Raw genomic sequence first — 144,179 nt, 5'->3', positions numbered from 1 at the left:
TCTTCTCCAGTTTCCGAACGAGTTACTGGCATCTTTAAAATCGTAATGTGAAGTTATGTGTGTCTTGAACTTGAAAGATAAGACTTCTGGAGGATGGTTAAGTAAATTTGATTTATGCCCTGCCTCTTGAACTCCAAACAACTCTAAATTTACATCTTATTTGGCAGGACTGTAATTACAGGGGAAAGTCCTCTTTCAAAGGCATTGCTCTTAGAAATATACATCTACCCACTTAAGTAATGACTTGCCTTGAGAAAGTACGAAGTGCTGAGCTCTCTTTGAACCACACTGACAATTTCTCTCAGCAGTGACCTGAAGACAACGATGTGTACTCTGAAAGAGGATTGCCATGATTTTTAATCTGCCTGGCTTTCTGATCAGGCAAAATATAAATCATTTAATCAGCTCCCAACTGAGCATCAGGTACAACTAGTATAAATTTTCCTTCATAAAAGTTTCATCAAAGCTGGGGATGGCTGCACTGCCTTATCTTTTGCTAGAGAAATTACAGCCTGCAAAGATTGGCTGGTCATCATACGTGATTTATGGGCTTAGGGGGGATGGCCTTCATGCAGAGGAGTTCAAGTGTAAATGGCTTCTGCAGTTACTTCCGTCTTTCCCTTAAAATAATGCTTTGCTTCATTTACTGCAAAGGAAATGCCAACTAACAACTGCTTTTCATTTTTGTTTGTTTGTTTGTTTCCTGAAAACACTCTCACTTCCATCAATTTCCAGCTAGAAACAGAATTGACAGATACAATCTTCAGTATGGTAATTGTTTCTTATAAGCTAACACTTCTGTATGAAGAGCTAGAAGAATAAAAAGAATCATAAATCTCTACCTAGTTTCATACTGATATTTATAAAATGAATATTACTAAATTAGATGTCTTGCTATTGGCTATTTTATATTTCTGATAAAACATCTGTGGGACTGTAAGGTGGAAAATACTTCCAACTAAATGAAGGAAATGTGGATTCAAAAACTTTCTTAATAATATCACTAACTCACTTGTCTCTTTTGCTTTTGTGATATTAAAACTGGCACAATTCAGGTGGAAAAAATCATCTTAGTATCATAAACACTATTCAGAATGAGAGGGCACAGTGAAAAACTACTGATGGAAAGACTAAATAGTCCTAATCATGAAATGTTTGTAAGACAAGTGATATATCTCTCAAGTACTGGTCACATCAAGAACTAAGACATAAATCAGTGCTAACAAGTAAACAGGTAAGTTAATTTTGGGGAATCTAATTTGCAGGAGGCTTACAACACTCATAATGTATTTCAACTTAAAAGCCCCATCATTTCACACTTTTAAATCAATAAGTATCTGAATTGATTTACACTCCAATTCCATGTAGTTTAATTTAATGTGTTTTTGCTGAATTATAGTAAAACTTAAAGTGGGGCAAATAGGTACAAAAATTTGATTCAAAAATTTAAAATTCAGTTGAAAAGACTGGGGATAAGGTAAATGTTAAACAGTATATGTCCCAAGAAGTACGATTTATATATTCTGAAAACTATCAGCACACAATCAATTAAAACTCCTTAACACAAATGAATATAAAGTGTCGGAAGTATCATGGCCACAGATGAGCTGTCTCACAAGAACAATCTTTCTAGCTGATAACAGAGTGAGTTCTCGTCTCAGATGGGAAAATGGAATAACAGGCTATTGCACATGTGACAAAGGGAAAAAAAGGAATTTTTGATTATGGTGTTAAACAAGTAAAATTTCTCTTAAAACAAAAAACAAGGCAAATGCTAATCCGAGAATCCTCAGAAAGTCAATCATAATCAACTTCTCAGTCACAAAATCCAATCACTTGCACAGTAGCTGCTGCTCTCACATACTGTGTACCATAACTCGACCCCTGAAATGTCATTAAGTCTTAAAGAAAGTAGAATTCTGGAAGCTTCCAAGGGCAACCTTATCCCCAGGTCTCAAACATGAATAACGACCTCATTGAGGATTCCATAATCCACAAAACTCAGGTTCCAACATTCCTCCACAAGTCCTTTTGCAGTTTTCACCAACTTTAGTGTACAGAGGAGTTGCCCAAGGGTTAATCCAAATCTTCCTAGATTTGAGTTTTTACCGGAAATTTGAGTCAGTTGGCTTGGCACCTGGCTTTCTCCATCGTCACACAACTCTTCGAGGAAACCTGATGGAGATTTGCTGCTGCTGTTGTTAAGTCTACATAAACACTATACTGAAAAAACCTTTTTAAATACAATAAAGGATCCTCAGGTAATGTGATACATTCTAGATGCTCACTCTTGTTCACTAGGTGAATGAGACAGTAAAAACTGATTTGAAGAAGAAAATTTATAACTTCTGATCCCTGGTGTGCCTGGTCACAGTAAATGAGAAATAAAGAAATCCAGGACTATAAAAACAATGGATGTCAAAACCAGTTTGAGCTTGATTTATGTTTCTATTTCAGGAGGATAAAACAACACTTTTCATTGAGAGTGATGTTATTGGGTTACTGGTCTTACTTAACCTGAAGTTTACTGTCCATCATCTTCATTCTTCACCGTAGACTTGTAAGCTTACGTGTGACAGCTCCAAGGAACTATCATTTCTCAGAAGCTCTGGGCCTTTACTGGTCAGTGTTTCCCCCTTCACTTCAAGTGAAATGTTTCACCATCTAGTCAGCTATATAGTCCAGAAATCTCTAATTTCTTAGAGAGTAGCTTCAATTTCTTAAGTTCTTAAATTTCTTAAATGCATGAATTAATGAAAGGAAGTCTGTTCATAGTCCTGTCATTCCTCCCCATATTTTATCCATTGACGAGCTACTTTGATTTTTGCCCCTAAATACTTCTCCACTTCTTGAAAATTATCAGACAAACTCAAACTCCATCATCTCAGAGCTGTGTTCATTTGCATACCCACAAATCAAATCATGAAACAAAAAAAATGACCCCTTGATGACCCCTTTCCCCATTTAAACTTATTGGTGGCTTCACATTGCTATTAGGATTAGAACAAAACTCCTTCACATGCACATATAGCCTTTTACAGTTTGGTCCCTACCTCCCTCTTCACCTGAATCTCTTATCTTGATTTCATTTACCCTACTGTCACTGTGTTTGTGCCAGGTTGGTCTGCTGAGTCTCCCTTGTTCACTGTGCTCCTTCATGCTCCCTTCTTCCATAGGGCATTTGCATATTCTGTTTCCTTTCTTTGTGATGTCCTTTCCACTCAGAATCCCATGAATGCTTATGCATCCTTCATATGTCAGCTCAAACATATCTTCCCAGGGGAAGGTTTTCTGTCCATCCTCCTGAGATCAAATCAGAAGGATACATGCATCCCAATGTTCCTTGCAGCGCTGTTTACAATAGCCAAGACATGGAAGCAACCTAAATGTCCATCGGCAGAAGAATGTATAAAGAAGGTGTGGTACATATATACAATGATATATTACTCAGCCATTAAAAAGAATGAAATAATGCCATTTGCAGCAACATGGAAGGACCTAGAGATTGTCATGTTGAGTGAAGTAAGTCAGACAAAGAGAAATATCATATGATATCACTTATATATGGAATCTAAAAAAAAAAAAAATGATACAAATGAACTTATTTACAAAACAGAAACAGACTCACAGACTTAGAGAACGAACTTATGGTTACCGGGGGGAAGGGTGGAGGGTAGGGATAGTTAGGGAGTTTGGGATTGACATGTACACACTGCTGTATTAAAAATGGATAACCAACAAGGACCTACTGTATAGCCCAGGGAACTCTGCTCAATATTCTGTAACAACCTAATTGGGAAAAGAATTTGGAAAACAATAGATACATTTATATGTATAACTGAATCACTTTGTTGAACACCTGAAACTAATCAACTAATCACTGTACCCCAATATAAAATAAAAAGATTAAAAAAAAAAGGTGAAAGGGAAAAAAATAAAATGAATATGGAAAGTAAGAAAAACAATATTATAGGAAGACATAAACCACAAAGCTTTCCTTTATAACTTGGCAAAGGTGAATTTTCCATATTTTAATGATTACTTGACTAAAAATTATTTCTTCTATTACAAAATTCATTTAATTTACTTTAGTATTCCTAGCTTTCAGCACAATAAAAGTCACATAGTATTTCTTGAATGCATGAATGAATGAAGATATATGTTCATATCTAGAAAAATAAAATTATGTGACTCCAAGGACAGAAACTGAAGTAAATTCAAACTGGTAATTGAAATGATATAGGAAAAAATCATTATGGCAGCATCATTCTCAAAATTTTCATCCTTAGATGCTTTTACACTCAAATATTATTGAGGCTTATGTTTGTATGGGTTATATTGAAGAAACGCACTATGTTAGATATTAAAACTGAGAATGAAAATATATATTTATTTATAAACTCATTCAAAAATAATATAAAATAAACCCAGTACATGTTAACATAATATATATTTCCCAAATAAAACAACCAGTAAGAGAAATGGCTTTGTTTTACATTGATATAATCTCTTTAATATTTAACTTAATAAAGGACAGCCAGATTCTCAGATATGCTTCCGCTGCAATATCACACATCATGTAGCCTCTAGAACACTGCACTTGTAAGAAAATGAAAGTGAAAAAGTAAAAAGAATTTTATAATGTATTATGAAAATAATTTTGATCTTGCTGACCCCATGAAAAAGCATGTTAGGTACCCACGCCCCCCGCCAGGGATTCCTACTTTGAGAACCACCGATATAATTTATTCTCCAAACTGAGAGACTTTTGAAAACAAAAGACTGTACTATAAATATTTATGCTAGAATATCAAGCATAAACATGGCTTATCATTAATGTGTTAATAAATGGTTATACAAATATGCTAATTAAAATATCTTATACAGTTTTCCCTCAGTATCTGCAGAGAATTAGTTCTAGGACCCATTGGGATACCAAAATTCATGGATGCTCAAGTCCCATAATCGCCCCTGTATCCACGGGTTCCACATCTGTGGATTTAACCAACCGCAGATCATGTATTAAGTTTGTAATCTGTGGTTGGTTGAATCTGCAGATGTGGAACCCAGACCTGCCAATATGGAGGGTCAACTGTATATTTATTTTAAAAAATTGGTATATAAGTGGACCCACACAGTTCAAACCTGTGTTGTTCAAGGGTCACCTGTAATTCAAAACAAATATAGATCATATAGGATGGAAAATTTTACTACACAACCATAAAAATTTTTAAGTTGGATACACTTTTGTGTACTCACAGAGTTAACATTGTGCCTTATATACGATAGGTTTTTCAGGGATACTTAATGAACAAATGAATAAGTTACTGTGTAAAGGAACAATTAAATAACTCTGACTGCATGTTTCCCAGCCCTTAGAGTCTGTTTTGAAATGGACAGAGGAGGGTGAATTAATACTGTTGCAGTGATTCTACCATATTATCCCCTACTTCCTCAAAGTCACAACTTTTCAGTCTATTTATTACAAAACTATAAAGGTAGAATCTATGAAGCGGAATACAAAGTCTCCTATATGGTCTGATTGGAGAGCCACAGAGCCTTTAATCCTGAAAAATTCTTCCCAACTCTAGCTGTACTTGAAATATATTGACCACAGTTGCTAAGAATTATTATTCTTCCTTCTCTATTGCCAATTTTTAAATGTATGTATGCTTGGGAGAAACATCCCTCATTTAAGAGCAAAGTAGCCACTCAACACTAACCTTATATTCAAGTCCTTAAGATTTCCCTAGAAATTGTTCAAACACACACACACACACACAGGGCACAAACCACTTACAAAAGGATATTTAATCTTTTATTTAATCAAGATAGAAAACTTCCTGAGTTTGAGACAGCCTTAGATATTTTCTCTTCCACAGAGATAACCTTAAACATGAAAGCATTCTTGGGTGCAATATAGATTCAGGATAGTAAGAAATGTTGAGGGCAGAGGCAGGTGATTTAGTAAGTTGATAAGAACTAATTCAACAAATATATGGAATCTTCTTAGAAAAAGTTTAATGATTAAGATTTAAGATTAATGATATAATTTTAAATACTTTATAAAATATTTTTCATATATCTTTTTAAAAAACACTACTTTAATACTTTTACAGCCAAAAGTCAATGGAAAGAAAAGGCAAATAATCTCTTCTAATTACTAAGTGTTTTAATGTATTATTAGCTGTTGCTATATTATATAAATTGACTAGAATCATTTTCAATTTTCCAGAAGTCATATCTAAATAAAAACACTAAAAACTGAAACTGATATAGAAAAACATAATTTGTTAAATGATTTACTTATTGATTTCATACTGCTCAAAATGATTTATTAATCCTCTTTCTACATGTTAATTAGGCATATTAATATTCCTTTTGCTACAAGGGATTCAAATATACAAAAAAGCTAGATTTGAATATAAGTGATATGACAGAAGCACACAAATAACTAAAATATAAGGCAATGATCCAAAGTTTTGGTGGTTTCCAGAGAAAGGGGATACTACTTTTGGTTTTGATCATCTAGGGAAAAGAAACACAGATTTAAGCCTTTGTTGGGTACATATGAGATAAATTCTTCTCTTGAAAATGAAATGAACCTGGTAAAAGAATTATCCTCCGAACAGTCCCTGAATACAAAGTGAGTGGAGGGCTGGCTTCTACTGGGAGGATAGAGAATCAAAGTTAGTTTTCAGTTGTATTGTTAGGAAATAGAGGTAGAAACATGGTTGATAGTAATTAAAAAAAAAAATTACAAGGAAAGATGGTAAAATGGAAGGTGAAAGCATAAGAAAAGAGTTCACAGAGATGTTGATGGTCAAGATAATTGAGAGACAGGAGGAGCAAGGAAGGTATTCAGCTTCTAGATCCGTTTGTGAATATAATGTATGGGTGGTAACCGCATTAGGTTGAACAGGTAGCCAGAAATTCATCTCAGAATATAAGATGTAAAAATGTAGAAGAGGGAGAGATATGTCTTATTCATGTTAATATCTCTGGAATGTATAACAGTTCCAGGAACTTAGCAAGTGCTTGAGAAATGGCTATCGATTGAGGACTGAATGTACAGTGTGTAGTCTTTGGCTCACGCTGGGTAGACGTGGATCTAAGCCTGTGAAAGAGAACTTGGAGATAGACCACAGGGGTCTTGCCTGTCCAGACAGATTACACTTTACTAGATTTCAATACAGTGTCATAAAATATTTTTGAAAAATGAATTAACTATTTAAAGAAATACTTAAGGATTTTCATAGCAAGTTACATTCAGGACACATGGGAGCAAGAGATTTCAAGCTATAGGTATCATTTCTAGGCGGGAAAACCACTCATCTGCAGAGAAAACACAAGGAAGGAACCAGAGAAATGAAATTTACTGATTTTTTTTTTTTTTTTAACGCCAGGCACTACATTACACACATTGGGTACATTTTCTGATTTCCTTCCTTTTTCTAAAATATTTTCATGCACAATTTTTATATGAGAAATCTGAGGTTCAGACATTTTAAATAATAAAAATTACATACAGAGATAGAAGATACGATTTAACCTTTACTTTAAAGCACATACTATTTCTACTATAACAAAAGTTACATTCTGGGAAGCACCTACTTCAAAGCTGATTAGAAGACCTTATGGAAGATCAAGAGTTTGAACATCAGGGGACTTCCCTGGCAGTCCAGCGGTTAAGGCTCTGCACTTCCAAGGCAGTGGGCACAGGTTCAATCCCTGGTTGGGGAACTAAGATCCCACATGCTGTGTGATGCTGTGTGGCGTGGCCAAAAAAAAAAAAAGAGTTTGAACATCAGTGATGGAGATTAAGAATGTCATGAATTCTTGGCTACACTTCCCACAGAGATGTGGAGTCTACTTTTTCCCTCCCTTGGAATCTGTGCTGTGACTCTTCTTGACCCATGGGATGTGACACAAATGATACTGCCTATCCTCCAAGGCTAGGTTATAAGCCTTGGAGCTTTTGATAAGTCTCTTGGAAAGCTCACTCTGGGGGAAGCCAGCCACCATGTAAAAAATCTGACTCTCCTGAGAGTACCATGCTTCAGGAATCCCAAGTCACTTAGAGAGACCCTGCAGAATGAGATGCCATGTGAGGAGAGAGCAAGGCTCCAGACATGGGAGTGAAGAAGCATTCTCGCAAGTGGATCCTCCAGCCCCAGCCACCCCAGCTGATGCCGTGAGGATCACCATGCTGAGTACTTTTCCAACTCCTGACCCACCAAACTGTGATCAAAATAAAATGGTTGTTTTGAGCTGCTATGCTTTAGGGTAAACTGTTGAGTAGTAATATGTAATTGGAAGAGCCAGAGACAGCAAAAGTCACAATACTGCCATTGATGATTTTTAAAATGACGAATCAAATGATGTTGAAGGTGCTTGTAAACATTGAGTCTTACATAAATAACCTAATGATTAATGATATGTTAAATCAGATTATTCCAATATAGTAACATCACACACACACACACACACACACTAAGCAAGCTAAAAAAAATGAGAAAAAAGTAGCAGGTGAAAATGAAATGTTAGGAGAGAGGGAAATTCTAGTAGTCAGCACTGATCTGTCAAATAGGACTCATTCTGATATTTGCAGAGCTTTACCTCAAAGGGTCATTTTAAAAATCCTCCTTACCTCTGTGGGAATTCTTTAGCCCCAGTGACCCACCTTCAGTGCCCTACCCCACAGCTAGGTCAGTTAAAATCAATTCTCAGTCAAAAATCAACGAACAAGGAAAGACTTAAAGGAAAGGAGAGAAAGATTTGACAAGGGCTTTATGGAAACCTGTCTGCACTTTACACATTTTGGGCCTAGAAATGTAATAAGCATTTGCTAGTCATCCTGGGAAAAGCTATTTTCTCTCCTCTCAGCTAGACCCAAAGAATGAGGCAACAATGCTTTGTCTAAAAATCTCCTTTTTCAAAGAAACTAATATTAGACTGTAAACTAAGAAAGGTGCTGTGCTTTCAGGAAGCATTTCACCAAACTCATTGATTGTTTCCTGCCCATAGATAAGCCTGAGTAAGTATGCTCATTGATTTATGTCAGTTCTAAAAGCCTCAATTCTCCTGAATTATTCTAGTGCATTTCAAGCCAACAAATTCTAATTGATTTCTTTAATCTATGGACTGCCTAAGAAATTTTCAGTCATTTCAATAGGATTTTTCAAATGTATAAAACGTATTTTTAAATACTCATGTCTTTGTTAAATATTTCATATTTCAAAATGATCTGTTGATGGGCACCATGGAACTTTAAGTGGAGTTAAATATATGTGCACTTAGCTCATATACCATGTTCTGTCAAAGACCTTTAGTGTCTCTGACAGCACTTAACGATTTGATCTGGGCATTTGTTTCTATGTTGTCTACAGTGGTGACATTCAATCAGCATAAGATTCTAGTAGCCATTTGACTTTAGATAATAACAGGTGTAAATCATTATTGCTGCACAGGGTGAGAAATGTAGGGTTCTTCTTTAAATTAGCAATGATGACTCTCATTTTCCTTTTTTAAAGTTTATCATAAATACCAGCAATTGACAGGTCCTGCTTTTCCATAGATTTCCCACAGCAAATATTGAAATATGATGACACATAAAACACTTCTAGAGGTGATATGGCACAATAATTCTAGCAGAACTTTCACAATTCTTCACTTCTGCCTCCCTCTGTATGTTAAACATAAATCAATTTATCGTGTTAAAAGATTTCAAATTCACAGGCTCAGGCTGCTCGAAAAAGAAATAATTTCTTTACCTATGCCAAACCAAGGAAATTAGGCAAAGATAAGACAAAATCTCAGGCTTATTTGTTTATGCATATATACCCTGTACTTTGATAGTATTTGGCACATAATGGATGTCCATAAATAGTTGTTCAATTAGTTAAAAATTAGGTAGACATTTTAATTGTCCCCAAATGATTATTAAGGCAAAATAATATATATATATAATATATTGTATGTATTTTACATATATAACTTATTTACAAAACAGAAATAGACCCACAGACATAGCAAATAAACTTATGGTTACCAAAGGGTAAAGAAAATAAACTTATGGTTACCAAAGTGTAAAGGGAGGTTACCAAAGGGTAAAGGGATAAATTAGGAGGTTGGGATTAACATATACACACTACTATGTATGAAATAGGTAAACAACAAGGACCTAGTGTATAGCACAGGGAACTATACTCAATATTTTGTACTAACTTATAAGGAAAAAGAATCTGAAAAAGAATATATATTTATCTGAGTCACTGTGCTGTACACCTGAAACTAACACGACATTGTAAACCAACTATACTTCAATTAAAAGAAAAAGGAGTAGATCACTGGAAAAACATTCAAAGTTCTGTAATGCGCCCCTCCCAAATTTCATTCTCTTTCCCTTCAGTGTCTCAGAGGACATCATAGCTAAGCTTGCTGTTCTTTTAGTAGTTTTACCACATGTATTTGTATCTCTCATCAAAAGACTCCTTTGTTTGGCCTGCTTTTGACCTTTATATAATTGGAATTGTCAAGTATATGTTCTTCAGGAACTTTTTACAATTTTCTCCATTGTGTTGTTAGATTCATTATGATCACTCATTTTTGCTTCTCTGTGGTACTCCATTGTATATGAACGTAACACAGTTTATATGTCCTGTCTTCTGCTCATGGCATTTCCTTGTTTCTGTTTTGATTTACTTATAAACAGTTCTGTCAGAAACACTCTTTAATATGTTTCTGTTTCCTGGTATGCGTGTATGATAGTTTCTCAAGAGTATATATGCAAGTACATTTAAAGGGTATATTGCTAGGCGTAGAGTTGTTGGTTACACATTGTGCATATCTTTGCCTTTTCCTGAAAATGCCATAATGTTTTCCACAGTGGTTATATAAATATATATTCTTAACATTAGTGTGTAAAATTTCCAGCTGCTGACATTCCCACAAACATTTGATGTTCTACTAATATTTCAAGTAAAGTACATTTTTAAAGCTATTGAGCTAGATTTGAGGGACTACGAAAACTAAAATGTCAGCATTTTCTTTCTAAAAAGGTAAAAAATAGCCAATTGACAATAAAAAGTGCCTCTACATAGTTTTCTTGAATTATCAAAAGCAATTATTCTCAATCCATATACAGTCAAATATCATTTAATAGCCAAACATGTAATATATTCATTCAGAGGCCAAGTTGTCTTTTTAGGTCTTCATTACAGAAGATTTACCATTTTATCAAAGCAAACTAATAAACAATTCAAAAGTCTTCAACAATAATATATGGTTATTTCTAAGGTAGACAAGGCAAGGATTTCATATTGCAACACTTATCCTGTGGAATATTTGAACTGTGGTATGTTATATAAGGATAGGACTCTGTGTTCTAGTGAGTCTGAGTTTAATTTGGTTCCAATGTACTCATTACTGTACATCATCTTAGTCTTTATTAAGTTAATGTACGTTTTGAATATCCAAAAGGAGCATCTCATATTTAGTGCTTTCCAAACTTTTTAGGCCACAGAACCCTTTTGCTTATAGTGTTCCATGAAACGTAGTTTTGGAATTGTGGTCACATAGTATTTGTATAAACTTAACGAAAGCCCAACAATGCAAAATTGTGCCTTATGTTGTACCTTTCTGTGAAGTCTATATCCCATTCTTTGATGAGATTTTTAAAATGTAAATCATACATTACTTCAGGGAATGTGAACTTATCTAGCTTTTCCAAAAGGCAAAGTGATGATCTTTATAAAAGCTTTAGATATTTTTAGTTTGAGATTATATTTTTAGTCTATAATACTTTTGAACAATGTTTTGGACCTTGTATTTTTCAGCACTAGAAATTATCCTTACAAAATAATAGAAGTTTCATTTAAATACATGCCCAAAGATGATAAAATTAGAAACAACATAAATTTACAACAATAAACCAGGCTTAGTTACAATAGGATATACTGATAAGCTAGAAAGCATGTAATCTGTAAAAATTCTATCCAAAAAAAATCCAAAATTGTTTAATAACACCAGGAAATATTCATAAAATACAAGATTAAGTTGAAATATATGAGTATTTTAAAGCACACATGCATATATTAAAATGGAAATAAAAGTAGAAAGAACACAAAATCTAAATAGTGGTAATCACTAAATGGTGGAATTGTGATTAATTTTAATTTATTTATGAAATTTTGCATTTTTCCCAAGTGATTTACACTTAATGAGTACCGTTTTATCAGTAAGAAGAGGTAATCAAATATTACTAAATTTAAAAATAGCCTCTGAAATCCATCACTAAAACCAATGAACAATAAAAAAATGCTCTCAGCAATTTTTTAAAAGTGAAACTTTTTAGTTTGATGTAGTCCCATTTGTTTATTTTTGCTTTTGTTGCCTTTGCCTGTGGAGTCAGATCTAAAAAAATATTGCTAAGACTGATGTCAAAAGTTACTTCCTATGTTTCCTTACAGGAGTTTTATGGTTTGGGGTCTCACATTCAAGTCTTTAACCTATTTTGAGTTAATTTTTGTATATGATGTCAAAAAGTGGTCCAGTTTTATTCTCTTACATGTAGAGTTCTAGTTTTCCCAACACCATTTGTTGAAAAGACTGTCTTTTCCACATTGTATATTTTTGCCCACTTTGTGGTAGATTAATTCATCATATAGGCATGAGGTTTTTTTTCTGGGCTCTCTGTTCTGTTCCATTGATTTATTTGTCTGTCTTTGTGCCGATACCATACTGTTTTGATTCCTACAGCTTTGTAGGATAGTTTGACATCAGAGAGTTTAATACCTCCACATTTGTTCTGTACAGCAAAGGAAACCATGAACAAAACGACAACCTACTGAATGGGAGAAAATACTTTCAAATCATATATCTAATAGGGATTAATATACAAAATATATAAAGATCTCATGCAAATCAATATCAAAAAACCAAACAAACAATTTAATTGAAAAGTGGGCAGAGAATCTGAATAAACATTTTTCCAAAGAAGACATACAGATGGCCAACAGGCACATGAAAAGATGCTCAACAACACTAATCATCAGGAAAATGCAAATCAAGACAACAGTGAGATACCACCTCACACCTTCAGGATGGCTATTATCAAAGAAAACAAGAAAAAACAACGGTTGGTAAGGATGTGGGAAAAAACAGAATCCTTGTGCACTATTGGTGGGAATGTAAATTGGTATAGCTACTATGGAAAACAGTATGAAGGTTCTTCAAAAAATTAAAAATAGAACTACCGAGTCAGCTCTACCCACCACCAGAGCCTCCCATCAAGCCTCTTAGATAGCCTCAACCACCAGAGGGCAGACAGCAGAAGCAAGAAAAACTACAGTCCTGCAGCCTGTGGACCAAAAACCACAGTTACAGAAAGATAGAGAAGATGAAAAGGCAGAGGGCTATGTACCAGATGAAGGAACAAGAAAAAACCCCAGAAAAACAACTAAATGAAGTGGAGATAGGCAACCTTCCAGAAAAAGAATTCAGAATAATGATAGTGAAGATGATCCAGGACCTCGGAATAAGAATGGAGGCAAAGATTGAGAAGATGCAAGAAATGATTAACAAAGACCTAGAAGAATTAAAGAACAAACAAACAGAGATGACCAATACAATAACTGAAATGAAAACTACACTAGAAGGAATCAATAGCAGAATAACTGAGGCAGAAGAACGGATAAGTGACCTGGAAGACAGAATGGTGGAATTCACTGCTGCAGAACAGACTAAAGAAAAAAGAATGAAAAGAAATGAAGACAGCCTAAGAGACCTCTGGGACAACATTAAACGCAACAACATTCGCATTATAGGGATCCCAGAAGGAGAAGAGAGAGAGAAAGGACCAGAGAAACTATTTGAAGAGATTACAGTTGAAAAATTCCCTAACATGGGAAAGGAAATAGGCACCCAAGTCCAGGAAGCGCAGAGAGTCCCATACAGAATAAACCCAAGGAGAAACACGCCGAGACACATAGTAATCAAAGTGGCAAAAATTAAAGACAAAGAAAAATTATTGAAAGCAGCAAGGGAAAAATGACAAATAACATACAAGGGAACTCCCATAAGGTTAACAGCTGATTTCTCAGCAGAAACTCTGCAAGCCAGAAGGGAGTGGCATGATATACTTAAAGTGATGAAAGGGAAGAACCTACAACCAAGATTACTCTACCCAGCAAGGATCTCATTTAGATTTGATGGAGAAATCAAAAGCTTTACAGACAAGCAAAAGCTAAGAGAATTCAGCACCACCAAACCAGCTCTACAACAAATGCTAAAGGAACTTCTCTAAGTGGGAAACACAAGAGAAGAAAAGGACCTACAAAAACAAACCCAAAACAATTAAGAAAATGGTCATAGGAACATACATATGGATAATTACCTTAAACGTGAATGGATTAAATGCCCCAACCAAAAGACATAGACTGGCTGAATGGATACAAAAACAAGACCCATACATATGCTGTCTACAAGAGACCCACTTTAGACCTAGGGACACATACAGACTGAAAGTGAGGGGATGGAAAAAGATATTCCATGCAAATGGAAATCAAAAGAAAGCTGGAGTAGCTATACTCATATCAGATAAAATAGACTTTAAAATAAAGAATGTTACAAGAGACAAGGAAGGACACTACATAATGATCCAGGGATCAATCCAAGAAGAAGATATAACAATTATAAATATATATGCACCCAACATAGGAGCACCTCAATACATAAGGCAACTGCTAACAGCTCTAAAAGAGGAAATCGACAGTAACACAATAATAGTGGGGGACTTTAACACTTCACTTACACCAATGGACAGATCATCCAAAATGAAAATAAATAAGGAAACAGAAGCTTTAAATGACACAATAGACCAGATAGATTTAATTGATATATATAGGACATTCCATCCAAAAACAGCAGATTACACTTTCTTCTCAAGTGTGCACGGAACATTCTCCAGGATAGATCACACCTTGGGTCACAAATCAAGCCTCAGTAAATTTAAGAAAATTGAAATCATATCAAGCATCTTTTCTGACCACAACGCTATGAGATTAGAAATGAATTACAGGGAAAAAAACGTAAAAAAGACAAACACATGGAGGCTAAACAATACGTTACTAAATAACCAAGAGATCACTGAAGAAATCAAAGAGGAAATAAAAAAATACCTAGAGACAAATGACAATGAAAACACGACGACCCAAAACCTATGGGATGCAGCAAAAGCGGTTCTAAGAGGGAAGTTTATAACTATACAAGCCTACCTAAAGAAACAAGAAAAATCTCAAATAAACAATCTAACCTTACACCTAAAGAAACTAGAGAAAGAAGAACAAACAAAACCCAAAGTTAGCAGAAGGAAAGAAATCATAAAGATCAGAGCAGAAATAAATGAAATAGAAACAAAGAAAACAATAGCAAAGATCAATGAAACTAAAAGTTGGTTCTTTGAGAAGATAAACAAAATTGATAAGCCATTAGCCAGACTCATCAAGAAAAAGAGGGAGAGGACTCAAATCAATAAAATCAGAAATGAAAAAGGAGAAGTTACAACAGACACCGCAGAAATACAAAGCATCCTAAGAGACTACTACAAGCAACTTTATGCCAATAAAATGGACAACCTGGAAGAAATGGACAAATTCTTAGAAAGGTATAACCTTCCAAGACTGAACCAGGAAGAAACAGAAAATATGAACAGACCAATCACAAGTAATGAAATTGAAACTGTGATTAAAAATCTTCCAACAAACAAAAGTCCAGGACCAGATGGCTTCACAGGTGAATTCTATCAAACATTTAGAGAAGAGCTAACACCCATCCTTCTCAAGCTCTTCCAAAAAATTGCAGAGGAAGGAACACTCCCAAACTCATTCTATGAGGCCACCATCACCCTGATACCAAAACCAGACAAAGACACTACAAAAAAAGAAAATTACAGACCAATATCACTGATGAATATAGATGCAAAAATCCTCAACAAAATACTAGCAAACAGAATCCAACAACACATTAAAAGGATCATACACCACGATCAAGTGGGATTTATCCCAGGGATGCAAGGATTCTTCAATATACGCAGATCAATCAATGTGATACACCATATTAACAAATTGAAGAATAAAAACCATATGATCATCTCAATAGATGCAGAAAAAGCTTTTGACAAAATTCAACACCCATTTCTGATAAAAACTCTCCAGAAAGTGGGCATAGAGGGAACCTACCTCAACATAATAAAGGCCATATATGACAAACCCACAGCAAACATCATTCTCAATGGTGAAAAACTGAAAGCATTTTCCTCTAAGATCAGGAACGAGACAAGGATGTCCACTCTCACCACTATTATTCAACATAGGTCTGGAAGTCCTAGCCACAGCAATCAGAGAAGAAAAAGAAATAAAAGGAATACAAATTGGAAAAGAAGAAGTAAAACTGTCACTGTTTGCGGATGACATGATACTATACATAGAGAATCCTAAAACTGCCACCAGAAAACTGCTAGAGCTAATCAATGAATATGGTAAAGTTGCAGGATACAAAATTAATGCACAGAAATCTCTTGCATTCCTATACACTAATGATGAAAAACCTGAAAGAGAAATTATGGAAACACTCCCATTTACCATTGCAACAAAAAGAATAAAATACCTAGGAATAAACCTACCTAGGGAGACAAAAGACCTGTATGCAGAAAACTATAAGACACTGATGAAAGAAATTAAAGATGATACCAACAGATGGAGAGATATACCATGTTCTTGGATTGGAAGAATCAACATTGTGAAAATGAGTATACTACCCAAAGCAATCTACAGATTCAATGCAATCCCTATCAAATTACCAATGGCATTTTTTACAGAGCTAGAACAAATCATCTTAAAATTTGTATGGAGACACAAAAGACCCCGAATAGCCAAAGCAGTCTTGAGGCAAAAAAATGGAGCTGGAGGAATCAGACTCCCTGACTTCAGACTATACTACAAAGCTACAGTAATCAAGACAATATGGTACTGGCACAAAAACAGAAACATAGATCAATGGAACAAGATAGAAAGCCCAGAGATTAACCCACACACCTATGGTCAACTAATCTATGACAAAGGAGGCAAAGATATACAATGGAGAAAAGACAGTCTCTTCAATAAGTGGTGCTGGGAAAACTGGACAGCTACATGTAAAAGAATGAAATTAGAATACTCCCTAACACCATACACAAAAATAAACTCAAAATGGATTAGAGGCCTAAATATAAGACTGGACACTATAAAACTCTTAGAGGAAAACATAGGAAGAACACTCTTTGACATAAATCACAGCAAGATCTTTTTTGATCCACCTCCTAGAGTAATGGAAATAAAAACAAAAATAAACAAGTGGGACCTAATGAAACTTCAAAGCTTTTGCACAGCAAAGGAAACCATAAACAAGACGAAAAGACAACCCTCAGAATGGGAGAAAATATTTGCAAATGAATCAACGGACAAAGGATTAATCTCCAAAATATATAAACAGCTCATTCTGCTCAATATCAAAGAAACAAACACCCCAAACCAAAAATGGGCAGAAGACCTAAGTAGACATTTCTCCAAAGAAGACTTACAGACGGCCACGAAGCACATGAAAAGATGCTCAACATCACTAATTATTAGAGAAATGCAAATCAAAACTACAATGAGGTATCACCTCACTCCTTTTAGAATGGGCATCATCAGAAAATCTACAAACAACAAATGCTGGAGCGGGTGTGGAGAAAAGGGAACCCTCTTGCACTGTTGGTGGGAATGTAAATTGATACAGCCACTATGGAGAACAATATGGAGGTTCCTTAAAAAACTAAAAATAGAATTACCATATGACCCAGCAATCCCACTACTGGGCATATACCCAGAGAAAACCGTAATTCAAAAAGACACATGCACCCGAATGTTCATTGCAGCACTATTTACAATAGCCAGGTCATGGAAGCAACCTAAATGCCCATCAACAGACGAATGGATAAAGAAGAAGTGGTACATATAGACAATGGAATATTACTCAGCCATAAAAAGGAACGAAATTGAGTCATTTGTTGAGACGTGGATGGATCTAGAGACTGTCATACAGAGTGAAGTAAGTCAGAAAGAGAAAAACAAATATCGTATATTAATGCATGTATGTGGAACCTAGAAAAATGGTACAGATGAGCCAGTTTGCAGGGCAGAAGTTGAGACACAGATGTAGAGAATGGACATATGGACACCAAGGGGGGAAAACTGCGGTGAGGTGGGGATGGTGGTGTGCTGAATTGGGCGATGGAGATTGACATGTATACACTGATGTGTATAAAATCTATGCCTAATAAGAACCTGCAGTATAAACAAACAAACAAAACAACTAATACTAAACTTTCATTGGGTTATTTGTATGGAAATATGTTAATATAAATGTTTCAGACATTACATGAAATTTCTAAAAATCTTATATTTGTATTTGTATGGAAATATGTTAATATAAATGTTTCAGACATTAAAAAAACAAAAAAATAGAACTACCATATGATCCAGTGATTCAACTTCTACGTATTTATTCAAAGAAAACAAAATACTAATTTGAAAAGATATATGCACCCCTATGTTCACTGCAACATATTTACAATAGCCAAGATATGGAAGCAGCCTAAGTCCATCGATAGATGAATGGATAAAGAAGATGTGGTGCATATATATATATATGTATATATATATATATATACACATACACACACACACAACAGAATATTGTTCAGCCATAAAAAAAAAAAAAAATCTTACCATTTGTAACAACAATACCGTAAGGGTATCATGCTAAGTGAAATAAGTCAGAGAGAAACAAATATCATATGATTTCACTTACATGTAGAATCGAAAAAACAAAACAAACAAAATGAAACCAGACTCATACAGAGAAGAGACTGGTGGCTGCAAGAGGAGAAGGGGTTTGGGGTGGGAGAAATGAATGAGGGGTCTCAGCAGGTATAAACTTCCAGAAATAAAGTGAATAGATCATGGGAATCTAAGGTTTACTATGGGGACTATAATCAATAATATTGTATAACTTTGTATGGTGACAGATGGTAACTAAACTTACTGTGGTGATAATTCCTAATACACACAGACATCAAATCACTATGTTGTACACCTGAAACTAATATAATATTGTATGTCAATTACATTTCAATTTTAAAAAATAGATTTTCTTTAAATTAAATTTATTCCTGAAGAAACAATTCAAAGTACAAGGTAGCTTCAACAAGGTAGCTTCAGAAGAGGCAATCTATTTCCAAATTACCTGAGCTGTTTGATAAAACTGGAGATTCCTGGGCTCCACCCCTAGAAAGTCTTCTTCTAAAAGTCTAGAGATCTCCAATTCCTTAAGTAAAGTTAGACTTGGTTTCTCTTGTGAAATGTATCATTTGTTTTAGAGTATGGATTTATCACCTATGTGCTCTGAGGTCCACTTTCCTCATCTTTATGTAGTGGAGCATTTCGGTTGGTCTAAAACCTGGTACCCATTATTCCATTGGTGACTAGAAACTATCAGGCATCCAATTCCCAGCTCCTCTGCCCTATACACATATCCATTTCCTCTGGAGCTATATTTCTGTTGCTGCGAGTACTTGCTGGTATTATCAATACTAATTCTTTATGTTGATTTCCTTTTGCAAAATTACAGAAGGATAAAGAATCTTCCTGGATAAAAAGAGTAATAAGGCCCTGATCCCTTATACTGCAGAAAGAAAATACAAAATATAAAAATAATGTCTGCACATTTTGAAACACCTATGTGCCACACAGAGGTGTATGGAGATATGTGGTTGTACTAGAGGCAAAGCTCCTGGATCCATGAACTCCCCAGGGACCAGGGGCTCCACTGAGTCCTTATACCTCTGTGTGCCATAGAAATATTGTTATTTGATAAATGTGCCAAGATGTGGAAAAGTTTGGAAAATTCTGGATTACAGGAAAAAACAACAGGGACTCAGATTAGGTTATATGGAATATTCAATGTTTATTGTAATGCAGAAGATGGGTCTAGACTGTTTTCCTGTGAAGTGGAAACAACTTTAAGGTATCAGACGTGAGAGGTATGTGCTATTTCCAGCACAGCATGCAGTAAACCCTGAAAATTATCCTGGACCAGCCTCTTAAGTGTCACTGGAGTCCCTCAGAATATGCAGCTGCATGTGTACACCAATGGGCTACTTTTGATAGAATTGCATCCCCCCTAAAAGATATGTTGAAGATCTAACCTTCAGTAACTATGAATGAAAAAATTGGAAGTAGGTTTTTTGCAGATGTAATCAACATAAAATGGGTTCATACTTAGGTCATACTCAGATTAGGTAGGCCCTAATCTAGTGACTTTTCGTCTCTATAAGAAGGAAATTTGGACACAGATACACAGAGGGAAGAAAGCCCTCTGAGAACAGAGGCAGAGATTGGAGTGACGTAGGTACAAGCCAAAGAACACCAAGGATTGCTGGCAACCATCAGAAACTAGGAAGAGCCATGGAACAAATGATCCCTAAGAGCCTCTAGAAGAAACCACCCTGCTGATGCCTTGATTTCACACTTCCAGAGCTCAGAACTGTGAGACAATAACTTTCTGTTGTTAAAAGCTACCCATTTTGTGGTACTTTGTTATGCAACCCTAGAACACTAATACAAGTGGAAACCAATGATCCAAAACCACTGAAGAGCTGTAATTAGTTGCCGCCCAGGTCACTGGTTGACTGAGCGTTGTTGGATCAGAGCATCACTGACCAAGGGACATAGGGATTGGTCATTTCTGGAAGCAGCAACATGGGGGAAATGTTTGCAGTATCCTATGTTCTTTGAATCAGAAGCCTAGAAAAATACACACCAAGAAGGAAAGCCTTGCAACTACCTACAGAGGAGTAGGTCAAGGTTTTCAACTTGAAGTTTTACCAGGAATTGAATAACCGTTTACAACATACAGTGGTTATAAAAGGTCCCGCTGTCATTTTATCTGGGCCCAACATTAGGATGGCATTGTCTCAGTACATGGATGAGCTGATTTTCACATGTACAAGAGAAACCTTCCAGATATGCAACTGCATATTCTCTGCTTCCTTGTCACTTTCCACTGTGTACATGTTAATTCATACTAATTTACTTTGAAATAAGGAAAAATATAAATTAGGGGAGTTTTCTACATCTGAAAAAGAAAAGGGTGTAAGAAAACAGAGTGTGGAAGGACAGAAAACTATATTTATATGTTTATAAATATTTTTTATCTTATATTTACATTACTTCTGAGGTTACTTTTCAGTTTGTAGTTGGTAGAAGGCAGGAGGAAGAATAAGAAGGGCCATGACTATGTATTGTATTTGAATTTGTGTATATTTGTTCACTTATGAAAAGGAACCCTTCCCTACTGTGATCTTAACTCAAGTTTTCCTTTCTATCTCTGTTCTATCTTTGAGTTAAAATGTTTTCTGTACCTTGTGTCAAAAGGGCAGTGAAGAAAGGGGGTACAGACTTACAGGACTTTGAAAACTTTGAAAAAGTACCACAACAATTGCAGTTAAATGTATGATTATTATAATCAGCGCTGTACTATCCAGAACTCATAAATTTCCCCATCTGGACTCAAGTTCAGATAATTTACAATGGAATATTACTCAGCCATAAAAAGAAACGAAACTGAGTTATTTGTAGTGAGGTGGATGGACCTAGAGCCTGTCATACAGAGTGAAGTAAGTCAGAAAGAGAAAAACAAATACCATATGCTAACACATATATATGGAATAAAAAAAAAATGGTCTGAAGAACCTAGGGGCAGGACAGGAATAAAGACGCAGACATAGAGAATGGACTTGAAGACGTGGGGAGGGGGAAGGGTAAGCTGGGACAAAGTGAGAGAGTGGCATGGACTTATATGTACTACCAAATGTAAAATAGATAGCTAGTGGGAAGCAGCCGCATAGCACAGGGAGATCAGCTTGGTGCTTTGTGACCACCTAGAGGCGTGGGATAGGGAGCGTGGGAGGGAGACGCAAGAGGGAGGAGATATGGGGATATATGTATATGTATAGCTGATTCACTTTGTTATAAAGCAGAAACTAACACACCATTGTAAAGCAATTATACTCCAATAAAGATGTTAAAAAAAAATAAGGCATTGAAAATCATGTAAAAAGCCTTAAAGAATATGAACCACTGGGTAGTAAGTGAATCTATGGCATTTCCCTATCTATATGCATGCTGTTCTCAACCAACTTTAAATAGATACTTTTATGTGCTACTTATAAGAACTAAATGATGTCTTGGTTTACCACTAGCTTGGCATCAAGGCAAAATGTACCTTATAAACTTTTTTTGTTTTCAGACTCTAAGAAAGCTGCTATATCAGGATACCTTCCTATAACATCAAAAGGCAGCACAATATCTTTAAGGATGACTTTACAGCTGGGTTTGAAATCCTTTCAGATCTCTCTGAAAGATAATGTGGTCAAGCAGAAAAGAATTTCTGCCATCCTCGATATATAACAAGGAAGATAGATAAAGGGATGGTAACATAGGTAGATAGAAAAAAGATAGACAGATACATAGATAAACAGATAATATGTGAACATACTATGTGTGAGATCTCTGTGATACATGACATATTTGTTTATCATAGTCTTCACACCAGAACTGGAAACTTAAACAATAATTGTAAGGCCAGAGATCTTTAATGAAATGTTAAACACAAATACAGAGATATTCAGAGTGTTAGAAGTTTTTAAAACTATAATTCATAGCCATTTTCAACCCTTTCTCAGACTCTAGAAGAATGGCAGTTACTTTTTAACTTTTTTAAAGTCTGGACTTTTCTTCCCACTCATGAAAAGTTATCCACTGAAATAACAAAAACATGATTAAGTATAATGATCAATGGTTGGTTTGATTCATTTATTTTTGACAGATGACACAGCCAGTGATGATCAGACCTTCATCACAAGGAAAAAAATTTATAGCACCCCTAATTACATATAATTTTAGGTACCCAGCCTAATGGCTTTTGCAGATAAGAACAGAATAACTTTTATTCAATCCACACTCTTGTATTAATCTAAAAGATAGTACATTTTCATATTGATATTTTTTTTAAATCATCTAGTATCACAACCATGGAATAAAAATCATCTGCTGCTACCCAACTGAAAATTCCCCTTTTTAAAAATATTGATTACCCTAGAATAATCAATTAAGATTTGGCAAAGTCTTATTTACAATAATTTAACTGAGCAGCAATATAATTTAGAAACTGGTCACTAGGCATGTGCTGGTAATAAATAGAATCCATATTTAATTCAAACTCACAGACGAAAACATTACATTTAAATAACATTAATATTGTGACAATCTTACAAAGACCAAGGAATTCAATATTAAAGCTACCATTCTTTCTTCACATGTTTACTTAAAAAGATAAAAGAATAAAGCATTTTGAGTTATATATATTTAGAACTGGAAAGAAAATGTTATTTTATTATAGATTTTTAAAATGGTTTTTGCTGCATATTTATAGAGTAGGCTTAGAGTAGGTCAAACTTTTGCTAATACATAAAATATGGCTTCATTTAATTCCATGCTAGTGGCCTTAGACATTTTCAAATGGTAAAATCTCCTCAATATCTCTGAAAGAAGTGCTTTTATTTTCCAAAAGACCAATTTTCATTAGCTATCTTAAATAGTTGTTATAAAAGTTAGAAATTCAAATCACAACAGCAAACCAAAATGTTAAGTTTCTCTTTATTCTGAGAAGGGTTCCTAAGGGTGCCTAACTAAAGAAACCATGAACACCTTCTAGAGTAATGAAAATTAAAACAAAAATAAACAATGGGACCTAATTTAACTTAAAAGTTTTTGCATAGCAAAGGAAACCATAAACAAAACAAAAAGACAACCCACAGAATGAGAGAAAATATTTGCAAACAAAGCAACTGACAAGGGATTAAGCTCTGAAATATACAAACAGTTCATGCAGCTCAGTATCAAAAAAACAAAAAACCCAATCAAAAAATGGGCAGAAGATCTAAGTTGACATTTCTCCAAAGAAGACATGCAGATGGCCAATAGGCACATGAAAAGATGCCCAGCATCACTAATTATTAAAGAAGTGCAAATCAAACCTACAATGCAATATCACCTCACACCGGTCAGAATGGCCATCAACAAAAAGTCTACAAGCAGATGCTGGAGAGGGTGTGAAGAAAAGGGAACCCACCTACACTGTTGGTGGGAATGTAAATTGGTACAGCCACTATGGAGAACAGTATGGAGATTCCTTAAAAATCTCAAAATAGAGCTACCATATGATCCAGCAATCCCACTCCTGGGCATATATCCAGAGAAAACCATAATTCAAAAAGATACGTGCACCCTAATATTCATTGCAGCACAATTTATAATAGCCAGGACATGGAAGCAACCTAAAGGTCCATCAGCAGATGAATGGGTAAAGAAGATGTGGTACATATATACAATGGAATATTACTCACCCATACAAAAGAACAAAATAATGCCATTTGCAGCAACATGGATGGACCTAGAGATTGTCATACTGAGTGAAGTAAGTCACAAAGAGAAAGACAAATATCATATGATATCACTTATATGTGGAATCTAAAAAATGGTACAAATGTACTTATTTACAAAACAGAAATAGAGTCACAGATGTAGAAACCTAACTGTGGTTACCAAGGGCAAAAAGCGGGGTGGGGGGTGGGGGGGGGTTAATTGGGAGATTGGGATTGACATATACAGACTACTATAAATAAGAACCTATTATGTAGCACAGGGAACTCTACTCAATACTCTGTAATGACCTATATGAGAAAAGAATCTAAAAAAGAGTGGATATATGTATATATATGGCTGATTCACTTTACTGTATAGCAGAAACTAACACAACATTGTAAATCAACTATATTCCGATAAAAAATTAATCAAAATGCATCGCCAAAAAAAAAGAAAACATGAGCATTACTATGCTAAATATTTGTTTAAAAAAATCCAAAATCTGTACTAGCTCATTTGAACAAACTAATTAGATGAAAAGAACAATTAGAAAAATGAAGACAAAAATAGATGAAAGATATTTGGATTCTCATCCCAACTCTCGCACTGACCCATTGTGTGATCTTGGACAAGTCACTTCAGTCATTATATTTGCTCCTATAAATGAGGGAGTGGGGCTTTAAGGACTTTTCAGGTTTAAGATCCTATGCATTTATATTTTGAAAAGCAGCAATTAAAAGGCTCAATTCCTTAACTGAATTTTTCCTACTGAACCATAACACAAGTATATTGTTAAGAACAATAAAAACAAAGGCACTGTGAAATGTAATAGCATGTTGCCTTTCACATATAAATAGCCTAAATTTCACTCACAGGAGCATATATGTCTAACTTTTATACCAGAAGTGATAGCTTTTGCTTATTCGCCTACCTCTCCTTTTTTCTTCCTTCTGTCAACCTTAGGGAGGAATTGAGGTATAGTAGAACACAGGAAGTTATTTAGCTTATAAGAGCAAACCTCTATAACTGACTCTGTTGCTGAATAAGCTTCCTTCCATGCTTCCCTCAGGACAAGGAGGCTGCATATCGATGTTCAAACCTGGTCAGTTATTTTAAGTGACAAGTAGATGCATGCATGTGGACAATGGTTAAATTTGTTTGTGAAAAGTCAGGAGAGCAAATTTCAAGAATCTCCTTCATTAGCAATGCAACACTAATGAGACCCTTTTCCAGTTTTCTAGTTCTAAAACCAACATTTTGAAATTGATGAAAAACAGCTGGCTGAAATTCAATCTGGCTTTCACTACAGTGATGTTTTTGTAATGTGCTAAAATGTTCTATAGAGAATGTGATATACTAAACAGAGTCCATCCCCTTAATCTTGTGTATAATTATTATAACCTCAAAACAGCAAATAAAAAATTAACTGATATTAAATGTTATTGAGTAAAGGAATTGTCAAAACCTCTATCTTTTTCCAGATCAATTTATAACCTCTCGCCTTTACCATTACTTTCTACAAGGTACTAAACCTCAGGAAAATAATACTGGAAGTCATTCTTGATTTCATACTAAGAACACAGCTCTATATTTGAGTGTCTCATCAATTTAACAATATTTTACCAACTGAAGCATATAATGCTGTTCACCTGATCAGGAAGGTGCTATACTACACGACAGAATAACGTTCACTTTATACTGACTTATCACAGAGATGGAGTATCCAAACTGTCACTGTACAAGATTGCATCTGCTGCCTTTTAGTCCATCAACTCAAATTGTTGTTTCTCTGTTTCGAAATAACAGGAAGCACTAACAAACAAGTATACAATTCTTCATGGGGATTAAAGAGCAAAGCAATTAATTGCATCTGTCACATAGAAGGTAAAAGAACCAGAAGATCATAGTTCAATACAAATAATAACCTCTCATAATAAAACAAGGAGCTTTGAAATTAGAATTTTATGGAATTATGTGATGTGGCCACTCCAGAATGGCTCAAACTTTTGCAAATAAAGTGATTTATAGTATTTTTAAATCTCCCAAAGATTTTTAGAGACTTGTTCATATTGTTTTGTACAAATCTAAAAATCATATGTATTTCAACAAGAATTGACTTTTTCTATTTATAGTAAAACTTCTAATTAAATTATAAAATGAATTAATCACTCCTTGTGAATGTATCGTTATGGTAGATTGTTCAATAAAATTAGGATGTACGTATAATGCCTCAATCACAATAAGACTTTATTTCTTAATTAAACAAAGCCTAAAATGCATCCTCCTGTTTGATAGGCAGCTCTCTTCAAAACGGTAATTTGGGGACCTGGGCTCACTCCATGTTAGTCGTCTTCCACGTTCAACACCTGGCTTGAGTGGTCACCATGATTTTCTTCATGAAGACAATGAAAGGTGAAAGAGCATGTGGAGAAGGGATACACATTTTAAAATCCCTTCATCACTTTCCATTAGAGAACTAGTTATGTGGTCCCATACAGATGCAAAGAGTACTGGGAAATCCCTGTTATCCTTGACTGGATGGTGCCTTCTCACCTACGCCTCTATACTATAAAAGAGACCATGATGGCTGATTAAAAAAAGCAGTTGTGAAGTTTTTATTTTGTTGCCAAATAGTATATATTCAACCCAGTGAAACAAAAAGCTGCTTTTGTTTCTTGTTTCATCAGGAAAGTGTCCTGACATAACACTAGATATAAAAGTATTCTTTAAAAGCCTCAAAGGTATAAAAATTATATCTGTAAAAATTTTCATGAACTCTTTCCCTAGATTATTAAAGTCATAGACCCTTATTAAATCCTTTTCTCACCATTCCAGGTAATCTCTAAAATACAGAGTAAGCATATAGATATATGAAGATATTTAATTATTACAAACGTGCCACATAGTACATAGAATCAAAGTTAAGGGATCAGACTTCTTAATAGAAACTGAGTTTTTGGACAATCTCACTCTGGAAAACCTATTTCCATAACTACTGACACATTCCTTATCCCAAATGTCCATATGTGATTAAAAAGAATGCAACTGATTTTGTGTTCTTTCAAATTTATTTTTTGTGCTGAGCATGGGATATTTATTTATGTCCACCTGGAGCCTCAGAATGTTGCAGATGTAATTAGTTAATTTAATATGAGATCACAGTGGATTAGGGTGAACCCTAAATCCAGTGACTGGTGTCCTTAATAAGAAGAAAGGACACAGAGACACACAGAGAAGGCCATGTGAAGACATACAGAGGGAAGAAGGACATGTGACAATAGAGGTAGAGATTGGAGTGATGCAGCTACAAGGCAAAAAGAATATAAAGGATTTCCAGCAACCACCAGAAGCTGGGAGAGACATGGAACAGATTCTTTCCCAGAGCCTCCCGAAAGAACCAACTCTGCTAACACCTTGATTTCAGACTGTGGCCTCCAGAACTACAAGAGAGTAAATTTCTATTGTTGTAGGTCACCCAGTTTGTGGTAATTTTTACAGCAGCACTAGTAAACATACAGAGAACATCACAAAATTACATCTTAGAGTTACCCTAGTTGAACAATCATGGCCCTTTTCCTGGGCATTGGATTCCCTTCCTGTTTGCTGGCCTGTAAATCTTTCACTTCTTACCTTCAGGAGGTCAGAGATCAGAAGTAGCTATTGCAGCAAAAAAAATCAAGAAAATTCTCCCCTTTATCACAAAGAAACATGGAATTAATTACTTTACCATCTCATTCCTTAACTTCTCTCTGACTTCACTTGATTTGGGAAGATAGTAATTTTCTCTCCCCATTGGGTACTACAAACGTCTTTTTATTCCACTCAAGTGTCCAAATCTACTTGTTTTTATGTGACAGTTTTGATGAGAAGTTCATTGCTGGGCCATGGGTCTTAGAATCTCATAGGGGGGTTTAATAACAGTAGTAACAATAATTCCTTCAATGTTTCTTACATTCTGTGCACTGTGTTACTTTCATAACAGTCAATCAAAAATTCTAGTTATATCAAACACTTACTGTTCACTCATGGATCAGGGCACCTTCCAGGGAACACACTTATACTTTGAGTTGCTCTTGATCAGGTCAATAAATAAATGATTTTCTGGTGCACTGTATTAATGCTCAGGTAATACCTGGAATAGATAGTTTAGATTTACTTAACAGTGTAAAAGACTAACTCAGTTTTTAGCATTGCCTTTTCAGAACAACACTGCAATTAACGGCTGAGGGTCCCCAAGATTAAAAGTCATCTTAGAAATAGAATGTATGTGAACCAAATAATTTTAGAAGTAAATGGGACTATAGAGATTATTTTCACTTAATACCTTATTTCCACCACTAATCTTTTGTCCCTCTTTTGATCAAATTAGTGAGACACTCAATGGTACTCTAAGTGTAAGACAGCTATCGAAATTCTCTGTATTAAAAGAGGAGAGTAGTGACATAAATTGTAGTAACCCATCTTAGTTTTTCTCTGAAAATATATTTGTGGTTCTACTTGAACTTCCATATTCCATATCTCCTTGGTCATAAATAACTGATGGTCAATGAGTTAGGGAAAAAGTGCTGACGAATTAGGAAAACTTTATTCCTACAAAGAACTCTGCCTACAGGTCTGATATTATCACCACCACTATCCCAAACCCCTGAACCTTTAAGGAAAATGCCCCTAAAAGAGCAAGAGTCATCTTTTCACATTGACGAATCCAGATATTTCTTTATCATTTCAATCTTTTAAAGTCTGCTACAAATACTATTTTGGAAAATCTCCAAATTCCCATCGTGACCACTGCTTTCCTATGACTTGAGATATTTGGTGTCTGTATCTTTGCAATAATGCATTGGGGAATCTCTTCTCTATAAAATACTTTTTATTTATCACCAACTACAGAAGACACATGCTTTATTGTATAATCACATGAGCTTGGTTCTTTGAAGTGGAATTTCAAATACTCAGAGTATACTGTAAAAACCTTATTTGGACTATAATTATCAGTATTTAATACTATATACTACTAGATAGATAATACAGGGAAATATAGGTTTTATGCCTACAATTAACTTAATCATAATTAATTTTGCAGTAAGCTAAGAAGAATGAAATTATTCAAATGTACTCTCAGGAGTTAACTGCAATTCAGATTATTAGAAGAAAGTGATTTATCTCTTGCTCATAATAGAGAAAAAAGGCAAAAAAGCCATATGAAAAATAGAAAAAATTTTTTCTTAGAAAAAGAGAACTATGATTATAAATTTTATAAATTTCTGTGAAATAAATGACGATATGTCTAAACTCTAAAAATCATTTTTTAGGTAACGTATGAAGATACTTCATAAGGAATATAGTCATGACATTCTGAACTAAATAATGAATGAGCATCTAATAAAAACCTAACAGAAGCCTGAGGAATATTAGTTGCCATTGAAAAAAATATTATATTCCAGTTCTTTCTGTTTTGTTCTCTCTTGTTTTAAGAGAAAAATTATTACTTTGGATTTATTTCTTATTGGATATTATTTAGATCATAGTCAACTACTACGAGGAGAAATAGATGGCTTTACCAAGGTTTAAACAGAGAATATTTGAAATAATCAATAAAAGGTTTGCAGATCAAATAAAAATTATATTGGCACAGATTATATCTAAAATTGGATTAAAGAGCATATTACTACATTATTTTAGTAATAAAACCACATTGTAATAAATTTCCAAGACAATATTTATTATAATGTAATCAAGATTTTGAGGAAAATCAACACTTCAACAAAGTTCATGACTCCATGCATCAAAAATATTTAAGTGGCATGTTTTTCTAGGAAATTTTGTAGAATTCTGTTGGATTTTGTCTCTGCCAGTTCTGTATTTTTTTTTTAACATATTTATTGAAGTATAATTGCTTTACAACGTTGTGTCACTTTCTGTTGTATAACAAAGTGAATCAGCTATACGTATACATGTATCCCCATATCCCTTCCCTCTTGCATCTCCCTCCCACCCTCCCTATCCTACCCCTCTAGGTGGTTACAAAGCACAGAGCTGATCTCCTTGTGCTATCCGGCTGCTTCCCACTAGCTATCTATATTACATTGGTTAGTGCATATATGTCAATGCCACTCTCGCACTTCGTCCCAGGTTACCCTTCTCCCTCTCCATGTCCTCAAGTCCATTCTCTACATCTGCGTCTTTATTCCTGTCCTGTCTCTATGTTCTTCAGAACCTTTTTTTTTTTTTTTTTAGATTCCATATATATGTGTTAGCATATGGTATTTTTCTCTTTCTGACTTACTTCACTCTGTATGACAGACTCTAGGTCCATCCACCTCACTAAAAATAACTCAATTTCGTTTCTTTTATGGCTGAGTAATATTCCACTGTATATATGGCCACATCTTCTTTATCCATTCTTTTGTCCATGGGCAATCAGGTTGCTTCCATGTCCTGGCTATTGTAAATAATGCTGCAATGAACACTGTGATACATGATACTTTTTGAATTATGGTTTTCTCAGGGTATATGCCCAGTAATAGGATTGCTGGGTTATATGGCAGTTCTATTTTTAGTTTATTAAGGAACTTCCATACCGTTCTCCATAGTGGCTGTATCAATTTACATTCCCACCAACTGTGCAAGAGGGTGCCCTTTTCTCTACACCCTCTCCAGCATTTACTGTTTGTAGATATTTTGATGATGGCCATTCTGACTGGTGTGAGGTGATACCTCACTGTAGTTTTGATTTGCATTTCTATAATGATTAGCAATGTTGAGCATCCTTTCATGCGTTTGTTGGCAATCTGAATATCTTCTTTGGAGAAATGTCTATTTAGGATTTCTGCCCACTTTGGATTGGGTTGGTTGTTTCTTAGATATTGAGCTGCATGAGTTGATTGCATATTTTGGAGATGAATCCTTTGTCAGTTGCTTCATTTGCATATACTTTCTCCCATTCTGAGGGTTGTCTTTTTGTCTTGTTTATGTTTTCCTTTGCTGTGCAAAAGTTTTAAGTTTCATTAAGTCCCATTTGTTAATTTTGGTTTTCATATCCATTTCTTTAGAAGGTGGGTCAAAAAGGATCTTGCTGTGATTTATGTCATAGAGTGTTCTGCCTATGTTTTCCTTGAAGGGTTTTATAGGGTCTGGCCTTATATTTAGGTCTTTAATCCATTTAGAGTTTATTTTTGTGTATGGTGTAAGGGAGTGTTCTCATTTCATTCTTTTACATGTAGCTGTCCAGTTTTCCCAGCACCACTTATTGAAGAGGCTGTCTTTTCTCCATTGTATATTCTTGCCTCCTTTATCAAAGATAAGGTGACCATATGTGTGTGGGTTTATCTCTGGGTTTTCTATCCTGTTAAATTGGCCTACATTTCTGTTTTTGTGCCAGTAGCATACTGTCTTGATTACTGTAGCTTTGTAGTATAGTCTAAATTCAGGGAGCCTGTTTCCTCCAGCTTTGTTTTTCTTTCTCAAGATTGCTTTGACTATTCGGGGTCTTTTGTGTTTCCATACAGATTGTGAAATTTTTAGTTCTAGTTCTGTGAAAAATGCCATTGGTAGTTTGATAGGGACTGCACTGAATCTGTAGAGTGCTTTGGGTAGTATAGTCATTTTCACAATGTTGATTCTTCCAATCCAAGAATCTCCATCTGTTTGTATCATCTTTAATTTCTTTCTTCAGTGTCTTATAGTTTTCTGCATAGAGGTCTTTTGTCTCCTTAGGTAGGTTTATTCCTATGTATTTTATTCTTTTTGTTTTGCAATGGTAAATGGGAGTGTTTCCTTAATTTCTCTTTCAGATTTTTCATCATTAGTGTATAGGAATGCATGAGATTTCTGTGCATTAATTTTGTATCCAGCTATTTTACCAAATTCACTGATTAGCTCTCATAGATTTCTGGTAGCATCTTTAGGATTCTCTATGTATAGTATTATGTCATCTGCAAACAGTGACAGTTTTACTTCTTCTTTTCTGATTTGGATTCCTTTTATTTCTTTTTCTTCTCGGATTGCTGTGGCTAAAACTTCCAAAACTATGTTGAATAACAGTGGTGAGAGTGGGCAACCTTGTCTTGTTCCTGATCTTAGTGGAAATGGTTTCGGTTTTTCACCATTGAGAATGATGTTGGCTGTGGGTTTGTCATATAGGGCCTTTATTATGTTGAGGTAAGTTCCATCCATGTCTACTTTCTGGAGGGTTTTTATCATAAATGGGCGTTGAATTTTGTCAAAAGCTTTTTCTGCATCTCTTTAGATTATTATGTGGTTTTTATCCTTCAATTTGTGAATATGGTGTATCACATTGATTGATTTGCATATATTGAAGAATCCTTGCATTCCTGGGACAAACCCCACTTGATCATGGTGTCTGATCCTTTTAATGTGCTGTTGGGTTCTGTGTGCTAGTATTTTGTTGAGGATTTTTGCATCTATGTTCATCAGTGATATTGGCCTGTAGTTTTCTTTCTTTGTGACATTTTCATCTGGTTTTGGTATCAGGGTGATGGTGGCCTCATAGAATGAGATTGGGAGTGTTCCTCCCTCTACTATATTTTGGAAGAGTTTGATAATGATAGGTGTTAGCTCTTCTGTAAATGTTTGATAGAATTCGCCTGTGAAGCCATCAGGTCCTGGGCTTTGGTTTGTTGGAAGATTTTTAATCACAGTTTCAATTTCATTACTTGTGATTGGTCTGTTTATAGTCTCCATTTCTTCCTGGTTCAGTCTCAGAAGGTTGTGCTTTACTAAGAACTTGTCCATTTCTTCCAGGTTGTCCATTTTATTGGCATATAGTCACTTGTAGTAATCTCTCATGATTCTTTGTATTTCTGCAGTGTCAGTTGTTAGTTTTCCTTTTTCATTTCTAAGTCTGTGGATATGAGTCTTCTCTATCTTTTTCTTGATGAGTCTGGCTAATGGTTTATCAATTTTGTTTATCTTTCCAAAGAACCAGTTTTTAGTTTTATTGATCTTTGCTATTGTTTCCTTCATTTCTTTTTCATTTATTTCTGACCTAATCTTTATGATTTCTTTCCTCCTGCTAACTTTGGGGGTTTTTGTTCTTCTTTCTCTAATTGCTTTAGGTGTAAGTTAGGTTGTTTATTGAGATTTTTCTTGTTTCTGGAGCTAGGATTGTATTGCTATAAACTTCCCTCTTAGAACTGCTTTTGCTGCATCCCATAGGTTTTGGGTCATCGTGTTTTCATTATCATTTGTTTCTAGGTATTTTTTTATTTTCTCTTTGATTTCTTCAGTGATCTCTTGGTTATTTAGTAGTGTATTGTTTAGCCTCCATGTGTTTGTATTTTTTACAGTTTTTTTCCTGTAATTGATATCTAGTCTCATAGCGTTTATCTAGTCTCATAGCATTGTGGTCAGAAAAGATACTTGATACGATTTCAATTTTCTTAAATTTACCAAGGCTTGATTTGTGACCCAAGATATGATCTATCCTGGAGGATGTTCCATGAGCACTTGAGAAGAAAGTGTATTCTGTTGTTTTTGGATGGAATGTCCTTTAAATATCAATTAAGTCCATCTTGTCTAATGTGTCATTTAAAGGTTGTGTTTCCTTATTTATTTTCATTTTGGATGATCTGTCCACTGGTGAAAGTGGCGTGTTAAAGTCCCCTACTATTATTGTGTTACTGCTGATTTCCCCTTTTATGGCTGTTAGCATTTGCCTTATGCATTGAGGTGTTCCTATGTTGGGTGCATAAATACTTACAATTGTTATATCTTCTTCTTGAATCGATCCCTTGATCATTATATAGTGTCCTTCTTTTTCTCTTGTAATAGTCTTTATTTTAAAGTCTATTTGGTCTGATATGAGAATTGCTACTCCAGCTTTCTTTGATTTCCATTTGCATGGAATATCTTTTTCCATTCCCTCACTTTAGTCTCTATGTGTCCCTACGTCTGAAGTGGGTCTCTTGTAGACAGCATATATATGGGTCTTGTTTTTGTATCCATTCAGCCAGTCTATATCTTTTGGTTGGAGCATTTAATCCATTTATATTTAAGGTAATTATCGATATATATGCTCCTATTTCCATTTTCTTAATTGTTTTGGGTTTGTTATTGTGGGTCTTTTCCTTCTCTTGTGTTTCCTGCCTAGATACTTTCCTTTAGCATTTGTTGTAAAGTTGGCTTGGCAGTGCTGAATTCTCTTAAGTTTTTCTTGTTTGTAAAGATTTTAATTTCTCTGTCGAATCTGAATGAGATCCTTGCTGGGTAGAGTAATCTTGGTGGTAGGTTTTTCCCTTTCATCACTTTAAATATGTCCTGAAATTCCCTTCTGGCTTGCATAGTTTCTGCTGAAAGATCAGCTGTTAACCTTAAGGGGATTCTCTTGTATGTTATTTGCTGCTTTTCCCTTGCTGCTTGTAATATTTTTTCTTTGTATTTAATATTTGATAATTTGATTAATATGTGTCTTGGTGTGCTTCTCCTTGGATTAATCCTGTATGGGACTCTCTGCACTTCCTGGACTTGATTGACTATTTCCTTTCCCATATTAGGGAAGTTTTCCACTATAATCTCTTCAAATATTTTCTCAGAACCTATCTTTTTCTCTTCTTCTTCTGGGACCCCTATAATTCAAATGTTTGTGCGTTTATTGTTGTACAGTGGTCTCTGAGATTGTCCTCAATTCTTTTCAGTCTTTTTTCTTTATTCTGCTCTGTGGTAGTTATTTCCACTATTTTACTTTGCAGGTCACTTATCCATTCTTCTGCCTCAGTTATTCTGGTATTGAATCCTTCTAGAGAATTTTTTTTTAACATCTTTATTGGAGTATAATTGCTTTACAATGGTGTGTTAGCTTCTGCTTTATAACAAAGTGAATCAGCTATAACATATACATATATCCCCATATCTCCTCCACCTGGCATCTCCCTCCATCCCTCCTTATCCCACACCTCTAGGTGGTCACAAAGCACCAAGCTGACCTCCCTATGCTATGTGGCTGCTTCCCACTAGCTATCTATTTTCCATTTGGTAGTGTATATATGTCCACGCCACTCTCTCACTTTGTCCCAGCTTACCCTTCCCACTCCCCGTGTCCTCAAGTCCATTCTTTACGTCTGCATCTTTATTCCTCTCCTGCCCCTAGGTTCATCAGAACCTTTTTTTTTTTCTTTTATATTTCATATATATGTGTTCGCACACGGTATTTGTTTTTCTCTTTCTGACTTACTTCACTCTGTATGACAGACTCTAGGTCTATCCACCTCACCACAAATAACTCAATTTCGTTTCCTTTTATGGCTGAGTAATATTCCATTGTATATATGTGCCATATCTTCTTTATCCATTCATCTGTTGATAGACACTTAGGTTGCTTCCATGTCCTGACTATTGTAAATAGAGCTGCAGTGAACATTGTGGTACATGACTCTTTTTGAATTATGGTTTTCTCAGAGTGTATGTCCAGTAGTGGGATTGCTGGGTGGTATGGTAGTTCTATTTTTAGTTTCTTAAGGAACCGCCATACTGTTCTCCATAGTGGCTGTATCAATTTACATTCCCACCAACTGTGCAAGAGGGTTCCCTTTTCTCCACACCCTCTCCAGCATTTATTGTTTGTAGATTTTCTGATGATGGCCATTCTGACTGGTGTGAAGTAATACCTCACTGTAGTCTTTTTTTTTTTTAATAAATTTATTTATTTATTTATTTTTGGCTGTGTTGGGTCTTCGTTTCTGTGCGGGAGCTTTCTCTAGTTGTGGCAAGTGGGGGCCACTCTTCATCGCGGTGCGCAGGCCTCTCACTGTCGTGGCCTCTCCTGTTGCAGAGCACAGGCTCCAGACGTGCAGGCTCAGTAATTGTGGCTCACGGGCCTAGTTGCTCCGCGGCACGTGGGATCTTCCCAGATCAGGGCTTGAACCCGTGTCCCCTGTATTGGCAGGCAGATTCTCAACCACTGCGCCACCAGGGAAGCCCCTCACTGTAGTCTTGATTTGCCTTTCTCTAATGATTAGTGATGTTGAGCATCCTTTCATGTGTTTGTTGGCAATCTGTATATCTTCTTTGGAGAAATGTCTATTTAGGTCTTCTGCCCATTTTTGGATTGGGTTGTTTGTTTTTTTTGATATTGAGCTGAGTGAGCTGCATGTAAATTTTGGAGATTAATCCTTTTTCAGCTTCCAAAGAATTTTTAATTTCATTTATTTTTTTGTTCATCAGTGTTTGTTTGCTCTTTAGCTCTTCTAGGTTCTCGTTAAACATTTCCTGTATTTTCTCCATTGTATTTCCAAGATTTTTGATCATCTTTACTATCATTACTCTGAATTCTTTTTCAGGTAGACTGCCTATTTCCTCTTCATTTGTTTGGTCTGGTGGGTTTTCACTTTGCTCCTTCAGCTGCTGCGTATTTCTCTGTCTTCTCATTTTACTTAACTTACTGTGTTTGGGGTTTCCTTTTCGCAGGCTGCAGGTTCATAGTCCCCATTGTTTTTGATGTCTTCCCCTAGTGGGTAAATTTGGTTCAGTGGGTTGTGTAGGCTTCCTGGTGGAGGGGATTGGTGCCTGTGTTCTGGTGGATGCGGCTGGATCTTGTCTTTCTGGTGGGCAGGACCCTGTCCCTTGGTGTGTGTTGGGGTGTCTGTTAACTTAGTATTATTTTAGGTAGACTCTCTGTTAATGGGTGTGGTTGTGTTCCTGTCTTGCTAATTGTTTGGCATGGGGTGTCCAGCACTGGAGTTGCTGTTCATTGAGTGGAGCTGGGTCTTAGCGTTGAGACAGAGATCTCTGGAGAGCTCTCACCAATTGATATTATGAGAGGCTGGGAGGTCTCTGGTGGTCCAATGTCCTGAACTCGGCTCTCGCCTGAGGCTCAGGCGTGACACCTGGCCGGAGCACCAAGACCCTGTCAGCCACATGGCTCTGGAGGATGGGCAAGCCAGAAAGTAATCAGGTTTCCAGCCCTTGGATGGTGCCCAACTCGGGATTGGGGCTCCGCAACTCTACCTCAGTGGTTGGCATAGCTGCCCCAGGAGCTTCGGGGTATTGGTTCTGGAAGGAGAGCCAGTTCTGTATTCTTAAGCCAGTCATTTAATGTCTTAATGTCTTGTGTTTCTTGTTTATAAAGTGAAGTGAAGAATAATGTCTACTGCAAAGAGGTGGTGGTCAAATGAGATGAATTAAGTAAAAAACTCCTTAATACTATGCACTTGCTAGATCTTATGTAATGCTTAATTCACAGGAGTTACTCAACATATTTATAAAAGGAAAAAAGGACAGAGGGAACGAAGGAAGGAAGCGAGGGAGGGAGGGAGGATGGAAGGAGGGAGGAGGATGGAGGGAAGACTCCTTAATTGTAAACAACAGGGGAAAGGGAATGTTATGTAAAAAACAGTTAATTGCATTCAAAATAAAGGAACGGAAGAAATCAGAGGAGTTTGTATATGTGAGGGGAGATAAAGTTGGTTTTAAAAAGGGAACTTTAGAGAAAAATAAATTGAGGACAATGTGTATATAGAAGGCTTGCTGTTAAGATGGTGAATTTTTGGATTCTTTGATCCTAGTTCCTTTATCAATTAACTGAGCATTTTTGTAATCATGTGTATTATGTAATACTGCAGGTAATAATGTAATAAATGTCATAAGAACTATGTGATGGAATGGAAGGCTCTGACAAGAGATGCACACTGAGAAATAACAGGAAAAGAGAAGTAAAAATGTGTTGCCAAGTAAAATGGACCACACTTTCTCTGATTGTCCCTGGCTATATCTCCAGCACAATGGCTGACATAGAGTAGATGTTGAATAAATATCTGATGGATGCAAAATTGAATGAATAATATAATGAAATCATTGAGTCTATATATTTGGCTGAGGATAATCTATTATTGAATTCTAAATGGTTTCCCAAACTTGCTCAGGGCCCTCCAATGTAAATTAAAAAAAGTAGATAATATTTCTGAACAACTAGTTGTACATTTTATTTGGAATATAAGTATCTCTCTAAATAATCCTCCAACCACCACATCTCATGAGGGTTTGTTTGTATGCTTTTCATCAAAGAGATATATCTATAATGATAAAAATCTTGCCAAGAGAAAACTGTTCTATTTTGGGCCAGGTAACATAATACTTGAAAAAAACATTATAGGAGAATTTTATAATTTTAAAGGTAATCATACAAATAGACTATTTAAAAAGGAAGTAATCCTATAGTTCTGTGTAGTAAATAAGACAGAATGTTACTTTGTCCTGTAAAATTTTGCCCTTAATACAGAACCTGAATTCCTTCAGGCTGTTGAGAACACGATCATTGCAAAGGTACTGGCAACGTAGGATCAGACTAGCAAAAAGATTTGTGAACTGAGAGACATTTGAATTCATGTAAGAGGCTCCTATTCACAATAGATACAACTAAACTAAAATCAGCAGAAAATAAATATAATACTATAGCCAGATGGTGTGCCAAAATGAATCCTACAATATGATAAATTTGGTGCCATGATAAGTAAGAATTTTAAATTAAAACACTGGCTATATGTAACCCAGTAACATAAAAACACATGATACAGATTTTCCTGGAATCCTGCAATCATTCTGAAGTTCCTTCCACATTTTTCATGGTGTTCACAGCCCATATTATTTATTAATATCAAGTAGTATTTATTGAACAGCTACAGGTCTCATGATACTAAACAAGGTGTTTTGGGCACAGTCCATTTCACAGTGGTGATCTTAGCTACGTGTTGTTTTGCTTGAGAATGGAGGATATAAAAGCAAGCATTTAAAGACGGTCTTTGCCTTTGGTCCCAGGGTGGATTACATAATATCAGTTGATATCTTCTTGCTCCAAGGATTACCTCTGAAACACTGAGCTTCTGAGCAACATGTCTTAGAAAATAATCTTTCAGAAAGCTTTGATCCATGTGGCCAGGAGGCACTCATGCAAAAGTTTAGATTTCTTTGCTCTTTCTATGAAATATGACAGTCTTATTAAGAAAAAATTATTTTAGGAGTTGTTTACCACTACTTAATAATATATTCTCAACGTGCTACAGAATAGCAGAGTGAAAAATACGAAGATTTGGTAACTATCTCATAAATATCAGAAAATAATATTCATTAAGATATCACAGAGTGTCATGCACGCTTGTTACAAAATCAATCTTGAAAATTTTTATCATCTAGAAATATATATCTCTAATTTCCAATGAAATATATTTATGTCACTCCCTGCATGTTCAACTGTTTTCACTGCACATGATAAGAAACAATATACCAGAAACGTAATAGAATTAGAAAACAGTTTATAACTGTAGAATTTGTAGATTTCTAATTTTGTTTTTAAAAATTAATATGGATTTGGCAATTTGTGAAATCTGACAGATAAAGATTTAAATTAGCCATCATCCTGGAGTATATTGATTTAAGATTTTTTTTAGTGACTTTGGTACAGACTGGTATGCTTTTTGGAGTTTAAACAACTGCAAAGAAACCCAAGTGAAATATGAAGGCCCAACTCAAGTCACTATTACATTACAGTTGAATATCATTTATTAATTCTGAGCTCCTGAAAACAAAATCTGTTTCCACGTCCATTTAATAACTGCCATAATTCAACCCGTATACCATTTAAGGTCATAAGTTAGCAACTTTCATTATTAATATCTGAATGCTGATTAAAATGTGGTGCTTATCATTATCCTTAGACTTATTTTCCCCTATGAAATACTCTGGTGTTGTAGTTCATTTTAGAATTATCTATTTCTTTTAGGGAAGTTTGTCTTCAATGTTACAATAGAAATTTGTTTAAATGAAAGACTTATGAGAATTCTCTTATAACCAGCATTTTTTCTGTTACGATACAGATAAACATTGGTAGAAAAAGTTACATTTAAAGATTTAATTTAAGTAGATCTTCCATTCAGAATCTGCCTTATTGCTTAGTTTCTACATCTGTATCTGTAAGCAGAGTAATTGTGATAGATATTGCAAAGCCCTAGTCAGACAGACATAGATTCAAGTCCTGGCTCTACTACATCTTTACTAGGTAAGCATGGAAAAGTTACTAAAAATCTTATTGCCCATTTCTGCACCTTAACCATATTTTCAGTGAAGAAGGGTTTTCCCTAAGGAAACCTTTACCATCTCTCCACATTGTCCTTCGCTCTGAATAACTTGTACCCTCAACTCAGTTTTCCCCTTCTTTCTCTTGAGATCGAACAGCCTGCAGAGGGCACAACTGCTGCTTCTCCTCCACACCAGGCAAGTGAAGTGTTTCCCTGGCCTGCTCTGTGATTAGGTGATTCATTCTCCCCAATTCTAGGGTTCAGTATTAGAAAGTCCACTTGGCTAATAGATATAAAGACACATGCTCCAACCCAGCCTCCATCAAAAAAAAAAAAAAAAAGGTCTTATATTGACCTCCATCTTTATTTTTTGCTTTATTTCTTCACTTATGAACACAAGAATAAAAGAGGAGTGCTATTAATTGAAGGTCCTCTTGAATATCCACTTTCATCCATTTTTTTGTTTGTTGATCACCTACTACTCACCAGCCATTACCATGGATGCATTCCAGAGACTCATTTTACTCTCCCATCTACCCTAGCAGGTAAGCACATTTCGCCTCATTTTTTTAGGGTTTAAACAGTTTATTGCACTACACAGTAAAAACCACATTGCCACAAATCTCTAACCTCGGGGGGCATATGTGTTAGTCCAGCGCTTCTCAAACTTAAAGTAGTCTCATTTTTAAAATGTAGAAATGAGGCTTATCAAAGTTAACTAACTTGCCCAAGATATTAAAGTTAGTAATCTGGAGAAGTAGATTTAACCTGGGTTTGTTTAACTTCTAACCTCACTCTGTCCTTCTTGCTATACTACATTTCATAATACATGGATGGCCCTGTGCAATACTTGGTATGAAGAGGTAGTCAACAAACTTTAGGGCTCTGTATTAATTTGCCACTGCTGTGTAACAAATTACCACAAAATCAGTAACTTAAAACAACACGTGGGCTTCCCTGGTGGCGCAGTGGTTGAGAATCTGCCTGCCAATGCAGGGGACACGGGTTCGGGCCCTGGTCTGGGAGGATCCCGCGTGCTGCGGAGCAACTGGGCCCGTGAGCCACAATTACTTAGCCTGCGCGTTTGGAGCCTGTGCTCCGCAACAAGAGAGGCCGCGATAGTGAGAGGCCCGTGCACCGTGATGAAGAGTGGCCCCCGCTTGCTGCAACTAGAGAGAGCCCTCGCACAGAAATAAAGACCCAACACAGCCAAAAATAAATAAATAAATAAATAAATAAATTTTAAAAAAAAAGAAACATTTAAAAACAAACAAACAAAAAAAACCCGCGCATTTATTAGCTCACGGTCCTGTATGTCAGAAGTCTGCATAGGCTCAGCCAAGTTCTACACTCAAAATATCACCACAAGGTATCAGCTGGAATGAGCTCTTATCTAGAGGCTCTGGGAAAGAATCTGCTTCCAAGTTCGCACAGCTGTGCCAGAATTCAGTTCCCTGAAGCTCAAAGACTTAAGTCCCCATTTCTTTGCTCGCTGTCATCTGGGGCTGTACTCAGATTCTAGAGACCACCTGCATTTCTTCTCACATGGCCCACTCTATTTTCAAGCCAACAACAGGGAGTTGAGTCCTTCTCATGTTTCCAGTCTCTCTCTGCCACTGACCAGAAAAAGCTTCCTGCTTTTAAAGACCTAGAGTGATTAGATTAGGCCCACCCAGATAATCCAGGATAATCTCTTTATCTTTTAAGGTCAACTGATTAATAACCTTAATCACATCTACAGAGTCCCCTTTGCTGTGTACTCTAACATATTCAAGGGCATGATAGCTCACCATATTTAGAGCTCCAGGGATTAGGGAAAGAAGTTTTTTAGTGGAGGTCATTCGCAGAATTTTTCCTACCACAAGTTCTCTGCTATGAGAAATGACATTTTAGTTTTCTATCACTGTCTTACAAATTGCCACAAATTTAAGTGTCTTAAAACAGCACAAATTTATTATCTTTCTGTTTTGTAGATTAGAAGTCTGACGTGGGTCTCATTGGGCTGGCACCAAGGTGTTGTCAGGGTTGCCATCTCTCCTGAAGGCACTATGAAATAATCCATTTCCTTGCCTTTTCCAGATACTCAAGGCTGCCTGTTTCTTAGCTCTGGCTTTCTTTCTTCATCTTCAAGGCCAGCAACTTTACATTTCTCTGACTATTTTCCTTTAGTCACATCTCTTTCTCTTTCTGACCACAACTGGGAAAGGTTCTCTGGTTGGGCATGTATCTGAAGAAAACCATAATTTAAAAAGATACATGCACCCCAGTGTTCACTGCAGCACTATTTACAATAGCCAAGACATGGAAGCAACCTAGGTGTCCATCGACAGATGGATGGATAAAAAGATGTGGTATATTTATACAGTGGAATACTACTCAGCCATAAAACATGAAATAATGCCATTAGCAGCAACATGGATGGACATAGAGATTATCATACTAAGTAAGCCAGACAGAGAAACACAAATATCATATGATATCGCTTATATGTGGAATCTAAATTTAAAAAAATACAAATGTACTTCTCTCCAAAACAGAAAGAGACTCATAGACATAGAAAACAGACTTATGGTTACCAAAGGGGAAGGGGGGTGGGGGAGGGATAAATTAGGAGGTTGGGAGTAACATATACATACTACTGTATATAAAATAGATAACCAACAAGGACCTACTGTAGAGCACAGGGAAATATACTCAATATTTTCTAATAACCTATAAGGGAAAATCTGAAAAGGAATATATATTTCTATATGTGTGTGTATATATATAAATATGTATTATAACTGAATCAGTGTGCTGTATACCTGAAACTAACATGATATTGTAAATCAACTACACTTCAATAAAAAAAATTTAAGTTTAAAAAAAGAAATGGGATTTTATTGGACCCAACCAATTAATCCAGGAAAATAGATTAACATATTCACAGACTCTGTGGATTAGTATGTAGATATTGGGGGGGAGGGGAGGGTGGGGATTATTCACCTACTAAAAATGATGTTGGTACAGGTAACTGTAATCCAAGTCATAAATGAGATTGAATTATGTTAATGACCAAATCATTCAATTTTTTATTACCAACACAAAAATACCCATATTTAGGAAGACTTTAAACCCTTAGTAAGCGTTAACCACTTTCTGAGTTAATAAGAATAATAAATTAATTAGAATACCCATTTTTCAAGCCTCACTGCTTATATTGTCCCACCAAAGACTAATCTTAGAATCTGATAGTTGAAAATAATTTCCCTCACTGCAGGTTTAAGGTTTATCATAACCAAGACCTGAAATTTGAATTAGTCATTCTAGATAACCTTCTTTCCTTTCTGACTGTCTTTTATACTATTCATAATAATTCTTAAGATTTTCCTTTCTTTGTATCAATAGTGTATTTAAGAATCAAGTAGTGATTTAACAGGGAGCATGCTGGGGCCAGCAATTATGTTTTGACACTGAAACTCCCCAGAATTCTTACCAAACTCTTATATCAAACTCTTATCCAGTAAAATAAAAAAAAAAAGGCTCACAACCAGTCAAAAATGAAATAAGGCATTGCACTTGTCATATTTTTCTTAGCTGTGGAAATTTAAGCATGGTTGAAAGTTAGAGCCCATCTGGCTGTTACCATCCTTCAACTCACACTTTGTTTAAATTCACTGAGAATGTTCTCTCCCCCGAATTCCTCCAAAAGCCCTGCCATTTTCATTCATTCATTTCTTGTTCTTCACTGTCTCACTTTTCGCTACCCTTTACACTGGTATGTTCTCTCTTCTATTTCACTGTACACTTCTCTCCTCTATTGTGGTATCCCAGCCAGTAATCTGCACACTGTTCATTCCTGTAGTGAGTGTTCAATGGTTTTTTGACTAATTAATGGAAAGCCCATGCATGTAAAATCATATGCTTATATTGATCACATCATAAGATAATTTATATGATTGAAACCACTGGAATTCTAATTTATAATGATAGTAGTATGTTCTAATGTCAAAACATAAGGATGTAATAGAGGAATTTTGAATCAGTTCTTTCCAATTTTGAGTATACTAGGCATCTTTAGCCTATAGATGCTGTTAGTCTTAACATAGGGAGATTTCAGGGGAAAGCAGCCTAACAGCACTTGTATGTCCTTCTTATATTAAACAGGAAGGGATAATCAGGCTTTAAGAATAATGACTTGTTTTGCTCATTAGCTGAATGAATGTGCAAAATGACTCATCACTTCATAAATTTGTCATAACACTGTCTTTAGCATCAGCCAGCAATAAGGCCCAGATTAGCAGAATCCTAGCAGGAGGCCCAAAAGATTACAGAAAATTGCTGTTAAAAAATGACTTGACAATATTTTAAGTTTGTTATTCTTTGGCAAAACAATGTAGTCAGCCAGTTGCTGAATTCTCTTCACGCTATTAGCCTCTTCTTGCATCATATTCAGTTTGTAGGAACATGATGTGTTTTGTTCTACATGGACAGGACAGAAGGTTTACCAGCTTGAACTGGTTTTTCTGTGAAAAACTGTCAGGCACCCCACTGATGCTAAATGTGTCATTAACCTTCTACCTGGAGTGCTTATTACCTTAACTTAGACAATATTCACAAATGCCCTTATCAACATAATGAGGTCAAGGCAGCAATCAATGTCTGCTGTGCTGTCTCTTGTTTCCTGAAAGTACAACTGCTTTATAAATCAAAATCCATAATCTAGGTTAAAAAGAGACAGAGAGCTAGAAAGCTTCATTGTACCAAAAGATCAGTACTCATTTTTCTCCAAAAGAGTATACAAAAGTTGGATGGCCATATAATTTATCCTCCAAGGACACTTTTTAGAATAAAAGGGAGTTCCGTGAACAGTTACACTGCAACACCTAAGTGCAGAACAGGATATATGGTTACCCTGTGCTAAAGGAACATCAAAGACAGTATTCTTTTCTTTGCAGTTTGACAACCATTAGAAGTTCCATTAAAAGTTTTAAAATTTCAGTTAAAACTTTGAACCTAATATATACCTCCTGAAACCCCAGCAACCCACTTCGGTAAGCACTGCTTTCAACAATTTCAAAAGTTTCAATCCAATCACACCCAAAAACAATCAAAGTAAATAACTTGGAAGGATAAACTTAATCTTGTGAGGGTTTCCCCTTTCTTTTTCTTCTTTTTTAACTTACCATCAATTTTTATTCAAATTTTTTTGTTGGGATTTGTAAGAAGTATCCCAAAGACTAGGAATATTTCCATATCATATCCTCTTGTCAACCAATTGGATGAGATAACATCTTTTACCACTTAGAACTCTCCATGAGCTCATTAAGGAAACAAACCAAACTTTAAAAAAATTAAGCTGAAAAGTCATTTTTATTGTTCCATATTTTGATTTTGGTGTTGGCTACATGGCGATTTTATGTATATATATAATTTACACATATAAAATTATATAATTTATATACTATATATTTGTGTTTCTATATAATATATATAATTTGGAAAACTTTCAAATGGTACAAATAAGATTTGGGTCTTGATTATGTACAATTATGATTATGCTTCATTTTGAAAAGTTCTGTTGCCCTGCAAAGACTTATATCAGTTAACTGCTAAAAAAATATTTTGGGGTCTATGTGTGTTTTAATTTCTGAGCCAGGCTTTATTCTAGGCACTGGGAACAGAGCAGGAGACCTGGGAGTCAAAGACATTCTTCAAAATATATTCCAGTGTGATAAAAGAGAAAATAAACACAAAGGAAATAAGGAATAAGATAATATCATATAGTAATTAGTCCTATAAGGAAAATCCCTAAAGAGGTGAAATTGGAGTGAAGAACTTAACGAAGAAAATGCTGACATACATTCCAAACACTAGGAGACTGGGGCTCTTGGATATGGTAACATATGCAGTATTTTCAAGGGACAGAAAGTAGATTGAATGGGCCAAAGGGAATGGAGAAAGATGAGGTTGGAGAGATAAGCAGGGGCCAAATAATGCAGGGCTGGTCATGGGCCTATAATTCAGTGAATTATAACCAGGAGTCTATAATTTAGTGAGCTTTAAGTACAAGTTTTATACCTACTGCCTTCATATTTACAAACGGATGAAATTTGTATCCTGTGATTCCTTTAAAGATAACATAAATTCTTTCCCAAAAGAAATCTGTATCAATAGAAAACAAGTAGAACACTCAAAGATGGTGACATGGGAAGACTGAGAGTTCACATCTCCCCACAACTAGGGCATCTGCCAGATGCTGGTGGGGGACCTTAACGCCCAAGGAGACAGGAAGAACCCCAAAACAAACCACCACCCCACGGGGCTTGCAGGATCTTGGTTCATGAGCTGGGGGTTGGGCTGAAGTTCCTGCAGTGGGAGCTCCGAGTCTGAATCACTAGACGAACAGAGAACCTCAGACCCCAGGGAATATTCATTGGAGTGAGGTCTCCTGGAGGTCCTCATCTTGGCACCAAGACCCAGCTCTACCCAACAGCCTACAAATTCCAGTGTTGGAAGCCTCAGGCCAAACAACCAGTAAGACAGGAACACAAACCCACCCATTAAAAAAAAAAAAAAAAAAAAAAAACCGGCTGGCAAAAAAATATGTCACAGATGAAGGAGCATGGTAAAAATCTACAAGACCAAATAAATGAAGAGGAAATAGGCAATCTACCTTAAAAGGAATTCAGAGTAATGATAGTAAAGATGACCCAGAATCTCGGAAATAGAATGGAGGCACAGATTGAGAAAATACAAGAAATGTTTAACAAAGATATAGAAGGACTAAAGAACAAACAAACAGAGATAAACAATACAATAACTGAAATGAAAAATATACTAGAAGGAACCAATAACAGAATAACTGAGGCAGAAGAACGAATAAGGGAGCTGGAAGACAGAATGGTAGAAATAAATGTCAAGGAGCAGAATAAAGAAAAAAGAATGAAAAGAATTACAGACAATCTCAGAGACCTCTGGGACAACACTAAAGGCCCCAACATTCAAATTATAGGGGTTCCAGAAGAAGAAGAGAAAAAGAAAGGGTCTGAGAAAATATTTGAAGAGATTATAGTGGAAAAATTCCCTGACATTGGAAAGGAAATAGTCACCCAGTCCAGGAAGTGCAGAGAGTCCCATACAGGATAAACCCTAGGAGAAACACACCAAAACACATACTAATCAAATGAACAAAAATTAAATTCAAAGAAAAAATATTAAAAGCAGCAAGGGAAAAGCAAAAAAAATACCATATAAAGGAATCCCCATAAGGTTAACAGCTGAATTTTCAGCAGAAACTCTGCAGGCCAGAATGGAGTGGCAGGATATACTTAAAGTGATGAAAGAGATAAACCTACAACCAAGATTACTCTACCCAGCAAGGATCTCATTCAGATTCAACGGAGAAATCAAAGGCTTTACAGACAAGCAAAAGCTGAGAGAATTCAGCACCACCAAACCAGCTCTACAACAAATGCTAAAGAAACTTCTCTAAGTGGGAAACACAAGAGAAGAAAAGGACCTACAAAAACAAACCCATAACAATCAAGAAAATGGTCATAGGAACATACATATCGATAATACCCTTGAATGTAGATGGATTGAATGCCCCAACCAAAACACACAGACTGGTTGAATGAATACAAAAACAAGACCCATATATATGCTGTCTACAAGAGACCCACTTCAGACCTAGGGACACATACAGACTGAAAGTGAAGGGATGGAAAAAGATATTCCATGTAAATGGAAATCAAAAGAAAGCTGGAGTAGCAATACTAGTATCATATAAAATAGAATTTAAAATAAAGACTGTTACAAGAGATAAGGAAGGACATTACATAATGATCAAGGGATCAATCTAAGAAGAAGATATAACAATTATAAATGTTTATGCACCCAACATAGGAGCACCTCAATACATAAGGCAAATGCTAACAACCATGAAAGGGGAAATCAACAGTAATCCCCTACAATAATAGTAGGGGACTTTAACACTCCACTTACACAAATGGACAGATTATCCAAACAGAAAATAAATAAGGAAACACAAGCTTTAAATGACACAACAGACCAGATACATTTAATTGACGTTTATAGAATATTCCACCTGAAAGTGGCAGAACACACTTTCTTCTCAAGTGCACATGGAACATTCTACAGGATAGGTCACACCTTGGGTCACAAATCAAGCCTCGGAAAATTTAAGAAAATTGACATCATATCAAGCATCCTTTCTGACCACAATGCTATGAGACTGGAAATCAATTAGAGGAAAAATAACTGTAAAAAACACAAACACATGGAGGCTAAACAGTGCGCTACTAATTAACCAAGAGATCACTGAAGAAATCAAAGAATAAATTTAAAAATACATAGAAACAAATGACAACGAAAACACAATGACCCAAAACCTATGGGATGCAGCAAAAGCAGTTCTAACAGGGAAGTTCATAGCAATTCAATCTTACCTCAAGAAACAAGAAAAATCTCAAATAAACAATCTAACCCTACACCTAAAGCAACTAGAGAAAGAAGGAGAAAGAAGAACAAAGAAAACCCAAAGTCAGTAGAAGGAAAGAAATCATAAAGATCAGAGCAGAAATAAATGAAATAGAAATGAAGAAAACAATAGCCAAGATCAACAAAACTAAAAGTTGGTTCTTTGAGAAGATAAACAAAATTGATAAACCCTTAGCCAGACTCATCAAGAAAAAAAAGGGAGAGGATGCAAATCAATAAAATTAGAAATGAAAAAGGAAAAATCACAACTGACACTGCAGAAATACAAAGGATTATAAGCGACTACTACAAACAACTCTATGCCAATAAAATGGACAGCCAGGAAGAAATGGACAAATTATTGGAAAGGTACAATTTTCCAAGACTGAACCAGGAAGAATTAGAAAATATAAACAGACATATCACAAGTAATGAAATTGAAACTATAATTAAAAATCTTCCAACAAACAGAAGTCCAGGACCAGGACTTCCCTGGTGGCGCAATGATTAAGAATCCGCCTGCCAATGCAGGGAACACAGGTTGGAGCCCTGGTCCGGGAAGATCCCACATGCTGTGGAGCAACTAAGCCCATGCGCCACAACTACTGAGCCTGTGCTCTAGAGCCCGCAAGCCACAACTACTGAAGCCCATGCACCTAGAGCCCGTGCTCCACAACAAGAGAAGCCACCGCAGTGAGAAGCCCGTGCACAATGAAGAGTAGTCCCTGCTCACTGCAACTAGAAAAAAACCCGCTCGCAGCAACAAAGACCCAACGCAGCCAAAAATAAATCAATTAATTAAAAAAAAAAAAATCCAGGACCAGATGGTTTCACAGGCGAATTCTATCAAACATTTAGAGAAGAGCTAACACCTATCCTTCTCAAACTCTTCCAAAAAATTTGCAGAGGGAGGAACACACCCGAATTCGTTCTACAAAGCCACCATCATCCTGATACCAAAACCAGAATAAGATATAACAAAAAAAGAAAATTATAGACCAATATCACTGATGAATATAGATGCTAAAATCCTGAACAAAATACTAGCAAACAGAATCCAACAACATATTAAAAGGATCATACACCATGATCAAGTGGGATTTATCCCAGGGATGAAAGGATTCTTCAATATGCACAAATCAATCAATGTGATACACCATATTAACAAATTAATGAATAAAAACCATATGATCATCTCAATAGATGCAGAAAAAGCTTCTGACAAAATTCAACACCATTTATGGTAAAAAAAACCCTCCAGAAAATGGGCATAGAGGGAACCTACCACTACACAATAAAGGCCATATATGACAAACCCACAGCAAACATCACACTCAATGGTGAAAAACTGAAAGCATTTCCACTAAGATCAGGGACAAGACAAAGGATGTGCACTCTTACCACTCTAATTCAACATAGTTTGGAAGTCCTAGCCACAGCAATCAGAGAAGAAAAAGAAATAAAAGGAATACAAATTGGAAAAGAAGAAGCAAAACTGTCACTGTTTGTAGATGACATGATACTATACATAGAAAATCCTAAAGATACCACCAGAAAACTACTAGAACTAATAACTAATCAATGAATTCGGTAAGTTTGCAGGATACAAAATTAATGCACAGAAATCTCTGGCATTCCTATACACTAACAATGAAAAATCAGAAACAAATTAAGGAAACAATCCCATTCACCATTGCAACAAAAAGAATAAAATACCTACATAAAAACCTACTTAAGGAGGCAAAAGACTTGTACTCAGAAAACTATAAAACACTAATGAAAGAAATCAAAGATGACATAAACAGATGGAGAAAAATAGCATGTTCTTGGACTAGAAGAATCAATATTGTGAAAATGGCTATACTACCCAAAGCAATCTACAGATTCAGTGCAAGCCCTATCAAACTACCAATGGCATTCTTCACAGAATAGAACAAAAAATTTTACAATTTGTATGGAAACCAAAAAGACCCCAGATAGCCAAAGCAATCTTGAGAAAGAAAAACAAAGTTGGAGGAATCAGGCTCCCTGACTTCAAACTATACTACAAAGTTACAGTAATCAAGACAGTATGCTACTGGCACAAAAATAGAAATATAGATCAATGGAACAGGATAGGAAGCCCAGAGATAAACCCACACACATATGGTCACCTAATTTACAACAAAGGAGGCAAGAACATACGATGGAGAAAAGACAGCCTTCTCAATAAGCGGCACTGGAAAAACTGGACAGTTACATGTAAAAGAATGAAATTAGAACACTCCCTAACTATACACAAAAATAAACTCAAAATGGATTAAAGACCTAAATGTAAGACCAGACACTATAAAACTCTTAGAGGAAAACATAGGAAGAACACTCTTTGACAGAAATCACAGCAAGATCTTTTTTGACTCACCTCCTAGAGTAATGAAAATAAAAACAAAAATAAACAAATGGGACCTAGTTAAACTTAAAAGCTTTTGTACAGCAAAGGAAACCATAAACAAGATGAAAATACAACCCTTAGAAAGGGAGAAAATATTTGCAAATGAAACAATGGACGAAGGAATAATCTCCAAAATATACAAACAGCTCATGGAGCTCAATATCAAAAAAACAGACAATCCAATTAAAAAATGGGCAGAACGCCTAAATAGACATTTCACCAAAGAAGACATACAGATGGCCAAGAGGCACATGAAAAGATGCTCAACATCACTAATTATTAAAGAAATGCAAATCAGAACTACAATGAGGTGTCACCTCACACTGGTCAGAATGGCCATTATTAAAAAATCTAGAGACAATAAATGCTGGAGACGGTGTGATGAGAACCCTCCTGCACTGCTGGTGGGAATGTAAATTGATACAACCACTATGGAGAACAGTATGGAGGTTCCTTAAAAAACTAAAAATAGAATTACCATATGACCCAGCAATCCCACTACTGGGCATATACCCTGAGAAAACCATAATTCAAAAAGAGTCATGTACCACAATGTTCATTGCAGCACTATTTACAATTGCCAGGACATGGAAGCAACCTGAATGTCCATCAGCAGATGAATGGATAAAGAAGATGTGGCACATATATACAATGGAGTATTACTCAGCCATAAAAAGAAATGAAACTGAGTTATTTGTAGCAAGGTGGATGGACCTACAGTCTGTCATACAGAGTGAAATAAGTCAGAAAGAGAAAAACAAATACCGTATGCTAACACATATATATGGAATCTAAAAAATAAATAAATAAATGGTACTGATGAACCTAGTGGCAGGGCAGGAATAAAGATGCAAACATAGAAGATGGACTTGAGGACATGGGGTGGGCGGGGAGGTGGAAGCTGGGGCGAAATGAGAGAAGCATCGACATATATACTCTACCAAATGTAAAATAGATAGCTAGTGGGAAGCAGCAGCATAGCACACGGAGATCAGCTCAGTGCTTTGCAACGACCTAGCAGGGTGGGATAGGGAGGGTGGGAGGGAGAGACAAGAGGGAGGGGATATGGGGATATATGTATGCATAGGGCTGATTCACTTTGTTGTACAACAGAAACTAACACAGCATTGTGAAGCAATTATACTCCAGTAAAGATGTATAAAAAAAAAGAAGAAGTAAGCTGATATCATGTGAACTGCCCACGAAGAGGGCCGTGTGGCAAGGGACTTCATGTGAATTGTAAAACTTGAGGGCAGCCTCCAGTGACACTCAGTAAGAAGCCACAACCCTCAGTTACAGAGCCACAAGGAAATGAATTCTGACAACATCCTGAGTGAGCTTGGAAAAGAATTCTCCCCAGTGAGACTCCACATGAGAATGCAGCCTGGCCAACACCTTACTGTAGCCCTGTGAGACCCTGAACGGAGGCCCAGGTATGCCATGACTAGAATCTTGGCCACAGAAACTGAGATAATAAATGCGTATTGTTAAAAAAACAAAACAAAACAAAACAGGTAAATTTTTTTTTTTGTATTTTTCCAAGACACAGTTCAAGTCAGAGTAAAGAGAGGGACAGATAAATGGTTACTGTGGCTCAGTTGCCTTTTCATTTTTAAACCTCTCATTTAAAGCTTATAGCATCATTTTATGAGCCAGTGCCCTTCACAAACCCCCAGGAATCACGGATTCATGAGGTACATGTGAACCCAGGATGCCTGTACCTTGTAAAACCACTTTACTGCATCAGGCTTTCCATGATAATTAAAAATGGATCCTGAAGAATAATAAAATGCATGTATTCCTAAAAAGAGATGGTAAAACATAACTCATAGATGACTTACATTTCCTACATGATTATTTGAGAGGACAGATGCGACGTCAAAGTTAAACTTTTCCCTGATATCAAAATTTTAGTAAGCATTTATGTAATTTTCAGTACATTTTAAAGAAAAAATAATAATATAGGGGACTGCATCTTGTTATTTTTGTTTCATTCTGTTCGGCAATGTGTGATGATCTACCAGTCTAATTTTCAAATGAAGATTTAAGAAACTGAGTACCTATTAGCTCATTTTAGGAAAATGATAATACCATATTTTCTTCCTTAAAAAATGCCAACATTTCAATGCCTATGCATATGTATTACAGATGTTCAGTTGGAAATGTCAATCAATATATTACTAACTTGCTAAATGCATCTACATAGATGTAATGTGACAATGTTTGTTGAATGAGTGAATGAATGGAGATGGCGGGAAAAAATATGTGTATCTGGAAGAGCTAGTACTTTGGGCCGGTTTGTTTACCAGTGTGGGTAAAAATGGCTCTTTGCACGTGAAGGTGCAGCAATTTGTTTTGGGATTATCCTTCTCGACAGTGATAATAAGTAATTTTCAATGCAAATGCTCCACAAAGGAGGCTAATGCTGTTCTATTTGCTGTTTAGGTTTCACCATTTTGGGCTGCCAAAACTATTTAAAGCCTCACAGGATCCTGTTTGTGATAGGCCAATGCAGATTTGATGATCCTTTCAAATATACAGAGATGTCGCTTTAATGGTGTCATCATTATTGGAGCTGTCCTCTACACAGAAGTTCGTAGCCACTAGTAGTAAATGACAGATGTGTTAATTAAGAGACTGAGGCAAAGCCAAGGTTGATGTTCTAATAAACAGGTCATTAACTTTGGTAATGACCAATTTGAGAAGATGATTGTTATTACAAACTATATTCTATGAATTATGAGAGAAACAGTATAACTCTGGAGTACATCCGATGGTCAGATTATAATCGGAAGTCTTCTAAAACAATGGATATTTCTAATAAGTCCCCTTGTTTATTTAAAACTTCACACATTTACAGAATGTGGGTTTACATAAAGCAAAACATATTAAATGCTTAATTGATTAAATCCAGATAAATAACTGGCCTTTCCTTTGAAAGTCAAATGAAAGTCTTGTAAATGGTAATTTTAAGAATCTGCCTAACATAAACTTGCTACTATGTCAGAATAGTAACTCTTTCCAGAGACCACAAATGATATTTAAATAGGGTGAAGAGACCTAAGGGAGATTAGAATCATATCATAAATATGTTGGAAAGACATTTAGGAGTAAATTTGCCCTGTCATTGAACTAGTTTAAGAATTCTCTCAACAATATCTACTGTAGATTGTTGTACAATGTTTTAAACATTTTCTGCCTAAACTTCTAAAATGAGTTTTCTTCCTCACGAGAGAATCCATTCCATGTGGAATAGCTCTTCTTATAAAGCACTTCCTGATATAGAATTAATCTCTATGGAAAATGTGGATGATCTTTATTTCATAAAACATAAATCTATAAGTCTGGGAACATTTTAATGTCTTTTCTAAATCTTCCATTTTCTAGTTAAATACACCAGGCATTTGCAACCATTTCTCATGTGATGTGGCTTGCACATTCCCTCACTGTGGCAAATCCTTTTTGTTGACTAGAACAACAGCCTTTCCCAACCCTGTTTTTCTCGTCTCCTTCTACCATAGAAACTAGAAAAGCTAAAAATCCATTTTCCCAACCAATTTTGCAACTTGAAGTGACCATTCTCAATCATAATGAACGTGAGATATAAGCAAAAATCTACCAAGAACTTTTGGGAAAGATATGTTTCCTTATAATAGGCTTAGTGGTACTATCTCTCTAATTATTTCTGTCTTGAATATGAACAGGAGACTACATCTGAAGGAGCTATGCTGCAACCCTGAACTGCCAACATAAGGACAGAGGGTTATTATGCTAAGCATGGCATAGTGGAAAAATAGAATGGTCCCAGGTCCTTGAAAATATCATGGGAGTGGATGAGACCATGAAAACAAACTCAAAATTTCATAATATATATATTTTTAAATCCATACATACTAAAGACACTGTTTATTGAGTTTTAGGTTCATTTCATGGAGGTTAAGGGAATTCAGAAATTCTCAAAGGTCTTAAATTCTATTCTACTCCTAACCTATTATGAACCACCCACAGGGGGTGTTTTGTAGGTCCTCTTAAATTTTCACACACACATGACCACAATAGGCAACAGCTGGCACCAGTACACTCAGAAAGACATAGGACAGGAAAAAGCCATGCCAACCTGGCAGTGCTAGGCATATTCATGACAGTCCAGCTACCAGAGCAGGTGCCATGAGACAAGATTCTCATAAGATGGGTGCTAACCTAGTTTAAAAGCTTCCCTTACAGACTCATTCTAGAAAGACAAATGTGGGTAGTTTAGATTTTTTGAAAAGTTGCCTGGAGACAATATAGTTAAATGTATACTTTCTCACATGAGAAAAATAAGGGATAAAGACATTAAATTATTTTCCCAAGAACACAAGGTTACTTAAAGGCAGGTGTTAAACTAGAACACATGCCTCCTAAATCCCAACCCAAAGTTCTAAATAGCCATGTTTCTTAAGACGTAGTGAACAATTGTTATTTTTATATTTATTGGTTATTTTTTCTTTCTCTTCCAGAATGAAATTCAAAAATATGAACACATTAAATTGACTTCCAAGTTATTAAAACTGTAACTGACACTTTTATATTAGAATTCTAATATTTTAGAGTCAATAAAAAGTGATGTCCAGATGTCATTAAATAATATACTAAAGGTAATGAGAATGAAGTCACATATCTGTTTATAAATATTGATTTAAAAACAGTCTTCTAAACATATTTTGTTTTCTATTTATAAAAAAATTATAATAGTTCAGACCTTCAAATGGCAAAATTCCACACAATTTAGCAATTATTGCAAAATTTATCTTTGATAGTATCATGATTCAAAATCAGAAAACTTCTGTGCATTTTCAATTATAGGCAAAGACTAAAGAGAATAATGACTGATATAAGAATAGTCAAAAAACTGAAGAGTATAATTATTATTATGTATAGTTATATTTATTATTGCTTAATGAATGCTTACTATGTACCACAATCATTTGAAAAACTTTACATGTATGAAACTATTTAATCCTCACAAATAGTTAAACTTGTTACTGTCATTTTACAGGCTCATAAGAAAATGACTAGCTGATCCAATGTCACACAACTGGTAATTGGTAGAGAAAAGAGTTAAATAAAATGACACTTTGATTGTAAAAATGAAAAAAAAAGTACATCCCTCAAATTCCTATAACATAAAATGCCACCGTTGACTCAGACAAATAAATGTATTTTAATGAAAATCATTTCTAATTAGACAATTTCACTGCTGCCGATAGAGCTGCTTCTGACATGTTTTATATCTATTAAAACAACAGACAATAATAGATGCTGATAACAAATGGGATAGCAGAATTTTGGCAACAAAATTAGAATCATGCTTCCAAGATACTTAAAAATGTCATCCTTAGATTATTTTCAAACATTATTAGATGTAATCCAATAAAAGTGGGCTGTTTTCTTGAAGCTACGATTATATGTATAAAGTACCATAGCAGCAAAAATTCTAAATTTAACAGGTTATAGTATTTTCCTCATCTTTTCTGTCTCTTTACAGTATCAAATCAATGTTAAGAGTGAAACCATTCCATCAATTAACTGGTTGCTTTTTGACATGATTCTAAAATATTAGTGTGGTTGACTATTTAGCTAAATTGTCCATTTTAATTAAATTGGCTGAATATTTTGTTTTATGGAATTTGTGTCTGTGAGAAACTTGTCAGCATCACTAGAAAATATTAGTTAACTTATTCCAAGTATGAAAGATGCTTTCTTGGATGATATGCAAAATATGAAAATCAATTCAAAATTATCTCTTCAACCTAAGACTAATATTGTATATAGGAAAGAGAAACAATCTGCATGAATATTCTCAGTAATATAGAATAAAATTTCTAGAAGAGTGACGCTAACTGGCAAATAAATTCAAAGGAAGTAAAGAATCATCTTGATTGGTGTAGGGAATTGGATTTCAAGTTTTCATGTTCAAGTTTCATGCTTGTTAAAAAAACGCAGTATCAAAAATATTTTTGGATGCCTTTGAATAACTGTGAGGACTTTTACAGGAAAAAATGAAGAGACAACATGATGTGGGAAAATGCAGAATGAGGAGAAATGAGGAAGCCCCATGATAGTATAAGTGATTGAAGCAAAGCAGTGAAAGATAAAGTTAGTAAAAAATATTAGTAAAAAACAAGAAAGGTTTATTGATAAGAGAGATTATTGGAACTATGTCTTATTCATAGAACTATGCATATCTGTTCATCCTGGCATTTAAAAGGTCAGTTGGAAAATGAGATTATTGTTGCAAATAATCCAGGGGGGAAAGTGGTCAGGGATGAGTCTTAGTGACATCAGAAGAAATGAGAGATTAGAAAAGTAGGTATGTGCATGTGTTTGTGTGAGTGGTGATAAAAGTGCAACTGTGAAAGCATCTTACAAAAGGAAGAACCAATATTACTTATTATTTGTTACATATTATGGGGGAGATTATTAGACATAGAGGGAAAAGTTAGCAATTTCGATAGGTCAGCTCTTGGTTGCTGTATATAATGGTGCTATTAATAACAAGAAGCAGGCCACATTGTTAATCATCAGAGGAATGTAAACTAAAACCACAATGAGATATATCACCTCACACCTGTCAGAATGGCTATCATCAAAAAGACCACAAATAAATGTTGGTAAGAATGTGGAGAAAAGGGAACTTCTTACAATGTTGGTGGGAATGTAAATTGGTGTAGCCACTGTGGAAAATGGTATGGAAGTTTCTCAGAAAACTAAAAAAAGAATTACCATATGACCCAGCAGTTGCACTCCTGTGTATATATTCCCCCAAAATGAAAACACTAATTTTAAGATACATGGACCCCAATGTTCATAGCAGCATTATTTACAATTGCCAAGATATGGAAGCAACCTAAGTGTCCATCAACAGATAAATGGATAAAGGAGATGTGATATGTGCATGTGTATACACATACACACACATACACACATAATGGAATACTACTAAGCCATAAAAAAGAAGGAAATTTTGCCATTTGCAGCAACATGGATGGACTTGGAGGGTATTATGCTAAGTGAAATAAGTCAGACGGAGAAAGACAAATACTGTATGATATCATTTATATGTGAAATCTAAAAAATAAAACAAACTAGTAAATATAACGAAAAGGAAACAAACTCACAGATATAGAGAACAAACTAGTGGTTACTAGTGAGGAGAGCGAAGGGGAGGGTCAAGATAGAGGTAGGGTATTGAAAGGTACATACTACTATGGATAAAATAAATAAGTTATAAGGATATATTGTAAAACCCAGGGAACATAGCCACTAATTTATAATATAAATAGAGTTAAACTATAACCTTTAAAAATTGGGAATCACTATGTTGTATACCTATAACTTATACAATGTGGTACATTAACTATATCTCAACTTAAAAAGGTAACAAGGAGCATGTAGACATCAGGATGAATGCATGATTTATTGAAAAATGGTGAGCTTTACTTTTTACATATCTAGTGTATCCTGGTAGAGATGTCATATGAGCAATATAAAAATAAGTCTAGATTTTTGTAAGGTGGTTAATGCTAAGAATATGTAACTGGAACTATACTCATAGAGAAGAAACTTGAAATTGTGTTAGTGGATGAAACTGCAATAATGAGAGAAATGAGAGAAAAAAAGAACTTTGCATAACACTTGCATTAGGGGATGGAGAGGAAGAAGATGTGCTTTTGATGAAGGTGAAAAACGTTATTTAAAAATGTGAGAATAAAGAAATGTCTGAGGAAACAAAAGGTGTGAAATGCACCATTCAGCCCCAGCTCACTAGAGCTAAGCAGAGTCTCAGAGCCTACCTAATTTAAGGAGAATTGATTCTAGGGCTTAGCTCTAATCTCTGTGAGAAGCCAAAATTAACTGAGAAATTATATTATAAAAAGTTCTTAGCATTAATTTTGTATCCTGCTACTTTACCAACTTCACTGATTAGCTCTAGTAGTTTTCTGGTAGCATCTTTAGGATTCTCTATGTATAGCATCATGTCATCTGCAAACAATGACAGCTTTACTTCTTCTTTTCCGATTTGGATTCCTTTTTCTTCTCTGATTGCTGTGGCTAAAACTTCCAAAACTATGTTGAATAATAGTGGTGAGAGTGGACAACCTTGTCTTGTTCCTGATCTTAGAGTAAATGATTTCAGTTTTTCACCATTGAGAATGATGTTGGCTGTGGGTGTGTCATATAGGGCCTTTATTATGTTGAGGTAAGTTCCCTCTATGCCTACTTTCTGGAGGGTTTTTATTATAAATGGGTGTTGAATTTTGTCGAAAGCTTTTTCTGCATCTATTGGGATGATCATATGTTTTTTCTCCTTCAATTTGTTAATACGGTTTATCACATTGATTGATTTGCATATATTGAAGAATCCTTGCACTCCTGGGATAAACCCCACTTGATCATGGTATATGATCCTTTTAATGTGCTGTTGGATTCTGTTTGCTAGTATTTTGTTGAGGATTTTTGCATCTATGGTCATCAGTGATATTGGCCTGTAGTTTTCTTTCTTTGTGACATCTTTGCCTGGTTTTGGTATCAGGGTGATGGTGGCTTTGTAGAATGAGTTTGGGAGTGTTCCTCCTTCTGCTATGTTTTGGAAGAGTTTGAGAAGGATAGGTGCTAGCTCTTCTCTAAATGTTTGTTAGAATTTGCCCGTGAAGTCATCTGGTCCTGGGTTTTTGTTTGTTGGAAGATTTTTAATCACAGTCTCAATTTCAGTGCTTGTGATTGGTCTGTTTATATTTTCTATTTCTTCCTGGTTCAGTCTCAGAAGGTTGTGCTTTACTAAGAATTTGTCCATTTCTTCCAGCTTGTCCATTTTATTGGCATAAAGTTGCTTGTAGTAATCTCTCATGATCGTTTATATTTCTGCAGTGTCAGTGGTTACTTCTCCTTTTTCATTTCTAATTCTACTGATTTGAGTCTTCTCCCTTTTTTTCTTGATGAGTCTGGCTAATGGTTTATCAATTTTGTTTATCTTCTCAAAGAACCAGCTATTAGTTTTATTGATTTTTGCTATCATTTCCATCATTTCTTTTTCATTTATTTCTGCTCTGAACAGGAATAAAGACACAGACATAGAGAATGGACTTGAGGATATGGGGAGGGGGAAGGGTAAGCTGGGATGAAGTGAGAGAGTGGCATGGACTTACATACACTACCAAATGTAAAATAGATAGCTAGTGGGAAGCAGCCACATAGCACAGGGAGATCAGCTCAGTGCTTTGTGACCACCTAGAGGGGTGGGATAGGGAGGGTGGGAGGGAGACACAAGAGGGAGGAGATATGGGGATATATGTATATGTATAGCTGATTTACTTTGTTATAAAGCAGAAACTAACACACCATTGTAAAGCAATTATACTCCAATTAAGGTGTTAAAAAAAATTTATGCTTACACTATAGTGTAGTCTATTAAGTGTGCAATGACATGCCTAAAAAATATATGTACCTTAATTTTAAAATACTTTATTGCTAAAAAATGCTAACCATCATCTGACAGCACAAGGTTGCCGCAATCCTTCAATTTGTAAAAAACACAGTATCTATGAAGCGCAATAAAATGAGATGTGCCTGTGAAGTGTAAAAAAAAAAAAAAAAGTTCTTAGAAAAGTAAACATTAAATAGAGTGGCAATAAGATATTATCAAATGAAATTAGCAGCAATGAGAGTCCACCTAGGGTAAACACTGTGCTGTTCTATAATTATCATCATCTACCAAGGACTGGCCTTAAAAAGCAAATAGTGTTCTTTAATTTGGAGCAAATAAGGTATATCAGAAAGTCAAGAAGGCAAGATGTTTGGGAAACATGGGAAACATAAGGATGAAAGAATCAGAAAAGATCAGAAAGAGGAAAATAAACTGAAAACAATATAACGGTAACACAAAGTAGATTATGATGGAAGAAGCACTTTGAGTAGAAGTAGGTAATGGAGAGATAGAGTAATATGAGTTTGTGATTAAAAAGAAAAGACATAAACTATGAGATAAGAAGTGATCCCAAGTGATGGTGAGAGCCATTTGAAATGGCCAATTTTGCAGATACCTGATATGGAGGAGAGATAAAGACCCAAATGTGGAGGATGTCTGAAGATATCAGATTGATAGGTTTTTAACATGCATAATGAATCACTAAGGATAAGAGCAGGGAATTGGGGGATGACAGTAATAGTTGACTCTTGGTTTCAGAACTCATTGAGTTATGTAACTTGGAAATTTAAAATAAAATCTTTGTTATGATTTTTTAATAGACTTGTCTGCACATAGCAAAGAGGAGAAACTGCATGAACTGGGAGGGCAATTCTCAGTTCATAAAAACTTTGCACTAACACATATCAGAACATAGTCATACACTCTAACTTGGCACCATCAATATATATATATATTTTTTTAATTGTATTTATTTATTTATTTATGGCTGTGTTGGATCTTCGTTTCTGTGCAAGGGCTTTCTCCAGTTGCGGCAAGCGGGGGCCACTCTTCATCGCGGTGCGCGGGCCTCTCACTATTGCAGCCTCTCCTGTTGTGGAGCACAGGCTCCAGACGTGCAGGCTCAGTAATTGTGGCTCACGGGCCCATTTGCTCCGCGGCATGTGGGATCTTCCCGGACCAGGGCTCGAACCCGTGTCCCCTGCACTGGCAGGCAGATTCCCAACCACTGCGCCACCAGGGAAGCCCCATCAATATATTTTATTCATGTTCAGTTCCTCCTTCCTTACAAAAAAAAAAAAAAATTACAACAGTTTGTTCTTCAGATCTGTGTTTTGAAAACTTCAATTAACTACACTTCCTAAGTATAGTTGTCTGTCTCTCTTCTCCACTTCCCAATTCTCATTTTTAAAATATTATTAAGAATAAAGACTGTAGACCAGATATTAAAAGATGGAAAAAAGTTATTCTAGAGTTAGGGATAATCATGCTGAGGAAGAAGAAAGAATAGTATTTAGGAGAGAAGGTGTTGTTTAGTGATGATAGGGAATAAACATAAGATCATGAAATAGTAGAATTCAGTTATTTTATCAAGATTCCCCGCTGGATACATGAGTTGAGAAAACTAGGGGAAAAATGGTTCCTTTCAATGGGGAAGAAAGTTTTCTTCCAATGATTTAAGAGAAGTTGAAGTGATAGGAGGATGTGAAGGAGTGATTCACCATAGAACTGAACATCCAAAGAGCAGAGTGAAAGGAATCAACAGATGGGTTAGCATTTGGAGTTAGGTTTGGAGGGAGATTAAACTGTGCTCAAAGTAGTTAAAAGAGTGGGGAAATTAACATTCAGAATGTTTGACCCTAGAGCAGTGATCATGTAGAATCTGAGAAGGAACAAAGATATACAGAGTTGGATCAGAATAATGGTGGCAAAAGAGATGGGGACCATTAAAGTGTGGCCAAAAAGAGTAAAAAGAAAATCCTAGGTTATACCCAAAGCCAAATATGAATGAAATTAATATTTAATTACTTCTGTTTTATTGATTAACTGGCTTTGCCAAGTTTTTTTTTAAATAAATTATCATTTTTGTCTTTCTTCTTTTTACTATTTTAGAAAACAATGGCATTTATTCTATGACTTAGTTCTCTGTTATATTCAAAAACTGAGAAAGCTATCAAAGAATACATTTGCATAGTTGATCCCTTATGTAACCTTAAACCTATTATTTGAAAAAAAACCAACTTATGCAAATACGCACACATAAGCCTTGCAAAAATTACCTTACTAGTGGGAAAGTAAGTTGTTAACCACTTTGTGAAAAGTTTGGCATTATTGATTAAAGTCAAAGGTACGCAAACTTTATAACCCAGTAGTTCCACTGCTCAGTATATACCCCAGAGAAACTCTTGAGGAGGTGCAGTACACCAACAGAAGAATTGGCAAATAAAGGTGGCATAATTCCACAATAAAATATAATACACCTATAACAATGTGAATGAATCTCAAAGCATAACATTGAACAAAAGAACTAAGACACAAAAGAGTATTGCAGGATAATTCTATATACATATATAAAATTTGAGAACATGAAATAATTATATTGTTGAGGGATTCATATGTAGATAGTAAAACTACAAAGAATATCAAGATAATTATCACAAAAATATAATCATTATTTCTGGGAAAAGGAGGAGGTAGTGATCAGGGAAAAGTATACAAGGGCATCTGGGGTGCTAGCAATGTTCATTTCTCAGCTTGGATGGTGATTTTACTGGTGATTGCTTTAAATTATTCTTCATACTGTACATACATTATAATAGTTCCACCCAAAAAATAGAAAGGAGAGGATGAGTGGGAAAAGGAGAGGAGAGAGGAGGTAAGAGGAGAGAGAAAAGGGAACAGAAGGGAAGGAGAGAAAAGAGAGAAAAGCAGTTGTCACCCAGATCTGTATAAAGCAGATAGTGCTGTGACTGAAGCATCCTGAGGTTGTATGGCCACAGTGGAGAAACAGAATCATTGTGAACATGAGACGGGATAGTAGGCAGGAAGTCAGGGTTCTGCTCTAACTGAAGAAGCAAAATGAGGTCAGAAAGAAAACAGCAAGTAGCCTTGCATGTTAGTTGGAACCCACCAAATTTCTAACTAAAAATCTCAATAAATGTAATAAGAAAATAATCACTTTTTAAAAACAAGAATTAATGGAGCATATTATGTCAGAATTTGTGCTAACTGCTCCACATCCTCTTTCATCAGAGTCACAAAATCTCTATGAGATAGACACTATCATTAGTCCATTAAATCAGGAGACTCAGAGCAAGAGAGGGAGGCTAAAGAAATTGGAAGGAAGGAAGGAAGGAAGGAAGGAAGGAAGGAAGGAAGGAAGGAAAAAGAAATTGCATGGTGTCACACTGGAGAAAAGTTGTGTGGCAGGGCTTCATCTCAAGGAAGACCAGCTGAAGACCAGCTTCCTTTTGTCAATGAAAAAGTGTTGCCGGCCATATCAGTAAACAAAGGATATTGCAGCCATCAAGCCATCACATTACAGCCGCCCCTGATGGTGAGCCCTGAGGAAACTTAGGTTGGAAACGGGATGCCCACCATCAAGCAGTCAGCCACTGCAGCCACCCCCCAACAATGCACCCTGAGGAGACTCAGGATGAGAAGCACAGAACACTGGCCCCAGATAGTTGAGGTACATATCAAAGGAATGATTTCAATGAGCCCAGACTCCTGCATCTTCCCATATGTAGAAAAGCACTAAATTCATTAACTTGAGATGTCTGGTTTTCTTTAATTAAACAGTAATCTTTTGATGTTCCTACTACCTGGTCTTTGTTGCAAAAACTCCTATATATCCTGGCTCCTCCCTCGCCTCTTTGGAACAGTCCCCTTAGAGCTATCTGAGAGGCTGTGTCCTCAGTTATGTCAACCAAATAAAACATAATTTTCAAATCTTATGTTGTGTATTTTTTTCAGTCAACACTTTCCAGCTTTCTTACTTAAGTATTATATTGTTTCTCAGCAAGGATTTTAAAAAAAGGAATTCCTGCAAGTTTTTTTTTTTTTTAGAAAATTCCAAAAATTCAGCATATTAGTACTATGAAGAATATTTGAATATTAATTCAGAAGTTTATTTTTACTTTTTTCTCATCTACAGAATAAATCAAGCAAAATCCACTGATTTCCACTAAATTATGTAAGGGAAAATTTCCCTTATTTAAAAGAAAAAAGATTGATTTGACCATTGTTACCACTGATACTTATCAGAAATTGATATGAACGCTATGAAATCTAGAGAACAAGTAACATATGATTCATTTTACATAACCCTGCTTATGGAACTTAAGTAGTAATTTACAAATAATAGTGTTTATACTTAAGCAGCAGAAAGTGATTGTTCAGTTTATCTAGATAAGCACAATGAGCTGTACCATGGCAGAGCTGACCTGGCTATTTCTGCTTTCTCAACAACTAAATCACTTCAAGGCCATGGCCATTTTGATCAATCACCACACAATAGTTTATTAATGCAATACAAAATTTCCAATCAACTATAAAAAAGTCAACTAACTTTAGGCAGCTTTCACTCCTTGGGGGTTTGACTAATTAAATATGCACACTTCACTGAGATGTGGATTCTCACGTACTTGACATTGCTGTTTTATGGAGTTTTAAACTGTAAACATAATACTTATATTTAAGCAAAGTCATAAATTCTTGCTTCCAAAAAATTTAACAAATACACTCTAAACACACAAGGTTCATTTTCATTTTGCCAGATATTGATCTCTACATTTCCCTGGCTTTACTCTTCCTAAGAGATCATGCTTCTGACACTCTGAAGAAAATACACATGGTGTTTTGTTTATGCTATTGCTTTACTATAAATTTAATAATGAAAATAAACTCTGTGTGTGAATATCTATTTCAGTAAAACATACTTGATTTCTAGGAAAATAAAGGAAAGAAAAAGGTGTTGATTAAAAGAAATGTTTTCTAAACAAATGGATTTCAGATTTTATTATAAGAATAAAATATGAATCAAAAAGTTCTCCCTGCATTACTTTTTGCAGAGATCAAAGTTTCTGTGGGGTTTCCCTTTCCCTTTGGGTAAACCAACTCAGTTTCAGGGGAAAAAAAAAACATAGGATGAATCAGCTTACTAATTTTTCTCTTCTTACTCTGTACCTGTTTTTTTGTTTTGTTTTGTTTTGATTTGGGTTTTTTTTTTTTTTTTGGTTTTTTGGGTTTGTTTTTTTGTTTTACAAGACTTCATTTTTTTCAGAGCAGTTTTAGGTTCACAACAAAATTGAGAGAAAGGTGCAGAGATTTCTCATAGCCCCCACCTCCCCGTTATTAACATCCCTCACCCCAGTGGTACATTTGTGTCAATTGATGAAGCTACAATGACACTTCATAATCACCCAAACTCTATAGTTTGCATTAGATTTCTCTTTTATTGATATACAGTCTATGGGTTTGGACAAATAATGACATGTATCTATCATTACAGCATCATATAGAGTATTTTCAGTGCCTTAAAAACCCTCCATGCTGCATGTGTACATTCCTCCCCCCTACCCAACCCCTGGCAGCCACTCATCTTATTACTGTCTCCATAGTTTTGCCTTTTCCAGAATGTCATATAGCTGGAATCATACAGTATGTAGTCTTTTCAAATTGGCTTCTTTCACTTAGTAATATGCATTTTAAGTTTCTTCCATGTATTCTCCTGGCTTAATAGCTCACTTCCTTTTAGTGTTGAATAATATTCCATTGTCTGGATGTGCCACAGTTATTTATCCATTCACCTACACCTTAGCTGCTTCCAAGGACATCTTAGTTGCTTCCAAGTTTTGGCAATTATGAATGAAGCGGCTATAAGCATCCATGTGCAGATTTTTGTGTGAAAATACGTCTTTAACTTCTTTGGGTAAACACCAAGGAGTGCAATTGCTGGATCATATAGTAACAGTATGTTTAGTTTCTAAGAAACTGTCAAACTGTCTTCCAAAGTGGCTGTACCATTTTTCATCCCCACCAGCAGTGAATGAGAGTTCCTATTGTTTCACATCCTCATCAGCATTCGCTATTGTCAGTGTTCTGGATTTTGGTCATTCTAATAGGTGTGTAGCGGTGTTTCATTGTTGTTTTATTTCACATTTTTTTGATGACATATGACATGGAACATCTTTTTATATGCTTATTTGCCATCTCTGTTTCTTCTTTGGCGAGGTATCTGTTAAGGACTTAGTCTCATTTTTACTTGAGTTGTCTATTTTCTTATAGTTGAATTTTAAGAGCCCTTTGTATATTTTGGATAACAGTCCTTTATCAGATGTGTCTTTTGCAAATATATTCTCCAAATCTGTGGCTTGTCTTTTCCCCCTCCCCCTCCCCCTCTTTCTCCTTCTCCTTCTCTTTCTCCTTCTTCTTCTTCTTCAAGGCCACATTTCATGGTTTGCAGGATCTTAGTTCCCTAACCAGGGATTGAACCCAGGCCCTTGGCAGTGAAAGCTCAGAGTCCTAACCACTGGACCACCAGGGCATTCCCTGGCTTGTCTTCTTATTCTCTTGACATTGTCTCTCACACAGCAGACATTTTTAATTTGAATGAAGTCCATCATATTAATTATTTCAATGTTCTATAAACAATGATGTTGTATCTAAAAAGGTATCACTATATCCAAGGTCATTAGGTTTTCTCCCATGTTATCTTCTAGTAGTTTTATAGTTTTATGTTTTACATTTAGATCTATGATCAATTTTGAGTTGGCCTGGACCTAGATCAGCATCTAAACAGGGCAGGGACAACCATTACTAGCCGTTGAAGAGGCAGGGCATCAGAAGTGGTCCCAGACTCTGACTGCAACTGGTACCACCAAAGTCCATACCCAGACCCATGCTGAGAGCCCACACTGGCCCTGTCTGCTCTATGGCACAGCTCCACACTAGTGTGAGGGCTGCAGCAGCTGAAGTGACTGCTCAGTTGTGAAGGACAAATGTGGCTTGCATTTGGAACAGCTACAGAACTGGGTAGGGGCAGCCATTACTGGTGGTTAGGGAGGTAGCACAACAGGGGTATCTGGGACTCTGACTGGGGCTGGGGTCACCACAGCCCATGCCCAGATTCACACTGAGCACTCACTCTACCTCTCTTACTCCAGCACTGCTCCCCTCTGGGGTGAAGGTGCTGGGGCTAGGACGGGGGAGAGCACACACTTAGAGGGAACAGAGCCAGCTCAGACCTAAACCTCAAGGCTTCTGCTCCAGCAACTTGGGACCTATCCTCCAAGAGGGTGGTAGCCACTGAGCAGAGGAGAAGCCCGGGCTCACACCTGGCTGTGGCTCTAGCACCTTCATCTCCAGCCATACCTCCTACAAGGTGATAGGTGTCAGCACACGCTGGGAGAATGTGAATCATTCTCACATCAGATCCAGCTCTCCCACAAGAACCACTGGGCACAAACAGACTGTACAGGGATGCTCCCACACAAGGGCACCCCTTCAAGACCACAGTAGGTAACTGTTCCACCTAATTTCATAGAACAGCAAAAGTTAAGCAAAACAAGAACATGGAGGAATTTGCTTCAAATGATAAAACAAGAGAAAACCCCTGAAGAAAACAGCTAATGAAACAAAAATAAATAATTACATGATAAAGAGTTCAAAGTATTAGCAATAAGAATGCTAACTGAATTATGGAAAATAATAGATAAACACAGTGAGAATTTTAAAAGGAATTACAAAATATGTTAAAAAACAGTCAAAACTGAAAAATACAATAACTGAAATGAAAACACACTAGAAGGAATTGACTGCTAGACTAGGTGATACAGAAGAATGCATAGGTGATCTAGAATATAGAATAATGGAAATCACACAATTAGAACAGCCAAAAGAAAAACAAACTTTAAAAAATGAGAACAGTCTAAGGGATGTCTAAAACAACAACAGGTAAATAAACATTTTGCAGTATAGGGGTTGCAGAAAGAGAAAAGAGAGAGAATAGAGTTGAAAATATATTTGATAAAATTATAGCTGAAAATTCCCTGAACCTGATCAAGAAGACAGATATCCAGGTACAGGAAACACTGAGGGTCCCAAACAATATGAGCCCAAACATACCACACCAAGACATACCATAATTAAAATGGCAAAAGTTAAAGAAAGAATTCTAAAGGCAGCAGAGGAAAACAAAGAGTCATATACAAGGGAATCTCCATAAGGCCATCAACTGAATTTTCTGCAGAAAATCTGTAGGCCAGAAGGGAGTGGCATAATATATTTAAAGTGCTGAAAAGGAAACACCTGCAACCTAGGATACTCTACACAGCAAGATTAATGTTTATAATTAAAGGAGAGATAAAGAACTTCTTGTTAGAGAAGATAAAGAACAAACGAAAACTAGAAGAGCTCATCAGTACTAAACCTACCCTAAAAGAAATGTTAAAGGGTCTTATCTAAGTGGAAAAGAAAAGGCTATAACAAAAATATTAAGTAAAGGCTAAGGATCAACCACTTAAATAAGCTAGTATGAAGACTAAAAGAGAGAAAATTGTAAAATCAACTGTAACTACAATAAACATGAAGATGTAAAATATGACATCAAAAACACAAAATGTGGGGGAGGAGAGTAGAAAAATGTAGATCTTTTGGAATGTGTTTGAACTTAAATGATTACCATTTAAAAATAAGTAGATATAGTTATAGGTCAACATGTATGAACCCCATGGTAACCACAAATCAAAAAACATATAGATACACAACAGCTACAGTAAAAGGAACACAAGCATACCACTAAAGAAAACCATCAAACCACAAGAAAAGAAACTAAAAGAATAAACGAACAGAGAAGAACTACACCAGAAAACACATAACAAAATGGCAATAAGTACATACCTATCAATAATCACTTTAAATGTCAATGGACTAAATGTTGTATTCAAAAGACACAGGGTGGCTGATTGGAGGAAAAAGCAAAAAAACCCCACCTATATGCTGCTTATAAGAGACTCACTTCAGACCTAAAGACACACAGAGACTGAAAGTTAAGGGATGGAAAAAGATATTTCATGCAAACAGAAATGACAAGAAAGTGGAGGTAGCAATACTCATATCAGACAAAATAGACTTCAAAACAAAGTATATAATAAAAGACAAAGAAGGGCATTACATAATGATAAATGAATTGATACAAGAAGAGGATATAATACTCATTAACATATAGGCACCTAATCAGGAGCACCTAAATATGTATAAAGCAAACAATAACAGGCATAAAAGGAGAAATTGACAATAATACAATAATAGTACAAAACTTTAACACCCCACTTACATCAATGGACAGATAATCCAGACAGAAAATCAATTTAAAAAAAACAGTGGTCTTAAATGACACAGCAGACCAGTTGAACTTAATAGATATCTGAGGATATTCCATTCCCAAACAGCAGAATACACATTCATTTCAAGTGTACCTGGAATATTCTCCAGGACACATCACATGCTAGACCACAAAACAAGTCTCAACAAATTTAAGAGGACAGATATTATATCAAGCATTTTTTCTGACCACAACAGTATGAAACTAGAAATCAATTATATAATAGGAAGAAAAATGGGAAAAACACAAACACATGGAGACTAAACAACATGCTACCAAACAACTAATAGGTCAATGAAGAAATCAAAGAGGAAATCATAAAATACCTCAAGACAAATGAAAATGGAAACACAACTTTCCAAAATCTATGGGATGCAGCAAAAACAGTTCCAAGAGAAAAGTTTATAGCAATACAGGACTACCTCAAGACATAAGAAAAAATCTCAAATAAGTGACCTAATCTGCCATCTAAAAGAATTAGGAAAAGAAGAAGAAGCAAAACCCAAAGTCAGCAGAGGGAAATAAATAATGAAGATCAGAGAGGAAATAAATAAAATACAGACAAAAAAATAGAAAAGATCAATAAAGCCCAGAGCTGGGTTTTTGAAATAATAAACAAAATTGATATATCTTTGGTCAGGCTCATGAAGAAAAAAAAGAGAGAGGGCCCAAATAAACAAAATAAGAAATGAAAGAGTATAAATAATAACAGATATCACAGACATACAAAAAATCATAAGAGAATACTACAAACATTTATATGACAATTGGACAACCTAAGAGAAACGGACAAATTTTTATAAATTTATTTATTTATTTTTGGCTGCATTGGGTCTTCGTTTCTGTGCAAGGGCTTTCTCCAGTTGCGGCGAGTGGGGGCCACTCTTCATCGCGGTGCGTGGGCCTCTCACTGTCGCGGCCTCTCCTGTTGCGGAGCACAGGCTCCAGATGCGCAGGCTCAGTAGTTGTGGCTCACAGGCCCAGTTGCTCCGCGGCACATGGGATCTTCCTGGACCGGGGCACGAACCCATGTCCCCTGCATTGGCAGGCGGATTCCTAACCACTGCGCCACCAGGGAAGCCCTGGACAAATTTTTAGAACATACAAATTCCCAAGACTGAATCAGGAAGAAACAGTCTGACCAGACCAATTGCTAGTAGTGAAATTGAATTTGTAATAAAAATACTACCAGCAGACAAGTCCAGGACTGAGTGGCTTCACAGGGGAATTCTACCAAAAATATAAAGAAGAGTTAATACCTATGCTTCTCAAACTATTCCAAAAAATTGAAGAGGAGGGAACACTCCCAAATTCATTTTTCAAGGCCACCATTACCCTGATACCAAAACCAGACAAAAACACTACAGAAGAAGAAAATTACAGGCCAGTATCTCTGATAAATATAGATGCAAAAATCCTCAACAAAATATTAGCAAACTGAATTCAACAATATATAAAAAGGATCATACACCAAGATCAAGTGAGATTTATTCCACGGTCATAAGGGTGGCTCAACATTTGTAAATCAATGTGATACACCACATTAACAAAAGGAAGGATAAAAATCACATGATCATCTCAATAGATCTGGAAAAAGCATTTGAGAAAATTTAGCATCCATTCATGATAAAAATTCTCATCAAAGTTGGCATAAAGGTAATATCTCATCTCATCATAATAAAGGCCATTTATGACAAACCTACAGCTAACATACTCAACAGTGAAAAGTTGACAGCTTTTTCTCTAAAATCATGAACAAGACAAGGATGTTCATTATCATCACTTCTATTTAATATTGCATTGGAAGTTCTAGCCGCAGCAATCAGATAAGAAAAATAAATAAAAGGCATCAAAACTAGAAGGGAAGAAATAAAACTGGTACTATTTGCAGATGACATGATACTATATATAGAAAACCCTAAAGTCTCCACCAGAAAACTATTACAACCAATAAATGAATTCTGTAAAGTTGTAGGAGATGAGATTAGTATAGAAATAATAAAGAAATCTGTTTCTTTTCTATACAATAATAATGAAATATCAGAAAGAGAAAATTTAAAAAAAACAATTCCATTTAAAATTGCACCCAAAAGAATAAAATACCTCAGAATGAACTTAACCCAGGAGTTGAAAGACTTATGTCCCCCAAAACTATAAAACACTAATGAAGGAAATTAAAGGTGATACAGAGAAATGGAAAGATATCTTGTGCTCTTGTGTTGGAAGAATTAATGTTGTTAACATGGTCATACTATCCAAAGCAGTCTACAGATTTGATGTATGATATTTTAAAAATACTCATGACATTTTTCAAAGAACTAGAACAAATAATCTTAAAATTTATATAGAATCACAAAAGACCCCAAATTGCCAAAACAATCTTGAGAAAAAAGAACAAAGCTGGAGATATCATGCTCCCTGATTTCAGACTCTACTGCAAAGCTACTGTAATCACAACAGTAGGCACTGGCACAAAAACAGACACACAGATCAATGGAACAGAATGGAGAACCCAGAAATAAGCCCAAGCACATGTAACTAATTAATCTATGACAAAGGAGGCAAGAATATACAATAGAGAAAAGACAGTCTCTTCAATAAATGGTGCTGGGAAAACTGCACAGCTACATGTAAAAGAATGAGACTAGAACATTTCCTCACACCATATACAAAAATAAACTCAAAATAGTTTAAAGACCTAAATGTAAGACGTGTAACCATAAAATTCCTAGAAGAGAACATAAGCAGAACACTCTTTCACATAAATCATAGCAATAGTTTTTGGATCTGTCTTTTAAGGCAAAAGAAACAAAAAATAAAATAGCAAAAATAAATAAATGGGACCTAATTAAACTTAAAAGCTTTTGCATAGCAAAAGAAACCATCAACAAAGTGAAAAGACGATATACTGAATGAGAGAAAATACTTGTAAATGATGTGACTGATAAGGAGTATATACTCAAAATATATATAATAATAACTCATACAACTCAATAACAAAAGAGCAAACAACTCAATTAAAAAATGGTCAGAAGACCTGAATAGATGTTTTTTTGAAGAAGATATACAGATGGCCAACAGGCACATGAAGAGATGCTCAGCATCCTTAATCATCAGAGAAATGCAAATCAAAATCACAATGAGATATCACCTCACACCTGTCAGAACAGCTATCATCAAAAAGTCTACAAATAACGAATGTTGGCGAGGATGTGGTGAAAAGGGAACCCAAGTAAACTGTTGGTGGGAATGTAAACTGGTGTAGCCACTATAGAAAAGAGTATGGAAGTTCCTCAAAAAAACTAAAAATAGAACTGCCAAATGATACAGCAATTCCACTCCTGGGTATATATCTGAATAAAATGAAAACACTAATTTGAAAAGGTACATGCACCCCAATGTTCATAGCAGCATTATTTATAATAGCTATATAGTGATCACTTTGGCAGCACATATACCATAGCTATGTAAGTAACCTAAGACATAGAAGCAACTTATGTGTCCATGAACAGATGCATGAATAAAGAAGAAATTATATATATATGTGTGTGTGTGTGTATATATATATATATATATATATATATATATATATACACACACACACAATAGAATATTACTCAGCCATAAAAAAGAATGAAATTCTGCCATTTGCAACAACATGTATAGACCTAGATGGTATTATGCTTAATGAAATAAATCAGAGAAAGACAAATACTCTATGCTATCACTTATATGTTGAATCTAAAAAATAAAATAAATGAATGAATACAACAAAATAGAAACAGACTCACAGATATAGAGAGCAAACTAGTGGTTACCAGTGGGTAGAGGGAAAGGAGTAGGGGCAGGAAAGGGAGAGGGGATTAAGAGATACAAACTATATATAAAATAAATAAGCAACAAGGATAGACTGTAAAGCACAGAGAAATATAGCTATTATTTTGTAATATCTTCAAATGGAGTATAATCTATAAAAATATTGAATTCTTACATTGTACGCTTGAAAATAATATAATATTGTAAATCACTATACATCAATTAAAGAAGTAAAAGAAAATAAAGTAAAAGAAAATAAAATAAATGAACCCCCAAATACAAAAATATATATTATTAATTTTGAGTTACTGATGCCACCATTTTATATAACTGGATAAGTCAACTCTAACACCATCTTTTCAAAATTAGCCTAAAGAACTGCACAAAAAGTGTGATAAATTGATTGGAGACAGTATAATTTTTTGAAAACATTTCTTTTAACCTCTGCCTGACCATTCTTTTCTGATGTTCTCTCCACCTATCTTAAAACAGAGTGTCTGTCTTATTACTCGCTCTTAGTTTTGTGTTTACTCTCATATGTTGTTATTGTACTAAATTCTGTCTTCATCCATCGTCTTTTTTTTCTCTGAACATATCTCTGAGAGGTTTCATACATATCCATCATTTTCATATTGATAGTTTCCAAATGTATAACTACAACTCTGATTTATTATTTTTCTAATTCAAGAGCTTGTCTCTGGACTGAATTGTATCTCATACTGAAGTACAGCTTAGTGGTAAAAAGAATAACCTCTGGAGCCAGATGTATTAGTTATCTATTGCTGCATAACAAATTATCACACTTAGTGGCTTAAAAATACACATTTACTAATTATACCCTTACTGTGGGCAGGAGTTAATTCTGACTTAACTTTATACTCTGCTTCAGATACTTTTAAGTGGCTGCAATCAATGTATTGACCGGGGTGTGGGCCAAAGCCTTGACCAAGGAAGGATCCATTCCCAAATTTATGTGGTTGCTGGCAGGATTTAGTTTCAATGCAGGATGTTGGACTAAGGATATCAATTCTTTGCTGGTTAAAGAAGCCACCCTTACTCAGTTTCTTGCCACTCTGTCCTCTCAAATATGGCATATGTCTGCATTAAAGCCAGCTAAACAGTCTGCTAGTAAGACAGAAATCACAATCTTATATAATATCATCATAGAAGCAGCATCCTATTACATTGTCTGTTGTCAGATATGAGTGGCTAGGCCCGCCCATCTTTGAAGAGAGGAGATCACACAAGGGGGTGTGTAGTAGGCAGAATTTTAAAATCCTCCCATAAGATTCTCGTCCTTAGTCATTCATTCAAACACTAATCTAGACACTGGTGTGAAGTGGCTTTGAAGATGAAATTAAAGTTACTAATCAGCCGGTCTAATTAGTAGTAAGACGATCCACCTGGATTATCCAAAGGGGATAATCTAATCACATGAGCCCTTAAAAGCCAAGGATTTTCTCTGACTGGTATCAGAGACATGAGGTGGAAAAGGAAAGCAGAGAAGAGGTAAGGCAGAAGAGAAGGTTAGGGTGATCTGGGATTCCACCTGCTTTTGCTGTCTTTGAAGATTGAGAAAGGGAGCCACATGCCAGGGAATGTGGACAGCTCCAGAAGCTAAAAATGACCCCTGATTTACAGCCAACAAGGAAACAGGTCCTCAGGCCTATAACCATGGGAACTAATTTCAGCTACAAACCTCAAAGAGCCTAGAAACATGCTCTCCCCTGAAGCCTCCAGAAAGAACACGGCCCTGATAACATCATGACTTTGACCTTGTAAGGCTTGCTGTGTCCGAGCTTTTAACCCAAAGAAATTATAATACAATAAATTTGTGCAGTTTTAAGCTGCTAAACTTGTGGTAATGTGTTAAGGCATCAATAGAAAACTAATATACGTGTATATCAGGAGGTGAGGATCATTAGGAAACATCTTAGAATCTGCTGCCAGACCAGACTACCTGGGCTTTGAGACTTACTAGCTATGTGACCAGGGCAAGCTACTACTCTGTGCCTCAGTTTTCTCATCTGTAACATGGCGATAATAACAGTAGTACCCAACCCTTAGGTTTGGCGTGAAGAACAAGTAAGTTTATATATGCAGAGAAGAGTGACAGGCAAGTTATAAGTGCTATATCTGTAGGTTATCAGTATTCTTTCTAGAAGATAATTATTTCTATTTTTCCTGAAATCTCAAGGCATGGTTGTTTTGAAAGTAAAAGAGTTAAAGATAATATCATAGTATAATACAATATTTCATTTTCTTTGCCCAAAATAGTGGGGAAGCAACACAACAATCATATTACAGAAAACTTTCCTTATCTAAATAAATCAGGCAACAGACGTGCAGTTCTTGATAGTGATCAGCTAGTGACATTTATTAGGGCAAAGCAGTATGAATGCAACCAGATGTCTCATTCACGTCTACTAAAATTGATTCAGTTTAATCAACAGACTCCCTCCAATGAAAAGCTTAGTATTGAACTCATGGTTTAAATTTTGCATTCACAGTTAACTTTCAGATGATTTTGATAATTACTCTATAGGAAAAACAATATTTCTTGCCATCTCCAACTGTTTCCTGATTATACTGAGTTTTCTTAACCTCCACCACTGCATTTGGTCTTTTAGAGTTTTGAAATATGTTTTAATTTTTTTCATGAATTTATCTTGTCAGCCCATCATAAATTAATCCTTTTCCTATTTCTCTTTCTCAATCTAATTCTTCATTGCACACTATAGTTCATTTTTAAGTGACTTGAAACAAGAAAGAGCAATTAATCTGTGTGGAATTTAAATGTTATACTTCTAGATAAACTTGTCTTTCATAATTTGAAACTGATCATTCTCAGGGTTGTAAATTTTTTTTGTTGGTGGAAGTTATATATTATTTTAAGCTGTCCACCCCTTTCAGGCCATTAGATCATTGTTCTGAAGTCTGCAGAATTTTTCTGTTTTTATAGTTAATTCTTAGTTATTGACCATGAAACCAAGCAAAAACCTGCACCCCGCCCCCCCTTCCAAGTACAAAGGCTTCTCCATGTCCCCTGCCTCTTGTCTGTAGAAAAGCTAAAGTCTCCCAGGCCTCCCTGGGTCACAAAAGAGTAGGCTCAAGTAGTTAATGATTAGACAATAGAGTCACAGAATCTTTCAGTGTCAGATGCACATTCCTGAGTTGTTTTACAGATACTATAACTGCCACCAGAGGGAAAAAGCTAATTGCATGATGACCAGACTGTCACCATGACATAAGCTGCTCCATCTTGAGCAGTACTGAATCTATGGCTAGCACAATTCCATGAGCTGGCCTCAAGAGAATGGGATTAACATTATTACTCACAGTAATCTGTATTTTTGTGGGCACCAAAATAATTGTAGCTTGCTCTGCCTGTATATGTAAGTGGGCAACTAAAACTGTCAGCAAAGAGATGCTACAGACCCATGTTGACATCTTCCATGTCATGCTGACACCCTATGTCAGCATGAAGAAGTTGCAGAAGGTGGACCTTTGCCCCTAATCCCATAGAAATGGAATGATGTTTGACTGTGGGGAATTGAAAGCAGCTCATTTGCCTATTGCTGTTCCTCTCTAACCTTAAAAGAACCTAATTATAGGAATGAGATCACTAGGCAATTTAACTCCTGACTTACACTCTCCTGAATGCATACCATGCCTTGCATAAACTGTTGATTCTTTTCCTAGATTAAAAGAAGTAAGAATGAAGAATTAAATAGTTAAAGAATGATTAGCTCCCTACCCCCAGCAGCCCCCTTAGCAATCCTGCAGGCAGATAACATGGTAAGAATACATCTAAAGAAAGAATCAGCCAGTCTGCATGCAATGAAACATGATGCAGAATCCAACCTCCTGCCTCAATGATTCACTGAAACTCTTTCCCCTTTTTCCCTTTAAAAACTGTCATGGTTGAGAAGAATATTCGGAGTTGGTCTCAGGACATAAGTTCACCTTCTCCCCAGATTGCTGGCTTTTCTGAAAAAAGCAACTTTCCTTTCTACCAACACCCGCCCCTCGATTATTGGCTTTTGATCAGCGAGCAGCTGAACCTACGTTCAGTAACAACCATCCCTCCTTGTTCACTGATTTTTATGATTATAGAAATAATTTTCTATAATTTATAACAAAAAAAGTTTCTGCCTTATTTTCCCTTTTGAAATATCCAGAAATACAGTATTTTTCATATTTTATATATTTTCATATTTTATGAAAATATAATATTTCTCCCTATTTTCTAAATTTAAAGAATCCTTCTGCTTTATCATCATTATCATTAGTTTATTGCCCCCCTCTCAGGTATGCAAATAGTTAAGGTTAATGATTTACCCATTTTTCTAATTCTTCTGTAATCCCACTTTATCTGTTCACCTTAACCTTGCCCCAAATTGCAACTTCATTAAAAATTAATAAACAAACAAACAACAAAACTTTAAACAACTTGGGCAGTTTGACATGAGAGGGGACTCTATGAATAAGTACATACGTATTCTTGGAATGTTCTTACTAACAGTGCCATTTTGTGTGTATGAAATTCCTTTCTTTTCAGCTCAGGCAAATCTAAGTGAACACCCCACTTCTAGTGGGAAAACGAAGGGATAATAGTGCCAGGTGGTGACTGGGAAAGCAGCAGTGGGGTGTGGGTGGTTACACAGTTGAAATTTCTTTTTGGTACTGTAAAACCATGGGTGGTCCTTTCCCTTTTTCACACTTGCTTCTTAAGTTACCTTGATAGCCAGGAGTCTAGGGAGGCCTCATGAAGCCCTAGCATCCTAGGAGCATTATTTTATCATTCATTTATAAGTCAATACAAGCACCTGAAAGAATATATGTGTTAGGTGATTGCTCAGTGAATACTTAGTGTACCCAATAGCAATCTCAAGGCAAATTGTCTAAACATCATTAGAAGAGAATTTAAAATTTTGATCAATTATTCTAATAAATAAGTGAAATTCACCATAGAGACCATGGACTTCAATGGAGGGCCCATCCATCTCTTTAATGTCCTGGAGTTCATTATTGATTTCATAAATACACTATTTTCATCAGAAATATTTATCGTTAGTGTCTTATTCTAACTTACCTTTGCTATTATATTGAAATGAAGAACAGAATACAATATTAACCTTGGAATTGAAACTGGGTCTCAGAGGGATGAGACTGTCCATTCTAGTACATTCTCATTTCTGCAAATGACTGAGAAAATATAAACATTTTAAAGGAAAAAAAAATGAACATAAAGCAAGCAGCCAGAACAGTCCAAAGGATTTGGAGATGCTTTGTAAACAGAGTTATATGCTAATAAAGTGTGGTTTTGACAGATGTGTAATATGCTATTTGGCTTACAAAAGATATTTGTGGTCATTTCAAAAACACGATTAGATGGCATCTGGGAGAACTGCAGTATTTAAAAAGGAATGAATTCTTAAAGTAGCTAATAACCTTTGCAGACTTTTTAGAAAGTATTATAAAATGTTCTGTTAAATGTATAACACATATAATTTTGTTCTAAGTATTCTTTTTTATTTTTAACTGTATTAATCAGGGGTGAGTTTACAGTTAATAACTGGCATTGCCCAAGCATCAGCCAATCAGAACACATTAGAAAAGAGTTCTGCAGGCCCTGCTGTGCCGGTGAATCCTTTAGTTCTTGTATTATGCTGAAGTTCAGCTGGGTGTGGGGGAGGGGTGCTGGCTTCTGGGATAGTGAAGAATTCTCAGACAGTGGAGTTTTAGCAACCAGTATGGAATTATTTAAATACTATAACTGTGCCAATGTGTACCAGCTAAATATCAGCCCTGGTAATAATTATAGTAGTTATTAAAAGGTTACTTAGAATACATATGCATTTCTTCCAAGACAGTCAAAATACATGTGTATTGGAAATTATCACTACCTAGAATTGATTTTTTAAAGTAATATATTTTAGTATTTTGAAACTGAAAAAAAAGGATCTTGGAGTTAACTGCATCTAAATCCTTAAATTTAGAGCATGGGTTAGTAAACAAAAATATGATGGATGAATTGTGTGTGTGTGTGTATGGCTATTAAACATACATATGCCATACACATATGTATGTTTTATGTATATACATAATTGTTGCTCTCTATATAGCACACATACACATATTATGTGATATATGTGATACATATATGTGTATGTATCTCTCTCACACACACACACATATATAACTGCTTTAAATCAAAATTGTAATCTCCGCATTTGTTCCTGCCAGCACTACATAACTTTTAGAAAGAAAATATTCAGATTTTCCACCTTTGATTTCCTACTTTCATTTTCAATGATTTCTCATTTAAAACTAGTCAGAACCTGTTCAGAGAAAAAAATAAATCAGAATGCATTTATTAGCATGTTTTGCAGTAAAGATGTACAGTGAACACTACTTTAAAGTTTCTCAAATATAAAACATGTCAATGGAATTTTATCAGTGATAGGATAATACTGTGAAAACATAAGAGGAAAAAAAACAAGATTTTGTCTAAGCAAGAAAAGGCAAGATACAGCAAAAATGATATTGGCTTAAGAGCATCCTTATTAATTTGAGCACTAAAACAAATGGGACACTCATGAGGATAAAAAGTTTTTTCTAGCTAAGCAAAATTCTATTTTATATTTTGAAATATGTATTATTTTTAAAGCATTACAAGTAAATAGAAAAGTCTGTGTCATGTTATATAGGAGCAACACAGGTCTAAATTCTTTCCTCAAAGACTGAAAGCCTAGAAAATGCATTTCCCAGATCCACTTGCTATGAGAGGTCAGGTTCACATTCCAATCAATGACACAAAACTTGTACAAGAACTGGAAGACACAAGCGAAGGAAAAACCATTATTCTGTTCTAATGGTAACAGGTGTATGCAAGGGCAGAAGGTATCTACGAAGATTCTAGTAGCTTCAGGAGAGGTCCTGAAAAATAACCTGCTTTTGTATTGCAGGCAATAGAGATCACCAGCATTGTTATGTCATTTTAACAATTTATAATTTCCTCATATCCAGTAGTGGTCTTCGCTAGACTTTACTCTCATCCTACCAAAGTTTTTAAAGTATATAATCTATCGAATCCCTTCCTGCTAAAATACCTAACTAGTTTCTATTCTCTAAACTGACAAATAAGTGTGAAAATTTTTAAAATAATATTATATGTTTCATAGGATTGTAGTGGGAAATATACAAGATAAAGCATTTAGCACAGCGCCTGTGCTATTATTTTCATCACTATTATTTTACCATTGGTTGAATGTCCTTCATGACCCAACCTCTCTGACTAGACACATATCACAATCAGCCACTGTGCTTAAGAGAAAGAAGCTGACCTCCCATACTCAAGATTTCTAAGAATAGTTTCATCATCTGTAACTGAAACCACCTTAACTAGCCCCATTTAGAACTTTGAACTTGAAGCTTCAGAATTATCTTTGGAAAGTTTCTATTACCTATCACAGTCAGTTGCGTTCATTCTGTCTATGCAGCATTCCTCTCATATATTTGTCTCCATTTCTAAGAGCACTACCATAATATAGGGATAATGACATGTCAATGATATAATGTATTTAATCATCCAGAATACCCAGGAGAGTGCTGGTCCATAGTCGGCTCTCAATTCTAATTACTTTCTCTTTCCCATAAGGCTTTTAATATTACTGTTAAGTATTTCAAACTGATGTCCTTGTAAGGATGTCTATTTGGTAACTTTGCCTCTGGCATCTCCCAATTCTCATCTATATTGCATTCTATTGTCTAATTAATCTTCCTTAAGAAAGTCTTCTGAGCATGACATTCCAATTGTTAGAAATCTTCAAATACCCATGGAATAATTTTTTGCCCTTCTCCCCAGAAATTCAAAGTTCTGCATACTCTATCTACATCTTACTGTCTAATGTTACCTCTTACTGCCTCTCTCTTTACACCGCATTTTTCTAGTACAACTGGACTAGTTGATATTCACTGGTAAGCCCCATATTTTGGATCTCTGCTTTTACTGTTTATTCTTCTAAATACCTTTCTCCCCATCTTTACTTACTATAATTATACCCATCTTCCAAGGCTGTTCAAATATCATATTGGTAATGAAGCCATAGCCAAAGGGAACCCGCTCTCCTTCTAACTTTTCTTATGGTTGAATTGCCTATAGTCTTCCTTACGTTATAGTAAATTTGTGTATTTTCTTGTATTTCAGTTAATTATCTAAGGTTTTCTACCATGAGACAGAGGTGAGGACTATGTTTAAATGCTGGTACAAGAAGACACAGGATAATGAAAAATAGTTAAGACCATTAGCTAAAAATTCATATCTGGGTTAAACTTTCACCCCCTCTACTTCTTAGCAGCTTTACTACGTAACAGGTTTGTCTAAGCCTCTGTTTTTATCTTTAAAATAGATAAAATAGTAATATACCCTTAAAGTTCCATATGCTAATCAATCAATAAATGGTTCCTTTTATTTTCCTTACATATTAGATTTGTCTTAAAACCTGATGTTAGAAAAGCATATCTGTTTTCATTAGGAGTCCATTTTATAATCTACAGGATGCTTTGACACTGGAGACTCAGTATCTGTTGCATGAATATATATAAATCGCAGTCATTATAATATATTTATGCTGAGTTTCACAGCAGCTTAACCACTTAGAGCAGAAGAACTTCCTTAGCCTTCATAAAATCTGAGGATTTCCTCTGTCTCCAGGCTGGCTGGCTTTATTCATTTGTTTATTTTTAACATTGGCCCCTGGTTATTTTCATTTTTCCAAATAAGATACTTCTTTTAGATCTCATGTGTCAGCAGACTACTCATTTCTTCCCTCTTCATATTCCCTGTGTCTTAGATTATCCAGCTGTTCACTTTCCTATATGCAAAGCAGTAATCTCATCAGTCTAGTTGACCAGAGGATCACCTTGGTACATGTTTATCAAACAGAACATTAAACATGACTTCAAAAAGGAAAGTGCATCATTCCCCTAAAGGGAAGAGATGCAGTCAATCACACATGAGCAACCTGGATTTTGCTTGGTTAGGGATTTTTATGTCCAGAGCAACCTAAAAGGGCAGAGTATTTCTCATGCCAAATTTTATAGGATGCAACTGACCAATTAAAAAAAATGGAGGAGTCAGCATTTGTGTGTCCCTTCAGGAGGCATCATGTCGGCAAGTTATTCTTCATTGCAGAGTTTTAACACACCATTAGGCAACATCCAAGGCCAAATTGATGTTGCTGTGACTTATCTTTGCTGCTCCCAGCACCTTTGAACCTAGATCAACAAAAGGACACCCAATGCCCTTGTAATCATAGAAAGCAACAAGGTTCATCTGGAAGAGCAGCGGACCTGGAATTAGATTATTTATTCAATTTTTCAACATTATTGATCAATTACTGTATGATAGGTCTTGGGGAAATTCCAAATCAGGAATGTATAACAGATAGTAGTAACTTACAGAAAAGGAATAGGCAGACATAAAAACAAGTAACTACAACTGAATGCAGAAGTAAGACATGCCCGGATGTCAGAAGCATTTATGGGCCTATTCTCTATCTGACTTGTTATAGAAGTTTTTCCTCTCACTTAACTATTATTACTTTAGAGCTAATCTGCTAGATGTCAACCAGATCAAGGTCCTTCTTTACATCCATTCATCTTATCCAATACAAAACTAAAGTCTTTACCATCACCTATGAAACTTTCATCTTCATTTTATTATAATACTACTGTGATAAATGCTATTACAGTAACTCTTTGGGGACAAATTTTAGCCAACAGAATTGTTATCTGGAACCATTTTCTAAGCAAGTCTCCTACATATGCACAATTAGTACAAATATATTTTTTACCATAGATTGTAAGTGAACCACATTTTAACCACTTCTGTTCAGACTCAAAGAGCAAAATCTTCTTTAAAAATTCCATAACTGGCCCAAAAGACAAGCAAGTTGTTAGCATTCCTAATAAAGATCACTATAGACTAATTGCTATATAAAATAAATAAAAGAATAGTATCCAAATAGAAAAGTTGCCAAAAGACGTTAAAAATAAAATTTCAAAATAAGTAATATGACTGGTCAATAAATATTTTAAAATCCCACCAGTGAGCAAAAAGAAAAAAAAGGTAAATCAAATGAAATGCCAGTTTTCACTTGCAATAGCAAACATTCTTCAGTGATAATTTCCACTATTCTTGAGCATACACTTTTTTCTGGGAGCATTGCTACCTTTCATGTACGAGAATTCTGATTTTATAAATTTATCAAAAAGAAAAATTACAGATGCAGAAAATGTTTTGGACAAGAATGTTCTTGTAAATGGTAATATTTTAATAATAATAGTATAATAGTGACAGATGACATTTATTAGAGGCATCTGGCACTGTACTATGTACTTATTTATATTATCTAATTATAATTTTAAAAACTTGAGAACCAAGTGTAAGCAACCAAATGTAAGCATAAAAGGGGTGTATTGCATGTAGAAAATTTTAAAACAATATTAAAACCTACTGAAATTTATCTTTTTTCTTACCACTGCACCGTCAATTCTAAATGTCACTTATAAAATGCTATTGCTGTGATTACCACTGAGATTTAATAATATAGATGTCAAATTAAGGATTTAAAAATCATTTGTTCTTTAGGAACATTTTGCAAATTCCCAGTTATATATCCAGCCTCCAACACATTTGGACTCCGTTACGAGCATTTATAATATTTAGAAACTCACTACCTAATGATTTCAAATCATTGAGTTCAATTCAGGTGTAGGTTGTGCCTCCAACCCTTGTGATGCTACCTATTCCTATATTTACACACTAGTTTTAAGTAAACAATGATAGCACAGTGATTGTGAAGAGGAAAATGAAGAACTAGAGTTACTTTAATTCTGTTATTTTATAGTCCACTGGAAGGTGCTGGTAAGGTTGGTTTCATTCTGAGGTCTCCTCTTCGCTTATAGACAGCTATCATCTCACTGTGTGCTCATATGACCTCCAAACTCATCACGAGTGCTCCATGCTCACGACCTCATCTAATCCTAATTATCTCTCAAAGGTCCTGTCTCCAAGTACCATTACATTGAGTTTTAGGGCTTCAACATATGAATTGGGGGGGTGGGCACAAACATTCACTCCATAACACAAAACAACTTAGGAGAAATGGATTTATAATCTACTTGTGCTGTGGTCAAAACTATATTTTCAGCTTCAGTGAAGTATAAATTAATATGTAATCCATTGTTGTTTGCATAGATCATTGCTGATTAAAAAGAGTATGCGTATCTTTCTCAGTCTAACAGTTTTCTGTAATTATAATGTCTGTACCACATTGCTTTTTTCACCCTGCTGTCTGATGATATTGATTATACATGTCATGCTTAGTCACTATAATGAGACTGAATGAAAACTACGTTCAGAAATGACACAGCATATTACATATTCTCTTACATGTGGTCAAGTATATTTGAGAATTTGTTCTTCACAGGTAATGCCCAAGGGCTTTGACAAAAGGGAATTGAATCATTGATGTTTTCCTCATTGTGGGTTGAATTGCAATTCAAGCTGGTGAAGAAAGCCACACTAATCCTGAAGAGTATCCTAAGGCAGGCTATATCAAAAGAGATATGTGACATATGTATATATTACTAAAAATATTTAGAGGACCTATCACACCATGAAGTTTAAATTAAAATATAGGAATCAGAGCTTTCAGCAAAGGAGGTACTCTGTGACATCACTTTTGTATGACTAATTTTGACAATTCAGAACTTTCTGAAACCAAACACAGATGATCATGGAAAAAGCCCAGACGTTTTTTGAATCAAATGAAATTAAGCCTCCACACTGCTGGGAAGTAGATGCATCTTAGTCTTTTAGATTAGAAAAGAGTAAAATGGAGGCTGAAACATGTTAAATGAAATTGCTCAAGGCCACTCATTAAAGCCATCACTGGCCTTTCTGAAGTATTTTATCAGATGAAAGCCAGACTAATTCTATGATTTTATTATGCCCATTGTGCTTAGCTGGTTAGTAGATACTTTCTTTTATCTGGGAAAAATATAGATTTATGACTTTTGTTTGCAGTCTTGAGGGGATGGAGAGTGACAAAGGGGCACAAGTTTTTGCCTTACAGTAGTTTCAATGTTTAGAAACCACAGATTTTGTCTGGCTTTTCCTGATACCAATAACATGTTTTCCAAATTAATGTACTTATGTTTATTGAAATAAAATTTTACTACATTGACCAGAAAAATTATTTAGTATGTTCTATTAATTTGTTGTTTCCCCACTCCCCCGCCCCACCATACACTGAAGAGAAGTTAGCCCTGTTCCCATAAGTCAGGGAACCTTTTCATTACTTTAATATATGAAGGGGGAATCAGGCCTGGGTAAATTTCTATGTTTCTGTTTAATGGTGCATTTAAGTATGCCAGAAGATAGCTTTAATGTAATTCCTATGGGGTGTATTTTATGGCTTAACAGAGATAAAGTATTGGGGTATATTCACTATGGTTTATTGTAAAAGTAACTTGAGTGACACAACCTACAGAGGCATCTCAGGATAAACTAGAACTTATAAGACTAGATCAAATGCCATATTAGGAAACAATTTTCCATAAATTTTGAAAGCTTTCTCACATTTAATTGATTGTAAAAATAATCATCAGAGTTCTTCAAAATTAGTCTTTTTTAAAGACTTTGAAAGAGTTCCAAGTAAAATATTCCTAATAATTTCAGTTGTTATATTTTTATATTTAGAGCTCCTGAATTTATTTTTCAAAGTTTTCCTAGTCCAAACTTAATGATTCTTGCCTTGCTGTATGTAATCATGTCTACCTAGAATATATCTCCAAGAGATATTAGAAAATTCCAATGAAACATCAAGTATTTGTTCTGATACACTGAATTCACTGTAACATTATTATGAAATGGACAGAAAGGTAACTTTTTGCAGCAGTGCAGTGGAAGTACATTTCAATTCCCACCAAACATACATTACCATTTCCAGCCTAAGTCTCAGAGTAGAGATATACTAATTGTTTCTCTTATATAGAGAGCAATGCATGCCCAAAGGTATTAAGGGAAATTCCAATCAGAAACTTTATCATGATTTACAAGAATCAATATCTAGTGATGTATAACATTTTTGTATATCTCTATTTTTGTGACATACAGTCGGTAGGGCATATGTCAGTTAAGCACACCCATACGTAACTTATTTCCGGTTTATTAAAGGTCGTATAATTCCATCTGCATCCTCAAATTACCCTTAAAGCATTTTAGTAGCATAGTACACCCCAAAGTGTAATATACCAGCATTTTTACTCATAACAAATCAGACTTAATATTATACTTTATCAGATTCAATCTTCAGTTTGTATTATTGTAGATATTATTCTCCTTTAAGAAATAAGCTGCATTTAAAATTTTAAAATTCACACCAACTATCAACTCCGTTTAGCAAATGTCTGCTTACATCAAAGAAAATAGAAAGCATTCTTCAAGTAGCCCTAATTGCGAAAATCATAGTTTTTTGGAACTACAACAAATAGTTTGAATTAATAAAAATGTTTGAACTTTAAAAAATTTGTTAATTGTATTTTCTATATTTTTAATCATGTGGTGTTGTTGAAACGTCATATGTAATGTTAATAATGTCTTGCTTTGTGTACAAAATGTGAAGCATTGTGACTGGACAGATAATTATCTTCAAGTATTAATTTTAAAACTGGTAGGCCAAGTGATAGGTAAGCCATGTTTTAACTATAGCAATTTGGCAAAGCATTTTATAGATTAAGCAGAAATAATCTCATCCTTTGTCAGTATCCCGGGAACCATATTAGGGTTATACAGTGGATTATTATTATTTGTTGTAGTAATATTCAGTAATGTCGCCACAAACACTGAATTAGCAAATATTAGAAACATTACCCATAGAGGAAATAACAGGGTTAGGTTCCTGTGAGCTGCTGGTCACAATATTTCATCAAACAAGCAATACAAAACCTTATTTTATGAGTATTTCTGTGTAATGACACTTTATTTGATATATATTGTTGATTCATTAACTTTGAACTGATGACCAACAACACTTTAACTTATACCTGAACAAAACTTATTTAAGGATTTTCTCCGCAGGACACATCACAGACTTCCTATGCTAAGGAACACTAAATACACTTCAACGCTATGCTCAGGCCCCATTTGAAACAGCAAAATCACCAACAAAAGCATGACAGGTAAAAAATGTGGCATTAAATAGAACCCCAAAGGACAGCTGTTTTCAGTATGAGAGCTGAAACCAGAAGGCAGAGCATCGCCTTGTGTGGCTTCAGCTGGAATACGTGCCATCAGGAGACTGGAATTTTGTTTTACCACTTTGTATGTGCAAATGTCTACAAAGGATCCGGGAAAGCCCTACCCATACAAGTATTGGTTTTAGGGTTATAAACAGCAGGGGAATTCTTAACATAGAATCTGCGAATAACGAGGATCAACTGTATATACATTGGAACTTGTACAAGTGATTTTAGTACATTTTATGCTTTTTTTTTTAACAGTCATGTATATGATAATCGAAAATCTTTTTACATCCTATAATGACATCATTCAAGCATTTATGAACTGCTCTTGCTAATGCTAGTGCTAGTGTAAAAAACCTATCCCACAATAAATAACATTGCATTAGATGTTAAATGTGATAAAACATAAGGTGAAAAACTACCCTGCTGCTCACTTAGGGGAAAGCACTTTATAAAATATTAGAGATAATAATGAGAACATTTAAAAAGTATTTAAGTAAACTTGCTGTCATAGTAGTATATTTATGTGCTACATAAACCCAAGTTTATATAAATTTTTATTTGAAAATTAGTCTTGAATAATTTATTCAACTATGGAAGGGCTCCAGAACCGCATGCCTAACATAAAACGTAACAGTCTTATATATGTGTAAATCAATAATTTCTGCACTCGAGGGTGTAAACATTTGGTCATTTTTCCATTTATTCATTCAGTAAACCTTGAGAATACAATGACAAATAAGACACCGTACCTGTCTTTATGAAGCACACAGTCTAGTAATAAGGTCAAATAAGTAAGCAAAGAAGTAAAATATGTTAAAAGATATTATTGATTTATATGCACAAGGATCCATGGAGAGGTATCTGTTTCAGGCTTCATAGGGGTGGGGGGGAGGAAGAGCAGAGGCAGAGGTCGTGAAAATGTTTCCAGAAAAACAGACATCTGAGCTGAGCTCTGAAGAGTGAGTATGAGTTCAAGAGGCAATGATGTGACAGCTGAATGTAAAGGGATGACAAATGTACTAAGCCAGGCACCAAGCATAGATAAGAATGAAAAAAAGAACATGAGTGCCAAATATGGAAGTAGAAAGAAATGAGGCTGCAGAGGTAAACTGTATAAAGGTCATGAAGAAATGTGCTTGTCTGGTCAAAATACTTGAACAAAATAATATAGGGACACTGCTGAATTTTAAGCAGGGAAGTGATATGTTGCTTGTGATAGTTTTAAAATATGGCCCCATATTCTTTGGCACTACTCCAACTGAGTCAAGGCTCTATGACTGCTTGAGCACTAGAATTCAGCAGAAGTGTGGCTGTGGCAGTTTTCAGGAATTTGCCTTTCCAGGCAATGTCTAATTCTTATCTCTGGGGACCGAAGTTCTTAGAAAGCAGCCACCATCTAGAAGGAACTCCAAGCAGCCCAGAAAGGCCCATGTGGAAAGGAATTCAAGCCCTTGACCCTCAGCTGAGCTTCCAACTATAACCAAATGGCCAGCCATGTGAATAAGCCATCTTGGAAGTTATTCTCCAGCCTTTAATTGTGTGTCCCACTGATATTGTGTGAAGTCCCTAACCAAATTGCAGATTCATGAGCAAAGTAAATTATGAATTTTAAGCCCTTGAACTTTGAGGTGGTTTGTAATGTAGCACTGGATAACTAGAATAATAAGACCTGTTTTTACAAAGATGATTCTGATATATTTGCAGTACGGAAGTTAAGACTGGGAAAGACAAAACTGCAGATAGGAAAGTCAACTGAAAGACCACTCACAGATGGAGATAAGAAATGATGATGGCCAAAACCTAAGTACAGGAGTGGGGACCACTTACAATAGTGAACTATATTTTTACCATGAGTCAGCTTTACGTAGGTAAATTATACATTAATAAAACTTTCAAAAAAGAATAAAATACAATGCTCAGTTTTATGACTTAGGCACTTATATGGATAATGTTGATGTTTATGTGAAAATTGCATAAAGAAATCTCATCCTTCCTTGAACTTTTGTTTATTTTCATGCCACAGTGAATGGTTATCTTGCCAGTAAAAATCTTGGCTAGGCTCACTAATTATCAATAGTTACCAATATGATGTTCAATATTCCCATGCAAAATAATCTGCATTTCAGACATACTACACCAAACAATATTAAATTGTCTCACGTTTCACTTTTATCAGAATACCAGTCTGAGAGAATTTGTATTGGTGGGAGATATTTTATTGCATATGCAGGACATTTACTACTCTGTTTATCCTAGACTTTATTCTTTAGCCAAGCTGCTAATATGTGCTGAATTGTATTAACCTCAAATTCTTTCATTCAGTTAACTTACTTTGTTATATCCTCAAATTATAGTGAAGGGCTGAAGCACTTTAAAAAAGCATAGCATTTCATTTATTTTAAAGATTTATTGAAGACACTTCAATACATCATTTCAGTTATTACCTACATGAAACAGAAAACTTCTTATAAATCAAAAAAGTTACTTACCTGATAAGGTAGTTTGCATTTTGTTTCTTATGTATAATATAAACAATGTATTTGACTAGATTTCCTTTTTTTCCTTTGGTCACCAGGAAGTTTAGAATTGTGGCTCAAATTTAATGATTACATCGAAACAATATGCTCACTTTCAACCTGGCTTTGATCTGTCATTTTAGGTAGTATTTCCCTGATTTTTATTTACTTTTCCTCATGTAATTGTGTTTATGTTAGAATTTTGGTTTTTCCTTAACAGAAACCAAATCTTGTTGTCATCAATAGAAAAGGAAAATGTGGAATAAAAATCTCAGGTATGTGTGGAACCAGAGATTTAAATTTGTCAAGCTCCTTTTTGTCTTATTCCTGCTCCTCTCTATGATTTATGGTTCATTTTGCCTACATGTGGAAGCTAGAATATGCCTACCTCATAGATATAAAACTTGCATGCTACAGGTCTTATCCTATGAAAAACTTATCAGTTTATAGTGTTCTCTCTCTCTCTCTCTCTCTCTTTCTCTCTCTCTCTCTCTTTCTCTCTCTCCCTCCTCTCTCTCCACACTCATTTAATCACTTTCACTGTCTCTACCAATTCCTACTTTTTTAAGAAAGTGACTCTGATTGGATCAGCTTGGGTAAAATGCCCACCTCCATTGGGCATATATATATATGGAGGCCAGAAGGTTGTGGGTCACCTTACACAAATTATTGTCCAGAAAAGTGCAGTAGGAAGATGGGTATTTGCGAGTCAGGCAGACACTGCAAATAATGTCTACTTCAGCATTCAAGAAAGGTTCTTCAAATCCTCTATGGAAAGGCTTATAATGCTCATAATGAATCACTGGTGCTCACAGAATCTAGGAGATACGACTTCTATTATTTCCATTTTATGAATGAGGAAACTGAGACACAGGGAATTTAAGTGACTTAACAAAATGCCACAGGAACTAAGTAGCAGATCTGGGATTTTTAACTGAGCCAAATTTGGCTCCATAGTCTGGGCTTTTAGCCTCTGTAAGACACTACCTCTCTGGGAGGGGGAGAAGAAGAGCGAGGGAGTTCTACATAGTACCCTGTCCTCATCATAACACGTTATCTAGAAGAGTTAACACTCATATTTAGAGAGTTAAATATCTGACACAAGGCTTTTATACTGATATTGTTTCAAAATTATATTAATTTACTAGTGCTGCAACACTTCCACTGGCCCAAGAAAATGGATTTAATGTTTGCAATTATTTTGAGAGCTATGGCCACATTCTTCTGAAATTTCATTAATATTTTTTGCAAAATACAGTCAGAATTAACATTGTTCATCCCCTCACCCTCACTCACAAAATTGAAAGAATGTTTTATAAAGCAATCTAACCCTTGAAGTGTATTTGTATAGTATTTGGGTAACAGACTGTTCATAACTGAAAATAAAAGATACATTCAAACCTCAGCCTTTAACTTAAACAGAAAATTTGATATGTTTGGTACTTCATGACGCAGGTCTACATAACCAATGAGAAAGAATCATACATTTTACACATTTTACGTTAGTTCCTTTCTAAAGGAAACTAAGTTTAAAGAAATAATTCAGGAATCAATCACTCATTCAGAACTTCTATTAAAGACCTAGTATGTGCCAGATACTGAGCTAACAGCAGACTTATTACACGTCATACATTTTGAAATAAATAATCTATCACAGTAGAAAATATATTAATATCCCATTTTTGATGATAAAATATATGTGCAGAAAAGTTGAGATTTGATGTTCTGAAAATCACACACTAGAAGTTGGGTGTCCTTCATTTTAATAAGCATTCTGTCCCACAGTACTCCATGAACATCTAAAAACTGTATTTCTTTAAAATTTTCTTGGTAATTAGAGCTTGATCAAAATTGCTGTTAATATAAACTCTCTACCTTTCAAAAGAATGACACATGCATGAAGGCTGACCAACCATTCACTGCTTCACTTAGGACCAGGCTGGGTCAAAACTACGATGATTGATAGCTATAGGGTGAGACTGCATAGCTAATGGAAATGTTAAACACAAAGCAACTTCTGTCAACATAAATGATTGGCTCTTTAAATGGCAGAACAGTTTAAGAATGACATCCTGAATCAATCCTTAACTAATTGGAAAATTAATTAGTGCCTGTCATTTTAACCCTGAGTATTTTTAAGCTTCAGTTTGATTACAGTTAACTAGCTGCCTGCAAGGAGCCAGTTTGTAAATTCCATAAAACTGGTGCCTGAATTTTTCACAAGATATCATCCTTCATGGTCTCGGTGTGTATTAATGCTTAAAAATCCATCAATCCACTAGTGCCCATCAGTGATTGGCAAATTAGTAAATTGTGTCTTGCTTAATAGATCTCTTTCATTGTATGCCTTGTAAATTTAGCTATTTGCTACTATCTCCATTAGGCCCTACTAACACATTAAAATGATGCTAGCTAATCCTAGAAAAGTAATTAAATATGTTTATTTACTCTTTTCCCTAAGGCTAAATGTTGAATATTTTAACACTTTGAATATGCTAAAGGACCGAAAAGCCTTTAACACAGGTAAATAAGCATAAAAATCAATCACGAATTGCTTAGCAGACACGATTAAGTCATCTGTTGATTATTATTATAGTTCCTTTAGTAGTCATGAAAGTAAAGTCCAGGAGTAATTTTATCAGAGAAAAGGAGTCAACACTTACTGAGTATCTGCTAGTTGCTTTGCTGGGTATATTATGTGCTTAACTTTCAATACATCCTGTTAAAGTGGATATTATTTTCATCCTGCAGATAAGAAAGAGAGAATCAAAGAAGCTAAGTTATTTGTTAGAGCTCACATAGGCAATGGAGTATAAAATTCAAACTTTCTAAGCCTGTGTTATTTCCACAGCACTATACTCCAATCCATGTATGGATGAAATAGGAGAATAGACAATTCACAGATAGGAAAACATAACTAGTAAATCAACATATGGGAAATGTCCACTCGTAGGAATAAAAGAAATTATAAATCTAAATAATCATATATATCATGTTTATCTGTGAAAGAAATGTTGACTTAAAATGTTAATACCTAAAGCTAGCGAAAATATAGAAAACGTGTCCACTGCTACTTTGCTTGAGGAACTGTATTGTAGAAAAGTGTTGAGAATTATAAACCACAAGTCAAAACATGTTCAGTTCATCTAATTCAATGATCTATTGCTGAGAATCTAGCCTGAGAAAATAATACAAAATAGTGAATTTGTTTTTATATAAAGATCTTCATCATTACATATGGAAGTGGTTATGTAAATTATTGTACATTTATTAGATAGAATTTATGCAGGCCTTGCAATTATGAAAAATATCTTATTATTATGGAAAAACATCATAATATAAAGTTAAAATAACCAGATAAAATATTATATAAGCACTGTAATCACAACTATATATAGAAATATAGAAAAAGGAAAAAGACTGTATGAAAGTACACAGAAGTTCTAACAGGACTGATGCTGCCATGAGTTGCATGTTTCCTGTGTCTACTGAATACTTTACAAAAACAATACTGAAAGATAGACCACCACAAGTCTAAAACAAATTAAGGTGTAGAATGATAATTAGGTATAATCAATTCCTTAAAATCAATGATAAGAGAATATTGATTATTTTGGAGAAAGTATATGTTTGACACCATGGGCAACACTTTCCTTTTCTTCTTATGATGAGGTTTGGCATGATCAAATCTAAAAGGAATGCTTCTACCAATTAGTTGGTCTTTGTCACTAAGTGTCTACTAACTCAGACCATGTGGAAAATTGCTTGATAAGCTTTGGTACGGTACATAGTATGCTATTATTCCTGTTATGAAGAGAAGAATATATGAAATATATATACATTTTGATATCTAAGGTGAGATAAGTGTAGACATTCTTCCTTGTTTAGAATTAATTTTGGGATCCATATCTACTCAAGCTTGTGTTCAGGGCTCCTTCCTTTAGTTTTTTGGGTTTTATTTTGTTTCGGTGTTTTGGGTTTTTTTTAGTTACCCTCAGTGAACACATGCCCTTCTTAATGTTTATACCAAATACATTTTCCCCCATTATACATTTTTCTAGAAATTATCAAATCAAGGAACACGGAAATACAGGTTTGTGAAGCTTCCATGTATTATGGATAGTGAGAATAGGCAAGAAACTATACAAGATTAGATAGTGGAACAGTACATATGAATAGTATTATGAAAAATTAATTACTAATGATAATCACAGGATATTCATATATAAATAAGTTCAAACTGCAGTCAGATCTGTACTTTAAATATTATGTTAAATTAAAATGCAATTTTAAATTACTATACAAAGTGTTTCCCATGTCACTACTGTTTACTGATGCATACCTCTACATTGCTCCAGAATGGATGTAAGTCAAATATTATTCATCTTTAAACATAAAAATCACATTTCAAATATTTCTGTTGAGATTCAGGAAACTGACAAATTTTAATGAACATAAGGCAATAGATAAAATAGCATATTACTCCCATATAATAATATAAAATGGGGAAAGATGTGGCCCCTTAGCATTTACTGTGCATCCCAAAGTGACTTCAACTTTTCTTGATTGCTTTTCAATCAGATTTATTCAAGCTTTTCAGGTGAGTTGATTTTCTCCTTCAATTCCACAGCCCACCTCTAACATTTCCAGACATCCCACCATCTTTCCCCACCTTAGCCGCCTTTGTATACAGGGATAAGTAGGCTCCTTGGAGACACATTTTGTACATAAAATAGGGTTACATGAGGTTGTAAGGAAACTGGGAAAAGGTGGTTTTATTTGGCATATGTTGGTTTTTAAGTAATTTCAAGGTGCAAAGCAGAAGGAAATCTATTTCTGTAAATATGTGTAACTCTTTATGTAATTTTGAGTTTTCCTATTTTGCACACTTTACAATGCTCTATTATCTTCTCATGGCTTTTGGTGCAGCCCAAAATAGCATTCAGTGTTAACTCAGTACCTAACACCCTTGATAATTCTTCAGAGATGCACAGGCTCAGTAGGAATCAGTTACCATTGGACAGTCATAGGCATGTAGCAGTCTGAAGCAGAGGAACATTAACATGGCAGCTTAGGAAATGTAAGGCAGCCATGAGGCATAATTCTGATTATAATCTGACTCAAGCTGTTGATACATAATGGGCATAAGAATGAAATCTGTGTCCTTAAATATTAAGAACAGACCCTGGCATTCTGCTTCCAAACAGGCATATATATGGAACAAAACCATGCTACTGCTTTTTTTTTACACATAAATAAAAGAGTGGAAGATGTTTAAGCAGCTAGAAGACAGTGATACCTGGAAATCACATATGTAACTGCATGTCCTAATGTTAATGTACTTTTGAAAGGTAAAAGATGTGTTTTAGATAAACAAAGCTCACACCTAAACTAAGCAATGATCTTGGAATGTGATTGCCTCCTTTCCCATCATATTCCTACTCTGCTAGTGGATGTCAAGCCTTTAGAACAGTTCTTGGCACATAGCAAACGCTTAATAAATACCTACTACTATTGCCATTGCTGCTGCTGCTGCTACCACTACTCTTGTTACACTACTGCTACTGACTATGAACTTAGTAAACTTTTTGGAGAAGAATGTAGAATTTTCTCCAACAGGGCAGAGCAACAAAATAATCCACCTTTGAAATCAGGAGATCTAAAGTAGACTTCTGTCTTTATCATTTATTAGTTGTGTGACCTTGGGAAAGTCAAATAATGTCTGCAATTTCTCTTTCTTTGTCCTTAAAATAAAGGTCTTAATAATGATATTTCACAGAATTCATATAAGGATGTCATAAAACTAAATGTAATTTATAAATACTATCTATCAGTTATTAACACTCTGCCTACAATGTTGCAGATTTATGATTAAAACAGCTCTTCCTATGTCTTACTGGGGCTCATTTTGATGTGATGGTTTCTAAACGATTAGCCCAATAAATGTAAGTCACAGGGTACAAGAGTCTCTCTAGCATCATGCTATATTTACTTGAGACAAGGTTGGCAAAGAAACGCCATCTGTCCTCCCCTCCCCAAAATGTACTTACTGCAACCTGCATGTGTGCTACTTATCTCTTGGTTACCAGAACAAGGATGTGTTAGTAACATCAGATTTGGTTAAAATCCTTCCCGTCTCAGAGAATGTACTCATGAACCCGCATGGAAGTAGAACTGATATAGAAACAAAGTTTTGCAACAATAACCTTTTTTCTATCCTTTCCTCCTAGATACTATTTGGAGGTCTTCGTCTTGCACTCAGCAATTCCGTCAGCCAATCCCTTAGGCATTATCCATTGGCTGCACACTTACTATGTGCTCAAACACTGTTTTAGAAACTACATGAATTTGAAAGTAAAATGCCCCTGCTTTTGAGAATCTTACACTTCCATTAGTAGTGCAAGGTATACATTCAGAAAAACAACCACCAAACCTAAAATGAACTGTATTAACTGCATAGAGCACAGGATGCTGAGGTTGTCTAAAGCAAAGCCAATTATACAGATTGAAGGAGTACAGATGAAGCAGAAAAAATCAGAAGTGTTATGAATGCAAGTTTCTGAAAATATTCAAAGATCTAAGTCTAAATTTAAAGCCCCAAACACTATTTTGAAAAGCCAGTCTTCTTTTCCTTTTGTCCTCTTGTTCTCTTTGACCACTTTATTTACAGGGCATCACCACTAGACAACTGCTTGAATTGGATGAATAAATACAGGTGCATTGAATTTGTGGCCCCTAAATGCTTTTCCCTGCTTCTTGGAAAAGTAGTCTATGTGAGTGATCATTCGATGAGGCCTGGTATTTTGTTTCCAGGTGGAATTCCCTTGGAGTTCATATGCTGAGAACCAAGAGTAACACTCTTGTTCCACAAAGTACACAGATAAATATATTCACTGAAGTATAGATAATTCTATATAAATATACTCTCTATGTGACCCTATAGCTAAACAGCATCTTAGTATTAATAGTTATCTTTTTTGGTCATTTCTCCTCTTTGAGGAGTTCTTGCTTTTTTGGTGCCCCATAAGACTCCCTTGAGATGTTGTCGATGAATAATGATGTTCAAATACTTTGAGTGGGAGATTGATTATTCACTGGAGATTATTTAGTCTCTGGTGGCCAAGAATCTCATGGCTAAACTGCAAGGGGGACTTTTTTTTTTCTTCATTGCTCTTTCTATACCATTGTGATTTTTCATTTCTCCAAGGAAGTGTTTATCTTTCGAGGTGCACGCCATCTTACCTCACCCTTTCCACAATTCGTTATAGTCTTCCAACATTTAGATCACACTTCCACATTCAGTGAAGTTTTTGTCAATTCATCCATACTCTTTCTTTCACTACAACTCCTAGCTAATTTCAAAATCTAAGTAGATTATGCATCCAGCAGCCTAGCTAGTAAATATCGGTCTTCTTTTACCTAAATAACTTGACCTCCACTTCTCTCAACAACATTCTTCTACTGCCCTACACTGGATTCTTATCATCCATACCTGCTTAACTGACTTCTGAAATTCTCAAAGAGGAAACACATTTAATTTCATGCCATCCTTATAACAACTCTCCCATAAACTTCCCTATTATTTTACCTCTCCAGAACACCCATTATCAATAAATCTCTCCTTTGACTAGCAAAGACCTCCAGTCCTTTGATCTAGTCCTCCATAAGGCCTGCTGCGATTCAAGTAATGCCAACATGAACTAGCTGAAGCATAAAAGGAAAATTTAATATAAGATGCAGGCATATCTCATGGAATCAAATGAATAGTAGGAATAGAGCCAAACATCAAAATGTATTAGACTCAAAACTGCAAAGGCATCAGGATCCCAAGCAGTATTTGCTGTGTGTGTATTCATGCCTGTTCTCTCTGTATGTCTTTTTTTCTTTCACAACACTGGCTTTCTCTGCATTGCCAAGCATGAGTAGCAGAATCCTACTATAAAGCTCTTATATTTGCACTGCCAGTCTAACCCAGATTTAATGATTATTTCTGAATTCCAACTCATGGAAGAAAAAACTCACTTCTCAACAATCTGGTGTTGACTGGTAGGTCAGTGAAAACCATGAAGGGTTGACTCCTAGGCCAGTTAGCTATGGCTGGTAATCGAGTGTACAATCAGATAAATATGGCTTCTAAGTACCAAAGGAAGAGGGTTTGCAAGTAAGAAAGACATGGTATAAAAGTGTAGACCTCTTCTATTTTTCTAGTCTAGTAGCATCTTAGATTCATTCTCCTCATTTTACACTCAACTTCCTGGTCTCTCTTCAGTGATATTCTAGATTGCTCTATTATATTCATGTCCTCTGTTCTCTGATAATGTTTAAATGGGTCATTCAAAGTAGTAGCTTTATCTACTTCTATTTACTGACTATTGAGAATTGTGGAGGAAACCATAATCCTACAAGTCTGCATTATATAAAGGGATGTTTTTAATGACAACTTGGTACTGAACATATTCCAACAGTTCTTCCATTGATTCCTAATAAATTATTTCTAAATTCTTACTTTATTGCAAATGTATACAACTTCAAACTATTCTAGCTCCTCTCACACACGTACAGAGTTTCAGTATCTGACATTATCTCCATATTTTCAGTAGAAACAGAGGCCAGCATGCAGCAATTCCTCAGTTCCCTCAGTTTCCAAACTCATCCATGAGTTGACCTCTGCTCTAGACTTAAGCTAGATTTTAATGATCACTGATAAGCTAATTGACCCTAACTCCATATTCTAGCCTCCTTTTCTCTCCTGAATTGAAGAATAATTCTTCCTCCTGAATCCATCCATTCCAATCTACTCTGAAATCAAAACTGTCATTTATCACACTTGCTTCTTGCATGATTTCTTCTCCTGTGTGCTTCCCCCTCATCCACAGCATGTAAATATGATTAATTACCTCCCATCTCCTCAATAAAAAGTTTTTCCTTAACCTCCTTTCATCATGTGCTGCTTCCTCCTGTCCTCTTTACTAGAAGCTTCTTCAAGAAAGCAGTTTATACATCTACTTCCTCACCACCCATTAACTTCTTAGCACACTGAAATTTGACTCCTAACAGTAAATTCCACTGAAATTTCTGAAGATCTTATTTACAAGGCAGAAATAGAGACACAGACGTAGAGAACAAATGTATGGATACCAAGGGGGAAAGGGGAGGTGGGATGAATTGGGAGATGGGGATTGACATACATACACTATTGCTACTATGTATAAAATAGATAACTAATGAGAACCTACTGCATAGCACAGGGAACTCTACTCAATGCTCTGTGGTGACCTAAACGGAAAGGAAATTCAAAAAAGAGGGGATATATGTATATATATAGCTGATTCACTTTGCTGTACAGTAGAAATTAATACATTGTAAAGCAACTATACTCCAATAAAAAAAATTTTTTTTTAATGTGGAAAAAAAAAGAGTCAATAGTGACCTCCTATTTGTCAAGTCCACCACCATTATCTGGTTTTCTCCCTATTTCCACATCTGCCTCCATTCAATGCTGCCTTCTTTTCCTCTCAACCCTCTAATATTAATTTTACTTAAGAGGAGTCAAACACCATTGGTGGCTAATTAAACAGCCATTTTCCATCCATCTCCCCTCCCTCAGTGGAAAATTCCACTGCCTGTAACAAAGGCAGAAAATGAATATTATTCCCTTTCCCAAACTCCCTTGAAAATGTTGATGTCTGTATGGTCAGTTCTCTCCAATAAGAAAGAAGAAAACTCTTCTAAGGGTCTTCCTAGAAAGAGTTCCCTCACAAATAAAAAGATCAGTGAAAGAGGAAAACTCATCCTGTCTTTCGTTCCTTGCTATATGTGGACCGATTGTGTAAAGAGATGAGAGCTACAGCTTTGAGAGCCATTTTTGACAATAAAGGAATAAGTTAAAGACGGAAGGTGGTAAGATCTTTGGTCCTTGATGGCAGTGTGAGCCCCTAAATCAACCCTGGGTTCGCTGATCTGCTGATTTTTTGTTCTGTGGGAATAAACTTTCTTTTTCTAAAGCTACCTTTAGTTTTCCATTACTGGACATTTTTCACCCAGTTAACCCTCAAATCTGTTTAACCCTTTAGCTTCAACTATGATATGAATTACCTGGCACTTAAACTACATGGCACTTAAAAAGCACATGGTATCCTGGCATGTAGTAGATGAGCAATCAATATTTATTAAAATTTGAGCAAATTATTTTGATTGCATGTACCTCCTGGAATACCTTCTTATTTTCTTCAAGGTAAAATTCAAACTCTTTGGCATCATAGAAAGGCTATTTTTCAAACTGACCCTGCAGTCATTCAACTTTGTGTATCTTTGCCTATGCTAATCCCTTTGTTTTCCTGCCCCTTCCTTTTTAGCTCTGTGAAGTCTCATTATAAGTCATGTACCAGCTACTCTGATAACACTTGCTGTCTGCTGGAGGTACTTAAATCCTCCCTCCTCTATGTTCATGGCATCTGTTCATAACTTTATCACAGCATTTATCAACTTATATGGCAATGATTTGTCTACCTGTTTCTTCCTACACTGTGAGTGCCATGAAAAAAAGAACTGTTATCTAAGTGAGACCAGATCTCAGCTCACTGTCTGGCACAGAGGGAAACCCAATTAATTATTCTGTTATGAGTAATGACTCTTGCTCATTAGTTTCTCAGGAGCAAAAGTCAGATAATAGCCTGATTTTTATTTCCTTTGTAAATTCTAAAACGATGACAGTCCTAAAATGCATATGTTATGAGATTAGATAATAACAATAAGAACACTGGCTGAAACTGTGCCACATGTGTATTAGAAAACACGAAACTTTGCCAATGTTTCAATATATCACCTTAATTAATTATAACACCAACATTTTTACAATGCCAGGAAGGGACATTGCTCATACGTTACTATCTCACTGTAAATATATAAGCAAGACAAACACCTATTAAAGGATAGTTTCAACGTTATCATTAACTTTCTATGCTCATATAGTTTTTCCTCTAGGAATTCATATTTTAGACAGGTTCCCTAACTTTTCTCTCATCAAACCAGAGAGCATCCCCTTCCTTGTGATATTACTTTGCTTCAGGTCCCTGCAGTATGTCACTGGCAGGAAGAGGCGGTTGTCATTTCTTTCTTCCCTGGCCAGTAATAAGGTAATAAGGTACATCCAGAGAGCAGGACAGAAGGAAGGATGCTCACTTAGCTCTAGTACTATGTTTTGTGGGCAAAGAGAGGGGTAGAGGCAAGGTTTAAGGTTCAAATCAGAGGGCTTCTCATGCTTAACTTCCTGATCCCTAGCAAAACTCACAGTTTCCTTATGCTTCTGCCACCCAACCCTTGTTTTGAGGTAAGTTTTTGTGCATGCCCAGAGAAGTCAGGTTGTTTCTCATAAAACCAAATAGTTATTTTCCTCAACTTTGTTGTCTAAGGTAAAAAAGATACTGATTCTCATAATAATTGTCACCTCTCAGCATCATTCATTCAGGAGATGTGAGATGCTTTCTAAGCTGTAACTATCCTGTATCTATTCTAATCACATTTCCAGATACAGCAGCCAGGAAGAGCAGGGCTTTGTCCCTTTTGCATGTGAGATGAAGATGGATTAAATATCTGGTGACAGATCATACTGCAATTTCACTGCAGAACACAGATCTAGAACCAGGCACCATAACTATCAGCTCAAATAGTTACTCACCCAAAAAAGCAAAACAAAGACAAAACCACTTTAGGTAAAAGTAAGTAAGTATCTCCATAAACAAAATTTAAATAATATTGCAACAAACATGAAATATACATGATCAATAAGAGCTTACTGAATGGATGAGTAATTGAATGTACTATGTTAGTTTTATCTTTTGGTAAAATCTTGGTTATATCTATAAAGTAAATGGTCTCATCACAAACCTGCTCAATCTTAAGGAAGTTTTGATTTAAATATTCAAAAAACATGCATCCAGGATTACACTGGCTAACAATCTGCATATCAGGTTAAACACTGGAGACTATTATTTCCATAAGCCTATTTTTCATTAATAATATTAGCCTGAGAAAAGTCCAGATGCACCACATGTCTTATTCCTCATGTAAAATTCTGTAACTTGTGCCTAATAGCAATTATATAATGAAAATTTTCCCCAGCTCCCAACTGTCTGCATAGAATTGTGGAGAAAAATATCAGTGAGCAAGCCCTTCCATATTCTTGCATCCACATCCACATAAGCATCTCAAAGAGCAATAAATAAATAAAATTCAAAGTCTGCTTTTCTCACGTCAAAGGAATTCAAATTCAGTCAGAGGAAAAATGAATTAACACTAGAGAGTACTTGGGATGACAATAGTTGCTGGCATATGGGAGCATTTCTCTTCATTATGATTGTGCTAACAAATAAAGACACTTAGCAGAGTGAGGCCAAATTCATACAAACTTTTATAATATAACGCATGAAGAAGATTCTTTCTACTGTTTATTACTGTCGCAGAAGAAAACCAGGTTTACATTAGAAATCTGTCCACAGTATGCAAAAACTCGGCCAGGAAGGAGGGGAGATATTCTCTTAAAGGTATATTAATTCACTTATGCTCTCTTCTTAAAAAAAAAAAAAAACATACATACATGTCATTTATCAAGAAAGGGCCACTAAAAGAGAGATTTCAATTTCGTGAACATTTAGACTTTTTTTTTTTTGATCTTCTCACCATAGCAACTTGACAAAAATCCTGCCCTGTTTTCAATCATGATTCCTTGTTCTGTGAAAGCGAGGTAAGAGGGCTTTAGCAAATCATGTGGAGACAGTTTTTTATCTGCAGGGATTGAGATGAAAGACCACCATAAGAGCTCATTTTTATGAGCACACACGGTCTTTCAGGCAGCACACGTTTTCATTTCTTCGCCTTCCAATTTGGATCATTTCACAGCGCTCTAAGAGTTACCTCTGTAAGCCTTCCCTTGTCTAGAAAGGGCTACCACTAATGTCATGAATAGCCCAATAGTCTCCCAGAGCCTACAACACACACCCACTTCTAAGGAACCAAATTGCCTCCAAGTAAGAGCAATGCTTTCATTTTTACTCTTTTTAATATTTCCATCATCTGAGTAAAACTGGCTTTTAAACACTTCAAACTTGATTGTTTGAGGTGAAACCAGAGATTTCAATCAGTCTAGATGGAGTTTCTTCCAACAAAATTATCTTCTACCAGGGAGAAATAGGACTCTGAAAGCTCTATCACCATAAAAAGAAAAGAATTTGCTGCTTACTCTGAGGTAAAACTCATATCAAATTATTTCAAAACGGACTCAGATCTCCCAGAACAGTACTACCTATAGAAGATCACTACAGTTTCAGGTTAAGTGATTGGTAATTTTTAGCTTTAAATTAATATATATATGTACATATCATGTGACCCATTGAATATTAAAAAGTATTTACTGAGGGTAGTCAATAGCCACCATGCAATTAAAGTCACATGTTGAAAACCTACACAGGAGAGAGGATTCTGGGAAGATGGCAGTGGCAGTGTGCAGTTTATTAATCTCATCAAACCCTCACATAAAAGAACAGAGCATTTAGATAACAAAACCAGTAAACCAGGGGCAGCATTTAAAACAAAACAAGATGAATAGTTATCCCCATGAGTCCCAAAATACATGGGGTAGAGGCAAACCACCAACAGCCTTACAGTTATATGATATCTGCATCTCCTCTGCAGGAGGAAGAGGAAGAAAGCAACAGAGCAGGGTCTCAGGAGCTTGAGAGCAGGACAATAAAACTGCCAACAGGTATTCCCTGGAAACAGGGACCAGTACAGAAACAGCACCTCAAACGGTGAGGAGTTAGTGAATGCCACCCCTTCCCCAACCCCTACAAGACATAAAAGAAACAACGTAAATCAGAACTAGAAAGGTTTAGAAACAATGTTCCATACTCTGGAAATAATTAGAAATGAAAGAAAAAAGAAGTCCAAAAAATGTAGGAAAAAAGAAGTACAAAAATGTAGTCAAGAAATAGCAATAGGAAATAAACACAATTGATGATAGGTTAAGTAAAATAAAAGGTGAAAGAGAAAAAAGCTTTAAAAATCAAAAAGGAAAAAAAAAAAGGAAAAGATTCAGGAGAAATTTAAAAATATTGAAGACAGGCAAAATTTTAAGCATAAGGATAGTAGGAGAAGAAAGGAGATAAAATCCAAAGTAAAAAGCAGAATAGTAAATCCCATAACTGCAGAAAATTGTCCTAAAATAACAAATGTAAACCTGCATACTGAAAGTGCACACAGCATCACAACATCAAGACATATTACAGTAAAGTTACATGAGAAAGAAGAAAGAAAGAAAGAAGGAAGGAAGGAAGGAAGGGAGGGGTGGAGGGAGGAGGGAAGGAGAGAGAAGGAAGGAGGGAGAGAGAAGGAAGGAAGGAAGGAAAAAGGAAGGAAGGGAGGGAAGGAGGAAAGGAAAGGAAGATGTCCTTTAGGCACCTAGAAAATAAAGAACAGAGCACAAGACTCATAAGGGAAATAAAATTATATTATCATCAAACTTCAACAGGAACACTTTATGCCAAAAGAAAATGTAGTAACCTATTTAAGATGCTCAAGAAAAAGAAAATTGGGAGCCAAGAATATTTTTATCCAACAAAACAGATATTCAAGTTCAAAGGACACAGGCAAACTTTTATCAACATGCAATCATTCCAGGAATATTGTTCTCTTAAGTCCTTACTAAGGAATCTACTAGAGAACAACTTTCAGACAAACAAAATGACTAGAGAGACACTGATGTGAGATCTGGTGGTGCATGAATAGTTATCTAGAGCAGTAAGATTAAATGAAGAACAAGGGGGAGAGAATATGGTATGAAATGACTATATTCTCAGACAATATAGGTATAGAACAACTATAAATAAATGGGAAATATTAGGGAGAACCAAAGGAAAACAATGCTAATGGTTTCAGTAATCATACTGGCGGTAGTATCAGTTTTGCCACTCTAAGACTGCTGTATATGGAGTATTAGATAAAAAAAAAAATAAGCGATTAGGAGATTCTTCTATTATTCTCCATGCCCTTGAGAACCACCATTCTCAGTGACAAAGAAAGAAAAGACAGATGTAAGAAAGAGTAAGTTAAGTAAAAGCCCTGTAATCTTGAATTTGAGTTGGAAATATCAATCTGAATTTAGGTTAGGGGGTCATCAGTGCAAAGGAGAAAAATAAAACAGAATCATAAAAGAAAATGAAGGGAGAGTTACTATTTCAAATAGGAAGGTACAGGACGAAGGCCCTTGAGAAGAAACTGATGTGAGGGTGTGAGCATGTCACATCTGTGGACAGAGCAAGCTCAGGCAGAGAGCGGAGGAAAACCATCTGAAGCACAGTGCTGAGCGTGATTGCCTTTGACTGTGTTCCTCTTTCCCTTTAGCCTATTAGAGAATTGCTTCAAATTTTTAAAAATTGGGCTGTATTAGTAAATCAAGACCTCAAATACAAAAACATAAAAGTTTAAAAATAGACACCTTTACACGGAAAAGATTCATTTTATTAAAAGGTGGTTTGCAGGGCTTCCCTGGTGGCACAGTGGTTGGGAATCCGCCTGCCAATGCAGGGGACTCGGGTTCAAGCCCTGGTCTGGGAAGATCCCACATGCCGCGGAGCAGCTAAGCCCGTGCGTCACAACTACTGAGCCTGCGCTCTAGAGCCCGTGAGCCACAGCTACTGAGCCCGCATGCCACAACTACTGGAGCCCACGCACCTAGAGCCCATGCTCCGCAATAAGACAAGCCACTGCAATGAGAGGCCCGTGCACCACAACGAACAGTAGGCCCCACTCACCACAACTAGAGAAAGCCTGCGTGCAGCAACGAAGACCCAACGGAAATGAATAAATAAATAAATAAATAAGTTTATATATAAAGAAAAGGTGGTTTGCCACATACACAGAAAAACCTGCCCCAAAAGCAATGAAAATGTTTCTTTCTTGTTCTTGCTCGTGTCCCCTTCCACTTCAGAAAAAAAGTTCTAATAGGTATCGCAGCCTCTTCCCCTGGTGGACAGTCAATATTAAGGGAGATAATGTGAAGCAAATATGATGATGGACTCTGAAACTAGGAATTAACTGTGCCACTCTCATTTTAATGACCTTGGGCAGGATGCATAAGTCCTTGTGCCTCAATTTCCTCATTTATGTGCTACTGAAAATAAGAATGTGTACCTCATAGAGTTCTCATAAGACCTACATGAAATACCACAGTGGAGAGCTTAGAATGGCTTATGTGAGACGGCAATGAATATTACCTATTATTACTATAGTTGACGGATCATCACCAGATAGAGAACCTTCTATCCCAGTGTGATGTGAGTCAGAAGATGTAAGATCATATCCCAGCTCTAAAATGGACCAGTTTTGTCCCTCAGTTGAGTTCCTTAACCTTGCTGAAAGTTCTTCCTTCACTTATAAAATAGGGATAATGACGATGTCCTAAAACTTAAATGAAGACTCAGTAACTTTTAGCTGAAGCTGGATATTTATTTATCTATATATTATTTAAATACTTCCAAATCCATCATAATAATACATACTAAGGTATCCGTCCCCTTATGTTCTGAAAACTATTAGATGGTAATTTTCTGCCAAAAATTAAAATTCCGAGAGTGCTTGACTTGGCAGCACATATTGGAATGAAAATTGGTTCAACTCGGTAAAGATTAGCAAGGCCTTGCACAAGAATGACATGCAAATTCATCAAGTGTTCCCTGTCTTTAAAATTCATTAAACTGTACACTTACAATGAGTAAATTTTATGTTGCAAAAATTATACCTCAACAAACCTGTTTTTAAAAAATGTTTTTAAGTTACTGGAAATCAGAAAAACTTTCCTTTGTGTTGATTGGCCAGACTGGGGATTTTCCCCTAGGTCTGTTACCTACCCCTGCCCAAATCACAATTTCTCAAGGATTCTGTGCATGTAACTGTGGCATATTTTCTTCTTTAAGATTCCACTCTAGGCAGGCTAATGCAGTGAAGATCTGTGTCTGATCCGATGTGCCAGTCTTCTGTTATCCACTGACGAACACTATAGGTGCAGTTTTCAGTGGCTGCTTGACTAACCACATGCAGCGGGGACACGGAAATCGTTCTTTCCTATCGCCTTCCTGAGCTGCACGTCAAGAGGGAAGCCAGAGTCCACCCACCAGCTTCCTTATTAGTGTAAGGAACTTAAAATAATAATTTATACTTTAAAGTTCACCAAATTAAAATTATCTCTTACATTATAAAGCTTATTACTATCATTTTAAAAAATGAGCAGCTGAGCACATTTTCAGGAAGAGATCAATTAAATACAGAAGCCTCAGACAAATTTGTTGAACTTAGTAAAGGCAGTTCTTTTCTTGCAGAGCATTTCAGTTATTCTGGTTTAATTAAATAACACCAGTCCCCCAACAACACTGTTTGACATTCAGTTCCCAGTGTATATTAACTGTGAGTGATTGCATAAAGAACTGTCTGCTACCATCTCTTCAATCCACAAATCACTACATAAATAACAGGTGCACATATCATAATCAGTAACAAATCATGTCATTTCTTTGCAAGTCTGTCAGTGATTGGTCACCGTACATCTGTTACTCACGCATACACAACAAAACATGTAGTTTTAGTGCCTCCTTATCTCCCAGTGGTAAAGAGATACTATAGGCAAAAATTATTTAACTTTTAAAGCACTATTACTGGTGGATAATTCTCCAGATCACCCTAATTTCCCTGGGTACTTGAATGAAAATGTGAAAATACACTTTTTACCACCAAACACAATATCATTAATCCAGTCACTGGACCAAAAAGGAAGTTCAACTTTTAAAGCCTATTACCTTAGATGAACTTTTGGATAGGTTATTAATGCTACAGCAGGAGATCATGCCGTTTCTTTAGCTGAGTTTGGGAAAAAAGATGATATAAAATATGCAACTGAGAACATTCAAGCACCGCGGCAGAAAGTAAAAGGTGCGCTGTATAGTGGAAACTTTTACCTCACTGTGCAAATAACTTTGCAGGATTTGAATTGTACATAAATGGAGTTTAAGATGAAATACTTGCCTGTGGAAATGTTCACACTGACTCCATAAGAGGGACTCTACAGATATGGCCAGAGGAACTTAGCAAAGGTGAACTTACTGGCATAATTGAGGAAAGTGATTGTGATGAAAAGGATAAAGGTGTCCCAGAGGAAGTGATGCTGGCAAAAAAAAATTCACATTAAAGAAACTCTCGAAGATATTTCACAACATTGAAAATGCAATGAATATTATGTTAGAAGCTGATCCAAACTTAGAAATTTACCAACCCGTAGAAGAAAAATGCTCACTCTTTATCATAAGTTATACAGCAAAAAGAAGGCAAGCACTGTCCAAACTATTCTTGGTAAGCTTTTTACAAAGAAACAAAAACTTTAAGTTTCTATTTTTCTAGTTTTTTAATAACAGTGCACTAAATAAATAGTAGCTTTAATATTTTGTCCATTCCTCTATACATTTACAACTAAGAGAGTTTTTAATATTTTTGCAAAAAAATTAAAGGTTATAGAACAATCATGATTTTTCCATTGATTATTAGGATCACTTTCTAAGTTTCAGCTTGTACAATCACTTTTTATGGTTCTGAATTGTGATGAGGACTGCCTGTTATCTTTCAAGTACATAGTATTCAGAAGTAGATATTTGTATTCAGGATTAATATTATATACACAAAGCTAACTTATGTGTCATCAAGATATTGGTGCATTTCTCTTAGATAGGTTTCTACTACACAGGAACAAAAAAGTTGAGGTTAGCAAAGTTTAAACCAAATCAGGGGACTTTTTGAATAGATTCAAGGAAGAATTTGAAAACCATAGTGTTTTAAACATTGGAGAAATTTATGAAAGAGATATCTCCAGAAATGTTTAAAGAAACATTTCTCAAAATATTTTTATTTGTTGACCGCTCGGTTTGTATGGACCCACTCAGCACCTGAGTATCAAGTTCAGAAATTTCTTCTGATATTAAGTGCTGTAAAAAGATAAACTGACACACATTAAAATTTTCAAGAATTTATATGGGCATAAATCAGTTCCAATCAGGCAGCACCAAACTGAAAGTGGTTAGGAGCACTCCACCTGCAGGAGCTAGGGGAGAGGATTTAATAGAGAAGACAGGAAAGCAAAGCAAGGAAATTATTTGATTGGCTATAACTTAAGCAGTTGCCTAACTTGGGTAAGCCTAGCCGGCTGTGAATGGTTGTTCTTAAGTTTCATTTTCTCGGATTCAAGTTTATTGACTCTGGCTTAAGTTTTGGTTTGCTCAGGTAGACTGCCAAGGCATTAGAGCTACCTCAGTCTCCACGCCTCCTTGTTTAGTTACTTTAACAGCTCTCACTTCTAAAAACTAATAAATCAATAGTTCAAACGCAATGAATTTAAGGTAGAACTAGCAATAAGATTTAAAATTTTAATTGCCATTTACAAGTCAAGCATTCTGGTTTTATTTCCCCGTGTTAATTATATATAGTTTGCTCATTTCCATAGTGAAATGTGGAGAGCACTAGAATTAACAAGAATACATTCAAATTCCTTCAAATAGGGGGTGAAATCACTTCTTTAATCTCCTTCAGCCACTTAAAACCATAGTCAAGTGAGCACTGTCTTTCACGTTTGACAAAGCAGGGTCTGACTGTTCAGAAACTGTAGGTGGACAAGGGTTACTAACACAAATCAAGATAGAATAATAATGAAAGTGAAATACTTACAATACACTTAAAATAAGATGTGTAGGTGTGCGAGTATCAGTGCATATTTGTGTTTGGGGACTATGGTTTTAAACAATTGATTATACAACTGAATTAGTCGGTGTTTGTGTTATTGGGCTGATCCATGCTGCTGTCCTATTTTATGAGGAAGTATCAGAGAATTGGCTGAAAATTATTTTCTTTGGCGAAGTGGATGAAAAGAAAAAAATCCAGGCATATGTGGCTTCGCTCTATAAAGGGAAATGAAAACAACACATATGTTCTTAAACAAATTATGTACGGGACCTGACTTGCTTAAATGTATTGGTTCTTTTATTACTGAACTCAGCTTACATAAATATTCCTGACTTGGAATCTAAACTCATGAAGGAGGAAAATTATTGTCATTGTGTGTCTATTTATAAGCTGTAAATATCCAAAAGGAACTGAGACAAATTTTTTAATTGATCTCTGTATTAAGATATCACTGCAGAGCGCTACCCACCACCAGTCCCTCCCCCATCAGGAAGCTTGCACAAGCCTCTTAGATAGCCTCATCCACCAGAGGGCAGAGAGCAGAAGCAAGAGCTACAGTCCTGCAGCCTGTGGAATGAAAACCACATTCAGAGAAAGATAGACAAAATGAAAAGGCAGAGGACTATGTACCAGATGAAGGAACAAGATAAAACCCCAGAAAAAGAACTAAATGAAGTGGAGTTAGGCAACCTTCCAGAAAAAGAATCCAGAATAATGACTGTGAAGATGATCCAGGACCTCAGAAAAAGATTGGAAGTAAAGATCGAGAAGATGTAAGAAATGTTTAACAAAGACCTAGAAGAATTAAAGAACAAACAAACAGAGATAAACAATACAATAACTGAAATGAAAAATACACTAGAAGGAATCAAGAGCAGAATAACTGAGGCAGCAGAACAGACAAGCAACCTTGAAGACAGAAAGGTGGAAATCACTGCCACAGAACAGAATAAAGAAAAAAGAATGAAAAGAAAGGAAGACAGCCTAAGAGACCTCTGGGACAACATTAAAGGCATCAACATCTGCATTATAGGGGTGCCAGAAGGAGGAGAGAGAGAGAAAGGACCCAAGAATATATTTGAAGAGACTATAGTCAAAAACTTCCCTAACATGGGAAAGGAAATAGTCACCCAAGTCCAAGAAGGTCAGAGAATCCCAGGCAGGATAAACCTAAGGAGAAACACGCTGAGATACATAGTAATCAAATTGACAAAAATTAAAGACAAAGAAAAATTATAAAAAGCAACAAGGGAAAAATGACAAATAATGTACAAGGGAACACCCATAAGGTTTACGGCTTATTTCTCAGCAGAAACTCTACAAGCCAGAAGGGAGTGGCACAATATATTTAAAGTGATGAAAGGGAAGAACCTACAACCAAGATTACTCTACCCAGCAAGGATCTCATTCAGATTCAATGGAGAAATCAAAAGTTTTACAGACAAGCAAAAGCTAAGAGAATTCAGCACCACCAAACCACCTCTAAAGCAAATGCTAAAGGAACTTTTCTAAATGGGAAACACAAGAGAAGAAAAGGACCTACAAAAGCAAACCGAAAACAATTAAGAAAATGGTAATAGGAACATACATATTGATAATTACCTTAAATGTGAATGGATTAAATGCTCCAACCAAAAGACACAGGCTGGCTGAATGGATACAAAAAAGAGACCCATGTATATGCTGTCTACAAGAGACCCACTTCAGACCTAGGGACACATACACACTGAAAGTGAGGGGATAGAAAAAGATATTCCATTCAAATGGAAATCAAAAGAAAGCTGGAGTAGCAATACTCATATCAGATAAAATAGACTTTAAAATAAAGAATGTTACAGGAGACAAGGAAGGACACTACATAATGATCAAGGGATCAATCCAAGAAGACATAACAATTATAAGTCTATATGCATCTAACATAGGGGCACCTCAATACATAAGGCAAATGCTAACAGCTATAAAAGAGGAAACTGACAGTAACACAATAATAGTGGGGGACTTTAACACCTCACTTACACCAACAGGCAGGTCATCCAGACAGAAAATTAATAAGGAAACAAAAGCTTTAAATAACACAATAGACCATATAGATGTAATTGATATTTACAGGACATTCCCATCCGAAACAGCAGATTACACTTTCTTCTCATGTGCACACAGAACTTTCTCCAGGATAGATCACATCTTGTGTCACAAATCAAGCCTCAGTAAATTTAAGAAAGTTGAAATTATGTCAAGCATCTGTTCTGACCACAACACTATGAGATTAGAAATCAACTGCAGGGGAAAAAACATAAAAAACACAAATACATGGAGTCTAAACAATATGTTACTAAATAACCAAGAGATCACTGAAGGAATCAAAAAATACCTAGAGACACATAACAACGAAAACATGACGATCCAAAACCTATGGGATGCAGCAAAAGCAGTTCTAAGGGGGAAGTTTATAGCAAAACAATCCTACCTCAAGAAACAAGAAAAATCTCAAATAAACAATCTAACCTTACACCTAAACGAACTACAGAAAGAAGAACAAACAAAACCCAAAGTTAGCAGAAGGAAAGAAATCATAAAGATCAGAGCAGAAATAAATGAAATAGAAACAAAGAAAACAAAAGCAAAGATCAATAAAACTAAAAGCTGGTTCTTTGAGAAGATAAAAAAATTGATAAACCTGTAGCCAGACTCATCAAGAAAAAGAGCGAGAGGACTCAAATCAATAAAATTACAAATGAAAAAGGAGAAGTTACAATGGACACTGCTGAAATACAAAGCTTCATAAGAGACTACTACCAGCAACACTATGCCAATAAAATGGACAACCTGGAAGAAATGGACAAATTCTTAGAAAGGTATAACCTTCCAAGACTGAACCAGGGAGAAATAGAAAATATGAACAGACCAATCACACATAATGAAATTGAAACTGTGATTAAAAATGTTCCAACAAACCAAAGTCCAGGACCAGAAGGCTTCACAGGTGATTCTATCAAACATTTAGAGAAGAGATAACACCCATCCTTCTCAAACTCTTCCTAAAAATTGCAGAGGAAGGAACACTGCCAAACTCATTCTATGAGGCCACCATCACCCTGATACCAAAACCAGACAAAGATACTACAAAAAAAGAAAATTACAGACCAATATCACTGATGAATATAGATGCAAAAATCCTCAACAAAATACTAGCAAACAGAATCCAACAACACATTAAAAGGACCACACACCATGATCAAGTGGGATTTACCCCAGTGATGCAAGGATTCTTCAGTATATGCAAATCAATCAATGTGATACACTATATTAACAAATTGAAGAATAAAAACCATATGATCATCTCAATAGATGCAGAAAGAGCTTTTGACAAAATTCAACACCCATTTATGATAACAACTCTCCAGAAAGTGGGTATAGAGGGAACCTACCTCAACATAATAAAGGTCATATATGACAAACTCACAGCAAACATCATTCTCAATGTTAAAAAAATGAAAGCATTTCCTCTAAGATCAGGAATAAGACAAGATGTCCACTCTCGTCACTATTATTCAACATAGTTTCAGAAGTCCTAGTCATGGCAATCAGAAAAGAAAATTAAATAAAAGGAAAAGAAAATGGAAAAGAAGTAAAACTGTCACTGTTTGCTGATGACATGATACTATACATAGATAATCCTAAAGATGCCACCAGAAAAATACTAGAGCTAATCAATGAATTTGGTAAAGTTGCAGGATACAAAATTAATGCACAGAAATCTCCTGCATTCCTATACACTAACAACGCAAGGTCAGAAAGAGAAATTAGGGAAACAATCCCATTCACCACGGCAACGAAAAGAATTAAATACCTAGGAATAAACCTACCTAAGAAGGTAAAAGACTTGTACTCAGAAAACTATAAGACACTGATGAAACAAATCAAAGATGACACAAACAGATGGAGAGATATACCATGTTCTTGGATTGGAAGAATCAATATTGTGAAAATGACTATACTACCCAAAGCAATCTACGAATTCAATGCAATCCGTATCAAATTACCAATGGCATTTTTTACAGAACTAGAACAAAAAAATCTTAAAATTTGTATGGAGACACAAAAGATTCTGAATAGCCAAAGCAATCTTGAGGGAAAAAAACAGAGCTGGAGGAATCAGACTCCCTGACTTCAGACTACACTACAAAGCTACAGTAATCAAGACAATATGGTACTGGCACAAAAACAGAAATATAGATCAATGGAACAGGATAGAAAGCCCAGAGAGAAACCCACACACCTATGGTCACCTATTCTATGACAAACGAGGCAAAAATATACAATGGAGAAAAGACACCCTCCTCAATAAGTGGCACTGGAAAAGCTGGACAGTTACATGTAAAAGAATGAAATTAGAACACTCCCTAACACCATACACAAAAATAAACTCAAAATGGATTAAAGACCTAAATGTAAGACCAGACACTATAAAACTCTTAGTGGAAAACATAGGAAGAACACTCTTTGACATAAATCACAGAAAGATCTGTTTTGACCCACCTCCTAGAGTAATGGAAATAAAACAAAAATAAACAAATGGGACCTAGTGAAACTTAAAAGCTTTTGCACAGCAAAGAAAACTATAAAGAAGACGACAAGACCACCCTCAGAATGGGAGAAAATATTTGCAAACGAATCAATGGACAAAGGAGTAATCTCCAAAACATATAAACAGCTCATGCAGCTCAATATTAAAAAAAACAAACAACCCAATCCAAAAATGGGCAGAAGACCTAAATAGACATTTCTCCAAGGAAGATGTACAGATGGCCAAGAGGCACATGAAAAGCTGCTCAACATCACTAATTGTTAGAGAAATGCAAATCAAAACTACAATGAGGTATCACCTCACACCAGTTACAATGGGCATCATCAGAAAACCTACAAACAACAAATGCTGGAGAGGGTGTGGGGAAAAGGGAACCCTCCTGCACCGTTGGTGGGAATGTAAATTGATACAGCCACTATGGAGAACAGTATGGAGATTCCTTAAGAAACTAAAAATGGAATTACCATATGACCCAGCAATCCCACTACTGGGCATAAACCCAGTGAAAACCATAATTCAAAAAGACACATGCACCCCAATGTTCATTGCAGCACTATTTACATATCCAGGTCACGGAAGCAACCTAAATGCCCATTGACAGACGAATGGATAAAGAAGATGTGGTACATGTATACAATGGAATATTACTCAGCCATAAAAAGGAATGAAATTGGGTCATTTGTAGAGATGTGGATGGACCTAGAGAATGTCATACAGAGTGAAGGAAGTCAGAAAGAGAAAAACAAATTTTGTATATTAACGCATATATGTGGAATCTACAAAAATTGTGCAGATGAACCAGTTTGCAAGGCAGAAATAGAGACACAGATGTAGAGAACAAACGTATGGACACCAAGGGGGGAAAGCAGGGTGGGGGGGTTGGTGGTGGGATGAATTGGGAGATCAGGATTGACATATATACACTAATATGTATAAAATAGATAACTAATAAGAACCTGCTATATAAAAAATAAAGTTCAAATTAAAAAAAATATATATCACTGCAATTTGAACTGATGTCCAAATGAACTTATTTGAACCAACTTTAACCAAGGTCAAATAAATATCTGTCGTTAATGAGGTAATAGGAAATAGCACAATGTCTTTCATTAGCATTATCAAAAGAATTAAATAAGTGAACTCCTGATTCTGAGACTTTGTGTACATCAGAATCACTAAAGCAAATGTACTGAGCGAGAATCTCTAGAAATAGGGTCTTTCAGCATATGTATCTTAACAAAACTCTACAGAGTTGATTCTGAAAGATACTGTGTTGAATAAAAATGTGATAAATGACACAGGCTCAACCTCAAGACATTTAGAATTTTTCTGGAGAAAGAGATTTTTAAATATTTCTATAAATTAAATAGGAGCATATAAATGTGCAATATTTACTCAGTAAGAGGTAAATTTTAAAGCTATTAGAAAAGAACATGATGAAAAAAATTTCTTCATAATCACTTATTTATTTTTGATAACTTTTCCCTGATTATTAAAAGATGGTCATTATTGAAATGTATAAATAGATGAAAATAGATCAAAAGACAAAGAACACTGGAAATAAAAAATGTTAATACACTGGCCTTCGGTTCAGTATTTCTATAAATACATATGTGGTGGGTTGGTTTGTTTGAATTTTTTCTCTCCCTGATCACCATATTATCATATCAAGAAAATTTCCTTTGGCATTAATTAGACTTCAAAACTATTGTTTGTAAACACCGCATTTGTCCATCACATTGAAGAACTGACTAATGGAACAGTTTTTGTTTTTTTACTCATTTATGTTTCTAAGTTTTGGTGTTTTAAATAATACGATGATACATCTTATTTCATAAATATTTGTACTTATTTGATTATTTCCTCATAACACTTTTTGAATGGAATTGAATCAAAGAAATGAAAATATCAAGGCACTCACTATATGTTGCCAAATTGTCTTTGAAATATTTTGCCAATTTTTGCACCCACGTTAGCAGTGTTTGAGTATGATAACACTGATTATTAACTTTTATATCAGTGACAATTTGAAAGAAGGGAATGGTGTTTGATTGATGTTCTAGTTTTCATTTCTTTTCTTGCTGATGAGGATTAATCTTTTTCTCATAGAATTCTTCAGCTAAAAAAATTCTATTTTCATTAGCAAGAGTAAATTTAAAGGAAAATATTAAGGAAAATCTATCAGTGTTTCAGTTTGGCAAAGCTTAGAGCATAGCTGATATTCACAGATGTGTTTTTCTGAATCAAAATCAAATAGACCTTAAAATTTTAGGTCATACGTTTGGTATTCGGCAAGTTAAAAGAAATGGATACATTAATTCTCATAAAACATGAGAAGTCCCTTCAGTTGGCTAAAGAGACATCTCAGAGTTTTAAAATTTATGTGGAACCTATAACAGAACATTTTAATTAGTCAAGCCTAAGTGACACACAAGCGTATGGAACTGGCAGTAATCTGGTTGCAGAATGATTGAGCAGTTGTGGGTGAAACAAGTTAAAGAGGATAATCAACATTAATGTTAATTTTTTTTTTTAGCATTAATGGCTCCTTAGTTCAAAGCTTCAGAGCTTCCAGGTGCCCATCCAGATGTCACACATTAAAATGGTCCTTTGGTGCACACTGAGTCACTCATGCAGGGCACAGAATAGCAACCAGCATGGAAAATTATTCTCACAATGAAGGCAGTGAAGGGACTTGCTTCAATGTACTCATCTTTGACACTCTTAAGGATTAGCCCTTTTCCAACTTCAGAATTTTCTTAAATTTCAAAACTCATTAAGTATGATCTTTTTTTAAGAAAAAAAAAAAAAAAAAAAACGCTGCTGCACTTGTATTCCACAATATTCTTCAAACCTACAGACTGATCCTATAAATACTGCAACAGTAATGTAACCCATTATTACACATACACACACACACTCATACAACAAATCACACTTTCTCACCACTGAAAACTATAAACATAAAACACCTTTCCTAAGCTAGCTGGGTTTTAATTCGGTCCTCAGTAGACCAGAATTGAAAATAGGGATTCAAATGTAGGTCACAAAGGAAGAATTTGAATTGATTGGCCTGAAACAGCATCACTGTACAAGCATTAAAGGCCCTGAATCGTCATCAGAGTGACTATTCCAATGCATATTTAACACCTTATGAAATAACTGTAATCATATGACAGCATTTTCAAAATGAGCAGCCACAATAAGCAGCACTGATCTAATGCTTTGGGGCTTAAAGATGTCAACTAATAGAATATACTTTTGTCCAAATATTTTACCAATGGCCTCTTTCTGATCAATTTCTAAAGTGAATGATGATTAACAAATGGGAACTACAGGTGAAAAAACCAAAAAAAAAACCATACAGAAGAAATTCAGACTAAAAGTATATATGTATGAAGAAGATTTTCAACAACTTGTAATGCCACTCTCAAATCCTGGACTTATTTATAGCCAGTTCTGACAGGATTGCTCATTAAATGTTTGAGAAACACTGGATGACATCATTTTCATTTATACTATTTAACTTTCTGCCCTGGAAATTTGTATTGGCCTCTGATACAGCTGGCTCAGCTCTGTTCCCTGTATTTTACCATTAAAAAACTTCTATCCTCTGACATTCCTTTGTTCAATTTAGGCTCCAGTCAGAATGGGTTACATGCCTTTCTGTGACCCTTTTTTCCCTTAAAATAAAATCCAAACGTCCACAGGTATATCTCCACTCATGGCCCAACAGCTTCCTCCCATTCACCATGCTCAGACACACTGTCCTTCTTTCTGCTCATCGAACATGGTCCTGCCTTGGGGAGCAGGGCCCTGCCTTGTACTTCCTCTCTTTTCTGACTAGAACACTCTTCGCTTAGGCCTCCACATGACTGACTTTCATTCAGGCCTCAGCCCCTTAGAAAAGACATCATTAACGATTCTCTTTTAAAAAAGCTTCTTTCCCCACTTCATCCCACTACTCTCTTATCCCACTACTCTCTTTATCACACTACTGTCTTACATTTTCCTACAGTATTTACAATTCTCTGAAACTATCTTGTGTCCCTGGTTATTCCATATTGGATTTTATTGATATTCCCGCTTAGCTAAGAACAGTGATTTTTTGTGAGACTTTTAACCTGTGTGGATAATGATGTGGATACATGGAATCTGTGCTACTTTTAAGGTGATAATAAAACCTCTTTTTATAACCCCATAAAATGCATGCCAGATGGAACTTAAGGAGAACTGTATTCATGTAGTAGAAAAGATTTTCCAAAATACACTAAGTATCTTGATCTATATAAAACAAAGAGAAATATACCTGTGATCAGTAATCTGCATCATCTGAATCCTTATTGAAAGAAACGGGGGAAAAAAAAAGTATTATCAATGGAACATGGCCTACTGGAAAGAAGGAGAAAAAGGTATTCACAGCACAGGTAGAAGGCCTGGTCTTGGAAACTGACAGACACACTTCTTTAGGGCCAGGAGGGGAAGAAGGGGCAAAAATTCTTTAAGACAAGGAAACATCCAGAGGCAGAGATAGGCATGTGGCTACAGAGATGACAGGGTGGCAGAAGGACAGGGAACAGAGGAAGTTAAGGGGGCTTGAGGGGTGGACATTGAAGAAAGGTTAAAAAAAGAGATGCTGAGACAGGGTGGCCTTATGACTGCTGCAAATAAAATATCACACTCAACACTTAGTAAAGCTGTTGTGACTGTTTAGGGTCACAGAGTCCATGTTAAAGGATTGTTCTTCTTGTATTATTTGACCACATACATATTTTTCTAAATCATACAAGGAATTAAAATAATTTTGAAGCCACTTTTTAGTTTACTTTCTTTTTGAGTGAATTTACTTTCTTTTGATAATACTGCTCCCTATTATGGCTCAAAGGATCTCTTAGACCTATTATCTATACCATAATATTTTCATAAAAAGGTTACACAGGACAAACTAAGTATATCCAAATATAAGTGTATGCATTTTATCTCAAAGACAGCAGATATTCACACCTGGAATAAGTCTCTTCAGGGATACTTAAATTAGTCCAACTTATAGCCATAAGAACTTCAGAGAGTCACAGTAGGAATAGCCAGCATTCAATAAGCTCCGTTGTAAATTCACCTTACTTAAGGAGACGGCCAAAAGCTCGTCTGTTATCACATTTGTCCTCCCAGTAATACATAGCACTGCTGTCCCTATAAAACCTCAAGGGACACTGCGAGATAGAGAGTTAAATGGCCCTCCTCGGGTTACACAGTTACTGGAGTGACTAGTCACCAATGATATTGAACTAGAAGCCGGCGTCCTGCCTCTTGAACTGGTGATTTGGGCATGCCTATGCTTTATGGATATATTATCAGCATGCTTCATTTACTGCTATACACATACTGTTTTTGTTAAAACTTAATTTCATTACAGCGGAAAAAACACATTTAAAGGAAAATTTTACAAGACCCTTTTGCTTATGATACACTTTTTCTTATGAGAAAAATGTGCCTCTTAAAATCAAAACGTTAAAAACTTTGAAGTTGAGAGTGTCACTGGTTACAATCTACATAACCCTAAATAATTTTTCATTTTTTACATTTTACCACCAGAGCAAAAGAAAATGCTTTAAATTCAAACATTGGTTATTTCTTTTTTAACGGCATATAATAGATATATTTAATATACAGTAAACTACAGATTTAAAGTCTACAGCTTGATCAGATTTGACATATGTACACACCTGTAATTCATCACCATTATCAAGGAAATTAATGTAGCCACAACCTCCAAAAGTTTCCTGTGCCCCTTTGTAATCTCCCCTCTTGCCATTCCTGATGCCATCCCATTTCAAGCCAACCATTTCCCTACTTTATGCCTTTACAGATTGGTTTGAATTTTATAGAATTTTATATAAATGAAATAATACAGCATGTATTATTTTGTCTGGCTTTTAAAATTCTGCATAATTATTTTGAGATTCACCCATTTATTTGCATATATCAATAATTTATTGATATATGTTGGTGAGTAGTATTCCATTGTATGGAGATACTACAACTTATTTAAGCATTTATTTGCTGAAAGACATTTGGGTTGTTTCCAGATTTGGGGCTATTACAAGTGAAGTTCCTGTGAACATTCATGTATATGTATCTGGATGGACATATGCCTTCATTTATCTTGAGGAAGTATTTAGGGATGACATGAATGGATCACATGATAGGTGCATGTCTAACTTTTAGAAAGTTCCAAACTATTTTTGAGTGTCTGCACCATTTTATATTCCCATCAGCAGTGTATGAGAGTTACTATTCCTTCACATCCTTTCCAAAAATGGATATGCGTTTTTAATTTTAGCCATTTTAGTAGTTTTTTGGAGGTATCTCATGGTGATTTTAATTTGCATTTTTCTAATGATGTTAAACAACTTTTCATGTGTGTGTTTACAATCTATGTATCTTTTCTGTGAAGGGTCTGTTCAAACCGTTAGCCCACATTTTTTTTGGGTTGCTCTTTTCTCATTATTAAGTTTGGGAAGTCTACATAATTTGGATACATTTATCAGATATATGATTTGCAAAAATTTCCTTTGAGTCTATGGCTTGCCTTTTCTTTTTTGTTGTTGTTGTTGTTGTTCTAATCAAGTAGTTTTTCTTTGTTTTTTTTAACATCTTTATTGGAGTATAATTGCCTTACAATGGTGTGTTAGTTTCTGCTTTATAACAAAGTGAATCAGCTATACATATACACATATCCCCATATCTCTTCCCTCTTGCGTCTCCCTCCCTCTATGGCTTGCCTTTTCATTCTCCTAATGCTGTCTTTCAAAGAGCAAACATTTTCAATTTTCATAAAGTTCAATTTATCAATTTTACTGCTATAAATTGTTATGTGGTAGCTAAGAAATGTTTGACAAAACAAAGGTTACAAAGATTTTTCCCCTAGGTTTTCTCTTAGAACTTTTTTAGTTTTAGGCTCTACATTACAGTGTATAATCCAATTTCAGTCAATTTTTGTATATAGTATGAGATAGGAAGTACGGGTTTTTTTTGTTTTGCATATACATGTAAGTGTTTCAGTATCATCTGTTGAAAACACTATCACTTATCCACTGAATTGCTTTTTTATTTTTGTCAGTAATTAGTCGTTCATATATGTGTAGGTGTATTTTTGGAATCTCTTCTCTATTCCATTGATCATTTACCTGTCTTTATACCAGTCTCACACTGTCTTGATTAATGTAGCTTTATAATTTAAAACTGTGTCTTGAAATCAGACACTGTTATTCCTCCAGCTTTGAAATCTGTTTTCAAAGTTGTTTTGGCATTCTACATCCTGTGCATTATCATATGATTTTAGAATCAACTTATCAATTTTTAATCCCTCAAAAAATGACTTCTGGGATTTTTATTGGGATTGTATTGAAGCTAAAGATCAATTTAACCCATGAACAAGGTATGTATCTCCTTTTATTTAGGTCCTCATTGATTTTTACATCTTTTGTCAGATTTACCCCTAAATATTTTTTATTTTGATGCTATAGTAAATGGTACTATTTTATCATTTCAATTTCTAATTGTTCTCTGCTAGTATATATAAATACAATTGATTTTTGTAGATTGATCTCATATCTTGCAACCTTGCTAAAAACCTACTATCAGTTCTGGCTTCTTTGTAAATTTCATTTTATATATATATATATATATATATATATATATATATATATATATATATATACACATATATATATATATATATATATATATACACACAATCATGTCATCTGCAGATAAAGACAGTTTTTATTTCTTTCTTTTCTGGTGCCTTTTAGTCTTTTACTTGAATGACTGAACAGACTTGAGCTTCCAGTACAATGTTGACTAGAAGTGGCAATATCAGAAATACTTGTCTTTCTTAACCTTGGGGGAAAGCATTCAGTCTTTTACCATTAAGTGTGATTTTAGCTGTAGGTTTTTCCATTGCTGCCTTTTATTATGTATAAGAGATTTCCCTCTAGTCCTACTTTACTGAGTGCTTTTGTCAGAAATGGATGTTGTAGTTTGTTAAATATTTTTCTGCATTGACTGGACTGACAATATGGTTTTTCTCTTTTACTGATCTAAGTTATATTGATTGGTTATTTTAAATATTAAACTGACCTTTCATTCCAGGGATAAATTCCACTTGGTTATCAGTTAATATTCTTTCATATATTATTGGATTTGATTTCCTAATATTTTGTTTAGAATATTTACATGCGTTTCCTGAGGTATATTGGTCCACAGTTACCTTTCCTTTTAATGCCTTTATATGGTTTTGGTGTCAGAACTTCAAGAACAGCACAGTAGCTTGGACCTGAGTCAGTGTGACATGAGCTCACACACTTCGTGGTGGCCCACATTATGTATAAACCATTATAAAAATAGTAACTTTTACTCTAAGAAAGATGGGAATCCACTTTGAGGTTCTGAAAAGAAAAGAACATGATCTGTCTTACGTTTTAAAACATTTATTCTACAGTCTTGGGTGGATATGCTATGGAGTAAGATGAGATACATAGACAGATAAGTAGAGATGTTATTATAATAATCTAGGTGAGCGACGATGGGCCTTGGACTTGGGATGAGTGAGACATAATCAGATTCTGACTGCATGTTCAAAGCAGAGTTGACAATATTTGTTTGCGGATATAGGCAATAAGAAAAATACAGGAGTCAAAGTGGGGTCATTGTTTGTAACCTGAGTGGTTTAAATAAAGTAGCTACCATTAAGGACTTAGATCTAATGCAAACTATACGTATGAATTTAGCCTGTAAATGGTATTTAAAACAATAAAACTATATGAGATCACCTACAGTGTGAGTATGGAGAAAAGAAGATCTCTGAGGATCTGTCCCTGATGTTTACAAGAGTCCAGACGCATTGTGAGAGTTTTTCATAAGTTATTTTGTGGCCATTAATAGTATTTTAATATGCAGCTTTGAGATTGCACTAACAATACATCCAAGTTGACTCAGAAGATACCAATGAAACAAGTCGACGCATAACATTTTAGATATCTATTCTTTTGTCAGCAATTATTCTTATTTACGGCGGCAGTGTGTATGTGTCATGCACTACACTTAGATTTTGAATACTTGGCAGCGTTGTTGGCTGAACATCAAGAGTGAACGTTTTTGTTAACTTATGACTCATTAGGATATTTCTGATTAAATGTGATCTTTTAAAGAGGAAGTCTTTCATTTCTGCTAGTCCTGACTGTAATTGTGTTATTCAGGTTCTCATTACCAGTGACATGATAGGCCACTGAACAAGATAAATAAACCTGGCAGATAAAATGAAAATGGAAGTATCCTTCAATTTAAACAAATAGTCTCTAAATTATAAACAAGTACAATAATAATACCTACCATGGTGAGCAACTCTCTTTACATCACAGTGAAATATAGAGAACAGATTTTTCAAGTTCCAGGCAGTCTTCCTGTTCTCAGTCAGTTTAAAAGACAAAACTAACAAACTCCATCACTGTCATTTGTCTCAAACATGAGCAGCTGAGGAAAGACCTCTATTTTTTCATTCACTTGATCTGAATTCTAAAATTCATGAAAATATTGCATAATTTCAGAAGAGCAACATTCATACTATTGTCTAAGTAAACGAAGACACTGGGAGACTTATTTAGAAGTAGATAAATAAACGTTTTAAAGTATATGGGTACTAATTTTTGAAATGGAAAGTGATGCTATTTATTAGTCAGAGATGACTACGGGCAAAAGTATTGGTAGCCACAAAGCTCTACGTCACTACATTTGCATTATTTTTTCTACTCAGTGGTTCTCAAAGTGTTGTCTCTTGACTCAAACTGTTAACTTCTTAGAAACAGGCAGAGTCAAGTCCACTCCAGACCTACTGAATCAGTAACTCTGGGGACAGAGCACCACAATCTGTGTTTTAACAAGCCCTTTAAATGATTTTGATTTAAATTAAAGTTTGAGAACCACTGATCTAGATCAAACATGGAAGAAGCAGAAAAAGGAGAAAGAGGAGAAGGAAAAGAAGACCATCCAGTATTAATGAAAACCTTACGTGAACTACTGTAGATACTGTATTAGATACTTCACACATATTTTTGGTTTTACAATCATTTTGCAAGGTAGCTATATCCCAGTTTAACAATGAAGAAATTCAGTCTCATACAGGTTGAAATAAAAATTTTAAAAATTGTTTCACTCTTCCAAAAACGGTGATGTTTTTCTTATTCTAAAGTTCATTAACTTTCAGGGTGAAAAATTGGTAAATAAGCTTCAAATCTCTAAAAATAGGAAAGCAGATGCATCCACTGATGCAAATACGTTCTCAGAAGGATTTTTCTGGGCTGTTAAATTTTTGCTATCAAGTGTCAACTTAATTCAGTGATGTTCCATTGTAAAGGATCCTACTGAAATTAAGAATCAAACTGGTGCAATCTACAAAAGTTAAGAGCCAGTAGCAATGATATCTGCTTGACAGGATCATCTTTATTCTCAGTGAAAGAAAAAAAAAAATAAGTAAGAATACAAAACAAATCTGTTAAGTAAAAGGTTTAAAAAGTCTTTGAGTTTTTTCTATCTCTTTCAAAATTTTCAGACAAACATAGTAGGTGCATATTAACTTTTCCTTAGAAAAAGTATGTAAAGAAGTGCAAGGCTGCACTTACGAAAGAACACTCACTTTAAATAGTAATAGAGAAAAATGCAGACACAGAATGTCCATTGCATCTAAAAATGCCACAAACATTCAATAATAATTTTTATTCCAATCTATCAATGCCACTTTTGACTTGACTCTCAGTAAAAGTTAGGATACAATCTCTTTCTAAAAGGAAATCCTGTTATAAATTTTCTGCCTATGATATATTTCTTAGTATTCCACAGCTAATTGCCCCCTGGATGCAGTAGATGTCCAAGCATGCTAATGTAACTACAATGCTGGGAAGCTCTTTGGAAAAGGTAATTCATTTGAGTCATGTCTGGCATCAATATATTTTTCTTTTCTGAGTCATTTTCAATAATAATAATAACAACAGAAATCATCATTAGGAGTTTCCCTGTTCACCAACTGCTACTAAGCAAATCACAGAAAGACCTTACATGTAAATACAGGTCATGACTTGAAGTAGAATGCAGAAGTAAAATTCAGGTGAACTAATGCAGAGGATGTACATCTAAGGAAAAGAAACATTTTGGCAGAAATGCCATAATCAATTGTGCCAGAAATATTTGGAAACATTCGTCACAGTTTTCTGACCTCATGTGTTGGCTTAGAGAAATAACTTGAATCAAATATTAACAAATACATAAAAATGCCCTGAGGAAACCAACACTTCATTACAGGTTAAACATATGTTTTCTCTCTTATGTCTTCACTTTTGTGCTCTTAACTTGGAACAAATCTCAAGACCCTGAAATAAATCACTGGACGAGGAATAAGGGAACCTCTTTTCATCAGTTTCCGTCTTTAAAGTAATTGAAGGGGGAGGGAGGAATGAAGACGCAGAGCACAGAGGATTTTCAGGGCAATGTAACTACTTATTCTGTGTCATACCGCGATGGTGGATACATGCCATTATATATTTGACCAAACCAATAGAATTTGCAATTCCAAGAATGAACTCTAATGTAAACTGTGGAATTTGAGTGATAATAATGTGCCAATTCTAGTTCATTGATCGTAGCAAACGTACCACTGTGGTACAGGATGTCCATAGCAGGAGAGTTTGTACATGTGTGGGGACAGGGGATATATGGGAACCGTTTATGTTTCACTAAAACTTCTCTAAAAAATAAAGCTTATTAATTTAAAGGTAAAAACAAAAAAACAACCAAATATTAGAAAACTAAAGTATGAAGTTAAAATATTTTATATAAAATATTTATGTTTTGATAATATCTATACTTTCTAAACTATATTTTCAAACTTTATTTAAAATGTTTATGTATGTAAATTCAGTAATTCTAAATAACTCATTTAAAAGAAAAAATACTTGGTACATGTTCCATGTCAAGTACCGTCTAAGGTACTAAAGATTCACTGATGAATTAGATGTGGCCATAGCCACTATGAAGCAAATATATTTGTGGGTGTATCAATCAAAGAAATAAAAACAGTGGATAAATAGTGACTCCATTAACTTTGATAAATGGTGACTCCATTAACTTTTGGTTTGCTTGTCTTGTTTTATTTTAAAATATTCAAGGCATGTCTCTTAGATATATTAATAACGTAAAGATGATAGACATTATTTTTCACAGATTTCTTGTTCCCTATGTTGGCTTTAAATTTTGGTGTTTATAGGTATCTATCCTAGACCCTCTTCTCTGAATTATCTCATTATACTGTATTAGCTTTAATTATCTTTTAAATGCCAATGGCTTTCAGAACTATCTCTCCAGATAAGACCTACCTCACATTAAGGAAAATCTGTTGGTGCCTCCAACACCTGTATACAGTTGCTTATCTTCTTCTTCCTGCCAGGATCTGTGACTCTCTGCGTGAGGGCATACTTTGTTGGCAGGAGCCTGCTGGAATCCTGAATGAAGGTTAGGCCACAGGTGTGATTAGCTAGGTCCCAGGACAAGCCTCAACCAAGTACAGACCAGAGGCAGTGGATAAATACCCCACCAGCCTCACCCTTCAGGGGGGACCACTCTGAGGCATGCTTTACACAGTCTGTCATTGGACCTAAATGGGACAAAACCTCAGCTGTGCCACACAGGTAACTTGCTAATAGCACACTCTGTATTAACTTATTTCTCTTTCCTTTCTCGATTCTCCACTCCTCTACCAGTGTTTCCTGAGATTAACTCCCAAATAAACTATTCATTTGCAAATCCAAGTCTCAATTAAATATCTATCTCTTAGGCCCTTATATCTGGACGTTCCATAGGCAGCTAAAATTCAAAATGTACAAAACCAAACTCATCATCTCCAGATATCTTGATTGAATATTTTTGATATTAATAAGCAGTGCCAACATTCACACTGAGAAACAAAATTGAGTATCATTTTAGATTCTACTCTTTCCCTTATCCTCCAGTTCCTGTCACCAAAACCTTTCAATTCTAACTTTTCAATATCTCCCAAATCTGCCCATTTTCTGCATTATTGTGACCTATACCTTAGTTTGAGTTCTAATTAATATTGATGAACTGCAGCAATTGGTCTTCTTTATAGAAGATCCAATTACCAGTATCCTACCTCCTACAATCTTATGCAAGCCCCAATATATACACCCTAGCATGACACTGATCATTAGGAAGAAGGAAAGTAAGGAAGGGAGGGAGGGAGTGAGGGAGAGAGAGAGGGAGGGAAGGAGGGAGAATAAAAAGGGAGACAAAAGAAAGAAAGTTTATCATCAATCTGCTTAAAACCAAACAATGATTGTACATTGCTTTCAGGATAAAATTCAAGTTCCATGAATGTGGTATACAAGCTGTCTGCAATCTTTCCTCAACAAAAATTTCAATCTATCCGCTTGACACCATAACCACATTGAATACTATGCAATTCACAGAATACTCCATGCTGTCCTTTACCTCAATGCTTTCAAAGAGTTTGTCCTAAAATAAAAGAGAGCAGGAGGCCACACTCTCTTTGAGCTACCTCATTGATTAAGACTCAATTCTAATATGACCTACTTGAGGACATCTTTTCTGATTCACTTCAAATCCAAAGGCTGGCTTATATATGTGCTTTCTGTTTGCCCGTACTGTGCCATGTGCAAGACACTGGGCAAAATGTTGGGGAAAATATGAAGAATAAAATATAGTCCCTGCTTTCACAGAACTCACAGTCTAATATACAGTCTAGAATACAAATTTAAGAAATTTATTTGAAGTGAGGTGAGGAAAAAATTGACAGAAAAGTACAAAATGCCATGATTTCTCACAAAAGAAATCCAGAATTTTCAAAGCTGATTTAAAAAAAAAAATGATTTTGAAATTATAACTTGACATTTCAGCACCCTCAGTAATTAATAATTCATGTAAAATATAAGCCATTCATTAGTAACATCCTGTCTAGAAATAAAGAGGGACATTTAAGAAAATAAATCATTTTCAACTGAAGAATAATATTAATAATCCTAAATTATTGAATACTGAGGAGTGCTAACAATGTAGGTAAGAATTGCAAGTATATGAATTACTTCAGGGAGAGGAATTCACTTCCTGTTTTATATTTATTGAACATTTTAAAAGAGAAAATAACAGAACATTAAATAAATATAGCAACACACTAAAAAAATTTAGGGAATGTTAAAAAAAAAAAAAGAAAATCTCTTCAAACTCTAGTAGAAGGAATGCTTAGTAAAGGAAAATTTGTGTGTGTAAGGTACTCTAGAGAAATCAATTGACAGAACTGGAATCATAATTTCTCATGTTTCCAATCATTGAATAAGAGTTGACTTGGTGCCCTCAACCGTCTCTGTCTGAATCTTTCCCTTTGAGTTAATAAAGGTCTGTATAAATTTGCAACACAAGCTGCAGCCCAAAGCCCTAGTGTAATTAGTTGATGTATTAATTTTCCAGCTAGATGTGAATTGAGCACTACTATCATGGATTATCATGCCAAACCCTAGCAATAAAAGCCCTAAAGGAGATAAAGAATATAGGTCATATTCAGTCTTGAACTACTCACTGAAATTTTTAACACAGTCAACAAAGAATTTTCTATGAGGAGAGTCAAGCCTCTATTCTCAGCAGAAGAGCAGGCATCCAGCAACATAAACAAATATGTTTGAAGAATTAGAAGTCAGCAACACCATGACTATCACAGAAAAAAAAGAAAAATGCTAATAATAAAATTATCCCACAATAATTTAACTCAAATATTTAATGTGTTACTAACTGACGTATTATTAAACTTCCATTTAGCTAAATGTTAAATCTGCAAAGGGAGAATATGTGAACTGCTGCATTTGATTTATGTTTTTCTCTTAATTTTTGTATCTTCCTGTAATGAAAGTATTATTTTATGTAGATCAGAAAAAATATAGCCATTAAAGACCATAATTTAGTTAGATAAATGCAAGTCATCAATAACCTCACTGTAAATAAAAAATTGAATTAATCACAAACACAATTTGGAAAATACCTTTAGGAGTCAACTTCATAGGAAAATGGATGAGAAATTCATTAATCTATTTCTTTTTCCCCCCTCTTTTACTGCCCTGTCTTCAGTACTTCATTTTAATTTTGCATTATGATATAGGAATGAATATGACATACAAGACCACAGCAATATGTCACTCATAATTGTGCCTCAGACACAGTAGGGACTTAAATATTTATGGAAAGAATAGTTAGATGAATGAGTATAGAGCTCTAGCTTTGTTCATAAGAAGCTAATGAAATGATATCAATACAATTATATAATGAATACAGATAGGTGATCTCATGAATGGGTTGTCTGGACTCATTGCCAAGAAAAGAATTAATGTTCTGTTTCAGGCCATGGAATTAATACACACATTTGAGAAGCACACGGTACAACCTACAAGATTAGACCGACAAAACTCAGAAAAACATTCCTCTCACCTCACCCCAACCCACAAAGCCAAAATGAAAAAACAAAGTCATTAGAAAAAATAAATATAAACTAAACATTGTTCTAGTCAAAGTTTAATCAATGGTTTGAGAATCTGCTAATAGGGACACACAAAAAATCCATAATAATCAGCTTCAACAAGTCTGTTGGTTTTTTTCACTTTGGACTACATAGTTTCCAATTGAGAATATGGTCTGGGGACCCTATTGATTTCCTAATGCTCACTGGATTCTTATCTCCTTATTTTAAAGTAAACAAACAAATGTGGTTTCTAAGTATGGACTCAATATACAGAGGGGTATGGTATCTTGAAAAACTATAACATTAATAATCTGGAATCAGGTTAGGTAAATGAAATTCTAACCTGCAATTCGTCAACATGTAAGATTCCAGAAGCCAAATCATGATTCTGGTTTCTTCCCCGTATCTAAATTTCTTATGGTTCCGTTTCTCTCAATATCTGCATCTACAAATTATATTTACCCCGTGCTAACGTAGGTGCAAGGCTTAACCTTGTCATAGTTATACGGAAATGATCCCCTAACAACAAAAATTTCAGAAATTTCATATTTTATTAATGATTTGAGGGGATATGGCAAAAGGTGAGACAGGACATTGCAATAGACTTTCACTATTACATTTATTCTATTCCTCTTTCTCTTTCTATTTCCCAACTATCACCAAGTGTAGCAAATAAATTCTCTATTTTATTCTAATTTTCTGTATATTTTATACAGATTTTCTTTTATTTTTTTTTTCCCAAGCCACAATAAGACAAAAGACAGAATAGACTTTTGTTGATATTTCTCACCTACCAAGAAACAGGAGTAAAATAATCAAGTATTCTGGTTATTTACAATTTGTCATCCCCTGATCCCAAATCCTTTCACAAATGTTTCTTCTGATCCTTTCTTTCTTCTTCTATTACTCCCATTATATGTACATTACACCTTTTGTACTTGTCCTGTAGTTTTTAGATATTCTGTTCTTTTTTTTTTCAGTCCTTTTTCTCTTTGGTTTTCAGTTTTGATAGTTTCTGTTGAAATATCCTCAAACTTAGAGATTCTTTCCTCAGCTATGTCCAATCTATTAATTAGGCATCCTTCATTTCTGTCACAGTGTTTTTTTTATCTCTAGCATTTCTTTTTGATTCTTTCTTAGACTTTCCATGTCTCTATTTACAATACCCATCTGTTCTTGCATGTTGCCTACTTTTTCCATTATGGCCCTTAGCATATAAGTCGTAGGTCTTTAAAATTCCTAGTCTAATCATTCTAACATTCCTTCCATATCTGAGTCTGGTTCTGTCTCTTCAAAGTATGTTTTTGCCATTTAATATGGCTTATGATATGTTGTTGAAAGCTGGTGAAAGGAACTGTAGTAAATGGGTGTTTAGTAATGTGGTGGCAAGTTGTGGGGAGAGGGGAACATTTTGTAGTCCTTGATTAGGTCTCAGCCTTTTAGTGAGTCTGTGCCCCTGCACTGTGAACTTCGCAAGTGCTTCTCAGTTTTCCACCACTCCTTAATGCAGGACAGGATGGCTAGAGGGGGCTCGAGTTGAGTATTTCCCTTCCCCCAGATCAGTTAGGCTCTCATAAAATCCCAACAGGTTAGGCTCTGGTAAAATAGTTTCTCTGAAAGGCAGGCTTTGCTAAGTACAGCATGTTCTAACATATTCCAAATGGTTACATTTCCCCTCTCCCTGCTGGAAACGCAAAAGGATTTTTCTACAATCTTTATGGTGATAACCTGGCAGACATCCTGGAGGTAAAACTCACGAAAGGGAGGGTCTGCCCTCCTCAGACTTGGCGCCCCCTAAAGTGTTTAACTCTCAGACTTGTCTACACTGAGCCTCCAGCAATTTGTCAGTTACATTTAGGTTTTTCTACTTCAGTTCTACTTCAGCAGTTCCCACAGAGGTTTCTGCTCTGGTAAGAAAAATGGTTATTCTCTATATCTGCCTGTCTGTCTTTCCAATGTTTGGAGCAGTGGTTTGCCTTGCGATCTCAATTCTCTGAGGGATCTAAGAAGAGTTGTTAATTTTCAGTTTGTTCAGCTTTGTAACCTATTGCTAGGATGGAGTGATAACTTCTAAGGACCTTACATGCTGGACTGGACACCGGAAGCCACCCAAATCCTTTTTCTAATTTTCTCTCTCTTCATCTGAATTCTGAGTGGTTGAACTCTGCAGACTGTATCACCATGGCACTTTGCCTCTGCTTAGGTTTGATCAATGAGAGGTGCAGGTATCAGAGGATGAAATGAGAAACAGAAGGGGCTATTTCTTTCCTGGTTTCCTCTCCTTTTCATTGCAATGTCCCTGGCAATAATTTAGCATTTCGGGACTGACTGTCCTTTCCGCTGAGCACTCTGCCTCCCCAGCAGTTCTCTGGGTTCCAATAACACTCTTTCCTCTTTTAGTCCCAGGAGCTCTAGGGGTAGCAGTAGTTTCCCTTTGTTGTAGGTCTTCTGTGTGTCTCACCATTAATGTGTGTTTCCTGCAAATAATTTGCTCACTAAAATCATCTTCATTTGAACTATTTGGGATGCATTCTACTTCTAGCTGCAATCAAGTAAATAGAAATAGGACACAAAACAATAACCCAACCCAACGTTAGCTATTTCTTGACTCTTTGCCATCCAACCTAGATCTAGCAGAGGGAACAGCATGATGTTAGTAATAATCTCAAATATTTTAGCAAAAAAGTTAGAAAAAGTTCTATGAGTTTAGAGAAACTGAGTTAAAATCTTGTAAGACGTTTCCATCCAACTTTCTGGAATCAAATTGGCTATGTTTAAATAACGTCTATTTGTCTTTCACAAGATCTATGGCTCCCCATGGTAATCCCATATGCACACCTGAGCTTACTATTTACTATTATTTTTAGTACAGAGTTGACTAGAGCTGAGTTTGTAGAATAGCAAAGGTATATGGCACCAAAACAGCTCTTGTTAAAGTCACTTTCATGCTGCCAAATACTCTTCGTCTCATTTGCTCTGTCTTAAGCCCTCATCAGAGAGGGCTACCAGTTACTCCTTGAAATAATCTCTTCTCTCGGCACCACTCTCTCCAGGAGTTCCTTCTCCTGAACTGCCTATTTCGGTTCAGCCTCATTTGCTATCTCCTGCTCCTTATCTTGAACTTTCTCCTCTTCTTCTCCTGTTACAGTCCTCCTTAGGTGAACGTATTCAATCACATGACTTTGGAATAAACCCATTCAGTGAGATCCAGATTTGTATATTTGCCTTCTTCCTTGACTTTGTATTCAAATGTCTCATATATTTCAAACATAACATGCTTCAAATAGAATAAAACCTGCTCCTCAACATTCTCCCAATTGAGTAGTTCATGTCAAACTTCAATTTGCCAGGTCTGAAACTTAAATCATCCTTAGTTTCTCTTCTTTGACTTCACCCCGCCTTTGCATCACACCCAACACATTAACAATTCCGATTTATGATTCTGATTCTAAAACCGATCTCAATTTCATCTTTTTCTCTTTATCTCCAGTGACAGCTCCCTAGTCCAGATTACCAATATTTCTGGCCAAGCTTCAGTAAATGACTCTAAATAAAATCCATGCTTCCATTCTTATTCTCCTCAAATTAATTTTACAAAGAGCAGAAAGTAGGTTCTTAAAACCCAAATTGGATAATGTTACTTCCCTTCAAAGCCTTTGCATTGCACTTAGAATAAAACCCAAAGCCTCTCCTATGGCCTGTAGGACCTATCTGTTCTAACCATTAACCTATCTCAGTCTTCAACCTCCTAGAATGCCACATTCTCTTCCCACTGCAGCTAAGCATTTCTTCTCTCAATTGCTAAAACACACCAAGCTCTCCCCAGGCTCGAAGCCTTTGAACTTCCCCCTTCTCTTTGCCTAACTAGTCCCCTTTCGTGAGTCAATCTTTTTTGAAATGTCACTGTCGAAGATATATCTTCTTTATCCTTGTTTAAAGTAAGGGTCAGATTTTAAGAAAAGAAGAATAAAAATTTCGTCCCCACTATCATCCGTCTCAGTACCATGTTTTTTCTTAATAGTACTTGATTACAATTTGCAATTCATTATTTTTTTGTTTCCTTATCTTATTATCTGTTTCCCCCACCAGAATGTAACCCAAAAGGGCCAGAGATCATGTCTACTTGTTCACATTTTCAGCCATAGCAGAATGTCTAGTCCTAGATGGTCATAATGAAATATTTTTTAATGAATTCTCAATATTCAGAAACCTGTTATCTCCCTTTGTTTCCATGTGTTTATGTATTAATCTGTCATTTTAGATTTTCATTGCTAAATAATTTATCTTCTTCTTCAGAAAAATCTACTCAGTGCTGTCACCAACATAATCTTCTACCCTTCTATTCACTCAGTATGATGGATGAAATGACGTACTTGGTGAAAAAGTTCAGGGCAATTGACTTTGAGGAGGTTTCAATAGCTCCTTTTAACCATTTATTCTTCCTCTAATAAATTCAGTTCATTGAAGTTACCAAATATGCACAAACTAAACTCAAATATAAAGTTTGGTTCTTATCTAATATCAATAATTTTTCTTATATTATGCTTTTCAAATAACCCACTTACAATATCTTAAGAATCTAGTAACTAGGACTATATTCTTTAGTGCATTCTCGTTATAGAAGAAAAAAATGAAATTAGTTCACAGTCTTAAATAAAATAGGATCTATATCAGTGAGTTTATACTAAAAAGCTACAAACCTTATGGAGTTCTAACAAAATAATACAGTTTATCTAGCTGATTGGCAGGAAAGAAAAGAGAAGAAAGGAAATTATAGGCTTGTAGAGTATCTTAAGATAAGAATGATACCAACTATCAGTGACTTTTTTGCTAGGAATTAGTTACCCATTAAAAGACCCTGTATGTTGTCTCAAAGGTGTAAAAGGAAAGCATAGCAATGCAGAATTAATCCAAGCAGACCTATTTGATCATTTTTAGCAAAATAAAAAAAAGAGAAAAAGAAAAAGAAAAGAAAGAGGAACCAGTATTTTCAAGGAAAAGATGAATTGTTACTTTTTGTAACAGGTATTTCCCCTCAGCAGAATAACCCGTATAGTCCATAACAGAAACCATCTATGCTTCATTATCTTCTCCCATTTCAGTTTTTACCTGTCAACAGTCAAAAAGTTCAGCAGGTTCAGATAGCCCTGCTCTAAAAGATCAGTAAGACTACCAGGGAAAGATCATCATTTATTTTGAATTGAATTATCTGAAACTAAGTTCAGATTGTTAGTTGCTTTAATTCACCATTAAATAGTTATTATATGTTATACTGCACATTCCTAGGTACTGCAAAGCTCTTAGAAAAACACTGAATGTACTGATACTAAAAAAAAAAATTTGTTAAATTCAGAATTCAAGGATTCTCTAGTTATCTTTAAGAAGTAATTGAACTTTGGATATACTGCATCATGTATACTCACTTTTAAAATCTCCATCCAGACTTTTTTATAACTTAGATAAGTAACCATTTTAAGGGTACTATTATAGCCTTATATATGATGGGTAGTACTACTACATCGCTGTAGTATCAGGTGGTACAAACTAGAATAGTTTCATCACAAGTAAAGTTCACCCAAATCTATGAATTAATGATTCTAATACATAATTAAAATCATAATGACCAAGGGACTGAATCAAACTTATAAGCTTTTGCATAGCAAAGGAAACCATAAATAAAATGAAAAGACAACCTACGGACTGGGAGAAAAACTTGCAAATGATGTGACCGACAAGGGTTAATTTCCAAATTATACAAACAGCTCATACAACTCAATAACAAAAAAAACAAACAACCCAATCAAAAACTGGGCAGAAGACCTGAAGAAATATTTCTCCAAAGAAGACATACAGATGACCAATAGGCACATGAAAAGATGCTCAACATTGCTAACTATTAGAGAAATGAAAATCAAAAGTACAATGAGGTATCACCTCACACAGGTCAGAATGGCCATCATTAAAAAGTCTACAAACAACAAATGCTGGAGAGGGTATGGAGAGAAGGGGATTCTCCTACACTGTTGGTGGGAATGTATATCGGTGCAGCCACTATGGAAAACAATATGGAGGTTCCTCATAAAACTAAAAATAGGGTTGCCATATGATCCAGCAAACCACTCCTGGGCATATATCTGGAGAAAACTCTAATTCAAAAACATACACGCACCCCATTGTTTGTAGCAGCACTATTTACAATAGCCAAGATATGGAAGCAACCTAAGTGTCTATCGACAGATGAATGGATAAAGAAGATGTGGTATATACATATACAATGGAATATTACTCAGCCATAAAAAAATGAAATAATGCCATTTGCAGCAACATGGATGGACCTAGAGATTATCATGTTAAGTGAAGTCAGACAGAGAAACACAAATATTATATGATATCACTTATATGTGGAATCTAAAATAATGGCACGAATGAATATATCTACAAAACAAAAACAGACTCACAGACATAGAAAACAGACTGTGGTCGCCAAAGGGGAGGGGGAGGTGGGGGAAGGATGGACTGGGAGTTTGGGGTTAGCAGATGCAAACTATTATATATAGAATGGATAAACAACAAGGTCCTACTGTACAGCACAGGGAACTATATTCAATATCTTGTAATAAACCACAATGGAAAAGAATATATATATATATATATATGTATATATATATATATATATATATATATATATATATATATATATATATATATAACTTTGCTGTACACGAGAAACTAACACACTACTTTAATAAAAAATAAATTAAAAAAAGAAAAACAAAAAAGTATATTAACTAACATACTCCTCTCCCAAGGAATATCTTTATGTTGAACAAAGTCTGACAAAAACCAACTGAATATTATCTGTATTTGAATTATTAGCAAACACTGGCATTAAGATAACCATGCACATATGAGCATCCTTTGTTTAATGGTTCATTATTTATCTAAAAGTATTATTCTAAAAAAGGTAATAGAAATGATGCTATTTTTAGGACAGAATTAATTTTCCCTAATTCATATAAGTTCATATTGCACTTTGCATTCATCATTCTAACAAGAACATTTCAGTGTTTTGAGGCATGCCTTATCCTATAAAAATATTTTATAGGATATATATTTTTTCCATGCCTAGGAGAAAATGAAAGAAGAATTCCCCTTATGTGAGATCTGGAAGAAACTCACAAGAATTTTCAACAGCTCTTTCTGTTTTAAGTTCCTCCTCCAATTTTAGATGTACCTGCTGGCTCCAATTCCTGAGCATTTCAAGGTGTTTTCAGAAGGAAATGACTCACCCCATTGTATTGTAAGCCTCCATTACAGGCAGTCTGATTTCTCCTTTCTTTGATCTGTTAGGTCAGTTACCATTTGTTCTTTACTTTCTCTCTTCTGTAATTTTGTTGACACCTCTTTTCTGCTGTCATCTTTTCTCTCATTCACTTTGCACATATGGATTTATTTTCTCTTCTCTTACTCTCAGGGAGCATAGATAAATACATATGTTTAACCAGAGGTCTATGGCTATTTTAAAAAATATGGGAATATAGATATAATTTTCAATCCAACCACCCAGATAAAATATGCTATGTTAATAAGTTCTTAAATATATTTTTAAAATATAGAGAGGGAAAAAAGAATACATGGGAATATACCAAATGTCTACACTGGTTGTACTGGTATAGTTGTTCATATTCTTTTTTCATTTTTATATCTTTTTAAGTTTTTGAGAATGTACATATTTACTTATAATATTGGAACATAAATTAAACTGTTCTTTTAAAGTACAATTAGATTAGAATATTTTATACTATTCATTCTAAAAGTAGACAGTCTCTCATGGGCAATCGGAAAACATATATATAAAAGAAGAGAAAAAAGTAGGTGGTAAGGTGGATTGGCATTTTAGGCTTAGTTTCATTTTCACTGTTTTGGTGGTTTGGCTGTACATGATTCTTTCCCCTGTGCATTAGTTCCCCTGTGCTACTGCAACAAGGTATCACAAACTGGATGGTTTAAACAACAAAAATGTATTGTCTCACAGTTCTGGATGCTAAAGTCCAAGATCAAGGTGACAGCAGGGCACGTTCCTTCTGAAGGTACTAGAGAAGGATGTGTTCCAGCCCTCTCTCCTAGCTTCTGGTAGTGCCTGGGATGGTAGCAGCATAACTCTAAGCTTCACAGGTAGTGTATCTGTGTACATGTCTATTTTTGTGTCCTAATTTCCCTTTATGAAGACACCAGTCATATTGGATTAGGGGTCACACTGATGACCTTGTCTTAACTTGATCATCTGTGAAGGCCCTATTTCTAAATAAGGTCATATTCACAGATATTGGGGATCCAATATCTTTTTGGGTGACCCAATTCAACCCATAACACCTGTTAGTGTCAAAAGACTCTTAAGAATCCTAAAATTCTATTCACTGCATCCAGCTGGATTTCATGTTGGTGCTCTAAACTGTGGGCCCCTCTGAAATACATCTGCCCTAGAGCAGTGAATCCCACATACAGCAGATCATCAGAATCATTGAGAATTGTTTACAAAATACATGTACCAGCACCTTCCAATCTCAATTAGAGATTCTAATTGAGTAGGTATGGGGAGAGGGACAGGCCATATAAATTTTTAAAATTTCTCCAGGCTCTTCTAATGATCAATCAGATGTGGGAATCACTCAGCTCCAAAGTATGTACCTCTGGGTATGCAGAAAATAATCTACAAGAATGCAAGGAAAAACCTCAGAACTTCTATTTCTATTCATTCCACTGAAGACTTTTAAATGTCTGTTTATATATTTCTTCTATAATGTGCCTTATGTTACAGTAGTAATCATGTATTATATATATAAAGCTATATAATTTATAAATTAAAAAATATATATAGGAGGTACACTTTCAAAACATCTAACTGATGGGAGACTGCAAGCCAAGGCTTTTGGAGATCACTGACCTAAAGGGTACTGAGATAGATGATTATCTGGTCTTCTTTATCATGCAGGTACTCACTAAAGATAAACATAGTCGTGAAGAAGACAATAATGAGCAGGGCTCCCATTGGACTTGTAATAAAAATGTTTATTGGACATTATAATAGATAACTTTGTACTTACTATGGGGCCTTTAATTTGTACCACTAAAACGTTCTGTACGTCAGCCTCATTATATAATGTGGACATTTATTGCTAAACAATGAACAAACGGTATGCATAAATCTGCTTATGCATAAATCAGTATTTCACTGGTGCATTTTAAAGCAAGAGAAATACACTGAGATGAGGCATTTTAAAAATGTTTACCTTGAAAAATAAGTTAAAACATAGACACCAAAAGTAAAGAACAATAGAAGTTGGGAATTCAGTTACATGATAGGTTTTTATATAGCTTGAAGGAGGAGAGAGAGAAAAGAGAAGAACATAGGAAAGGGACAAAGGAAGATTTTTTTTAATGGAAGTAACATAGAAAGATTCCAGGTATTAAATTAGCGGGAAAATACCTTCCCTATAAACAACAGAGTCCTGCCAATTGCGCTGAGAGAGAATGAGGTGAAATTGATTATGCCAGAATTAGATAAAGCACTAGCTAAACAAAGAGCTTCTGGCATCCTGCAGAAGGAGCCAGAAAGTACAAAAAAAGAGATCAGCTCAGTGGCAGTCAGCCATTAGATACCGATGAAGTTAATCCACACCACAAATTTGTGAACAAAGTAGATTTTCCTCCTTGTCTGTTCTCACAAATAATCATTAATTTTAAGTGCAGCTTGGGCAGGTGCACAGACAGTGCCTACTGTTTTGACACTGTGCTGGAGAGTTTCCAAGAAGCAAGCTGGTGTAGTCCTCGAGTCCCTTCCACTTCACTGCTTCTCAAATTCACTTACATCTACAGACAGCCTGTCTCCTACCTGTAACATGCAGGGGCAGACCAGCTATTCTGGCATCCAGAGAGGTTCAGTTTCAAAAATCTGGAGCCAAAACATCCATGAACTTATTCAGCGAGTGGCAGCAGGAGTGTCCAGTCACTGATATGAACTGTCTAGGATGAGTGTACTCGGCTGATATGCTTATTGATCGTCTGCCTATTAGATCAGCTGCTGTGGACTGAATTGTGACATCTTTATGCTCAAGGAGATGTGCTAGGCACTCTGACTCATTGCCATTAAGAGCAATGTAAGTAATATATGAATTTATACTGGATGCAATATAGAGAAAGCATTGAAGAGAAAAGGTCTTTAACTTCTTACAGAGCTAAACCTTCATGCTATTCATTCCCATTTTATAATTCTACAGTGTTCAAGACGGGACGGACACTTACTTTGCTCACCCACTTTGCCTTTACCTCTTATGGGGAGGCAAATAAGAAATGAAAGAGGCTAGAAGCTGTTCCATCTATGTCTTTTCTCCCCTTCTTAAGGCCCTGAGTAAACAGAAATTATTCCTATAAAGAGCATTAGTGAGTGTATCAATGGTCACAGTTCATTAAATAAGAGCAGATGTCACAAAGGGATTGCGAAACCTCGGGAAACATGTCTGCACTGTGCACATAGCACTCCCCCACCCCGGAAGGTATACAGACACTGCCACCTGTCTTGGTGACAGATCCACTGTGTCCACTGCAAGCTTTCCAGGTTGTGAGCAGAGAGGGAAGCCTCATGAGGAACCATCTGTAACATAAAGACATCTGCCAACTCCCCTCAAGATTTGGTAAGGACCAATGACATATGTACAGATCAATTCAAGTTCCTTAGAAGGAAGAATCTGTGAAATGAGAGCACATTAATTTTCCCTAGGAGTTAGCAGGTGGTTGATAATCCTACTCACAACATGTGGATATAGCTACTGACACATAGATATATTGGATGGATTGCCCACTAACATGAATGAACAAATGACAAGGTTAGAAGAAAAAGATACAAAACACTATTGTTTCCTAATACAAGTAATCAATGCTCTGTTCACTAGAGGAAAGATTTATATGGATGATATCTAGGCACAGAAAATTTGAGTTCCTTCTCTAAATTTCACACACTAGGAAATAACTGTTATAAAATATACTAGATAAAGATCATCTGGTAAGTGGATAATATACCTTAAAAAGGAAAGGGAACTTGATAAATTCGAAGTTAGTGAAAAGTACAATAACATCTCACTTTCAATACATCTATGAGAAAATAAAATAATAAGCCCAAAATTGATAAAGAAAAATCCCTCCTCTTTTGGTTTGAACTCAGACTACACGCTTCTACAAACTTTGAGATTACCATGTTTAACAATAAAGTTACATTCTTCGAAATGGAAACTTGAGGAATTGTTAATGCAGTTGGACCTCTGAGTTAAAGATATTCATGTCTTGAATTTTAATTCCACTTATACAGCTTGCAAGCTAATACCAGAATGGACTTGTTTTCCTCTCTATTTTGAAAAGGGAGGCAGCAAGGGAAAACTACACATGGCATCACTGGAAACAAGCCAAGTGGCAGAGTGCTGGGGAAGGAATTGGCAGCCACACTAGCTGAGAAATCAAACTGAAGACAACTTTCGATGCATTTCAAAAATAAGACATAGCGTAGTATGACAAATATAAACTTTTTAACAAAAGCACTGAAAATCCCTTCACTCCCTCCTTTTTTTTTTGCAATTATTATTCTAGCTTTGTAAATGTTCCCACTTGATTTCAGCTACATTGCTATTTTGGTATAAATGTCAAGAAGAACTTAAAGACTGTATTTTTCTCATCTTGAAAGATGTCTCAACTTTTTGGAGAAAACAAAGTTCTAACAAACAAAGGAAATTGGAAGTAACTTCTGCTTGATCAAAAATGGAAAATATCAGAAAGAATCTTTGCTAAAGAAAAACAAACTAGCTATTAAAATTGTTAGCATTCTACAAGACCCATAATCTAGCCCATGATACCTGAATATAATGGTCCCTATTATGTGAGGCTCTTGGAGCATCTCCAAGGCAGTGATCATCTTTAATCTCCAAACCACTGCTGCAAGATAGAGAAGTGTTGTCCATCAAAACCCCATTTCCAGGTAGTAAATTCTCAAGTGGAAGAATTTTAAGTCTTACTTAATGATCCAGAAAAAAAAAGGGGGGGAAGGAGCGAGCGCTTGCTGGATCTAAACTGTGTCAGTCCAGATTGATAGGTATGGCTTTATCCTCTTATATTGCACAATCTCATGGAGGGAGGGAACTTATACTGTCCTCCCCAGGAGAGAGTAGTATTGGAGGAAATATTATATCTGGGTAACTGTCTCCACCCCATCCTCTCATTCACTGTTTCCCTAGAGAAGAGGAACGGCTCATTTTATAGCTGAGATTGAAAGGAAAGCTCTGGGCAGGTGTAGCTCACACCCTTCTGGGCACACTCTCCCATTTAGCCTCCCTCTGAATACAAACACTCTCCTCTGCTCCAAGTAGTAATTCTGTCAGGCGAGGCCCTGCCTAGAAGGGATAGAAACCGAGAGTTTAAGGTAGGGAGACTGATTCAGCTCGGGAAAGAGGAAGAATCCTGATTTTGGTTGCAGGTTTAAGCAGGCTCCTCTAACCCAGCTTTATTAGTCATGAAACTGTTGTTTTGTTCATCTTCTATGGCTGTCTTCCAATTGGTTCAGAATACGTATAGAAGCAGAAGTATGAGTGACACTTCAAACACCTCCATCATAGTGTCCTACCAAGCAGTTTAAATGAATCCAAAAAACAGCTGCGTAGTTCACAAGATTTAGCCTAGATAATAATGCTAGTATGACAATGATGACCGTAATGAAAGTAACTGGCGTGCTCTGACACAGGGCCAAACACTGTGCTTCCTATGACTGATTTACATGTATGAACACACCGAATTCTCATATCAGTCTATGAGGCAGAGACTATAATTATAGTAACGCATGAAAAAATGAGGCAATGCAGGCTTAATAACCTTTCCAAAGTCACAGAGCACAGAGTCTGCCCCCTTCACTACCATTCTTATGGTCACTATTAACTTCAGGTATTATCCAACTCTCATCTTAAGATTATCAGTCATTTTATAATGAATAGTATTTATTTTTTTAATCTGTACACTTTGACTAGTTGGCATGATACATTGGCATGATACATCTTTTATTGTTTTTACAGTGATTTTTTTTAAAGGTAAGAATAATAAAAATAGGGATAATAACCAACATTTATGTGTCAGGAACTGTATTAAGCACTTATCTGATAAAATCGTCAAAACAATTGAATGAGGTGATGGTATTAT

This window comes from Eschrichtius robustus, chromosome 4 (assembly GCF_028021215.1).
Source record: "Eschrichtius robustus isolate mEscRob2 chromosome 4, mEscRob2.pri, whole genome shotgun sequence".
In the NCBI taxonomy this organism is placed as follows: Eukaryota; Metazoa; Chordata; class Mammalia; order Artiodactyla; family Eschrichtiidae; genus Eschrichtius; species Eschrichtius robustus.
The sequence above is the reverse complement of the archived record's forward strand: the minus strand, read 5'-3'. Positions refer to the sequence as shown.